General features: G+C 44.1%; 3 protein-coding genes across 10 annotated transcripts in view; 1 reads left to right on the forward strand and 2 right to left on the reverse strand.

The window, feature by feature from the left end:
* ccdc125 (coiled-coil domain containing 125) overlaps nucleotides 1–13667 on the reverse strand; it is a 57789-nt gene extending 44122 nt beyond the window's left edge. The window contains exons 1-3 of the mRNA XM_070885818.1: nucleotides 13613–13667; nucleotides 3306–3650; nucleotides 1638–1696 (exon numbers count right to left, since the gene is read on the reverse strand). Of these exons, the coding sequence (XP_070741919.1) occupies nucleotides 1638–1696; nucleotides 3306–3615 (369 nt within the window). The 5' untranslated portion in view covers nucleotides 3616–3650; nucleotides 13613–13667. The remainder of the gene's footprint in view (nucleotides 1–1637; nucleotides 1697–3305; nucleotides 3651–13612) is intronic.
* A 13638-nt stretch (nucleotides 13668–27305) lies between these two features.
* ak6 (adenylate kinase 6) lies at nucleotides 27306–50368 on the reverse strand. 5 transcript variants are annotated; one of them, XM_070885855.1, is made up of 6 exons: nucleotides 50274–50368; nucleotides 49576–49702; nucleotides 37789–37881; nucleotides 36867–36925; nucleotides 32794–32939; nucleotides 27306–27908 (listed from the first exon to the last, which is right to left on the reverse strand). In XM_070885855.1, the coding sequence occupies exons 2-6, from the start codon at nucleotides 49610–49612 to the stop codon at nucleotides 27719–27721; spliced, it is 525 nt and encodes a 174-aa protein (XP_070741956.1). In that variant the 5' UTR covers nucleotides 49613–49702; nucleotides 50274–50368; the 3' UTR covers nucleotides 27306–27718. The 5 variants fall into 5 exon arrangements, with proteins under 5 accessions (XP_070741956.1, XP_070741930.1, XP_070741946.1 ...); XM_070885829.1 differs by having other exon boundaries at nucleotides 49528–49702; XM_070885845.1 differs by having other exon boundaries at nucleotides 49528–49702; nucleotides 50289–50350.
* rad17 (RAD17 checkpoint clamp loader component) lies at nucleotides 49210–113711 on the forward strand. Of its 4 annotated transcripts, none has more exons than XM_070885795.1 (17): nucleotides 49210–49278; nucleotides 51925–52041; nucleotides 60738–61016; nucleotides 64499–64582; nucleotides 69950–70112; nucleotides 71632–71768; nucleotides 72189–72241; nucleotides 75154–75279; nucleotides 79266–79335; nucleotides 88829–88940; nucleotides 91737–91931; nucleotides 98710–98795; nucleotides 99105–99251; nucleotides 104763–104909; nucleotides 106501–106621; nucleotides 109112–109169; nucleotides 112680–113711. In XM_070885795.1, the coding sequence occupies exons 2-17, from the start codon at nucleotides 51997–51999 to the stop codon at nucleotides 112939–112941; spliced, it is 2085 nt and encodes a 694-aa protein (XP_070741896.1). In that variant the 5' UTR covers nucleotides 49210–49278; nucleotides 51925–51996; the 3' UTR covers nucleotides 112942–113711. The 4 variants fall into 4 exon arrangements, with proteins under 4 accessions (XP_070741896.1, XP_070741877.1, XP_070741905.1 ...); XM_070885776.1 differs by lacking the exon at nucleotides 49210–49278 and adding an exon at nucleotides 49510–49953; XM_070885804.1 differs by lacking the exon at nucleotides 49210–49278 and adding an exon at nucleotides 49979–50053.
* Nucleotides 113712–144179: the final 30468 nt, after the last annotated feature.

The raw sequence follows: 144179 nt of genomic DNA on the forward strand, positions 1-144179 counted from the left end.
AGAATGTTTTGAGGATGTAACTAGTAGAGTGGACAAGGGAAAACCAGTGGATGTGGTGTATTTGGACTTTCAAAAGGCTTTTGACAAGGTCCCACACAAGAGATTGGTGTGCAAAATTAAAGCACATGGTATTGGGAGTAATGTATTGAAGTGGATAGAGAACTGGCTGGCAGACAAGAAGCAATGAGTAGGAATAAACGGGTCCTTTTCAGAATGGGAGGCAGTGACTAGTGGGGTATATTGTAAATAGCTGGGACCCCAGCTATTTACAATATACATTAATGATTTAGACAAAGGAATTGAATGTAATATCTCCAAGTTTGCAGATGACACTAAGCTGGGTGGCAGTGTGAGCTATGAGGAGGATGCTAAGAGGCTGCAGGGTGACTTGGACAGGTTAGGTGAGTGGGCAAATGCATGGCAGATGCAGTATAATGTAGATAAATGTGAGGTTATTCACTTTGGTGGCAAAAACAGGAAGGCAGAATATTATCTGAATGGTGACAGATTAGGAAAAGGGGAGGTGCAACGAGACCTGGGTGTCATGGTACATCAGTCATTAAAAGTTGACATGTAGGTACAGCAGGTGGTGAAGGCAGCAAATGGCATGTTGGCCTTCATAGCGAGAGGATTTGAGTATAGGAGCAGGGAGGTCTTACTGCAATTGTACAAGGCATTGGTGAGGCCATACCTTGAATATTGCGTACAGTTTTGGTCTCCTAATCTGAGGAAGGACATTCTTGCTATTGAGGGAGTGCAGCGAAGGTTCACCAGACTGATTCCCGGGATGGCAGAACTGACATATGAAGACAGACTGGATCAACTAGGCTTATATTCATTGGAATTTAGAAGAATGAGGGGAGATCTCATTGAAACATAAAATTTTAACGGGATTGGACAGGTTAGACGCAGGAAGAATGTTCCCGATGTTGGGGAAGTCCAGAACCAAGAGGTCACATTCGAAGGATAAGGGGTAAGCAATTTAGGACCGAGATGAGGAGAAACTTCTTCACTCAGAGAATTGAGAACCTGTGGAATTCTCTACCACAGAAAGTTGTTCAGGCCAGTTAGTTAGATTTATTCAAAAGGGAGTTAGATGTGGTCCTTACAGCAAAAGGTATCAAGGGGTATGGAGAGAAAGCAGGAATGGGGTACTGAAGTTGCATGATCAGCCATGATCTTATTGAATGGTGGTGCAGGCTCGAAGGGCCGAATGGCCTACTCCTGCACCTATTTTCTATGTTTCTAAGAAATTCAATAGGGAATTCAGAAGAAACTTCTTTACCCAAAGAGGGATGAGAATGTGGAACTCACTACCACAGAGTGGTTGAAGCGAATACTATAGATTAATTTAAGGGGAGGAGCCTGGACAAGCATGAGGGAGAAGGGAATAGAGTGTTACGCTGATAGATTTAGACAAGGAAAGACAGATGGACGCTCGAGCAGAGCATAAATGCCAGCATGGACTGGTTGGGCCGAATGGACTGTTTCTGTGCCATGTAACCCATGTAATCTTCAGCGAATTTTGCAAGTTTGCCTTCGTGCTTATAGTTTACTCACCACATGATTCTTTGGGCCAAAGGAACAATCTATACAAATATTCAGAGAAAATCTACCATTCACAACTGAAAAATTACCTCCACAACTTCCTGAAGCCTCTGTTTGAGCTCTTCATTTGACATTTCAACTTGTGAATCTAGAGACAATATGTTTCAGAAACTTAATGCATCACATTTTCATTATTAAAAGCAAAGAAAAAATTGTTTTAGCACTCAACTTTAGCTAAATATGTAATATTGCCCATGCCAAAATGTATCCTTCAAACAACATCTAAAACTAGATAATTTGGTCATTTATTTAATTTCTGTTTGTGGGACCTTGCTGTGCACAAGTTGGCTGCCGCATTTCCTAAATTAAAACACTTACTACACTTCAAAAGTACTTAATTGGCAGTAAATCAATTTGGCACATCCTGAGGTTGTGAAAGGTGGTATCTAAATACATGTTTAATAAAAGGAAGTTAGTTTTACATATTTTGCTTGGTTTTTTTGCAGTCATACTATAAAGTGTAATTTCCATGAAATATGCTTGTACTGGAAGATAATTAATGGAACTTCAATCTTCAAAAAAGATCGAAAGCATGGTCCTATATAACCGTGCAAATTTAATTTGTATTTTTCCATTTGATTATTTTTGAGAAATCAAAGTTAGTAGATATTTCCCTTTATTTGACAATGTACTCAACGTCCTGTTAGTCCAAATTGTTTACTGGGAGCGCGTGCGGGGGGCGGGTTGTTAGGGAGTGCATCAGGAGAATTCTATAACTGTATTTAGTTTTCCTAACTGTATTTAGACTTGTGTAGCGTTCAAAAACTAGGGGACCCAAGGTAAAAATAAGTTACTATTAAGAAGGGATGTCAGAAAGAGCTTGTACCCAAAATGTAAGTGAATAGCATTAATGGGTGTGGGGTGGAGACAAATCATGTTGGGCTGGTTTAGGAATAGGGAAAAGTCATTCGGTCCAAGAGATCAGTCCTTTTATTTAAAAAAAACAGATCTACCCCATCTACTTGCCTTCTCACCATACTCCTCAATCATTCGCTCTCCAAAAACCATGCCCCAATTGGCTTTCAAACTCATTTAGAAACTTTCTCCTTCAGTAAAATTCCCTGATAACTTATTCCATGATTATTATTCTTTGGGTGAAAAAGTTCTGCTCAATTTCCATCTTACTTCTAGCCTCCTAATTTTGAAACTTGTGAATTTAAACCCAGTGTCACTGTGAACAACTTACTTCGAAGATCATTAATCTCTTTCATAATCTTGAAAACAACAGAACAATTTTTGATTTGTGTTCTGTCCACCTGCTAATGCAAATTGCATTTTTTAAACTGCAGAAAAGCATTGTGTTGTTTCATGGATTTATCCACCATAACTCCAAAATTTATTTCATAATCAGTACATATATGCTTTTCACCTCTTTGTACCTTACATTCCATCCCTTAATGACAGTAGATTTTACTCTAATCTTTTGAACAACTGAAATCACTCTATAAAAGGTTGGGGACGTAGAACTTAAGTTAAGGAGCACAAATAACTACCAAGGTTACTGCAGCGTTTTCAATCAATATAAAATCAGTCAGGTTCAAAAACACTATGATCAATATATCTAAGGTTTTATGCTTTCATTCAACAATGTAATATTTAAAACTTTGTTACAGACATTGAAGTTCCACAATTTATCAAATCTAATCTTCATTGCTTGTAACGTGCACAAGTATCATAATAATAATAATGAGATTTACCAGTACTGCTCGGCCACCTGTTGGCAATAGTCCCATCAGGAGTCGTTAATTTATGGAATGAATTGTAGAAGTGGTCATATTTGGTCCAATGGAAACACGTAATCCCATTCTTTTCATCCTCATTTACACTTCTGCTAGAAACAGAGTCATTGCCATCTGATCCTTTTCGTGATCTTGTGGTCTCAGCAATGGAACCTTTAATCAGTTCATAAATTCCACCAGGTTTCCTGCAAAGCCCATCACCCAAATCTCCACTTGACATATCGTCCTCCTGCACATTCTCCTTGTGTGTTCCATGTTTTTCAGACATTGGTAGGAGTTGCACAGGTCTAGCTGCCCAATTACCTATGCAAAAACAAAACTCTCACACTGAGAAAACAAACATTTTTAAAATAAAATAATTTGCAGAAATTAAGTATTTCCTTGCAGCTCTATAAATCAGTCAAGTTGGATAGGTTAAAATATTTTCTTCTGGCACAAAATACAAGAGATGGGGTTATTCTACTAACCTAGCTTGGAAGATTGATAGGGAGTGTCCAATTATTTTAAAGGCATTCTTACGCTATGATTTTACTTCACTAATTCACTTTACCTGACTAATGTTCTTCATCACAGCCAATATCTACTCAACACAACTGCAACACTGCAAAAAAATGAGCACTAAAAACACCAAATGTTAAAAGCAGAACCCAGGTGAGCTGATGAAATGGAGCAAAGTTTCTTTAATAGAAATATCACTGACAGAAAATTCAACCAATTATAATAAAATGACCGGACAATCCTTACTTGCTTAAACGCTACTAAATTCCTGCTCCTGTGGTGCTACAAATGCTAAAATATCAATGCTCTAACATTCATGATTCAGAAATATTGTCATGTTTAATATCATAGCCATATGCAAGTTGCAACCCTTTGAAAACACAATATTTTGCATCGATAGCCCAGCTCCCGGCATATTATCCTACTTTTGCATATGATGCAATGCACTGACAAAACCTGTTTGCATGTGATCTGCCATGAACAAAACAACTGGGTTTCTGTAAAGCTCAGTATTTAATGGACCTAGCAAAAACAAACAGATTGTCAGTCAGTCTTCTATCAGTAACTTTATAGCTGAGAGACAGAAAAATCAAGTGTTGAAAAATAACTCGCGAGGGTAAAGGTTATAAAACTACTTGTGGTATTACAAATGGGAACAAAAAAATAGCATGCCGATCAAAGGTACTAATACAAAAATAAGCTAGTTAAGTTTCAGGCAAAAAAGGCGACGGTAGAACTAATAAACAGGACTATTTACTTCAAATGAGTGAGTCGTAAAAAGATCCACTGAAGAGTGAAGTAACTTTACTGGTAAATTTTTTCCAGATAGAAATAAATTTAGAGGAAAATTAATCTTTACATAACCAGACAAGGAGTTAAAGGTTGAGTAAAAACAAATTGAAGAAACTTTCTGAAGAGTAGCACCTTAAATGTTAATCTTTCTCCTTCAGATATTGACTAACCTGCTTCTCATTATTTTTGCAATAAGTATCTACTCCATTAACTATAACAAAATTGAGTTATGTTTAAGTTAGATTTTGAACATTAAATTATTACTTGAATGAATAAGGATGAGCAAAACCCTTTGGCTGAGCAAGAGGCAGAGGAAGTTAATGTTAAACATTGAAATCACATTTGATTCTAAGAACCGAGTGGCACACCATGGAAAACTGAAAAGGCCAATTACTGTACAGGGCACCATCTTTTGACTTTAAAACTTCAGCCACTGGATTTTCTGATCAGTCAACATTTTTTTTATATTGGTTCCTGGGATGTGGGTGTCACTGGCAACGCCAGCATTTATTGCCCATCCCTAATTTCCCTTGAAAAGGTGGTGGTGAGCCAACTTCTTGAAACACTACAGTCCACATGGCAAAGGTACTCCCAGGGCCCAAATTTACCCAGGAGTTGCTCAGTTTTTTTTTTGGAGCAACTTGATTTTTCTGGAATATCTTTTTAGTTGCAATTCTGGCCATTTAATTTGTGCTAGTGTAAGTGAGTTAGTTAGGTTTTTTTTTTAAGTTTACATTTTTTCCCAAGAGGGGGCGTTACCAGCCGCTTACGCCTGCTTTGGCCATTTAAGTAAGTTTAGCCAGCTAAAAGTTACTCCAAACTAACTTAGGCCAGCATAAGTGGGCACTCTTGTACATTCAGAAAAACCTTGCGGTGACTTAAGAAATCAGCGCAGGCAACCAGAGATTGGGGGGTGGCGGGGAATCTTGCAAAGCATTAAATACCTTCACAACAACATTATAGAAGCATAAATACATTTAAAGCACCAAGCACTAAAAGCAGTACATTTGCGTCAAGCACAAAAAGTAATAAGCTATTAATTAATAAAAAAAATAGAAGGAACATAAGAACATAAGAATTAGGAACAGGAGTAGGCCATCTAGCCCCTCGAGCCTGCTCCGCCATTCAATAAGATCATGGCTGATCTGGTCGTGGACTCAGCTCCACTTACCCGCCCTCTCCTCGTAACCCTTAATTCTCTTATTGGTTAAAATAATCCTGCACCTAAAGCACCAAGACCAAAGTATTAAGCAATCAGTAAATAACAAATAAAAAATAGAAGTCCTACCTGAGGGAACGCAGTGGGCCGCCGATGAGGGAGCCCCTTTGGCCAGGGCTAGTGACGGCGTGCTTCGGGCCCCTCCCACACAGCCTGCAGCACGCACTCTCAGATTCGACCTGCCAGGAGTGACTGCACATGCGCGCAGACTAGCGCGAATGTGCAGAGGTCCCGTCAATGGTTTTAGTGCCGGGACCTGGCGCTGCCCCCAATCCACTGGGCCACACTACGCCACCACTGAAGAGAAGCTGGGGAGCTGCCAGAATCGAGAGGAAGATTTTCGGCGCGCTTGGAAGCGGACAAAAGCGGCACACCTCGGGTGAGGGTGCCAGAAAAAGGGGTTGGGGAAATTTGAGCCCCATGTGCTGTTAGGGAGGGAGTTCCAGGATTTTGACCCAGCAACGATGAAAGAATGGCAATATATTTCCAAGTCTCGATAGTGTGATTTTGGAGGAGAGCTTGCAGGTGAAGGTGTTGCCATGCACCTGCTGCCCTTGTCCTTCTAGGTGCTAGAGGTCGCAGTTTTGGGAGATGGTGTTGAAGAAGCCTTGGCGAGTTGCTGCAGTCCATCTTGTAGCTGATACACACTGCAGCCACAGTACGGCAACGGTGAAGAGAGTGAATGTTTAAGGTGGTGGATGGGGTGCCAATCAAGCAGCCGCTTTGTCCTGGATGGTGTTGAGCTTCTTGAGTGTTGTTGGAGCTGCACTCATCCAGGCAAGTGGAGAGTATTTAATCACACTCCTGACTGGTGTCTTGTAGATGGTGGAACGGATCTGGGGAGTCAGGAGGCGAGACACTCGCTGCAGAATACCCACCTCAGACCTGCTCTTGTACCGACAGTGTTTATGTGGTTGGGCCAGTTAAGTTTCTGGTCAATAGTGACCCCCGCCCAGGATGTTGATGGTGGGGGAATTCAGCGATGCTGCTAAATGTCATGGGGTGGTGGTTAGACTCTCTCTTGTTGGAGATGGTCATTCATGCCACTGAAGTGCCAGGCAATGTTACTTGCTACTTATCAGCCCAAGCTTGAATGTCATCCAGTTCTTGCTGCATACAGGTATGGACTGCTTCATTATCTGAGAAGTTGCGACTGTGCAATCATTAGCGAACATCCCCACTTCTGATCTTATGATGGAGAGAAGGTCATTGCTGAAACAGCTGAAAATGGTTGGGCCCAGGACACTGACCTGAGGAACTCCTGCAATAATGTCCTGGGGCTGAGATGATTGGCCTAATTTGCTGGTCTGGTCTGGAGCGTACAGGACTAAGGCTTCTAGGCTTTGCAAACAATCATGCATTCATATTCCAAAGCACAAGCAGAAAACCTTTTAGCACCTCTAACATAGTAAAACAACAAGAACTTGTATTTATGTAGTACGTTTAACGTAGTGAAACGTCCCAAAGCGCTTCACAGGAGTATTATGTAATAAAATTTGACACCTGTAAGAAATCGTGAATTGGAAGAAATAACTTGAGACCAAAAAGTCTCTTCAGACTGGTGTTAGAATTAAAGGATGCATTCCGTGGTATAATAGCTAAAGCTATTTGAACAGCGTCAACATGAATAATTGATAACAGGCAGCTACAAACATCTGACGGCCAAGAATAGCATGTCTGACTCCAACCTTGGAAGGCTGTGAAGAGGAGGGTTTCATCTAAGAGTTGAGACAAAGAACCCAACATATCATAGGATAAATGATTTTGCCAATATCCTACACCAGGCCCACCCCTAAAAAGAGAATAAAAGAAAAGACCTAGAAGGTGCTTCAGGGCAGATGGTGAAGATAAGAACATAAGAGATGGCAGAAATTCTAAACAAATATTTTGTGTCAGTCTTTACAATAGAGGACACTAAAAATATTTCAACAGTGGATAGTCAAGGGACTATGGGGCCGAGGGGGGACTTAACACAATCACTAAGGATGTGGTACTCAGTAAGATAATGGGACTAAAGGCAGATAAATCCACTGGACCTGATGGCTTGCATCCTAAGGTCTTGAGACGTAGCAACAGGGATAGTGGATGCATCGGTTGTAATTTACTAAAATTCCCTGGATTCTGGGGAGGTCCCAGCAGATTGAAAAACTGCAAATGTAATGCCCCTATTTAAAAAAGGAAGCAGACAAAAAGCAGGAAACTATAGACCAGTTAGCTGAACATCTGTGGTTGGGAAAATGTTGGAGTCCATTATTAAAGAAGCAGCAGCAGGACATAATTCAGTCAGGCAGAGTCAGCATGGATTTATGAAGGGAAATCATGTTTGACAAATTTGCTGGAATTCTTTGAGGATGGAACGAACAGGGTGGATAAAGGGGAACCAGTGGATCTGTGGAATCCTCTGCCCAAGGAAGCAGTTGAGGCTAGCTCATTGAATGTATTCAAATCACAGATAGATTTTTAACCAATAAGGGAATTAAGGGTTATGGGGAGCGGGCGGGTAAGTGCAGCTGAATCCATGGCCAGATCAGCCATGATCTTGTTGAATGGTGGAGCAGGCTCGAGGGGCTAGATGGCCTACTCCTGTTCCTAATCTTATGTGGTGTATTTGGACTTCCAGAAGGCATTTGACAAGGTGCCACATAAAAGGTTACTGCACAAGATAAAAGTTCACGGGGTTGGGGGTAATATATTAGCATGGAGAGAGGATTGGCTAACTAACAGAAAACAGAGAGTTGGGATAAATGGTTCATTCTTGGGTAACTAGTGGGGTGCCGCAGGATTCAGTGCTGGGACCCCAATTATTTACAATCCATATTAACGACTTGGATGAAGGAACAGAGTGTAATGTAGCCAAGTTTGCTGACGATACAAAAATGGGAGGACAAGCAATGTGAGAGGAGGACACAAAAAACCTGCAAAAGGACAGACAGGCTGTGAGTGGGCAACATTTTGGCAGATGGAGTATAATGTTGGAAAGCGTGAGGTTATGCACTTTGGCAGAATTAAAAAAAAATCAAAGAGCAAGTTATTATTTAAACAGAGAAAAATTACAAAGTGCTGCAGTGCAGTGGGACCTGGTGCATGAAACACAAAAGGTTAGTATGCAGGTACAGCAAGTGATCAAGAAGGCCAATGGAATCTTGGCCTTTATTGTAAAAGGGATGGAGTATAAAAGCAGGGAAGTCTTGCTACAGTTATACAGGGTATCAGTGAGGCCACACCTGGAATACTGCATACAGTTTCGGTTTCCATATTTACAAAAGGATGTACTTGCTTTGGAGGCAGTTCAGAGAAGGTTCACAAGGTTAATTCCGGAGATGAGGGGATTGACTTATGAGGAAAGATTGAGTAGGTTGGGCCTCTACTCATTGGAATTCAGAAGAATAAGAGGTGATCTTATTGAAACATAAAAGATAATGAGGGGGCTTGACAAGGTGGATGCAGAGAGGATGTTTCCACTCATAGGGGAGACGAGAACTAGGGGGTATGATCTTAGAATAAGGGGCCGCCCATTTAAAACAGAAATGAGGAGGAATTTCTTCTCTGAGAGGGTTGTAAATCTGTGAAACACTCTGCCTCAGAGGGCTGTGAAAGCTGGGACACTGAATAAATTTAAGACAGATAGACAGTTTCTTAACCGCTAAGAGAATAAAGAGGTTATGGGGAGCGGGCATGGAAGTGGACCAGAGTCCATGATCTGATCAGCCATGATCATATTAAATGGCGGAGCAGGCTTGAGGGGCCACATGGCTTGCTCCCATTTCTTATGTTCTTATTACACAGATACTAAAGGATCTTAGGAGTTATAAGGCATTTTATTAAGGGAGCGATATTTCAAATATAGTCAAATATACACACAATCAGGATAGACATACGATCGTGCCGAGTAGTTGTTATTAGTCCCAATCGGACAGACGGCTGGTGGTACGAACAGTGTGTGACCTGTGATCCAAAATCTTACACACCAAGCTGCAGAAGTAGAAATTAGCGCAGGTGACCAAAAGATTGGTCAAAGACTTAGGTTTTAAGGAGCGTCTTGAAGGAGGAAAGAGGGGTAGAGAGGTGGAGAGGTTTAGGCAGTGTGTTCCAGAGCTTGGAACCTGGGCAACAGAAGGCACGGCCACCAATGGTTGAGCGATTATAATCAGGGATGCTCAGGAGAGCAGAATTAGAGGAGCGTAGGCATCTCAGGGAATTGTGGGGCTGGAGGAGATTACAGAGATAGGGAGGGACGAGGCCATGGAGAGATTTGAAAAGGATGAGAATTTTGGAATCGAGGCGTTGCTTAACCGGAAGCCAATGTATCCCCAACGTGCTTCACAGGAGCATAATCAAAAATTGACACTGAGCCAAAGAAGGAGATCATAGACATTTACAGCATAGAAGGAGGCCATTTCGGCCCATTGTTTCCATGCCAGCCAACAAAGAGCTATCCAGCCGAATCCCACTTTCGTGCTCTTGGTCTGTAGCCATGTAGGTTACAGCACTTCAAGTGCCCTTTAAATGTGGCGAAGGTTTCTGCCTCTACCACCCTTTCAGGCAGCGAGTTCCAGATCCCCACTCTGGGTGAAGAAATTTCCCCTCAAAACCTCCTACCAATTACTTTAAATCTATGACCTCTGGTTCTTGACTCCTCTGCTAATGGAAATAGGTCCTTCCTATCCACTATCTAGCCCTCTCAATTTTATACACCTCAAGAAAGGACTCCCCTTAGCCTCCTCTGTTCCAATTAAAACAAACCCAGACTATCCAATCTTTCCTCATAGCTAAAATTCTCCAGTCCAGGCAACATCCTCGTAAATCTCCTCTGTACCCTCTCCAGTGCAATCACATCTTTTCTGCAATGTGGTGACCAGAACTGCATGCAGTACTCAAACTGTGGCCTAACTAGTGTTTTATACAGTTCAAGTATAACCTCCCTGCTCTTGTATTCTATACTTCGGCTAATAAAGGCAAGTATTCCGTATACCTTCTTAACCACCTTGTCTACCTGGCCTGCTACCTTCAGGGATCTGTGGACATGCACTCCAAGGTACTTTGTTCCTCTACACTTCTCAGTGTCCTGCCATTTAAGGTGTAATCCCTTCCCAAATGCATTACCTCACACTTCTCTGGATTGCCCACCTGACCAATTCATTGATATCTTCCTGCAGTCTGCAGCTTTCTTCTTCATTATCAACCATTTTAGTATCACCTGCAAACTTCTTAATCATACCCCACACATTCAAGTCTAAATCATTGATATATACCACAAAAAGCAAGGGATCTAGTACTGAGCCCTGCAGAACCCCACTGGATAAGCTTTCCAGTGACAAAAACACCCATCAACCATTACCCTTTGCTTCCTGCCTCTGAGCCAATTTTGGATCCAACTTGCCACTTTGCCCTGGATCCCATGGGCTATTACTTTCATGACCAGTCTGCCATATCAAAAGCTTTGCTAAAATCCATATACACTATATCAAACACACTACCCTCATTGAATTTTTTGATGAGGTAACAAGGAGGGTCAATCAAGTTAGACAGACACGACCTTCCCTTAACAAATCCAAGCTGACTGTCCTTGATTAATCTATAAGTATTTGGACAGGTAACCAAAAGTTGGTCAGCAGTAGGTTTTAAGGAGTCGTGGAGGCAGAGAGGTTTAGGATGGGAATTCTAGAGCTTAGGACCTAGGCATCGCTGACAATAGTGGGGCAAAGGAAGTCAGGGATGCACAAGTTGGATTGTTGGAGGAATATAAAGTTCGAGAGTGTTTTAGGGCTGGAGGCAGTTACAGAGATAGGAAGGCCATAATGGAATTTGGACACAAGGATGAGAATTTTAAATTGGAGGCATGCAGAATCAGGAGCCAATCAATCCCGAGTAGATCAATGGATCAGATAGATTGATAGATATGTTGATTGTATTTTTACGGAAAAGTGACCAATTAGCTGTCTTTTCATTGGAGACTGTGTGTGTCTTTTACCTTTGTGTACAAGTGATGAGACAAGTAGCATTTGTAATAACTTCTTGAAATTTCATAGTGCTTTTAAATGTAGAAAAACATGCCAAGGCACTTCACAGAAGTGCAACTGAAAACATAGATGTTTGGCCAAGAAGGATATAATAGGAAAGAAAAATACTGCAGATGCTGGGATCTGGAATAAAAACAGAAAATGCTGGAAATCTCAGCAGGTCAGGCAGCATCTGTACAGAGGAAGCACAGTTAACGTATGGGGTCAATGGCCCTTCGTCATAGAATACAATAGGGGCGGCAGAGTTCTGAATGAGCTGAACCTTCGAGGGTGGACGATGGTTAGGAGAGAATTCGAATAATCAAGTCTGGAGGTGACAATGCATGAGGGTTAGCCAACAGGTGAGAGGTGTAGTCGGTCTTGAGAGTACATGAGGTCGGAAGCTCAGCTCCAGGTCAAACAGGTTTAATGCTTATTTCTTCTCAAAAAGCCTCACACTGCTGGGGAAGGGTGAAAGAGGAAGATGGTGGCAGAAAGCAATCCAAACATGATTTCTTGCTCCACTTGAAGTACTTCCCTACAATCATGTTCTGCTTTCAACCTTCTAAAATCCTTTGAATTTACCTCTTTTCTATTCTGATTCTCTTGTTTATTGCAATATTCAGATGTCTCTTCCATTAGTCAATAAGCACAAATTACATTCCTGTGGTCTCAGCTCTGCAGAGGTTCATCAGGTTCTCTATTTGTGCACGGTGAACCTTGTTCTCAAAACAGATGCAATGCAGGTAATTTGGAGCTTCTTTTCGGGGGGTAAACTTTCCAAGCTTGATGGTTAATATTTATCTATCTATAGAGAACTTGAAAGACAGGATAGTTAACATCCTTCCAAGACAGCTCTTTACCCCTGACAGGCCAAAATACAAAACAACAAAACTGGGCGTTATTCAGTCTGCTTCTTTATATATTTGAGAACAGAAATAATCCATTAGATACCCTATGTGAGGGCACGAAGTTTGACGAGGTCACTGTAGAAAAACAGCCCTTATATTTAAAAGGCTGTGCAATTTACATCCCGCATGACAATTGCAAATCTCACTCCTAACAATTTGCCTACCTTACATCACTGACCTGGTGTTTTTTCTGGTCAAACTCAGTGCCTTATGCAGAAACAACAGCTGACCGCTGTATAAGTCACGACAACTGGATTTTTTTCTGCAACAAAAGCAACCTTGTATTTTTAAAACAAACGGAGGGGAGAGCAGGGAGCATCATGGTGTTTGGCTGGTCACTACATTGAAACACCTGTAAACTTTTTGGCGTGGAAGCAAGTCATCCTCGACTCGAGGGACTGCCTATGATGATGATGATGATGATTCTCAGTGAGTAAATATCAGAACTGCACTGGAGTGGAACAGCGGGAGAGCACTGCAGATCCAACAGACACATTGTAACGAAGCCCAGTCAGCTGGCACTCGGTTTCCCCTGTGGAAGTTAAAGACAGTAAAGAGGACTGAAGCCCTGCCCTGCCCCGTCACACCAACAACACGCCAGGTGCGGGTGCGCAGCCGCTCAAAGTGGAACAGGAAACTTTCTCAAATCACTTGTGAACTTTGAGGAACAAAGACAATTAAAAGTTTCAGCAGTTAATGACAGACACTGGGTCAGAGCGAGAGCGAGAGCTCCAGCTCTCTCTCTCTCTCTCTCTCTCCCACCGGCCGCCCGTTCCCCTCCTCCTTCAATCACTGGAGACCGGCTCGCGTTCACCCCGCTCCCGATCCCGATCGCTCGCTCCTCACCTGTCGGATCCAGGAAATTTTCCTCCTCTTCCCCGGAAAATGGCGAAAATACCGAATGCCCGGTCACGTGACCGGCTCCCGGGGAGAGTGACGTCACGCCCCACCTCCAGGAGCCTTCCAACTTGCCAGGAGTGGGAAACCTCATCAGCTGGGGCAGCCCGTCCAATATCTTGCAATTTTCTCTTTAAGCTCCAGAATCTTTGCAAAGTTAGCAAATTTTAAGTGACTCATCACATTACTTTTTTTTAATCCTCTTCACCAATCGGGAGTTTGGAGTCAGGTTGTTTCTGCAACAAACTGGAATAAGCTAATTCCAAATACTGCCTAAATTCTGTCCTTAGGCAGACGGTTTAGTTCATATTGCACTTGCGTGTTATATCTGCAAAGACTTTGCAATTATGTTTTTTTTTCATCATAAATTCTCCAGCAGACACTGATGGATGCTGGAGTTTAGTTATACCAGGACTTTCAACTATGATTTTTAGATGTGAGCCTCTTATCCCTCACCTGAAATTCCAATTACACTTTGAGGCAGGGCCAGTGCTCTCTACGCGTGAATCCTCCCCTTATTTATTGGGGACTTGGCCTGGAGGGTGGTGCACGGAGCAGTCCCGTGCAATAATTTTTTAAGTCGGTTCAGGGGCTCCCAGGCCGTCTGCAATTTCTGTGGTCTGAAGGAGTCCTTGTTCCATGTTTTTATGGAATGTGCGAGGTTGCAGCCCCTGTTCCACTATTTAAAGGGGCTGTTCCTCAAATTCTGGTTGCACATCAGTCCCACACTCCTGATCTTTGGGCATCCTGTGCGGAGGGAGCAGGTAGGTCCAAGAGCCTACTCATAGGACTGCTCCTGGGCACGGCTAAGGGGGCCATCAGCTGGTCCAGGCAGCGAGCGGTCGAGGGGGTTGTTCAGCCCAACTGCCTGCCTCTCTTCCACGCATACATCCGAGCCAGGGTGTCCCTGGAGATGGAGCACGCGGTGTCCACCAGTACGCTCGCAGCCTTCCACGAGAGGTGGGCGCCAGAGGGACTGGAGTGCATCATCACCCCCGGCAACCAAATTTTAATTTGATTTTATATGTTTTAAAGTTTAATTTGTTTTATTGTGCCGGATTTTAGTGTCCCCTCCCTGTTAGCCAGGGAGCACTTGGATGATTTGTGGTTTTAGTGCCCATAAAAAAAACGCAAAACCCCTCCCCCCACCCAAAAAAATAAAAAAAAAACAAAAAAGGGCACTTGAAAACTGTTTGGAGTGTCACCCCTCCTTTTAATCAGGGGGCACTTGATTTAATTGATTTTGTTTTTTGCAACAAAAGAGTTATAGCCAGGGCCAGTGCACTCTACACGTGAGTCCTCCCCTTATTTATTGGGGACTTGGCCTGGAAGGTGGTGCGCAGAGCAGTCCCGTGCAATAAATTTTTAAGTCGGTTCACGGGCTCCCAGGCTGCCTACAATTTCTGCAGTCTGGAGGAGTCCTTGTTCCATGTTTTTATGGAATGTGTGAGGTTGCAGCCCCTGTTCCACTATTTAAAGGGGCTGCTCCTCAAATTCTGGTTGCACTTCAGTCCCACACTCCTGATCTTTGGGCACTCTGTGCAGAGGGGAGTGAGTAGGTCCAAGGGCCTCCTCATAGGACTGCTCCTGGGCACGGCCAAGGGGGCCATCAGCCGGTCCAGACAGCGGGCAGTCGAGGGGATCATTCAGCCCGACTGCCTGCCTCTCTACCGCAGTTACATCCGAGCCAGGGTGTCCCTGGAGATGGAGCACGCGGTGTCCACCGGAACGCTCACGGCCTTTCAAGAGAGGTGGGCGCTGGAGGGACTGGAGTGCATCATCACCCCCGGCAACCAAATTTTAATTTGATTTGAATGTCTAAAGTTTAATTTGTTTATTGTGCCGGTTTTAGTTTCCCCCACCCCACTTTTAGACAGGGGGCACTTGTATAATTTGTGTTTTTACTGCCCTAAAAAAAAAGGGGCACTTGAAAAGTTTTTTGAGTGTACCCGCTTTAATCAGGGGGCACTTGATTATTAGTTTAAAACTAAAATAGTTGTAGCCAGGGCCAGTGCTCCCTATGTGGGAGTCCCCCCTTTATTTACTGGGGACTTGGCCTGGAGGGTGTTGCACGAGGCAGTCCCGTGCAATCGGTTTTTAAGTCGGTTTACGGACTCCCAGGCCGCCTGCAATTTCTGCGGTCTGGAAGAGTCTGTGTTTCATGTATATGTTGAATGTGTGAAGTTGCAGCCCCTCTTCCAAAATTTGAAGAGGCTGCTCCTCAAATTCTGGCTGCATTTCAGTCCCACGCTCCTGATCTTTGGGCATCCTGTGCACAGGGGAGCATCATCACCCCAGCAACCAAATTTTAATTTCATCCATTTAATTTGTCGGTTTTAATGCCCCCTTTAATAAGGGACACTTGATTTATAGGTTCTGTTGTGTATCTGTAAAGCATGCACTCCCATGGTCAGTCACCAAGGAGCGCATCCCCTGAAGTCCCAAGGGATCCCAGCATCCCTTGGGAGCACTGTATATAAGCTGGCCCCTAAGGCCTGTTCCTCACTCTGGAGTGTCTTAATAAAGACTGAGGTCACTGTTACTTTAACCTCCCTGTGTGCAGTCTCATCTGTGTTAGGAACACAATAACTGGCGACAAGTATATGAATCCAACGCAAAGATGCAGCAAACTGTGGGCATCCTGAAGATGTTCTTGGAGGGTGAGGACTGGGAAGCCTATGTCGAACGGCTAGACCAGTACTTTGCAGCCAACGAGCTGGATGGAGAAGGAAGCACTGCAAAAAGGAGAGCGGTCCTCCTCACGTTCTGCGGGGCACCGACCTACAGCCTCATGAAGAATCTTCTGGCCCCAGTGAAACCCACAGATAAGTCATATGAGGAGCTGTGTACACTGGTTCGGGAGCATCTTAACCCGAGGGAGAGCGTGCTGATGGCGAGGTATCGGTTCTACACGTGCCAGCGATCTGAAGGTCAGGAAGTAGCGAGTTACATCGCCGAGCTAAGGCGACTTGCAGGACAATGTGAGTTTGATGGCTACCTGGAGCAGATGCTCTGAGACTTTTTTGTACTGGGCATTGGCCACGAGACCATCCTACGAACACTTTTGACTGTAGAAACACCGACCCTCAGTAAAGCCATTGCGATAGCACAGGCGTTTATGTCCACCAGTGATAACACCAAACAAATCTCTCAGCACACAAGTGCTAGCAATGTTCATAAATTAACTGGAACTGTGTATGCGAGCAGAAATGTACAGGGCAGAAACCACGAGTCTGCAACTGCCAGCAGACCTCAGGTGACCCAGATGACTCAGAGTCCGCAACAAAAGATGAATGCAAGGCAATTCACACCTTGTTGGCGTTGTGGAGGCTTCCATTCAGCCTATTCATGCCGCTTCAAAGGGTATGTTTGCAAGAGCTGTGGAACAATGAGGCACCTCCAACGAGCTTGCAGACGAGCTGCAAGCTCTGCAAAACCTGCTAACTACCACGTGGCAGAAGAAGATCGGTCGGTCCATGGTGGACCAAAGCAATTTCGAGCCTCAGAGAGAGGAGGCAGATGCTGAAGTACACAGGGTGCACACATTTTCGACGAAATGTCCACCTATAATGCTAAATGTAAAATTGAATGGCTTACCCGTAGCCATGGAACTGGACACTGGCGCTAGCCAATCCACCATGAGTAAAAAGATGTTTGACAGACTGGAGCAACAAGGCACTCAGACCAGCGCTGAGCCCTATCCACACGAAACTGAGAACGTACATCAAAGAGCTCATCACTGTCCTGGGCAGCGCCATGGTCAAGGTCACCTACGAGGGCATGGTGCACGAACTGCCACTCTGGATTGTCCTGGGCGATGGCCCCACACTGCTTGGAAGGAGCTGGTTGGACAAAATCCGCTGGAACTGGGATGACATCATAGAAACATAGAAAATAGGTGCAGGAGTAGGCCATTCGGCCCTTGAAGCCTGCACCGCCATTCAATGAGTTCATGGCTGAACATGCAACTTCAGTACTCCATTCCTGCTTTCTCGCCATACCCCTTAATCCCCCTAGTCGTAAGGACTACATCTAACTCCTTTTTGAATATATTTAGTGAATTGGCCTCAACAACTTTCTGTGGTAGAGAATTCCACAGGTTCACCACTCTCTGGGTGAAGAAGTTTCTCCTCATCTCGGTCCTAAATGGCTTACCCCTTATCCTTAAACTGTGACCCCTGGTTCTGGACTTCCCCAACATTGGGAACATTCTTCCTGCATCTAACCTGTCTAAACCCGTCAGAATTTTAAATGTTTCTATGAGATCCCCTCTCATTCTTCTGAACTCCAGTGAATACAAGCCCAGTTGATCCAGTCTTTCTTGATATGTCAGTCCCGCCATCCCGGGAATCAATCTGGTGAACCTTCCCTGCACTCCCTCAATAGCAAGAATGTCCTTTCTCAAGTTAGGAGACCAAAACTGTACACAATACTCCAGGTGTGGCCTCACCAAATAACAATAAACTAACAATCTGACGGTCTGCTTGTGTTAAGAGTCTTACCTTGAATTGGTGTCTTCGACACTGTTCATTTACAACAGATGTCCGTTTAGAATTCGGTCAGCTGCAGCGATCTTCCAGAGAAACATGGAGAGCCTACTCAAGTCGGTACCACGCACGGTGGTTTTTCAGGATGACATATTGGTCACGGGTCAGGACACCGTCGAGCACCTACAAAACCTGGAGGAGGTCCTCCAGTGACTGGATCGTGTAGGGCTGCGGCTGAAGAGGTCGAAATGCGTCTTCATGGCAACAGAAGTGGAGTTTTTGAGGAGAAAGATCGCGGCGGATGACATTCGGCCCACAGACGCCAAGACAGAGGCTATCAGGAACGTGCCCAGGCCACAGAACGTCATGGAGCTGCGGTCGTTCCTGAGACTCCTCAACTATTTTGGTAACTTCCTACCAGGGGTAAGCACCCTCTTAGAGTCCCTACATGTGTTATTGCATAAAGGTGAGAACTGGGTATGGGGAAAAAAACAAGTAATTGCTTTTGAGAAAGCCAGAAACATTTTATGCTCCACCAAGCTGCTTGTATTGTATAACCCGTGTAAAAGACTTATGCTAGCATGTGATGCGTCGTCGTATGGAGTCGGGTGTGTATTACAACAAGCCAACGTTGCGGGGAAGTTGCAACCTGTCGCCTCTGCCTCCAAGAGCTTGTCTAAGGCCGAGAGGGCCTACAGCATGATTGAGAAAGAGGCATTAGCGTGTGTGTTCGGGGTAAAGAAAATGCATCAGTACCTGTTTGGCCTCAAATTTGAGCTGGAAACCGATCACAAGCCCCTCATATCCCTGTTCGCTGAAAACAAGGGGATAAATACTAATGCCTCAGCCTGCATACAAAGGTAGGCACTCGCGCTATCAGCGTATAACTATACCATCCGCCAGAGGCCAGGCACCAAGAACTGTGCGGATGCTCTCAGTCGGCTACCATTGCCCACTACAGGGGTGGAAATGGCGCAGCCTGCAAACTTGTTGATGGTGGCGCAGCCCGCAGACTTGTTGATGGTCGTGGAAGCATTTGAAAATGATAAATCACCTGTCACGGCCCACCAGATTAGGACTTGGACCAGCCAAGATCCTCTGCTGTCCCTGGTAAAGAACTGTATACTGCATGGGAGCTGGCCTAGCACTCCTGTTGAAATGCAAGAGCGAATCAAGCCGTTGCAGCGGCGAAAGGACGAGCTGTCCATTCAGGCAGACTGCCTGTTGTGGGGTAACCGCGTAGTGCTACCCAAAAAGGGCAGGGAGATGTTCATCTTGGATCTCCACAGCACACACCCGGATATAGTAATGATGAAAGCGATAGCCAGATCCCACGTATGGTGGCCCAGTATCGACTCTGACTTAAAGTCCTGTGTACGGCAATGCCACGTATGTGCTCAGTTGAGCAACGCACCCAGAGAGGCACCACTAAGTTTGTGGTCCTGGCCCCCCAGACCATGGTTGAGGATCCATGTCGACTATGCGGGCCCGTTTCTCGGTAAATTGTTCCTGTGGTGGTGGATGCTTTTTCAAAATGGATTGAATGTGAAATAATGTGGGGAAGCACCGCCAACGCCACCATTGCCACCCACGGCCTGTCTGACATAATGGTCAGTTGACAACGGGCCATGTTTCACCAGTGCCGAATTTAAAGAATTCATGACCCGCAATGGGATCAAACATGTCACCTCGGTCCCGTTTAAGCCAGCCACCAATGGGCAGGCAGAGCGGGCAGTACAAACAATCAAACAGAGGCTTAAACGAGTCACAGAAGGCTCACTCTAAACCCGCCAGTCCCGAGTACTGCTCAGCTACCGCACGAGACCCCACTTGCTCACAGGGGTGCCCCCGGCTGAGCTACTCATGAAAAGGACACTTAAAACCAGACTCTCGCTGGTTCACCCCAGCCTGCATGATCAGGTAGAGAGCAGGCAGCAGCAACAAAAGGTAAACGATGGTCGCGCCACTGTGTCACGGGAAATTGATCTGAATGACCCTGTGTATGTGCTAAACTATGGACATGGTCCCAAGTGGATCATGGGCACGGTGATAGCTAAAGAAGGGAGTAGGGTGTTTGTAGTCAAACTAGACAATGGACAAATTTGCAGAAAGCACCTGGACCAAACGAGGCTGCGGTTCAGACTGCCCTGAACAACCCACAGCAGACACCACCTTTTTCGAGCCCACAACACACACCCAAAGGATCAACGACACCACCCCGGACCAGGAAATTGAACCGATCACGCCCAACAGCCCAGCAAGGCCAGGCTCACCCAGCAGCCCTGCAGGGCCAACAACATGCCAGCCCAGCGAGGGCATAGCCAACACACCAGAACAGACATTTGTACCGAGGCAGTCCATCAGGGAAAGAAAGGCTCCCGACCGCCTCACCTTGTAAATAGTTTTCACTTTGACTTTGCGGGGGGGGGGGGGGGGCGGAGTGATGTTGTGTATCTGTAAAGCATGCACTCTCATGTTTCGCCACCAGGGAGGGCATCCCCTAAAGTCCCAAGGGATTCCAGCATCCCTTGGGAGCACTGTATATAAGCCGGCCCCTAAGGCCTGTTCCTCACTCTGGAGTGTCTTAATAAAGACTGAGGTCACTGTTACTTTAACCTCTCTGTGTGCAGTCTCATCTGTGTTAGGAACACAATAGGTTCAATTAAAATGGTTGTAGACCTGTTGATTGTGCCCTTAAAAAAGGGGCACTTGATTTAAAATTTTTACAAAAAATAGTTGTAGCCAGGGCCAGTGCTCTCTATGCGGGAGTCCTCCCTTTATTTATTGGGGACTTGGCCTGGAGGGCGTTGCACGGGACAGTCCTGTGCAAGAGGTTTTTAATTAGGTTCATGGACTCCGAAGCCGCCTGTAATTTCCACGGTCTGGAGGAGTCCGTGTTGCATGCGTACACTGAATGTGTCAGGCTGCAGCCCCTCTTCAATTATTTAAAGGGGCCGCTCCTTAAATTTTAGCTGCACGTCAGTCCCACACTCCTGATCTTTGGGCACGCTGTGCAGAAGCGAGCAGGCAGGTCGGAAGGCTTCCTCATAGGGTTGCTCCTAGGCCTGGCCAAGGTGGCCATTAACCAGTCCAGGCAGCAGGCGGTTGAGGGGGTCGTTCAGCCTGTCTCCCTTTCGCGGTTACGTGCGAGCCAGGCTGTTCCTGGAGATGGAACACGCAATGTCCACATGTACGCTTGCGGCCTTCCACGTGAGGTGGGCACCAGAGGGACTGGAATGCATCATTTCAACCCGGAACAACATTTTAATTTGATTTGATTTGACAAAGGTTCTCTTTTATGTTTAATTGTTAATTTGTGGTTTTTGGTGCCCTCAAAAAAAAAGGGGGGCACTTGAATTGAAAGTTTCTACCAAAATAGTTGTAGCCATGGTCACCAACTAATGTTCCGAGGTAGTTTCTCGCCCCTCAGTCCTGGAGCAGGAATTGTGGCCCAACCCCTCGCTCGAGGAACAGAGTACAAGCACCCTCACACCACCCCTGCTGAGATCAGATAACATGCATCAAATATTGAACCTGCGATCTGCAGCAACATGGACCGTGTATTTATTCCAATTTCGATTCACACCAGGCAGCACATTTACCCAGAGGCATCAGGGAGTTTGCAATGCAGCTTTTACTTAAAAGTTTGAAATGTGCCAGTAATCTTATATAAATCATATTTTCATTTTTAAGCAAAGTAATGTTTTCTAACATGCTTTACCAGATGATTGTTTTTTTAATAATGCACCAACTATAAGAAAAATTAAACATTGCAAAAAGAAACATAGAAACATAAAAAACAGGTGCTGGAGTAGTCTATTTGGCCCTTTGAGGCGAAACCACCATTCAATAAGATCATGGCTGATCATTCACCTCAGTACCCTTTTCCTGCTTTCTCTCCATGCCCCTTGATCCCTTTAACCGTAAGGGCCTTATCTAACTCCCTCTGAATATATCCAATGAACTGGCATCAACAACTCTCTGCGGCAGGGAATTCCACAGGTTAACAACTCTCTGAGGGAAGAAGTTTCTCCTCATCTCAGTCCTAAATGACCTACCCCTTATCTTAAGACTGTGTCCCCTGGTTCTGGACTTCCCCAACATCGGGAACAATCTTCCCGCATCTAACCTGTCCCGTCCCGTCAGAATCTTATACGTTTCTATGAGATCCCCTCTCATCCTTCTAAACTCCAGTGTATAAAGGCCCAGTTGATCCAGTCTCTCCTCATATGTCAGTCCAGCCATCCTGGGAATCAGTCTGGTGAACCTTCGCTGCACTCCCTCAATAGCAAGAACGTCCTTCCTCAGATTAGGAGAGCAAAACTGAACACAATATTCCAGGTGAGGCCTCACCAAGGCCCTGTACAACTGCAGTAAGACCTCCCTGCTCCTAAACTCAAATCCCCTAGCTATGAAGGCCAACATACCATTTGCCGCCTTCACCGCCTGCTGTACCTGCATGCCAACTTTCAATGACTGATGTACCATGACACCCAGGTCTCGTTGCACCTCCCCTTTTCCTAATCTGCCGCCATTCAGATAATATTCTGCCTTCGTGTTTTTGCCACCAAAGTGGATAACCTCACATTTATCCACATTATACTGCATCTGCCATTCATTTGCCCACTCACCTAACCTGTCCAAATCACCCTGCAGCCTCTTCGCAACCCCCTCACAGCTCACCGCCACCCAGTTTAGTGTCATCTGCAAACTTGGAGATAACACACTCAATTCCTTTATCCAAATCATTAATGTATATTGTAAAGAGCTGGAGTCCCAGCACTGAGCCCTGCGGCACTCCACTAGTCACTGCCTCACATTCCGAAAAGGACCCGTTTATCCCGACTCTCTGCTTCCTGTCTGCCAACCAGTTCTCTATCCACACCAGTACATTACCTCCAATACCATGTGCTTTGATTTTGCACATCAATCTCTTATGTGGGACCTTGTCAAAAGCCTTTTGAAAGTCGAAATACACCACATCCACTGGTTCTTTGTCCTCTCTGCTAGTTACATCCTCAAAAAATTCCAGAAGATTCGTCAAGCATGATTTCCCTTTCATAAATCCATGCTGACTTGGACCGATCCTGTCACTGCTTTCCAAATGCGCTGCTATTTCATCCTTAATGATTGATTCCAACATTTTCCCCACTACTGATGTCAGGCTAACTGGTCTATAATTACCCGTTTTCTCTCTCCCTCCTTTTTAAAAAAATGGTGTTACATTAGCTACCCTCCAGTCCATAGGAACTGATCCAGAGTCGACAGACTGTTGAAAAATGATCACCAATGCATCTACTATTTCTAGGGCCACTTCCTTAAGTACTCTGGGATACAGACAATCAGGCCCCGGGGTTTATCGGCCTTCAATCCCATCAATTTCCCCAACACAATTTCCCCCCAATGATATCCTTCAGTTCCTCCTTCTCACTAGACCCTCGGTCCCCTAATACATCCGGAAGATTATTTGTGTCTTCCTTCGTGAAGACAGAACCAAAGTATTTGTTCAATTGGTCTGCCATTTCTTTGTTCCCCATTATAAATTCACCTGAGTCCAACTGCAAGGGACCTACGTTTGTCTTCACTAATCTTTTTCTCTTCACATATCTATATAAGCTTTTGCAGTCAGTTTTTATGTTCCCGGCAAGCTTCCTTTCGTACTCTATTTCCCCCCTACTAATTAAACCCTTTGTCCTCCTCTGCTGAATTCTAAATTTCTCCCAGTCCTCAGGTTTGCTGTTTTTTCTGGCCATATTTATATGCCTCTTCCTTGGATCTAATACTATCCTTAATTTCCCTTGCTAGCCACGGTTGAGCCACCTTCCCTGTTTTATTTTTACTCCAGACAGGGATGTACAATTGTTGAAGTTCATCCATGTGATCTATAAATGTTTGCCATTGCCTATCCACCGTCAACCCTTTAAGTATAATTCGCCAATCTATCCTAGCCAATTCACGCCTCATGCCGTCGAAGTTAGCTTTCCTTAAGTTCAGGACCCTAGTTTCTGAATTAACTGTGTCATTATCCATCTTAATAAAGAATTCTACCATATTATGGTCACTCTTCCCCAAGGGGCCTCGCACAAAAAGATTGCGAATTAGTTCCTTCTCATTACACATCACCCAGTCTCGGATGGTCAGCTCTCTAGTTTGTTCCTCGACATATTGGTCAAGAAAACCATCCCTAATACAGTCTAGGAAATCCTCCTCCACCGCATTGTTACCAGTTTGGTTAGCCCAATCTATATGTAAATTAAAGTCGCCCATGATAACTGTACCTTTATTACACATATCACTTATTTCTTGTTTGATGCTGTCCCCAACCTCATTACTACTGTTTGGTGTTCTGTACACAACTCCCACCAGCATTTTCTGCCCTTTGATATTCCATAGCTCCACCCATATCGATTCCACATCATCCAAGCCAATGTCCTTCCTTGCTATTGCATTAATTTCCTCTTTAACCAGCAACGCCACCCTGCCTCCTTTTCCTTTCTGTATGTTGAATACCCCTGGATGTTGAGTTCCCAGCCTTGGTCACCCTGGAGCCATGTCTCTGTGATGCCAATTACATCATATCCATTAACTGCTATCTGCACAGTTAATTCGTCCACCTTATTCCGAATACTCCTCGCATTGAGGCACAGAGCCTTCAGGCTTGTCTTTTTAACACACTTTGTCCCTTTAAAATTTTGCTGTAATGTGGCCCTTTTTGTTTTTTGCCTTGGGTTTCTCTGCCCTCCACTTTTACTATTCTCCTTTCTATCTTTTGCCTGTCTCCCTTTTATTTCCCTCTGCCTCCCTGCATAGGTTCCCATCCCCCTGCCATATTAGTTTAACTCCTCCCCAACAGCACTAGCAAACACTCCCCACTAGGACATTGGTTCCGCCCAGGTGCAGACCATCCGGTTTGTACTGGCCCCACCGAAAAAGAAAATGCAAACTCATTTCTTACACCTGCAATATTTTAACTAGAAAGGGTTTTTGACAAAAAAAAATCTATAATCTTGTCTGAGCTACTACTTAAAGTAACATGAAGATGGCTGCACTATCATACATTCTGCCAACATTAACAGCCAAGCCTGTCCTGTCACATTTCCATGAAGACATATGCAGCAGAGGCATAATTGCAAGGATTAAGTAATGTTTTTGAATATCAGAAAATGAAGATCCGATCCACAACACGTTTTTTAAATGTATTCATTCACAGGATGAGGACTTGCCAGCATTTATTGTCCATCCTAGTTGCTCTGAGAGTGTGCTAGCCTTCTTGAGCAGTTTGATACCAGAGTGACTGGCTAAGTCAATTCAGAGGGCAGTTAAGAATAAACCACTTTTGTTTTGGACTGGAAGTTTTCTTCCCTAAAAGAAATTAGTGAACCAGTTGGATTTTTAATGACAATGTGACAGCTGATTGATTGATATCAGCCTTTTTATTTCCAGGTTTTTAAAAAAAACTGATTTTACATTCTGCCATGGTGGGATTTGAATTTATTATTCTCTGGATCATTAGTCTGGCCCTTTGGATTATCATGTCCAGTAACATAATCATATTACTGTATCCAAGGTGGTACAGAGTGGTAACAAATGGGTTCATGCATGCAATCCTTTGATGTGCCAATCACAGAATGATGCGAGGAAAGTACTGAGTGGATATAAATTCTTCCCTATAGGAAAAAGTTAGAGCAAAAGTTACCATAAACTGGTCTCTTGCATTTTCTTCCAGCTCATTTGAGAATAGTACCAAAGGTGGAGTAAAGCAGCTCGCCAGCCTATCCAGTCTTAGCTGAAGATTATGCCCAATACAGCGGGACAAGAGTGGCGTGGGGATTTTTTAAAAACATTATAATAGTTGTAGTTTTTGCATTGAATCTTCACGTTGTAGGGAAAAAGATAGACTCAACAGTTTGATACGACTATTCCAAAATTTTGATTCAAAAACTTCACTTTACTGCTTAATAGAAAGTGATTTTTAAAAATCTTGTATGGAAAGGTATAAGCTCGATAAATAGAACATCAAGCTGAAGCATAATTACACTAATTCATCAGAACATTACCTCCAGTTGATGTAAAATGTGTTAGTGAAGGGGAAACCCAACAAAGCAGTACTATGTGCTTTATTTATCAAGAAGTCATGAGCAATGCTTTTTATTGGAAGGGTTACATTAGAGAATATAAAATGAATACTATATGTTATGCATATTATTTTAATTTTAACTTTTCTTACCCAGGACAGTAAGATAGGAGAGTTATGCCTTAAATAAGTGCTAAATTAAAACGTATTACATTTGACTGAATGGTCACATCACGTTTGGGTATACGCCGAGTTATATTTTCACACTGGTGCAGCAATTGTACCCAAGCTTTTCTATTCTAATGTCATACCTCAATTGTGTTAACTTAATGTTGCCTTTTTCCATCCAAATGATTTACTATCACATAGCTAGACGGGAGAGTGGGATAGTATGTATAAAAATGCCTCTAACTTGAATCAATGCCACTTCACGTTTGTTCAGAAAGAGGAACAATTTAAATGTTGGATGGATAAACAGCATTAAAATAAGTCAATTTCTCCCCTCACTCCTTTCTAAAACATGTAATTCAGTGCTATAGTCAAACTCATGTTATTGGTCAAGAACCAATTAAAAATAAAAAAAGGCTTACATTTAAATAGCACCCATCATGAGCTCAGGACATCCCAAAGCACTTCACAGCCAATGAAGTACTTTGAGAGGGTAGTCACTGTCGTAATGTAAGGAAACATGGCAGCCAGTTTGTGGTCCCAAAAACAGCAATGTGATAATGACCATATAATCTGTTTTGGTGATGTTGATTGAGGGCTAACTGTTGGCCAGGATACCGGAGAGAACCCCCCTGCTCTTCTTCAAACTAGTGGCATGGGATCTTTTATGTCCACTTAAGAGCAGATTCCATTACAGCCTCGCTCCTTCCACCTCAGTTCAACGTCTCATCCAAAAGACGGCATCTCTGACAGTGCAGCACTCCCTCAGCACTGCCCTGGAATGTCAGCCTACATTTTGTGCTCAAGTCTCTGGAGTGGGACTTCAACCTACAGCCTTCTGATTCAAAAGTGAGAATGCTACCCACTGAACCACAGTTGACACCTTTAAGTTCAATCAGCCAATGCAAGCAAGTTCCAAGTCACAAGTTAGGACTCAGTTGCCCATATTTATTCATTAAAAAAAATAGTAACATTTACTCAAACTATTTAGTTCCTTTAGAATAGACATTATAATTCAATTTATAAATGAAAACTTGTGATCTTTCTCACATCCTTTACCATCTTCAGGCATGTTCACATATACATCTTAGTTTAATGGCAAAATATTTTCAATGATCACCATTGAATTTTGTTCCTAAATATTTCAGAATTAATTAAACCTTTGTATAGCCTAAAGTTCTTTGTGTCCTTCACTGCTTAAAATACCAGTGATTTTTCACAAATATTAAGATAACTGAATGAAAACCAGCTATCTCGTCAGATTAGAGTTGCCAGTTATGCGTGAGTTTTTCTTCTAAGCACAAGGCCATCTATAATTGCCAGCATTTAATTGTTGTCTTTCATCCACTGTTCAACCCACTGTACAATCTGTTCCAAGTTCTTATCCAGGTCCTCGGGTGTGTTGCTGGGTAATTGATGCACAATCTCCTCTCGATATGACTCCATAGCCTCTTCATATATAGTCTGGAAAATCTCACACTGTATGTTGTCCTGAAGCTTCTTTCCACTGTAACCCCTGAATAAAGAAAAAACAAAAATAAAGTGGCAATTGTCATTTAATTAAACAGTTTTTTCTGACCGCTGAAAGCTGGTTATGTTAACATGTTATAGGCAATGAGAAAAATTTAAAAAAAACAACACCTTTGAATAAACTTGTAGAATCGTGCGCATATTTTGATTCATTACAATCACTAAAGAGGTGGTACTCAGTAAGATAATGAGACTAAAGGCAGATAAATCCCCTGGACCTGATGGCTTGCATCCTAGGGTCTTAGGAGAAGTAGCGGCCGGGGTAGTGGATGCATTGGTTGTAATTTACCAACATTCCCTGGATTCTGGAGAGGTCCCAGCAGACTGGAAAACTGCAAATGTAACGCCCCTATTTAAAAAAGGAGGCAGACAAAAAGCAGGAATCTATAGACCAGTTAGCCTAACATCTATGGTTGGGAAGATGTTAAGAATCCATTATTAAAGAAGCAGTAGCAGGACATTTGGAAAAGCAAAATTAGGTCAGGCAGAGTCAGCATGGATTTATGAAGGGGAAGTGATGTTTGACAAATTTGCTAGAATTCTTTGAGGATGTAACGAACAGGGTGGACAAAGGGGAACCAGTGGATGTGGTGTATTTGGACTTCCAGAAAGCATTTGACAAGGTGCCACATAAAAAGTTACTGCACAAGATAAAAGTTTACAGGGTTGGGAGTAATATATTCGCATGGATAGAGGATTGGCTAACGAACAGAAAACAGAGAGTCGGGATAAATGGTTCATTCTCGGGTTGGCAATCAGTAACCAGTGGAGTGCCGCAGGGATCAGTGCTGGGACCCCAACTATTTACAATCTATATTGACGACTTGGAGGAAGGGACTGAGTGTAATGTAGCCAAGTTTGCCGACGATACAAGGATGGGAGGAAGGGCAATGTGAGGAGGACACACAAAATCTGCAAAAGGACATAGACAGGCTAAGTGAGTGGGCAAAAATTTTGCAGATGGAGTATAATGTTGGAAAGTGTGAGGTCATGCACTTTGGCAGAAAGAAAATCAAAGAGCAAGTTATTATTTAAATGGAGAAAGATTGCAAAGTGCTGCAGTACAGCAGGACCTGGGGGGGGGGGGGTTACTTGTGCATGAAAAAGGTTAGTATGCAAAAGTTTATTCTTGCTATTGAGGGAATGCAGCGAAGGTTCACCAGACTGATTCCCGGGATGGTGGGACTGACCTATCAAGAAAGACTGGATCAACTGGGCTTGTATTCACTGGAGTTCAGAAGAATGAGAGGGGACCTCATAGAAACGTTTAAAATTCTGACGGGTTTAGACAGGTTGGATGCAGGAAGAATGTTCCCAATGTTGGGGAAGTCCAGAACCAGGGGTCACAGTCTAAGGATAAGGGGTAAGCCATTTAGGACCGAGATGAGGAGAAACTTCTTCACCCAGAGAGTGGTGAACCTGTGGAATTCTCTACCACAGAAAGTAGTTGAGGCCAATTCACTAAATATATTCAAAAGGGAGTTAGATGAAGTCCATACTACTAGGGGGATCAAGGGGTATGGCGAGAAAGCAGGAATGGGGTACTGAAGTTGCATGTTCAGCCATGAACTCATTGAATGGCGGTGCAGGCTAGAAGGGCCGAATGGCCGACTCCTGCACCTATTTTCTATGTTTCTATGTTTCTAGGTACAGCAAGTGATCAGGAAGGCCAATGGAATCTTGGCCTTTATTGCAAAGGGGATTGAGTATAAAAGCAGAGAAGTCTTGCTACAGTTATACAGAGTATTGGTGAGGCCACACCTGGAATTCTGCGTGCAATTTTGGTTTCCATATTTACGAAAAGATATACTTGCATTGGAGGCAGTTCAGAGTAGGTTCACAGGTTGATTCCAGAGATGAGGGGGTTAACTGATGAGGAAAGGTTGAGTAGTTGGGCCTCTACTCATTGGAATTCAGAAGAATGAGAGGTGATCTTATCGAAACGTATAAGATTATGAGGGGGCTTGACAAGGCGGATGGAGAGAGGATGTTTCCACTGATGGGGGAGACTGGAACTAGAGGGCATAATCTTAGAATAAGGGGCCGCCCATTTAAAACTGAGATGAGGAGAAATTTCTTCTCTCAGACGGTTGTGGATCTGTGGAATTCGCTGCCTCAGAGAGCTGTGGAAGCTGGGACATCGAATAAATTTAAGACAGAAAAAGACAGTATCTTAAATGATAAGGGAATAAGGGGTTATGGAGAGCGTGCAGGGAAGTGGTCCTGAGTCCATGATCGGATCAGCCATGATCGTATTAAATGATGGAGCAGGCTCGAGAGGCCGTATGGCCTACTCCTGCTCCTATTTCTTATGTTGTTATATCATGGAAAGTAAAGAGAGACCGTAGGACAGTTTCATAACAAAATCTGTAATGGTTATGTATTGTGTCAGAAATGCTTAGTCCTTTGTTCAAAAGTAAAACACAACAGTAAAGTTTAAAAAAGGTGAGCACAATCTAGCTCTAGATTGTGTACAACAACTTGTATTTATATAGCGCTTTTAACATGGTAAAATGTCCCAACGCACTTTACAGGAATGTTATCAAACAAAATTTGACACTGAGCCATGAGATATTAGGATAGATGACCAAAAGCATGGTCAAAGAGGTAGGTTTTAAGCAGCATTTTAAAAGAGAGGTAGAGAGGCGGAGAGATATAGGGAAGGAATTGCAGAGAAAAGGGCCTTTGCAGCTGAAGGCACGGCCACCAATGGTGGATTAAAATAGGGGATGCTCAAAAGTCCAGAATTAGAAGAGAGCAGATATCTAGGAGGGTTGTAGGGGTGGAGAAGATTAGAGAGATCAGGAGGGGCGAGGCTGTGGAGGGATTTGAAAACAGGGACGAGAATTTTAAAATCGAAGCATTGCTTAACTGGAAGCCAATGAAGATTAGCGAGCACAGGGGTGATGGATCAATGGGACTTGATGGGAGTTAGGACATGGTTTTGGATGACCTCAAGTTTATGGAGGGTAGAATTTGTGAGACCGGCCAGGAGTGTGTTGGAATAATCAAGACTAGAGGTAACAAAGGCATGGATGATAGTTTCAGCAGCAGATGAACTGAGGCAGGGGTGGAGTCAGGCAATGATATGGAGGTGGAAATAGGCAGTCTTAGTGATGGCACAAATGTGGTCGGCAGCTCATCTCGAGGTCATATACGACACCAAGGATGCGAACAGTCTGGTTTAGCCGCAAAGAAATTGCCTGGGAGAGGGCTGGAGTCAGTGGCTAGGGAATGGAGTTTGTGGCGGGGACCGAAGACAGTGGCTTCGGTCTTCCCAATATTTAGTTAGAAGATATTTCTGCTCATCCAGTTCTGAATGTCAGACAAGCAGTCTGACAATTTACAGACAGTGGAAGGGTCGAGAGGTGGTGATGAGGTAGAGCTGGAAATCAACGTACATGTGGAAACTGACGCTCTGTTTTCAGATGTCGCTGCCGAGGGGCAGCTTGTAGATGAGAAATAGGAGGGGGCCAAGGATAGATTCTTCAGGGACAGAGGTAACAATGCAGGAGCAGGAAGAGAAGCCATTGCAGGTGATTCTGTCTACGAGTGGATTGATAAGAATGGAACCAGGCGAGCGCAGGTCACTATGTCCATTAAGCTGTGTGGCTGCATGATGGCCCCGCGCAGGCCATCCACCAGCTTTTACTTGAGAAACACTATCATGTGCAAACGTTTGAATGGGTCGCACAGCCCAGTAAAGGCCCCGTGCACCGGGAAAAAAAGAGGGTACAGTCCCACCCAGCTGGACGACGGTGGAGAGGCGTTGGAGGAGGACGGTGTGGTCAACCGCGTCAAAGACTGCTGACAGGTCGAGAAAGATGAGGAGGTACAGTTTAACTTTGTCACAGTCACATAGGACGTCATTTGTGACTTTGATAAGAGCCGTTTCAATCCTGTGGCAGAGGCAGAAATCTGATTGGAGGGATTCACAGGAAAGATGAGCAAGGATTTGGGAGGCAACAGCATGTCCAGCGTACTGTTTCAGTTTAACATGGATTTGATCTTGTAAGGATGATGATGAGACCAAAAGTTTTGGAGCAAGTATTTGAATTTTGTCTGTGGACTGGGAAAAGGAAGAGCAAATAGGTGAGTTGAATCTTCAACTGCATAATAATTTAAGTCTGGCACCTTTGTATGCAATCTTCATTTGTTTTTGACTGGGTCAGAGCAAGAGGAAAATCAGTTGAAATATTTATCTACCGTATTAAATGAATTCTGTTGGCCAAGGTGGAGTGGCATGGGTAATGATTGTGAAGATATCTAAGCTTGGACCATCCTGCCTTCCATGCTGAATAAGTATAATGGTTTTCCCCAGTAATTCGCAAGTAAAGCCACTGTCTCCAAATCGTTCAGATTATGATGGTCCCAGATTTGGTCTCTGGTCTGAGCTGAATTAACTAATCTTAGATTATGCAGTAAAAGTGCTGTAATTAGCATCAGTGCTCCCGGGATAGAAAAGGGAAAAATGAAGTGGGGTCCATTCCTCTGAGTGGTATCCAGCAACATCTTCCGCAAACGTGCTTGTGTGGACAATGGGTTAAAAACAAGATCGGGCTCAACTGAGCTTTCTATTGCATTTAAAAGCCTACTGACACTCAATGAAGGCTCACAAGTGAATAATGGGCATTTAAGCAAGGTACGGGAAGGGGACCAGTGTCTATGAAACAATACGACTTGCCATTACCTCGATTAACATTTCCCCGTCTCCTCCCCAAAGGTGTTGACTCAATTGTTGAAGGAACAGGCTGATTTTTGGGAGGGAGGGGGGGTGGACTTATTGAAAATAATAATAATGTGCACCAAGAATATTTTGGGTACACTGAATTTTAGATGAACAAAAACTTCAAGATAAACATCTTTAGTACCTGTTTTCCAATCGGTTATATAAAATTGAATTATCCGTACGAAGGACAAACACAATATGGAACCAGCGCTCTGGGAAGAAGTCACAACCATGGTAATCCACAATTATCCCACCTTCACTCATCTTATCCTCAAGTTCATCAACCACCTGCAAAACAAATTGTTCCATTCGGAGAAAAAATGTCAACATATAATATAATATATACACATACACAGATATACATACATATATATGATCTTCTCTCAAAACAGAAGCTCATTGCTATGTGCTATCAGCAAACACTGTTTTATTCTACTGAATCTCAGTTTGTAACATTGTTCATTAAAAAAAAATCCTTCAGTGGACTAATCGATAAATACTCAAGAGTCTGAGCCACGCAGACTCAATCAACGGCCTGTGCGGAGTTCAGCGCAGTGATGTGGTGTTACAATTGGTCTCAATACCTTTACGTTTGGTGAGGGAGTGGGGGGGGGCTGCAACCAGCCAAATTTCTGCTCATGCTCACTATCCAGTGACTCGTGCTGTAAAGTATGCAAGTTTGGATATTGAGTGACGACACTAATGAACTTTGCTCCGAAGCCCCCATACTGGATTCTGTATGTACAGATCACAAGTTCCGAGTTTTAGCACATGCCTAAACCCGAATCTTGCGCGACCCCTACGGGTGTGCAGATCTCATTCGCGCCCGTGAATTACGGCCTTATGTTAATCGATTATTCAAGAATATTCTACAAGCAATTAATGACTGTCCCTCCTAGAATATTATCCATAAAATCTTGGCCAGCATAGGGTCACCATACACTGCAAGACAAGAACAAAATAGAGATATCCTTATTCTTGTGAAAGATTCAAATATTAAAAGCTGAATCGCACCAGAAATAAATAATGGAGGAGGGCAAGAAAGAAAATTAGTGATAGAAAAGAAATCTAAACTCAAAATTGAATTTTACTTGAGCCCTATACTCTAACATATAGGGCCCAAGTTTCCACATGATTTGCGCCTGATTTTTAGGAGCAACTGGTGGAGAACGGACTATCTTAGAAATCGCAATTCTCCACATTTTTTTTTCTGCAGTTCTAGTCAGGTAGAACAGTTCTACTTTGGATCAGAATTTTTTCTTCAAAAGGGGGCGTGTCCGGCCACTGACGCCTGATTTGAAAGTTTCCACAGTGAAAACGTACTCCAAACTAAAGTAGAATGGAGCAAGTGAAGATTTTTGTAGAACTGAAAAAACCTGTTCTACACATTAAAAAATCAGGCGCAGGTTACAAATTAGGCGTCCAGAACGAGGTGGGGGGGGGGGGGGAAAGGAAGTCATTAAATTCTATAATAAATCCTTATTTATACTTATACAAATATTATACAAATCAATCCAACCTGAATAAACATTTATAAGCAAAGAAAAGATTAAATAAACCATCTTCCTACCTGTGTGAAAGTGCTTCAGGCAGGCCTTTCGGGACCGAAGGCTGCCGGCCCGTCCCCAGCACCAGATTTACAGGTAGGTGGCGTTGGGTTGGGTCGGGTCGGGTCGGGTCGGGGGGGGGGGGGAGAGAGAGGGGGGGAGAGAGAGGGGGGGAGGGAGGGAGAGAGAGGAAGAGGGGGGAGAGGGAGAGGGGGGGGAAGAGATGGAGAGGGGGGTGGAGATCAGGTTGGATCCAGTCCGGGAACGGGAGTCGAGTCGGGTCCAGTGGCGGGGGGGGGGGGGGGGGGGTCGGGTCGGGGGGCGGGTCGGGTTGGGTCTAGTCGGGGGGGCGGGGAGCGGGAACAGGAGCGCGGGTCGGGTCGAGGAGCGGGAACAGGAGCGCGGGTCGGGTCGGGTCGGGTCCAGTCGGCAGAGGGGGGGGAGGGGGGGGGCGTACGGGTGTCGGGTCTGGTCCGGAGGCGGGGGGGGCGCGAGTGTCGGGTCTGGTCCGGTCCGGAGGCAGGGAGGGGGCGGGGAGCGGGTGTCGGGTTTGGTCTGGTCCAGAGGCAGGGGGGGGAGCGGGTGTCGGGTCTGGTCCGGAGGCAGGGGGGGGGGCGGGGAGCGGGTGTGGTCCGGAGGCGGGGGGGGGGGGGCGCGCGGGTGTCGGGTCTGGTCCGGAGGCAGGGGGGGGGCGGGGAGCGGGTGTCGGGTCTGGTCCGGAGGCAGGGCGGGGGCGGGAGCAGGAGCTGGCCGTGGGAGGAGCCTTATTCACGCAGGCCCAGTGAGGCCATTCAGCCAGGGCTAGGGGCTGCGTGCTTCGGGCCCCTCCCACACAGTTCGGCGCCTGGAGCTACTGCACTTGCGTGCCCACTGTAGCGCGCATGTGCAGAGGTCCCGGCACTGTTTTCAGCGCAGGGACCTGGCTCCGCCCCCCCCCCACAGCTCGTGCTGGCTGCGCCGAGGGCCAGAGAACCTGCAAGTAGGTGGAGAATACGAGGATTTTTTTTAGGCACACTTTGTGGCGCGAAAAACGGGCGTCCAGGTCGGGACTGCGCCGTTCTAGGCGCGTGTGGAAACTTGGGTCCATAAAAGTTACACACCAAGGCAGTCATTAAATATGAAAGATATGAATCTGACGGAACAGCTGAAAAGTGTCTGTTTTGGGATCGTCAAATTTATTTCTCCCCTCTCCCCCAGTTCAAGTATGTACAAATACGGTAAAGATGATTAGAAGTTTGTCCAACTGTCTTAGCCCCTTGATTAAATTAATCAATCATAGAATCATAGAAATTTATGGCCCATCGTGTCTGTGCTGGCCGATAAAGAGCTTTCCAGCCTAACCCACTTTCCAGCTCTTGGTCCATAGCCTTCTTTGTAGGTTACCGCACTTCATCCCTGTACTTTTTAAATGTGATGAGGGTTTCTGCCTCTACCACCCTTTCAGGCAATGAGTTCCAGACCCCACCACCTCCGGGTGAAAATATTTCTTCTCGACTTCCCTCTAATTCTTCTACCAATTACTTTAAATCTATGCCCCCTGGTTATTGACTTCTGCACTAAGGGAAATAGGTCCTTCCTATCCACATTATCAAGGCCCCTCATCATTTTATACGCTTCAATTATACACTCAGCCTCCTCTGCTCCAATTTTGGATCCAAATTGCCACTTTCCCTTGGATCCCATGCGCTTTTACGATTCTGACCAGTCTGTCATGTGGGTCCTTGTCAAAGGCCTTGCTAAAATCCATGCAGACTACATTAAACATGCTACCGTCATCAACCCTCCTTGTTATCTCCTCAAAAACTTCAAACAAGCTGCTCAGGCACGACCGTCCCTTAACAAATCCATGCTCATTGTCCTTGATTAATCCCTGCTTTTCTAAATGACGATTAATGCTGTCCCTCAAAATTCCTTCCAATAATTTGCTCACCACCAAGGTTAGGCTGACTGGCCTGTAATTACTCGGTCTATCCCTTTTTAAACAATGATACAAAGTTAGAAGTCTCTAGCCCTCTGGCACCATGTGTGAGCCGTGGCTCAGTTGGTAGCACTCTCACCTCTGAGTCAGAAGGTTGTGGGTTCAACTCCAGAGACTTGAGCACAATAATCTAGGCTGACATTCCAGTGCAATACTGAAGGAGTGCTACACTGTCAGAGGTGCTGCCTTTCAGATGACATGTTAAACCAAAGCCCTGTCTGCTCTCTCAGGTGGACACAAAAGATCTTATGGCACTATTTCGAAGACGAGCAGGGGAGCTATCCCCAGTGTCCTGGCCAATATTTATCCCTCAATCAACATCTAAAAAAATGTTTTTATCTGGTAAATATCACATTGCTGCTGCATGTGGGAGCTTGCTATGTGCAAATTGGCTGCTGCGTTTCTTACATTACATCAGTGACTACACTTCAAAAAGTACTTAATTGACTGTAAAACGCTTTGGGACGTCCGGTGGTCGTGAAAGGCGCTATATAAAAGCAAGTCTTTCTTTAAATGCAAGTCTTTATGCCTATAACCAGAGAGAATTGTAAAATGAGATTCCAAAACTTGAAGGGAAAACTAAAAAGTTAGCATTATGGATTAGACAAATTAATTTTTAAAACAAAAACCAGACATGAAAAAATTCCAATTCATTATTCTTTCAGTATGGTTTTGTATAACAAAACTCACCCTGTCTTCATCCAGAATGGGACAGGAGTATTCTTCATCATAGCCTTCATACAGATTACCTTTACAAGAATATTAGAAAAACATTAGTTTACATCTCCCTTTTGGCCAGCACCACCAATTCTGAGAGAACACTATGGATAAATTAATTATCAAAGCACACTCTTGTAAATATAGTGCAAACAAAACATATAACTGCACCAGTATATAAAATATAAAATCATAGAAAAATACAACACAATAGCATTGAGCAGTGGTTATTAATTTCCATTGTTTTGCTATCTAAATGTAAAATGTCTATCCATTTACTTGAACACAATGTACTTGATTAAGTCTTAATTAAGGAAATCTATCAGGTAAACTGAGAAGTGTGAGAACCACTGCCAAAATGGGAACAGCAGAAGCATTATTCATCACCTTATGCTTTTACTAACATTCAGCATTCTGGAATTGCAGATTTAGCAAATCTCACTGATGGTAAAATACTTTGTCCTCAAGTGTTTTGAAAATATATAATTGAATTCCTTTTAGTAATACAAACACGAAGAGCAATTCGCCTCAGTGCTGAAAATTCAGTACTAGGTTAAAACATCTTTGAATTAAAGGAGCTAAATCAACTTATGATAAAGAATATTCTGTAATACCAGCTTCAGTTGTGGAAAATTAGTGAAGAAGACATTAAAAGGTAATGATTGTGTTTACCAAGACTGACAGTGTATATTGTAGAATAGTAATATTAATCCTTCTTAATTCTAGGCTCTCAAGTATTACCCTTTTATGTAGATTTTTATAAATTCTGAAAGCAAACAATTCTAATAGCTGAAAATGTTAATTTGAGGTAAACTGGTTTAATTAAATTATAACTATTCTGATGCAGCAACTGCCAGATTAACATTTTCAGATATTCTTTTCAATTTATGTTCACCTTCTTTGGCCAGTTCTCCTACATTGATGTACGTCAGTCCAGTTCTTCCAGCTAACTCTTTACCAAGGGTGGTCTTCCCAACACCTGGAGTACCTGCCAAAATAGTAAATGTAAACAATATTGTGACTTATCGTTAGAACAGCAGTTCATCATAAGCAAGCATGTGCTAGGTTAACCCTTAAGAAACACAACTCACTATATTTATGTAACTAACTGTAAGGTGTTGGCTTAAACCGCTGGGCTAAAAATTAATCTAGAAAAACAAAACTATTGAAGACTATTTTCAGATATTTACACATTTTTGTTTACACTCCATAACCTCCACCTTTGATGCTCGCCCCAGTAAAACCCTTACTCTCTCCCATGCCAGTTGTTCCCCCGAATAGGGCCCCCATCTTTGCTAAACAACTCCTTAAAGCCCTTTCCGCTCCAACTTCACAAACAAGTGCGAGCAGCTCATGAACTGCTGTCATTAAGATTGAGACCATTTGTTTAGCTGCCTCTGCTGCTTCCCCTCCATTCCCTTGCCCAAGTCAAACCTCCCCCCCCCCCCCGGCAGTCTCCTCTCTACCGTAGCCCAGAGCCTAGCCTTTCATGCCCACTACGCCCTCAGCTTGTCCAGGAGATCCACCACCTGCTCCCTTGACCCCATTACCACTAAACTGCTGACCACCCAACTTCCCTGATTCATCCCCATACTAGTTGATATTGTAATTATGGTTCCCTTTTCTCAAGTACTGTCCCCTACTTTCAAAACTGCCACCTTCACACTCCTCCTCAAAAGACCCAACCTCAACCCGTCTGCCCTTGCAAACTCTGCCCCATTTCCAAGAAAGGAGGGAGAGAATTAAGGCTAGTTAGCCTGACATCGGTAGTAGGGAAAATGCTCAAATCTATTATTAAGGACGTGGTAACAGGGCATTTAGAAAATCACAATATAATTAGGCAGTCAACACGGTTTTATGAAAGGGAAATTGTGTTTGACAAGTCTAATGGAGTTATTTTGAGGGTGTAACTATCAGGGTAGATAAAAGGGAACCAATTGATGCAGTATATTTGCATTTTCAAAAGGCATTCAATAAGGTGCCACACAAGAGGTTCTTACACAAGATTAGGGCTCAAGGGACTGGAGGTAATATATTAGCATGATTTGTGGATCAGTTAACCGACAGAAAACAGAGTAGAAATAAACGGGTCATTTTCGGTATGGTGGGATCTAACTAGTGGGATCTAACAGATAGATAGATTTTTAACCAATAAGAGAATTAAGGGTTACGGGGAGCAGGCAGGTAAGTGGAGCTGAGTCCACGGCCAGATCAGCCATGATCTTATTGAATGGCGGAGCAGGCTCGAGGGGCTAGATGGCCTACTCCTGTTCCTAATTCTTATGTTCTTATGTGTAGTGGAGCGCTGCAAGTGCTTGGGCATCAGCTATTTGCAAACTATTTCAATGACATAGATGAGGGGACCGAGTGTAATATATCCAAGTTTGCTGACGATGCAAAGCTAGGTAGGAAAGTAAGCTGTGAGGAAACCGCAAAGAAGCTGCAAAGGGTTAAGTGATTGGGCAAGAAGGTGGCAGATGGATTCATAGAAAATTTACGACAAAGAAGGAGGGCATTCGGCCCATAGTATCCGTGTCAGTCCAAGAAGAGCTACCCAGCCTAATTCCATCTTCCAGCATTAGGTCCGTAGCCTTGTAGGTCATGGGTCTTTAAGTGCATATCCAAATACTTTTTAAATGTGATGAGGGTTTCTGCCTCTACCACCTTTCAGGCAGTGAGTTCCAGACCACCACCACCCTCTGGGTGAAATCTTTTTTTCCTCATCTCCTCTCTAATCTACCAACTACTTTAAATCTATGCCCCCTGTTATTGACCCCTCTGCTAAGGGAAACAGGTCCTTGCTATGCACTCTACCTAGGCCCCTCATAATTTTGTACACCTCAATTAAATCTCCCCTCAGCCTCCTCTGTTCTAAAGAAAACCCCAGCCTATCCAATCTTACCTTATAGCTAAAATTTTGCAGTCCCGACAACATCCTCGCAAGTCTTTTCTTGAACCTCTCTAGTGCAATCACATCTTTCCTGTAATGTAGTACTCCAGCTGTGGCCTAACCAGTGTTGTATACAGTTCTAGTCTGCACATGTTCTCTTCCAGCAGGGAGTGATTAGGGGCATAAATCTGGGCAACAGCAGTGAAGAGTGACATCATCAAGGTCCAGATCGGTGATTGGAGCATGGGCAGATACAGCAGGAGCGGCAAGAGACTGTGGAGGAATGTGATCGGGGCCCAGGAGAGGCGTGAGTTCGGGGCCAGGGGCAGCACGGGCCAGCCCACGCTGTGATATGTCAGAGGGTCTAGTAAGGAGGAGGAACTGAGGGAAATCTTTATTAGTCGGGAAATTGTGTTGGGGAAATTGATGGGATTGAAGGCCGATAAATCCCCAGGGCCTGATGGACTGCATCCCAGAGTACTTAAGGAGGTGGCCTTGGAAATAGCGGATGCATTGAGTCATTTTCCAACATTCCATTGACTCTGGATCAGTTCCTATCGAGTGGAGGGTAGCCAATGTAACCCCACTTTTTAAAAAAGGAGGGAGAGAGAAAGCCGGGAATTATAAACCGGTCAGCCTGACCTCAGTAGTGGGTAAAATGATGGAATCAATTATTAAGGATGTCATAGTAGCGCATTTGGAAAATGGTGACATGATAGGTCCAAGTCAGCATGGATTTGTGAAAGGGAGATCATGCTTGACAAATCTTCTGGAATTTTTTGAGGATGTTTCCAGTAAAGTGGACAAGGGAGAACCAGTTGATGTGGTATATTTGGACTTTCAGAAGGCTTTCGACAAGGTCCCACACAAGAGATTAATGTGCAAAGTTAAAGCACATGGGATTGGGGGTAGTGTGCTGACGTGGATTGAGAACTGGTTGTCAGACAGGAAGCAAAGAGTAGGAGTAAATGGGGACTTTTCAGAATGGCAGGCAGTGACTAGTGGGGTACCGCAAGGTTCTGTGCTGGGGCCCCAGCTGTTTACATTATACATTAATGATTTAGACGAGGGGATTAAATGTAGTATCTCCAAATTTGCGGATAACACTAAGTTGGGTGGCAGTGTGAGCTGCGAGGAGGATGCTATGAGGCTGCAGAGTGACTTGGATAGGTTAGGTGAGTGGGCAAATGCGTGGCAGATGAAGTATAATGTGGATAAATGTGAGGTTATCCACTTTGGTGGTAAAAACAGAGAGACAGACTATTATCTGAATGGTGACAGATTAGAAAAAGGGAAGGTGCAACGAGACCTGGGTGTCATGGTACATCAGTCATTGAAGGTTGGCATGCAGGTACAGCAGGCGGTTAAGAAAGCAAATGGCATGTTGGCCTTCATAGCGAGGGGATTTGAGTACAGGGGCAGGGAGGTGTTGCTACAGTTGTACAGAGCCTTGGTGAGGCCACACCTGGAGTATTGTGTACAGTTTTGGTCTCCTAACTTGAGGAAGGACATTCTTGCTATTGAGGGAGTGCAGCGAAGATTCACCAGACTGATTCCCGGGATGATGGGACTGACCTATCGAGAAAGACTGGATCAACTGGGCTTGTATTCACTGGAGTTCAGAAGAGTGAGAGGGGACCTCATAGAAACGTTTAAAATTCTGACGGGTTTGGACAGGTTGGATGCAGGAAGAATGTTCCCAATGTTGGGGAAGTCCAGAACCAGGGGTCACAGTCTAAGGATAAGGGGTAAGCCATTTAGGACCGAGATGAGGAGAAACTTCTTCACCCAGAGAGTGGTGAACCTGTGGAATTTTCTACCACAGAAAGTAGTTGAGGCCAATTCACTAAATATATTCAAAAGGGAGTTAGATGAAGTCCTTACTACTCGGGGATCAAGGGGTATGGCGTGAAAGCAGGAAGGGGGTACTGAAGTTTCATGTTCAGCCATGAACTCATTGAATGGCGGTGCAGGCTAGAAGGGCTGAATGGCCTGCTCCTGCACCTATTTTCTATGTTTCTATGTGTGCGCACTAGGTCCGTGCAGCAGAGCAGGTCTCCAGTCGTCTTGGTTAATCCTTGCCACTGGACCAAGACCTAGCTCTGTCAAGCCAGTGTGGTGGCTGGTGTGCAACGGCCACCACACATTAAAAAAATCCACACACAGGCATCTTCCACCCCTCAGGATGTAGTTCAGGACCTGGAATATTACGTCCTTCATTGAAACACCTGTGAACTCATCCTTTTTTGGCGTGGAAGCAAGTCATCCTCATTTCGAGGGACTGCCTATGATGATGATGACAGTTCTAGCATAACTTCCCTGCTTTTATATTCTATGCCTCGGCTAATAAAGGAGAGCATTGCAGATGTCTTTTTAACTACCTTATCGACCTCTCCTGCTACCTTTAAGGATCTGTGGACATTCACTCCTAGGTTCTTCTGGTCCTCCACACCTCTCAGTATCCTCCCATTTATTGTGTATTCCCATGCCTTGTTGCCCCTCTCCAAATGCATCACCTCACACTTTTCCAGATTGAATTCCATTTTCCATTTTTCTGCCCAACAGACCAGTTCATCGATATCTCCTGCAGTCTAAAGCTTTCTTCCTCACTGTCAATTTTTGTATAATGTGGGAAAATGTGAAATTATCCACTTTGGTGGGAAGAATGGAAAAACAGAATAATTTTTAGAAGGCGAGAGACTAGTAAATGTTGGTATTCAAAGGGTCACAGAATGTTAACAAGCAGGTACAACAAGCAATTAGGAAGGCAAACGGTATGTTAGCCTTTATTGCAAGTACAAGAGTAAGGTAGTCTTGCTACAATTGTACAGGGCTTTGGTGAGACCACACCTGGGGTATTGTGTACAGTTTTGGTCTCCTTACCCAAGAACAATATACTTGCCTTAGACGGTGTGCAACAAAGGTTCACTTGATTTCTGGGATGAGAGAGTTGTCCTATGAAGAGAGATGAGTAGAATGGGGCTATATTCCCTGGATTTTAGGAGACTGAAAGATGATCTCATTGAAAAGTATAACATTCTTACAGGGTAGATGCTGAGAGGCTGTTTCCCCTGGCTGGAGGGTCATAGTCTCAGGATAAGGACTGAGATGATATTAAATGGCAGAGCAGGCTCAGGGGATCGTATGGCCTACATAAGAACTAGGGAGCAGGAGTAGGCCATTAAGCCCCTTGAGTCTGCTCTGTTATTCAAGAGGCCATGGCTGATGATCTACCTCAACTCCATTTGGCCTGCACTATTCCCATATCCCTTGATTTCCTTAATATCCATCTTGAATTTGCTCAACGACTGAGATTCCAAAGCCCTCTGGGGTAGAGAATTACAAAGATTCACCACCCTCGGACTGAAGAAATTTCTCCTCATCTCAGTCCTAAATGGCCGACTCCTTATTCTGAGACTGTGACCCCCTCAGCCAGGGGAAACATCCTCGCTGCATCTACCGTCAAGCCCTGTAAGAATGTTGTATGTTTCAATGAGATCACCTTTCATTCTTCTAACCACTCGAGAATATAGGCCTCATCTACTCAATCTCTCAGCAGGACAATTCCCCATCCCAGCAATCAGTCTGGTGAACCTTCATTGCACTCACTCTATGGCAAGTATATCCTTTCTTAGGTAAGGAGACCAAAACTGTACACAATACTCCAGGTGTGGTCTCACCAGAGCCCTATATAATTGCAGTAAGAAGTCTTTACTCATACACAAATCCTCTTGTAATAAGGGCCAAAATACCACTTGCTTTCTTAATTGCTTGCTGTGTCAGCATGTTAACTTTCAGTGATTCGTGTACAAGGACACCCAGGTCCCTCTGAACACCAACATTTCCCAATCACTTACCATTTAAAAAATACTCTGCTTTTCTATTTTTCATACCAAAGTTGATAACTCCACATTATATTCCATTTCCCATGTTCTTGCCCACTCAATTAGCCTGTCTATATCCCCTTGAAGCCTCTTTGTATTCTTTTCACAACTTATATTCCTACCTAGCTTTGTATCATCAGCAAACTTGGGTCACTGGAGGGAGCAGCGTGCGGCAGCCCGGCCCGGAAATCGAAGTGGTCCCGGGACCATCAGCAGGCCGGGGCCATTGGAGGGAACAGCGTGCAGTGGCATACCACTGCAGGAAGCAGCGCGTGCTGCTGCAGGAGGGCGACAGCTGCGAAGCCAGGTCGCTGATTGCAGTGCGGGCAGGCACAGCAGGAGGGACGAAAGAGCGGCAAGAATTTGTAGAGGGAAGTGACCGGGGCCCAGGAGAGGCATGAGTTTGGGGCTCAGAAGAGGCGAGGGCCCTGGGGCAGCCCACACTGCGATATGTGTGTGCATTAGGTCCGTGCAGCAGAGCTGGAGTCCAATCGTTTTTGGTATTCCTTGACACTGGACCAAGACCTTGCTCTGTCAAGCCCGTGTGATGGCTGGTGTGCAATGGCCACCACATGTTAAAAAAATCCACGCACAGGCACCTTCCACCCTTCGACATGTAGTTCGGGACCTGGAATTGAAACACCTGTGAACGCATCCCTTTTTGGTGTGGAAGCAAGTCATCCTCGATACGAAGGACGGCCCAACAAGAATTTTGTTTAATAGCCTCTTGTGTGACACCTCATCGAATGCCTTCTGAAAATCCAATTACACCACATCCATTGGTTCCCGCTGATCTATTCTGCTAGTTACAACTCCTGCTCCTACTTCTTATGTTCTTATTTTCCTGTCCAAAGTCCTTTAAAGGTGTTGTCCCCTCCTAAATCCGTGCGCATCTTTCCCACAACTCCATGTTTGAATCTCTCCAATCACATTTCTGGCCCGCCACATCACTAAAACAGTTTTAATCAAAGTCATAAATGACATCCTCTGTGACTATGGTACACGATTGCTCCTCATTCTTCTCGACCTATCTGTAGCCATTGATACAGTCGACCAAACCATGCTTCTTCTCTGTAGTGGGACTGCCCTCACTTGGTTTCCATTCTTAACTATCCGATTGTAGCCACAGCATTGCCAGCAATGGGTTCACTTCTCACCCCATTACCACTGGAGTTCCCGCAATGATTTATCCTAAGGTCCCTTCACTTCCTCAGCTACATGCTGTTCTTTAATGACAACGGGACAGAGAGGCTGTCAACACCCAGCTCTACCTCACCAGCTTTCACACGTATGCTGACAACACCCAGCTCTAACTCTCCGTCTGCTCTCTCGCACCTTCCATTGCCTGTGTTGTAAGACTGCTCATCCAACAATCCCTTCCAGTTAACACCAAAGCCATTATCTTCCACTCCCACCACAAACTCCATGCCTTTGTTACTGTTTCCATCCCTCTCCCCGGCTATGTCTCAGGTGGAACCAGCCTTTTGCAATTCAGGGTCCTCCTCGACTACGAGTTGATCTTCCACCCCAAAGCTTTTCGATCACCTCTAGCATTGCCTACCTCCATCTCAGCCCGTCTGCCAGTAAATCCTCACCCATGTCTTTTTGTCACCTCCAGACTTGATTATTCAAATAGTCTGCCAGCCGGTCTCCCATCCTCTACCTTCGATAAAATTCAACTCATCCAAAACTCTGCCCACCCCTATCCTATCCTTTTTGGCAAAGTATCCATTTTTAAAAAAATTACACATCTGTCACTCATTAGGAATGACTGACATTTGTTTTCAAAATATGACTCCAAAAACCTCGTCCCATTCACATGCATTGTGGAATCTCACCTAACCACGACTGCAAATTACAAAATTGCCAAAGAAAAACTGGCCAATGTATGAATGGGATCAACCATACAGTACTCCCCCGCTTCTCCCACCCCCCGCCACCCCAGGGCTCCTACCGGTCAGAAGCAGGCTTTTCCTCCGTCCTCCTCTCACCAGCAGCAGGTTCGGGCTCTATATCTCAACCCCCAAACCTCCTCTCTCTCTTCCCCCTCCCCCAGTCTACCTCTGCCCCAGCCCTCCTCCCTCTCGCCCCAGTCTTACTCTCCCTCCCCCCTCCCGTTCCTCGCCCCCTCTCTTCCAGTCTCCCTCTCTCCTCCCCCCAATCCCCTCTCTCCTTCCCCCCAATCCGCCTCCATCTCCCCAACCCAACCCTCCCCAACCTTTCCCAACCCTCCTCCCTTTCTCTCCCCCCTTCCCAACCCTCCTCCCTCTCTCCCCCTTCCCCAACCCTCCTCCCTCTCTCCCCCTTCCCCAACCCTCCTCCCTCTCTCCCCCTTCCCCAACCCTCCTCCCTCTCTCTCCCCCTTCCCCAACCCTCCTCCCTCTCTCTCCCCCTTCCCCAACCCTCCTCCCTCTCTCTCCCCCTTCCCCAACCCTCCTCCCTCTCTCTCCCCCTTCCCCAACCCTCCTCCCTCTCCCCAGTCTCCCTCTCTCCCAACCCCCATCTCTCTCTCCCCAGTCTCCCTCTCCCCCAACCTCCATCTCTCGCTCCCGTCTCCCTCCCTCCCAACCCTCCTCCCTCTCCCCCACCCCACCCCTCCCAACCCTCCTCCCCACCCCACCCAACTCCTCTCTCCCCCTACCCCTCTCTCCATCCTCCCCTTATCTCTCTCTCTCTCCACCTTACGCTTCTCTCCCTCCCTCCCTCTCACTGAACAGCAGCAGGTTGGGTTGGGGCTGGGTCTCAATTGTCTTTCCACTATCCCTCTCTCTCTCTCTCTCCTTCCCCCACCCCCACTCTGCGGGATAAACGAATACCTCGTGACTCTTCGGCTCACCCTAGCCTAGAACCAATGTGCTACGATCTTCAGCGCATACGCCTCAACACTGGAAGCTACAGACGACACCAAAGAGGAATTCTACTCCAGCCTCGAACAATCCCTGTCCCGAGACTCAACGAGTGACAAGCTGATCCTCCTTGGCGACGTCAACGCCAGAGTCGGAAACGACACTGAACTTTGGGGAGGCGTGATTGGCAGAGGGGGTAGGGAAAGCCAACTCCAATGGCACCCTCCTCCTGACGAAATGCTTAGAACACGGTCTCATCATAACCAATATCCTGTTCTATCAGAAGGACAAATATAAAGCATCATGGCAATACCCTTGCTTCAAACACTGGTATCTGCTCAACTACGTCATCGTCCGAGCAAGGGAACGCAAAGACGTGCGCATCACCTGCGCTATGACAGGAGCTAACAACTGCTGGACGGACCACTGCCTAATTTGCTCTGTCATCGCCATCAACATTGCCCCAAAACAACGACGGCAGCAGAAACAATGCCGCAGGAAAATCAACACCGGTGCACTCAAAGATCCTGTTAAGAAAGTCCTATTCAGCCAGCGCCTCGCTACTAACCTGACGACTCCCAGTGACCCAGTGACGCAGAGTGTCCACAGAGCCTGGTCAACCCTCAAGGCCTCCATAATCAGCACCTGCAAAGAGTCGCTGGAACACTCGGCCAGGAAACACCAAGATTGGTTCGAGGAGAGTGACCAGGAGATCCAGGAGCTAATATGCTGCAAGCAGAAGGCATTCTTGGACTGGAAGCAGCAACACAACTTGAGGGCAAGAAAGCAACTCTACAGACATTTGAAGGCCGGGGTCCAACAGAAAACCCGCGACCTAAAGAACAGATGGTGGGTGGAGAAAGCTCAAGAAATTCAGCAGCTAGCCGACAACCACAACGTGCGATGATTCTTCAGCGCAATCAAGACGACCTACGGACCAAGCACCCAAGGTCCTATCCCACGACTGGCCAAGAATGGAGAGGTGCTCATCAAGGACAGAGAGACAGTCAGTGCCCACTGAAAGGAGCACTTAGAGGATCTCCTCAACCAAGACTCTGTCTTCGACACGAGTGTCCTCGACTCCATCCCACAACATGCCACCCGCATCTCAACACAACCCCAGCCCGGCAAAAGCACTAAAATATGGCAGAGCACTACTACCATGGATCCATAATCTCATCTCTCTTATCTGGAAGGAGGAGATCATGCCAGGAGATGTCAGAGACTCTGTAATCGTGACCACATTCAAGAAGGGTGACAAGTCCGACTACGGTAATTACAGAGGAATCTCCCTGCTGTCGACCACCGGGAAAGTCATTGCAAGAATCCTCCTGAATCGCCTTCTTCCTGTGGCTGAAGAACTCCCTCCAAGAGTTGCAATGCGGATTCCGCCCACTAAGGGGAACAATGGACATGATCTTCACCGCATGGCAGATACAAGAGAAATGCAGGGAACAGCACCAACCCCTGTACACGACCTCACAAAAGCCTTCGACATTGTCAACCGTGAGGGATTATGGAGCGTCCTCCTCAGATTCGGCTGCCCTCAAAGGTTTGTCATCATTCTCCGCCTGCTCCACGATGACATGCAAGCCGTGATCCTGACCAACGGATCCACTACAGACCCATTCCACATTTGCAACGGAGTCAAGCAAGACTGTCTCATCGCACCAACGCTCTTCTCGATCTTCCTTGCTGCAATGCTCCATCTCACCCTCGACATGCTCCCCACTGGAGTGGAGCTAAATTACAGAACAAATGGTAATCTGTTCAACCTCTGCCGCCTCCAGTCCAGATCCAAGGTTGTTCCAACCTTTGTCATTGAACTACAATATGCAGACGACACTTGAGTTTGCGCACGTTCAGAAGCTGAATTCCAAGCCATTGTCAACACCTTCACCGAGGCATACGAGAGCATGGGCCTTACACTAAACATCCATAAGACAAAGGTCCTCTACCAACTTGCCCCCGCCACACAGCACTGCTCCCCGGTTATCAAAATCCAAAATGTGGACCATTTTCCATACCTCGTGGGCCTGTCAACAGGGCAGACATCGATGACGAGGTCCAACACCGCCTTCAGTGTGTCTGTGCAGCCTTCGGTTGCTTGAGGAAGAGAGTGTTTGAAGACCAGGACCTCAAACCCGGCACCAAGCTCATGGTCTACAGAGCAGTAGTGATACCCGCCCTCCTATATGGCTCAGAGACTTGGACTATGTACAGCAGGCACCTCAAAGCACTGGAGAAGTATCACCAATGCTGCCTCTGCTAGATCCTGCAAATCCATTGGCAGGATAGGCGCACCAACTTCAGTGTCCTCACTCAGACCAATATCCCCAGCAACGAAGCATTGACCACGCTCAATCAGCTCTACTGGACAGGCCACATCACCCACATGCCAGACACGAGATCCCCAAAACAAGCGCTCTACTCGGAGCTCCGACACGGCAAGCGAGCCCCAGGTGGGAAGAGGAAACGTTTCAAGGACACCCTCAAAGCCTCCTTGAAAAAATGTATCACCACTGACACCTGGGAATCCCTGGCCCAAGACCGTCCAAAGTGGAGGAAAAGCATCTGGGAAGGCGCTGAACACCTCGCGTCTCTTCGACGGGAGAAAGCTGAAGCCAAGCGTCGACAGCGGAAGGAGCGCCTGGCAACACCTCACCCACCCGTTCCTTCAACCACTGTTTGCCCCACCTGTGACGGAGACTATAGGTCCTGTATTGGACTCTTCAGTCACCTGAGAGCTCATTTCTAGTGTAGAAGTAAGTCATCCTCGACTCTGTGGGACTGCCTATGATGACCCCTCTCTTCCACCCACCCCCCCCCCGCTACCTCTCTCTCCTCACCGATCAGTAGCAGGTTGGGTTGGGCCGGGTCTCCCCTCCCTCTCTCCCTCCCTCACCGATCAGCAGCAGGTTGGGCCGGGGCCGGGTCTCCCATCCCTCTCCCCCCTCCCTCACCGATCTGCAGCAGGTGGGGCTGGGTCTCTCCCCCCTCTCTCTCTCCCTCACCGATCAGTAGCAGGTTGGGTTGGGCCGGGTCTCCCCTCCCTCTCTCACCGATCAGCAGCAGGTTGGGCCGGGCCCGGGTCTCCATTCTCTCTCCCCGCGTGCAGCCAGTCTCTCAGGGTCCTTCGCTCGGCCGCGGCCCTCTGCATTCGCGTCACGGCTCGTCTTTCCGCACCACCTAAAAGCCATCAAAAAAACATTTTAAATTTCAACGAGTTTAACCCAGTCTGATTTAAATTTGATCCGAATGAGGAGACAACGACTCGATTAGAGCCGCCGGTCATCCGGAGAACAATCGCGGGCAATAGTGAGGACAACTGGAAGGCAGCGTGAGTCGGTGCCGAGACGGGGAGGTCCCTGTCGGTGTTGGTAAACCCGGGGGAGAGAGAGAGAGAGAGAGAGGGGGAGTGGGAGCCCACCGAGTGGCAGGTGTGTATGGGCCTGTGCTGTATTCGGTTATCCCCAGTGAGCCCCGAGCACCTGCTGAGAACATCCCCGACCCGCTGTCCATGCGGAATCGGATACCCGAGTGAGCAGACATTCCCTTCCGTTTAATGCAGGTTTAACAATGTCGGTTGACACCAGCCTCCAGCTCCCTCAACCTCCCCCAACTGTCTTCGCAGGTTATAGTATAGGCGCTGGACAATTTCAATGTTGTTTGTTTGCCCTACTTTTCTAAGTCTGCATTTTTATTTAATCTTTGAAACATTCCCCACTGTGCCCCCTTTCCTTGAGCTTGGAATCTTAACCCGTGTCACCACCACCTCAAGAATTGATTGCACGAAAGCTCTTTCTGTTAACTTGTTCTTCTCCACTTTTCTCGAATTCTGCGGCGGAGTCTCTTTCATCTCATTCCTGAGCTTGCTAAACTCCGCCCCCTCCCGCAGCAATTTAAAGCCTGTGTCATTTTCAAAACTCTCCAGTCTCAGCCTGTTCTTCAGCTGTATGCCCACAGAATCTGCTCTTCTGGCTCTGGTTTACTGCTTGTGCTCGGCTGTCTCCAGTCAACAATCAAAGTCTTTTTCAATCCATATGTGCCTGCTCTTTTGGAGTTCTTCTCAAAACCATTTTGCCCTGTTGTTTCTCCCTTCACAAGTTTTGTTTAAAAACGTGCTTCTTTGAGTATTCAGCTCCCCTCTAAATTTGAGTTCCTGCTTGGTGGCTTCACCCCCTCCATCCCGCAGTAAAGTGCTGCCATATAAATGTATGTGTTTATATATACTATACATGTAAAAATTATGAGTAAAATCGGTTTGTGTTTTGGGATTCAGCAGTTTAATTATATGGATGTGTGGCATAGCTGTCAAGAGATCAGGGACTTTCTGGGAGTGAGATTTATATGATCGAGTGGTATCACAAACCCATTTGAACACCAGGAACTGTTAGTTACTTCCTTAAGTGTGAGATGCATCAAAATAGATTACATTTCTGAACCTGAGCAAGACACACTGCAAATCAATGAGAATTTGGCAGGCACTGGGTGTAGTGGGGGGTATATATAAATCTTTCTAAAATGCAAACCATTTGTAAATCAAAGGGTTTTATTGCCACTTCCTATATGGAATCATGATGCTGGCTTGCCATTAAATTGTTATCTTGGAGATAATGATGCCCCTAGGATCTCCAAATGTCCTATGATCATATGCTGCAGATTTGAAATTGAACTTAAGTATCACATTTTATGTTGTTTCTTGCATTCTCTCTGGCATGTGTTTTTGAAGGTTGCTGCTGGATTTCAGTCAAATCCCAGCTTTCAACTTGGTAAAAGGTGGCCACCTCAAGGTGCTTCACCTGATATCAGATGTGGCGCTCTCAATGACTCTGGAGTTTGTGGGTTTGAGCTGCATGAAACTTATTTGAAACCTGCACCTTGCAATACTCAAAATTATAAGGAGACCGTGGTCTTTGGAGGAAAAACTGGATTTCCTAAACAATTTGTCTTTTATATTTTTTGATTTCTGAAATGAAATATTTGCAGTATTTAAAGCACTCAAAAAAATGGTAATTTTCAAAATGTAATAGTTTTAGCTCATTTTAGTATTTTTATACAAATAACTTCAAGGGCGATGTTTCAACAAGTGCAAAATATCATGGAAACTCGAGTTGCGCTGAACGCAATTTGCGTTTAAAAGTCTGCAATCTTTTGTGCAGGTTATACTGATATGGGGGGGTTGGGGGTGGGAAGAATTGGGCCGAAATAATGCGGCGCAGTTGAGCGAAAACGCCAAGTCAATGTGTTTACCCACTAAGCTAGCTGTTTTACCAATGTCTGCGCAAAACTAAAAACTCTCCCCAAGGTGCTAATTTGTGTTTTAAATAATTACAAAAATGTACTTAGTAATGACCAATTGAGGTAAATGATTTGTAAAAAAAAAGTGCCATTTTCTTTCCTTCCTGAAGCTGAACTTGTGAGAGTGACTTTATTGTTGAAGGTGAAAGAACGTAGCCTGCTTATGACTATCGGCAGAGTTGATGATGTCAAAATCTTCTCTCAGCAGAAAGGTTGTTTCTACTAAGGTAAATGTATTTTACAATCAGCATTTTGGGATTATCGTTTGTGCATCATGTCATCGTCATCGTCATCGTTATAGTACCTGGGTTGAGAACACCGGCTGTTCTCTTGTTTCGAATTCCTGTGATCATGCAACTTGAATTTTTTAAATCGAGAAGTTCAAGTTTCAGTTATAATAAATTATTTCACTTTCACATGAACTACTTTTACTTTTGATGCTAGGAACATTAGATTTTTGACTGCTACTCAAGAGCTTCCTGTTACAAATCATTTCTCTAACTTGCCACCATATGAAGCAGTTGAGGCAATAGTATAGATGCATTTAAGGGGAAGCTAGTTAAACACAATGAGGGAGAAAGGAATAGAAGGATATGTGAAGAGGGTTAGATGAAGTAGGGTAGCTTGTGTGGTGCATAAACATCGGCACATTTGGGCCGAATAGCATGTTTCAGTGCTGTAAAATCTATGTAACTTTGAAGCGCCTTGGGATGTTTCACTACGTTAAAGGTGCTATATAAATGCAAGGTGTTAATTCTAGATTTGACTATTCCAACGCACTCCTGGCTAGCTGCCCACATTTTACCCTACGTAAGCTAGAGATGATTCAAAACTCGACTGCCCGTGTCCTAACTCGCACCAAGTTCTGCTCACCCATCACCCCTATCCTCGCTGATCGACATTGGCTCCTAGTTAAGCAATGCCTTGACTTCAAAATTCTCATCCTTGTTTTCAAATCTCTTCAGGGCCTCTCCCCTCCCTATCTCTGTAAGCTCCTCCAGCTGCACAACCCCCCTGTGATGTCTGTGCTCCTCTAATTCTGCCCTTTTGAGAATCCCTGATTATGATTGCTCAACCATTGATGGCTATGTCTTCAGTTGTCTAGGCCCTAAGCACTGGAATTTCCTGTCTAAATCTCTCCACCTCTCTAATCTCTTTCCTCTTTCCTCTTTAACTAAGTTTTTGGTCACCTGTCCTAATTTCTCCTTATGTGGCTCGGTGTCAAAATGTTTATTTCATAATACTCGTGTGAAGCGCCTTGGGACGTTTCACTACATTAAAGGCGCTATATAAATACAAGTTGTTGTTGCTGTCCGTGACCTCTGCTGGAAAATGGTCTTGTGTTGACACTGGATGAGACTGCATTGGACTCTGCTGTGCTGCCCCTTAGTTAGCACTCCATGTCTACTCTTCTGATTGGGGCAACCCAGTGTCATCCCGATTAGCCAATCATCAATCAAGTCAAAAATTAATCTAACAAGTGCTCCCATTTTAAAGGGGCACAAACAATAAATCATAAATAAAACAAAGAAAACTTATCAAATTAAATCATCATGGTGTGCATAATATGGAGATTATGCACTCCAGCTCCTCTGGTGCCCACTGGTCGTGAAAGGCCTCCCAATCGGCTGCATCTATCCTGGACCAGTTGATGGCCACCTTGGTCAGGCCCAGGAGCACACCCACTAGGTGGTCCTCCACCTTGCTTGGCCCCCTCCGCACCCAGTGGCCAAAGATCAGGAGCGTGGAACTGAAGTGCAGCCAAAAATTGAGGAGCAGCCCTCTCAAATAATGGAATATACTCTGTGTCTAGACTTACAAATTAGGAATTTCCATATGGGAAAGGTACCAGAGAGCTGTTGAGCTATATCCCAGCACGTGTAAAGATTTTTGGGAGCAGAGGGTAAATTAGAGAGAAACGAGAAAAAGTTAACTCTGTGCTTTGCATTCTGAATTTTGTTTTTTAATCCCAATCTTAAACGAGAATATTAGACTGTATTTTGAAATTGATGATTTTGGGATGCAGTTTCTATTTTCTAACTAAAAAAAACTGACACACAATTTAATATTCTTCATGTTGTTGTTATTTGTCTTTTTAGCCCAGGGAAAGAAATGTAATGAAAATAAACCTCTATCATAGTGATGAGGCTGTATTTAGTAAACAGTGTTATTGCAGATTGAGCCATCCACATAAGGATGTGCTATTTAACACCATTATCATCCATTAATGAGTTAAATTTCTCTGATTAAATTCCTCATCAGGCCTATCTAGAATAAATTTGGCATTTCTGTGACACAAACTTAAAAGATGTTTTCAATGAATAAGACGTAAAACTGATTAAACACCCATGTTGAGACTTGCCTTTTTCTCCTGTAAAATTTAATTGAATTATCAGAAGTCAAGTAAAAAATAAACCTTCCAGCTTATAAGTATCCTCCAATTTAAAGGTTTAAGACTACTGTAGGAACATAGGAACAGGAATAGACTATTTATCCCCTCGTGCCTACTCTGCCATTCACTGAGATCATGGCTGATCTGTGACCTAACTCCATATACCTGCCTTTCTTCCCCTCCCCCTTTCAGCGCTTCTTAACAATGTGTTCTTTTCGAACATTCGCCAGTTCTGACGAAGGGTCACCGACCTGAAACGTCAACTGTTTTTTTTCTCTTCACAGATGCTGCCTAACCCACTGAGATTTCCAGCATTTTCTGTTTTTATTCCATACACCTGCCGTTGCTCCATATCCCTCAATACCTTTGGTTAACAAAAATCTATCAATCTCAGATTTACATAGAACATAAGAATTAGGAACAGGAGTAGGCCATCTAGCCCCTCGAGCCTGCTCCGCCATTCAACAAGATCATGGCTGATCTGGTCGTGGACTCCGCTCCACTTACCTGCCCACTCCCCATAACCCTTAATTCCCTTATTGGTTAAAAATCTATCTTTCTGTGATTTGAATACATTCAATGAGCTAGCCTCAACTGCTTCCTTGGGCAGAGAATTCCACAGATTTACAATCCTCTGGGAGAAGAAATTCCTTCTCAACTCGGTTTTAAATTGGCTCCCCCGTATTTTGAGGCTGTGCCCCCTAGTTCTAGTCTCCCCCGACCAGTGGAAAAAAACCTCTCTGCCCCTATCTTGTCTATCCCTTTCATTATTTTAAATGTTTCTATAAGATCACCTCTCATCCTTCTGAACTCCAACGAGTAAAGGCCCCGTCTACTCAATCTATCATCATAAGGTAACCCCCTCATCTCCGGAATCAGCCTAGTGAATTGTCTCTGTACCCCCTCCAATGCTAGTACATCCTTCCTTAAGTAAGGTGACCAAAACTGCACGCAGTACTCCAGGTGCGGCCTCACCAATACCCTGTACAGTTGCAGCAGGACCTCCCTGCTTTTGTACTCCATCCCTCGCAATGAAGGCCAACATTCCATTCGCCTTCCTGATTATCTGCTGCACCTGCAAACTAACTTTTTGGGATTAGTGTCCCCCTCTCCTTTTATAGGGGGCACTGGAAAAAGGAAAAATTTGATTTTAGTGCCCAAAAAAAAACCCACAAAAAAAAACAAAAAAAAAACAAAAAAGGGCCTTGTAAATGTCTTGTGTGTGTCATCCAGGTCGGGTGGCACGGATACATGTTTTATGTTTTGCAGGTAGACTCTAAAAGAGTTTCATGCACAAGGACCCCCAGGTCCCTCTGCACCGCAGCATGTTGTAATTTCTCCCCATTCAAATAATATTCCCTTTTACTGTTTTTTTTCCCAAGGTGGATCACCTCGCATTTTCCGACATTGTATTCCATCTGCCAAATCTTCGCCCATTCGCTTAACCTATCTAAATCTCTTTGCAGCCTTTCTGTGTCCTCTACACAACCCGCTTTCCCACTAATCTTTGTGCCATCTGCAAATGTTGTTACACTACACTCTGTCCCCTCTTCCAGGTCATCTATGTATATTGTAAACAGTTGTGGTCCCAGCACCAATCCCTGTGGCACACCACTAACCACCGATTTCCAACCCGAAAAGGACCCATTTATCCCGACTCTCTGCTTTCTGTTAGCCAGCCAATTCTCGATCCATGCTAATACATTTCCTCCGACTCCGCGTACCTTTATCTTCTGCAGTAACCTTTTGTGTGGCACCTTATCGAATGCCTTTTGGAAATCTAAATACACCACATCCATCGGTACACCTCTATCCACCATGCTCGTTATATCCTCAAAGAATTCCAGTAAGTTAGTTAAACATGATTTCCCCTTCATGAATCCATGTTGCGTCTGCTTGATTGCACTATTCCTATCTAGATGTCCCGCTATTTCTTCCTTTTAATGATAGCTTCAAGCATTTTCCCCACTACAGATGTTAAACTAACCGGCCTATAGTTACCTGCCTTTTGTCTGCCCCCTTTTTTAAACAGAGGCGTTACATTAGCTGATTTCCAATCTGCTGGTACCTCCCCAGAGTCCAGAGAATTTTTGTAGATTATAACGAATGCATCTGCTATAACTTCCGCCATCTCTTTTAATACCCTGGGATGCATTTCATCAGGACCAGGGGACTTTTCTACCTTGAGTCCCATTAGCCCGTCCAGCACTACCCCCCTAGTGATAGTGATTATCTCAAGGTCCTCCCTTCCCACATTCCCGTGACCAGCAATTTTTGGCATGGTTTTTGTGTCTTCCACTGTGAAGACCGAAGCAAAATAATTGTTTACGGTCTCAGCCATTTCCACATTTCCCATTATTAAATCCCCCTTCTTATCTTCTAAGGGACCAACATTTACTTTAGTCACTCTTTTCAGTTTTATATATCGCTAAAAGCTTTTACTATCTGTTATGTTTTGCGTAAGTTTACTTTCATAATCTGTCTTTCCTTTCTTTATTGCTTTCTTAGTCATTCTTTGCTGTCATTTAAAATTTTCCCAATCTTCTAGTTTCCACTAACCTTGGCCACCTTATATGCATTGGTTTTTAATTTGATACTGTCCTTTATTTCCTTGGTTATCCACGGCTGGTTATCCCTTCTCTTACCGTCCTTTTTCACTGGAATATATTTTTGTTGAGCACTATGAAAGAGCTCCTTAAAAGTCCTCCACTGTTCCTCAATTGTGCCACCGTTTAGTCTGTGTTTCCAGTCTACTTTAGCCAACTCTGCCCTCATTCCACTGTAGTCCCCTTTGTTTAAGCATAGTACACTCGTTTGAGACACTATTTCCTCACCCTCAATCTGTATTACAAATTCAACCATACTGTGATCACTCATTCCGAGAGGATCTTTTTACTAGGAGATCGTTTATTATTCCTATCTCATTACACAGTACCAGATCTAAGATAGCATGCTCCCTTGTAGGTTCTGTAACATACTGTTCTAAGAAACAATCCCGTATGCATTCTATGAATTCCTCCTCAAGGCTACCCCGTGTGATTTGATTTGACCAATCGATATGTAGGTTAAAATCCCCCATGATTACTGCCGTTCCTTTTTCACATGCCTCCATTATTCCCTTGATTATTGTCTGCCCCACCGTGAAGTTATTATTCGCAGGCCTATTAACTACGCCCACCAGTGACTTTTTCCCCTTACTATCTCTAATCTCCACCCACAATGATTCAACATTTTGTTCATTAGAGCCAATATCGTCTCTCTCAACTGCCCTGATATCATCCTTTATTAACAGAGCTACCCCACCTCCTTTCCCTTCTTGTCTATCTTTCCGAATTGTCAGATACTCCTGTATGTTTAATTCCCAGTCTTGGCCACCCTGCAACCACGTTTCTGTAATGGCCACCAAATCATACCCATTTGTAATGATTTGTGCCTTCAACTCATTTACTTTATTTCGAATGCTGCGTGCGTTTAGGTAGAGTGTTTTAATACTAGTTTTTAAACCATGATTTTTAGTTTTGACTCCTCCTGCAGCCCCTTTTATATTCATACAAATTGTCCCTTCCTATCACCTTGTGGTTTACACTTACCCCAGTGCTACTCTGCTCTGTTGCCTCCTGCCTTTTGCATTCTTTCTTGGGATCCTGTTCATCTGAGCTCTCACCCACTCTAACGATCTCAGAGCCCTCTCCTGGGTTCCGGATACTCCTCACATTGAGGCACCGAGCTTTCATGCTTGCCTTTTTATTAGACTTTGACCCTTTAGAATTTTGCTGTATAGTGGCCCTTTTTGTTTTTTGCCCTGGGTTTCTCTGCCCTCCACTTTTACTCCTCTCCTTTCTGTCTTTTGCTTCTGTCTCCATTTTGTTTCCCTCTATCTCCCTGCATTGGTTCCCATCCCCCTGCCATATTAGTTTAACTCCTCCCCAACAGCACTAGCAAACACTCCCCCTTGGACATTGGTTCCGGTCCTGCCCAGGTGCAGACCGTCCAGTTTGTACTGGTTCCACCTCCCCCAGAACCGGTTCCAATGCCCCAGGAATTTGAATCCCTCCCTGCTGCACCATTCCTCAAGCCACGTATTCATCTTGGCTATCCTGCGATTCCTACTCTGGCTAGCACGTGGCACTGGTAGCAATCCTGAGATTACTACTTTTGAGGTCCTACGTTTTAATTTAAATTAACAATTGACCTAGCATCAATTGCCGTTTGCAGAAGAGAATTCCAAACTCCTACCACCTTTTGCGTGTAATTATGTTTCCAAACTTCACTCCTGTAAGGTCTGGCTCTAATTTTTAGACTATGCCCCCTCATCCTCGACTTGCTGACCAGCAGAAATAGGGTAGATAGAGAGAAACTATCAGTTCCCCTCAATATCTTGAAAGCTTTGATCAACTCATCCTTTAACCTTCTAAATTCTAGGGAGTACAAGCCTAGTTTGTGTAATCTCTCCTTGTAATTTAACTCTTGGAGTCCAGGTATCATTCTGGTAAATCAACACTACACTCCCTCCAAGGCCAATCTATCCTTCTGAAGGTGTGGTTCCCAGAACTGCTCTCAGTATTCCAGGTGTGGTCTAACCAGGACTTTGTATAGCTGCAGCATAAATTCTGTCCCCTTCTAGTCTAGTCCTCTAGATATCAAGGCCAGCATTCCATTAGTCTTTTTATTATTATTCTTTGTACCTCTCCATGACATTTTAATGATCTATGTACATGGACCCCCAAGTCTCTTTGGACATCCACTACTTCTAACTTTTCAGTATTTAAAAGGTACTCTGTTCTATCCATTTTAGGTCCAAAGTGGATGACCTCACATTTGCCTACACTGAAATCCATTTTCCACAGTTTTGTCCATTCACTTAATCTATTAATATTTCTTTTGTAATTTTATGCTTTCATCTGCAGTGCTTTTCAGCAGAGCAGGTCTCCAGTCGTCCTGGTTAATCCTTGCCACTGGATAAAGCCCGAGCTCTGTCAAGCCCATGTGGTGGCTGGTGTGCTACGGTCACCACACGTTAAAAAAAATTCACGCACAGGCATCTTCCACACCCTCAATTGGAGTTCAGGACTGGAACATCGGGTCCTTCATTGAAACACTTGTGAACTCATGGAAGCAAGTCATCTCGTTCGAGTGACCGCCTATGATGATGATGATGATTATAGTGCCACCTATCTTTGTGTTACTGGCAAACTTGGATATGTGGCTTTCGATCCCATCATCTATGTCGTTAATAAATACGGTGAATAGTTGAGGCCCCAACACAGATCCTTGCGGCACACCACTAGTCACATCGTGCCCATTAGAGTACTTGTCCATTACCCCTACTCTCTGGGGCCGAAATTGCCCCCTGACTAAAAGTAGGCACACCTCTTTTTGAAGATTTTTCTCCACCCCAATCTATGGGATGGAGAATCGAGCAACATTCTGGACTTCATTTTTTTTTCTCCTTCCGGGCGGTGTTTTATGGTGGAAGTGGTCTTGCAGTGGGACAGACGTCGGTCGGAATCATCAGCGACACGTTGATGAAATCAGTGTGATGCGGATGTGCTGCATTGCGCTGATGTGTCGCAATGTCCCTCCCCTTCAGTTAAAGGGGAGGGCCGCTGCAAACTCTGCAGCCGCTTCAATGGCACTATTGGGCCACCAAGGGGGGTTTCAGCTGGGCCAGCGGCCCGGTACACAAGAGGGGATACCAGGCTGCTTGTTTGCAGCTTGGCGGAACCCATGGCCACCATTGTCGGGTCGACCTCGCAGTCGGCCGACAATTAAAATAAAATGGTGGCCGCAGAAGTGTGCCCTCCCCTTTAAGGTCGGACGTGCTGCCCAGCCACAAAGAGCTTCCCGCTGGGGAAAGCTGATAGGGGCACCGAGCGGTGGTGGTTATGCTCCCGTTGGGCAATTTCCCACGTGGGGCGGAAAAGTGGGGGCCGCTGATCAGTCAGGGGGTTGTCAATTCCATGACCTTCAACTTTAGCTAATAGTCTCTTAAAAGGGACTTTATCAAGTGCCTTCTGGAAGTCCAATTAAATAACATACATAGACATTCCCTTCTCCACTACTTCAGTCACCTCTTCAAAAAAATCACACCAGGTTCGTCAAGTCCATGCTGGCACTCTGATCAGCTGAAAATGTCAAGGTGTATAGACCCTAGTAATTTCCCAACAATAGATGTTGGGCTAACCAGTCTATAATTCTCTGGTTTTCCTCTCTCACCTTTCTTAATTAGTGGAGTGACATGTGCAATGTTCCAATCTAAAGGAACAGTTCCCGAATCTAGAGAACTTTGGAAGATTATACTGTACTCTATTTCATAAGTAGGAAGCTTTACTTTTGAAACCATGATATATGTATAGTTCAAATAAAAAATAAACGAATTACGTCATGCAATGAAAGTTGTGTAAACCCAACACAATTCCAGCTGGTAGTAACAATCTTGCTCTCAAAGATACAGATAATTCCTCGAGGTCTGTGTGTGATAAATGCATAGTAAGTGACATTGTTTTCTTACTTCTAAAATTGTTATTTTAGGTGACAAACTGGGTGAATCCATCTTTTGATGGTATCAGCAACTCTACCTTACCAGTGACTTCAGACAGAAAACCATCTGGCCATTCGGGGTCAAGTGGTGGAGTTCAGAAGATTCTTTGGACAGAAAGAGGCACAACATTGCAGTCCTCCACCTTAAACAGTAAAACGAGCCGAAAAAGAACAAAAGTATCTGATGTGGAACAGATTTTAGATCGCTGTAGACAATCAGCTTCAAATCCCAATGAACCCTGGGTGGATGAATATAGACCTCGGACACAGGTACGAGTGTAATATATAATAAACTCTTTGCTCTGTTCCTTTTGAAGTGCAGGTGTATATATCTTGAAAACAGATTGCTATGCTTTTTTCTATGGTTGCCTCTTCTGGTACAATGTAATAATAAGTGCTTAATTCTGCAGCCTGTGCACATAGGTTTAAGATGCTGTTAAAACTTTTGGTTCTGCTTCAGATATTCTCTTGGGCTAATGGTACCAGTCTCTCCTTTTAAGCGAAGATACGTCCAGTACAATCAGGAGTTTACTTTCGCTACCCAATATCTAGACGTATAGCAACATAACCCAAAGAGGAGCGGTGTAGTAACAATGATACTCCCTTGTTATATGAATTGGATATTGTGATCCTCGCACATGCCCTCACTTGCGCTTGTCAAATTTTGTTAATGTTCCTGTGAAGCCACTTAGGATGTTTTACTACAATAAAGGCGCTATATAAATGCAAGTTGTTGTCCATGTTCTGAAAGATGACGAACACTTTAATGGAACAAGGCCAGATATGAATCATTAAATTGATTTATTTTACAGTCAGTAAGTAAATGTACAGGATAACAGTTTTAGCAAATCTCATCTTAATATTACATAACTTTAGTCCCTTCTCGTAAATAGGAAAAGCACAACTCGTTCGTCTTTTTAGCAGGCTGATAAACATCCCCTTTTTTTGGTCAGTCTTTTTCTCTCTCTTGGCCTAGACTGACTTTCTTCTTTAAAGAGATTTGTCCCTTTTCTGTGTTACTTGGTAGCTTTTGTGGGAGCTGATCTTGGTCAGTAGAGCTACCAATTAAACTGGCTGACCCTTCCCTCCAGACCACCTCATGTTGTAAGTGCCTCTTGGAAATGTCTTAAATGAGATAATAAATCCCCTATTGTCCAAGTTTGTTGTGGGTAACCGTTTTAGTGGCTGTATGTTACCTCTCGAGTGAGCTGATTAATGTTTGTGAACACACTTTAATTTAAAACAACACTTCAGTGTAAATCATATCCAAATCCTTTCTGGAAAAATGGTTAAAAATTCCAAAACACGACAGATGTAAATATAATGTGTGGTTTTTTTTAAACTAGGGTATGAATTATTATTTTTTTCCACATTAACCCTCCGGCTGGCAAATGATTTGTTTTTAGACCTTTAAGGTCTTTTCACTAATCTATGACCAGGAAGCATGTGATGAGCCTGGCAACAACTCTCCCTCCATGTTTCAGCAACTCTTTTAAGAAACAGGTTAATAATTTTCTCTCATCTTTGCTGATGCTGAGTTGTAAATCGATCAGTTTTAATGCCTCTTTATTTGCAAACTATTTGGATCAAGCCACTATTAATGTTGTAGTTTTTGAACTGTGTTAATTTTAAATACAGGAAGTGCTTCTAAATTCTGGGAGCTTACACCTACAGGTCAGGAATATAAGATTAGCAAGCAATTAGAAGGAATTTGTTTTCCCTGCAGAGTGAAAGCTCTGCAGAATAGACTCCCAATTCAAACGCTATTAACAACAGTTTTTTTTAAAGTCAAATGAGTACCTGAATTGGAACAGGACTGAAGGTTATAAAGATAATTACAGATAGAAATATGGATCTTGATGCTTCCAGAGCTGCTGGGGCATAGAAATGTCATGATAACTGGTCGGGATGAATCATGTAGAATGCAGAATTAGATAGGAAAGGTATTCTAGAGCTTTGATTAATTTGCCTTTTGGGGAAGGATGAAAGGAAAAAAATGTGACCATTTCTCAGAAGCTTGAGAGGATTTGGTGATGAAGCAGGTTGCGCATGGTTTGTTGGAGTAACTGGTTTGATTTGGCCAATGGGCCTTTTCTCACTCTATGTTCTTGTGTTAAATAAAGAAAGACTTGCATTTATATAGCATCTCATGACCTCAGGACATTCCAAAGTGCTTTACAGCCAAGTACTTTCGAAGTGTATTCACTGTTGTAATATAGGAAATGCGGCAGCCAATTTATGTACAGTAAGGTTCCATAAACAGCAATGTGATAATGACGAGATAACCTGTTTTTAGTGATGTTGGTTGATGGATAAATATTGGTCAGGACATTGGGGAGAAGTCCTTTGCTCTTCGAATAGTGCCGTCCACTTGAGAGGGCAGATGAGATCTTGATTTGTCTCATCCAAAAGACGGCACTCTGACATTGCAGCACTCCGAGTACTGCACTGAAGTGCCAGCCTAGATTTTGTGCTCAAGTCTCTGGTGTGGGACTTAAACCAACAACCTCTGACTCAGGTGAGAGTGTTATCCACTGAGCCACAACTGATACCTCAAATGTTTGTCCTGCTGTGTGTTTCTCGGGTTTATATCCCAGCTCTATGTATAAACAGAAAGTACAATTTCAAATGCTCAAAGCCGTGCATTGCACCAGAATGTTCAGGTTGTTCAAAATGATTTGTAAATTTGTACGTATTCTGTATTTGAGGTTCTTTATAAACGTCTACGAACTTCACAATCCAATCTCGTCAACATCTTGGCATTGCGTCAGTCAGAACCCTGTCATTGCTACACTAAATAAGTGTAAATAGGGAACTTATTCTGAGAATCTTGTTTGTATTTAATTTGATCATAGCAGAAACTTCCTGACCTGCAGAATAGACTCCCAATTTCTTTTCCAGGTTGCTACATTTTTTGTTAAATTATATTTTACACTGAGACTGATGTTTTGTAATATCTCTGAAAAATGAACACTGAAATGTTAAGTAAAGTGAACACTTGAAATAAATAAATGTTGCAACTCATTGGGGATGAAATTGCCCTGCGCCCTGATTGGGGGTGGTATCCTTCTGGGGCCGGGACTTTTAGCGCCGGTGCAGAAGTCCCGCCCCTGCTGTGGAATTGCCCTTACTGCCCCTCAAAGGAAGCGGAGTGCAATCTTGCAGGCTCCACTTCCTTTGGGGACGGTAACTGGGGTGCTGAACGAAGCGCTGTGTGGATACGTCGTGTAGCGCTAACACGCTTCAACGCCCCTCCCCTTCACTTAAAGGAGAGGGGCGCTGAGCACTCTGCAAGGTCTCTGATGGCTTCCACTAGGCCACCAGGGCAGCATGCGACCAGGGGCCAGCCTCGCAGGCCGTGGGGCAATTTCCCCCGTGGGGCAGTGAGGAGTCGTCGCGCATGCCGGTTGCGCAGCAGCCTGGGGCCCCGTGGCAGTGCCTCCGCACACTCCCGGGTAAATTCCCGCGAGGCGGTAGCGCCGGCCTACCCTGGGCAAAAATGTCTTGCGCTAATGGAGCTAGAAAAAGCGGCAATCAGGCTCCCATTATATTTAAAACAGATGTTATAATCCATTACACTTTACTGCTAAGGTATCTAATAGAACGTCACAAGGTAACTTGTTTCTTTGAGTGACCTAATGCATAATTTGATGTTTGTCATGTATATTACTAAAAAAGCTGCAGGTTCTTTTTAAATATATTATGATGGTGTTTCTCTTAATGTTGTCATTTTCTGTGCTCTCTTGTATCAGAGTGAACTTGCAGTTCACAAGAAGAAAATTGAAGAGGTTGATAATTGGCTAAAATGCCATACAATGGAGGGATACCACCACCAGGTGAGTCACTGCACTGATTTTTCTTTCATTTTCTTGTGATTTTCATTGAATTTTTAAACCTAATGCCAGAATATGGTTCAGAATGTGAATATAATTTCTCTCCTTCCCTGCTCTGGAGGAGATGACTGAGGCTAGTGACTTGTCCTGAGAAATGTGCTGACAATACAGGATATTTATGGGTAAAATTGCACTCCCAGAAAGCCAGATCCAAATATGATTGAATGACAGCCCACCCCTCATCTCTGGCTCCAAGTGTCAGCTTTGCTCAACGGTAGCACATTTGCCTCTGAGTTAGAAGGTCCTGGTGTCATTCCTCATTCAGAATTTGAGAACATAATCTTGGCTAAAACTTTAGTCCAGTGCCGAGGGAGTGCTTGTGCGACTATTTGAAGAAGAGCAGGGAGTTCTCCCAATGTATTGGCCAATATTTATCTTTCAATTAGGATGACCATTTATTTAATTGTTGCGTGTGGAACCTTGCTGTGCACAAATTGACTGCCATATTTGTCTACAAAATACTAATAACTATACTTCAAAAATAATTAATTGGCTGTGAAGCACTTTGGGATGTCCTGAAGCTACTATAGATATGCAAGTTTTTTTTTTTCTTTTCACTGTTACATTTTCAAATAGTTATCGATCCTACCTGACTTAAGTATTTTGTATTGCTGTTTCCTCCCACCTGAATTGCAACTTTAGTCCTGGTTTCCGCTGCTCTCTCCCTCCTGAATTTACTTCCAAATAGTGTGTTTTTAAACGTCATGCTACTTCTGGATAACATCACAGTGATTGCTATGGCATGTTATGCTGTGATAAACCTTAGCAATGACTCATTCTGGGGCATTGTTTTACAGGAGTTGCAACCCTACTGTTGCTCACTCAACTGGCCTTCCTTCATGTGTGAGCTTTAGCAGGAAGAGTTGACGTGCCGTTTCACCATTGGAAGTGGCACAGCTGAACTCTGTATCTACCCTAGCAAATCCCTTTATCATTTTAAACACCTCAATTAGATTACCCCTACAATTTTCTAAACTCAAATGAATATGAGCCAAAATTTACACAACCTGTACTTATAATTTAACCCTTTAACTCCTGATATAATTCTGGTGAAACAGCGCTGTACCCTTCCAAGGCCAATCTATCTTTTCTGAGATACTAAACGCAGTACTCCAGATGGAGTACTCCAAGGCTCTTCACTTCCTCACTTTTGAATTCCAACCCCACTGAGATAAAGACCAACATTCCATGAGCCTTTTTGATTATTTTTTTGTACCTGTGCGCTCACTTTTAGTGATTTGTGTACATGATTACCTCAATCCCTATGCTGTTCCACAGCTTCTGGTCTCACCATTAAGAACATTTCTGATTTATCTTTCTCCGATCCAAAATGGATGGCCTTGCACTTCCAGTAATGCCAAACCCACCATCTCGTAATCATGAAACAAACTCTTAAACATCATGAGATTTAGTAAGAAATCATGAGTTGCTGTTCTTTTTGAACATAAACCAATATAGATCAACAATTGGTTTATAAACCTCATTAGTGGCTTTATTTAATCTCTAATATATCACCGATCTTTACAAAATCTATATTATTGCATCTGAAAATGCTTTACAAAAAACTTTTTTTAAAAATCCTACGTTTTATCACCACATTGTTATGTTTGGGTACTCTTGCGTTTCGTGTGGATGATTTTTCAGTATCAGGTAAGTGCAAAATTATTGTATTCTAAACAAAATGAACACTTTGTAATACCTGTTTTTTGAAAGACTCAGCGAGGTGTGTGACAGTGCTGATGATATTGATGTGGGGTCTGGCGGTGGGTGATATTTAGGCTCAGGCCGCTGTGGGCTCGGTACACAGACCTGTCCCTGGAGAGACAGCCGCAGACCTGCTCCGCAGCTCACAGTCTGCCCATAGGCTGTTTATCATTTCCATCACAGCACCAACAGCTGCCTGTGCTGTCTTCAGTGAGCGAAGGAATACTACGCAAGGTGCTCACTGACCTGCTGCACATGCTCAGTATTCCCTGGGCGCTTCAGACCACGTGCTCTGAAGTTGCAGAATCAGTTCCAACGCCGCCAAGGAGTTCCTGAAACAGTCCAAAGTGGTGAGTTCCCAGTTATTATAGTTATATATTTCAACAATTTGAAATTCACATTCCTGATGTTCACTGTGTCTCCTTTCATGTCTGAATGAGTGGCAGTTCCAACTCATCATCTCACTCCTGATAATGCTTTCAACCCTTAAAGCACACTCCATGCTCTTTAATTTGCGTGATTTGAATTGAGATGCTCTGGGAAAGCAGCTCACCATTCTGAAGACAGCTGAATATGAATATTTTGATATCTATGCAACATACTTTATAATACTCGCCGTAACAGCTACATAATATGTGCCTTGATAAGTCACTGGCTTCCCTTGTGCTGTTAGATATAACAAAGCATTTTCCCTATTATGACTTTCACATTCCAGTGCAAATAAAGTTTTTTTTTTTTGCTGTCAGTTTTTCTATATTGAATTTTTGTTTATGAAACTAACTTGAAACTGCACAAGAAAGGTAATGCGAAGACTGGGGCAACTGTACCTCGAATCAGGTTAGATGGCGAAAGCACTACCAGGGCCAACTCAGCCCGTCCATCCTGGGCCCTCCAGAGACAGCTCGGGATTCTGTGGATGGGCCCCACGTTAATACTTGTGCATTATTTGAATTATCATATTCAGTAACTCTCCAAAGCTTAGAATCGGCTGAGACTCTCAGGACGTTGAGTGAGACAGACCGAACATGAATTAAACAGAAGGCCCCGGTAATTGGGTAACACAGCCGCCACCCTGCCTGATAGACCTTGGGATGGGCTCCTATCAGCCCCGACTATGCTGCTTTCCTCCAGCAGCAACTCCATACTCTGAGCGCCGCCATCTTGCCCGCTCCCGAGGACCCCAGGCCACCCACCGTGCATAAATTACCAAACATCTGATAGAGAGGAGCTGCTCCCTACAAATCCCTGAGGATAACAGCGAAGAGAGCTATTACCGAAGGTTCCAATTTCTGCATGTGCTTCCGGGGAGCGTTCCAGTCTCTGTGGCCAATGCTGAGCGGTGCACTGACCAATTGGAGTACTGCCGTGCTGTTGAACTCCTGGCCAGCATCATTCTGAGGGGGGAAAAAAATGCAAGATTTCGCTGTTAAATTGCGAGATTATGAGTTGTGTTAGAGTTTCATTAAAAATCGAGAGTTGGCATTACTGCACTTCCCACATTGATTTCCATCTGCCATAGTTTTAACTACTCATTTAATCTGTCTGTCACTTTGTAACTTCCTGCTCCCATCCACACAATTTACTTTGCCTCTGAACTTTGTGTCATCTGCAAACTTGGATATATAGCACTCTTTTTTATGCATCGTCCAAGTCATTAATATATAGTGAAAAGCTAAGGCCCCTGTGCAGACCCTGGTGAACCGCATTTGTCACATCCTGTCAATTAGAGAACAAGCCCTTTATCCCTACTCTATGTCCTAACTTACAACCAATTATCGACCCATGTCACATCCAATTCCATACACTCTCATTTTTACTAATAATCTCTTGAGCGGATCCTTATCAAGTGCTTTCTGGAAGTCCTTATAGACAACATCCATACAAACTTCTCTGCCACCATTCTTGTGCCCTTCTCAATGTGAACTTTCTTTAAATTTGTATTCTAGCATAAAGACGCCACTGTTAATTGTATGCATAAGCATTGATGACTGCAAGTCATATAGATGTTATAAGCCGATGTGTAGTGAGTGCATTTGAAAAGGACATTTTGCCTTCAATGGTTGTGCTTAATAGGCTCAATTTTCCCCAAAGCGTTTTTTTTTTGGCATACTTGAAGAGTTACGCCCGTTTGTTTGGGGCCCAAGTACACCAAAAAAATGTTTCTAAGTTTCCACGTTTGATTTCTTAATGTTGGCACAGCCTAACCTATCCTTTAGTTTTGCGGGTGGAGCCTTGATCTGCGCCAAAAAGATCGGGTTGCCACGATATCCAGGGACACAATGCAGGCTGAGACTGCAAAGTGAAACATACAGCCAGCTCACAACACGTTAAAATACATTGCAGCAACTTACCTCCAATTATTAAAGTCCCCACCCCTCCCGATGTGCCACCCTTTCCCCCCCCCACCCCCCAACCAAGTGACCTGCCGGTCCACTCTTTCACTTTTCCCCCCCCCCCCACCCCAACCAAGTGGCCTGCTGGTCCGCTCCTAGCCCTGGCCTAGTGGCCTCCCAGTCCGCTCCCCTGCTCCTAACCCTGGCCAAAGGGCTTGCCGGTCCGCTCCCCCGCTTGCCCCTAGCCCCAGTGCCTTACCGGTCCCACTCCCCCGCCCCTAGCCCTGGCCGAGTGGCCTCTCGGTCTGCTCCCCCGCTCCTAGCCCTGGCCAAAGGGCTTGCCGGTCCCGCTCCCCCGCCCCTAGCCTGGGTCGAATGGCCTCCTCCCTCCCGGTCCCCGCACCTAACTACCCGAAAGGCTTCCCCCCCGCCCCCCCCCCACCTTTCCTGCTGCTGCTGTCCGGGCATCTGCTGCACTTACCTGTGCCGATTTCCTTACCTGTGCCGATTTTCTTAAATTGCCAGGAGGTTTTTCTGCAGAGGCCACAAACGCTGGCCTAAGAAGAACTGGAGTAACTCTCAGCTGGCCAAACTTCCATAAATGGCCAGAATTGGTGCGGGTAGCAGGTTACGCCCCCTTTGGCTGAAAAAAAACATACCTTAAAAAAAAATCGTAACTAACTGAGTTATGCTGGTGCAAATTGATCGGGGAAACTGTGGTTTTTTAACTTAGGCCAAAAAAAGCGGCCAGCGCCAAAGAAACGGCGCAAATCACTGGGGAAAATTGAGCCCACTATCTGTATCTGACTTTACTAACTTTACGTGCCCCATTTCCACCACAAACATGTTCCCACAATATTATCAACATTCACTCTTTTTAAAAAGAATTGTTTACAAAAAAGTAAGAATGGGAAGTATATTTCCCTGTTTTTTTTGTCAATCTTGATCTCTCCTTAATATCGGGACACTGAGGCCAGCTGTAGTGTCCTTACCACCATCCTGGCTGAGACCAGCCAGCTCTACACACAATCCTGAGCCTGGTCTTTGTGGCTTTGATACTCACTACTGAACTAGTTGAGCTATTGAGCTTGGGAAACAAATTAATCACAACTATTTTTAACTTTTAAAGGTATTTCAGGCAATCCTCCTTGTAATTTAGTGCATTGTTTGGTTGCTGTATTATTTGGATGTTGAAATGTAATAGCAATAGTGTTTTGTAAATTTTTGTGGTATATAAATCTCAATTGAATCTACATATATTTTTGTATCAAAGGATGGTTCCATCTTACTACTAACTGGTGCTGCAGGCACTGGCAAGACTGCTACGATACAGGTTCTTGTAAAGGAGCTGGGAATTCAGCTACTCGAATGGACAAACCCTTTATCACAGAATAAATTTAAAAACCATGATGAATTTCAAGACAGCTTTAATACTGGTAAGAACAGATTTTGGTAGAATGAAGAAATTTGAACAATGTTGTGTACCTCATTCATCCTATCCTGACTACACTTGTGTTGAATGCTATTGCTTTATCCTGATTTAGTTTTAGTGGCAGCGACAATGGATTCAAGCTGTAAATGGGATAGATGGAAGATTTTGTTTTACAATTTGAAAGCACTCGGTATATTCTGGAGTAAGGAAACAATGTATTTTTCCCCGTGTTATCATGTAGTTTTTAATTGTGCGTGTTTGTAGGGGCAGGGGCCTCACAGCTAGATCTAATACATTTATCATGCAATGTCCACATAAACACAATCTCTTGCAGAGATCCCTGGCTGGTTTTTCTTTTTCTTCATTTCTTTCATTAGTTCAGAGACACTGATCCAACTGTAGCACCACAACCACAGTGCAGGCTGTCAACTAACGTAGCTCAGACCAAGGATTGAGACTGGAACCTTTTTTGGTCTGTATAACTCAGTCATTCTACCAACTGAGTCATGTATTTGCAAGATTACATCACACCATAGGTTCTAGATTCATAGTTTTATGTACGAAATGGGAACGTGTAGTCTATTGCAACTGTTCATAGCCCATTTTAGATTCGCTCATTTGATCATGAATGTACTATTGGCCCAATATTGTTCATGGCACTTTATGACAATAAATGTGAACACAACCGAGGAAGTTGACAACTAAAAGTAGAGACAAGATGCCAAGGAACTGTCAACTGTTTCAACTTGCCAGTCAACTTTATTTTGAAAAGGCTATTTGTTTTCTTCGGCAAACCACAATTCTCAATAGGCAGTTGATATGATCATTTGACCTGAACAGAGATCACCAATGTTTGATGTGCTTGAGCAATGAGAGAGGTTACACAACCTTCCCTTATTCCCTTTTTTAAAGAAGGATTGTGTATGCTTGTGATGCTCACCAGCGAGGGGAAAACTGTGGATAAGTAATAATTATAATTGGGAACTAACTTTGGTCCTAATTTCAGTTCCAAATGGAACAATCAGGCAGAATTCCTAATAGGTTTGTTTCTGTCTTTAGTAGAGCAGATGTATTTGTTTTAGTTCCACATTTGCATAAGTAGTTTTTTATTGCCTAAAGTTAATTATTATAGTGATTGAGGGAGCGCGACTGTGCTGAGGACAGTACTTTGAATGTAGCTATTTTATGTAATTCGGACAAAAAATGTAATATTTCTCCTCCTTGTCAGGCAAAATCTGTTTTCTTCCCCTTTTTGGCTTCCTGAAGACTTGTCAGTTCAGGTCTTAAAGCTGGGAAAGAGCCCTTCAGTTGACATACTGTGAAGTCATTAGTAATTTAGAAATTCAATGCTACCATTAGTGTTTTGCTGCTCGATCACCCACCCAACATAAAGATTTCAGGTGCCACTCTCTGTAGAATGGCATACATCCTTTACTTTAACATATGTAAACTTTTCTTATGGGATCAAATGTGAACTTAAGATTTCTCCAATCTGTGTAAATATATCCTTTGATTTACTTCAGAGTCAAGTTTTCAGGTATATGCCAGCAAGTCACAGTCTGTTCTATTTCAAGAATTTTTATTACGAGCGAACAAATACAAAAAACTCCAGATGCTGGGAGATACTCTGGAGACTGACAAGAAGGCGATTCTTGTGGAAGTGAGTAGAATCTTTTTGAACTCCTTTACTTTTTCATTCGAGGAACGCTTGGAGCAATCTACCTATTTGATGAGGGGGCATTAATCCTTTGAGTAATACAGTAAAATATTTGAGACAAACCTCTTTAGAAATGTTCGGTAGTTCTACTCATTTCTGTTTTTCAAAAAAAAATGGCTTTTGAAGTAAACAATCATTTTTGTATTGGTTTTAAAAGTTAAAAAGCATATTCTGTACTCAGTTAAAATAATAATTGTATAGTAGGGACAAGCAACCATCATTCAGTATTCTGGAATACCCAAATATTGATCACTTAATACCATTACGAGTGTTTGAACTTTACAATGGATACCACAGCTTTCTGTTCATTTAGATAGAACTGTCTGTGCTGTTTTATTGATGACTCCCATTTTTGCTTTATAGGATATTCCTAATCAGTTTTACAGAGAACCTTCATGCATGCATGATATCTTACGGTAAGTTTTCAAAAGTAATTATTACTGAAAAGAAATACTATTTACTGAATAAACTGATCCATTTAGAGTTTTCTGACTATCTGTTTATAAAAGTACAAAGCAGTAGATATAGAATTACCATTCAGACAGCATTAATTTATAGAAATGAAAAACACGAAGGGTAATTTTCTTACTACGTGCTCCTGGCAGAAACTTCCTCTCGGCTGCCTACCAATACTGACTCTTTACCGTGTGATGATTTATTTTAAAAAAACATTAAAACTGAATAACTTCAAAGTAATTGTTCTTCGGTACTGGTTGTCCCAAATAACCAAAAGGTTGCATCAACATGAAAAATACTGCAGCTTACATAACATTAAACACAACAATTTTCACTGGCCTCTTTTCTATCTCCGACAGAACAGAACAGAGATCTGCAGCAACTTTGTTGTGGCTGTTTCCATAGTTCAGATCTTTCTCCTGCAGTTTGTCTCTAGGCATTTCCACAATCCACATCTCAGCAGAGTTTCCCTTCATCATCTCTCATGATCTAGATCTCTCTGGCTGTTTCCTTCCAGCTGCTCATGTGATTCAGGCCTAAAACACATCTGTATCCCTCTAACTCCTGCCAGGGTTCAAAACTCTGCCCTTTCTTCCAGATCTTGCTTGCTACTGTTAATCTTGCCTTCAGGTCTATTGCAGGTTCAAACTAATTTTCCAATGCAGGAAATAAACCGTGCCTTTTGATGGCATGAACTCAGGGACATGACAAACTGAACAAGAACAACATCTGGAATTGCTCCAACACAACCCCTTTCCCAGAAGACAACAGATCATAATTTACAGTATGAAAAATTTGTAAATGGAAAACACAGCAAACTAAATTTGAATTGGACCAAGTTAAGTGTTGGCTAGAATCCTTTCACTGCTAATGCAAAACTAGTCAATTACGCAGTGAGCGAGGTCAATTGATTTGCATAATCATTCATAATTGCTTGTGTGGCTTTACTTTGTGCAGGGAACTAGCCTAATTTGGGGGTGGGAGGGGCTGAAATGTCAAAATTGCATTTTAACTGAAATGTAAATAAATATAACCATTCAAAGGTAAATGGCCATAACGGGGGAGAAAAATTACTGCAGCTTTTAGAATGGCTGAAAATGTGCCTCAGCTTTTTGGAAGATTTTGTTAAGGCTGAAGGTGGAAAAGCGTGGGGGTGTTGGGTGGAAGAGGGTGAAGATAAGTGCCAAGCAAAAGTTAAATGGAAGAAAACCGGAGTAGTGCAGCATCTGAGCTCCTGTTCCATGATTGACTGAAGTGGAGATACCTGTACCACTTCATCAGGTAGCTGCAAGGAAGATTGCCCTTTCTGGCACTCTAGGGTATCTGTTCCAGAAGACGGCATTACACTATGTCTGGCAGGAACTTGTGGGCCGACTCTATGCTGTATATATTATCTGCAAGTTCTGTGAAAAGGTGCAGGAGACTGGTATATTTTAAGGAATCTGGCAAGCTAAGACAACCCAACAGAACAATGTATCAAGATGATAGCCCAAGTTGTTGCTAACAACTTGTTTCACATTTGCTACTCACCTATACTAAGTCCGAAAACAAACTTGCAGACTTTCATTTCATCTCATCATATATAGAAGGTCACACATTCAAGATGCAGTGTATAAGTGCCACACATTTTCCGAGGAGATCCCACCTCAAATCATTATAACGCAACCTAGCTGAACGATGCACAATCACTTAGTGCCCTGCAAGTTGTGTACATTGTGTGTGTTCGTTTTTAATTTGCAGCAATTTCAGCTTACTTTTCTACTGATACAATAAAATTACATGTAATTCAAGGGTGCAATCCTGACCAGGAGAAAAGCCTCCCTATTGAACTGTAATTGGTGAAAACAAGGCTGTAAAACTATACAAGTGAATCTATGTACATTTTACAGCCTTAAAGTAAAAGTCATGTTTATATTTTATTTCCATTTAATTTGATGACACTGGTTTTGAAGATTTGAGTTGTTCCTTGATGTCGTCGTCATCGTCATCATCATAGGCAGTCCCTCAGAATCGAGGAAGACTTGCTTCCACTCTTAAAATGAGTTCTTAGGTGGCTGAACAGTCCAATACGAGAGCCACAGACTTTGTTACAGGTGGGACAGATAGGGAAGGGGTGGGTGGGACAGGTTTGCCGCACGCTCTTTCCGCTGCCTGCGCTTGATTTCTGCATGCTCTCGGCAATGAGACTCGAGGTGCTCAGCGCCCTCATGGATGCACTTCCTCCACTTTGGGCGGTCTTTGGCCAGGGACTCCCAGGTGTCAGTGGGGATGTCGCACTTTATCAGGGAGGCTTTGAGGGTGTCCGCTGCCCACCTTTGGCTCGTTTGCTGTGAGAGAGTTCTGAGTAGAGCACTTTGGGAGTCTCGTGTCTGGCATGCGAACTATGTGGCCTGCCCAGCGGAGCTGAGAGAGTGTGGTCAGTGCTTCAATGCTGGGGATGTTGGCCTGATCAAGGACGCTAATGTTGGTGCGTCTGTCCTCCCAGGGGATTTGTAGGATCTTGCGGAGACATTGTTGGTGGTATTTCTCCAGCGACTTCAGGTGTCTACTGTACATGGTCCATGTCTCTGAGCCATACAGAAGGGTGGGTATTACTACAGTCCTGTAGACCATTAGCTTGGTGACAGTTTTGAGGGTTTTATTATATGTATTATATGACTGACTATAGAATCATATCATAGGACAGCCCAGGAGGAAGACATTCGGCCCATCGAGTCTGCGGCGCCATATTAGAAACAATGTTGTATTACAAGCATTTTGATGGTAAATGGGTACGGCTCATGTATTGGAAGAAGTGTATTAAAATGTGTGTGGTTTCTTTGAGTTTTATATATAGCACATAGAAAGTTAAGCACTTTATATGTGTTAATAGGAAGTTTGTGCAAACGGCAAGATGTCCACTGATGTTCATAATTTCTGACTGTGTTAGTGGAGACAGCAGTCACCGGTTACTCTTCCCTAAAGACATCCAGGAGGAATTGGGTATCTTTAATATCAGGCAAGTACTAATTCTTCAGTCAAATTCATGTTGGAGGATTTCTTTTGACTTTGGCTTTGGCTTATATAAATTTTCTTGATCTAAATGGTTTTAAAACAGTAAAAGTAATACTTTTCAGAATCTATTAAATAAGCATGTTGTAATCTGGAGTTAAATTAATTTCTGGATTATTTTAACTATTTAAAATCTCATTGTTCAAGGGAAATATTGGAAATTTTTTAAAAAGGTGATATTTCCATTATGCTCATAAGCAGTAGAAAATTAATGGTTATAAAGGGCTCAATTTTCCCGAAAGCATTTTTTTGGCGTACTTGAAGAGTTACGCCTGATTTTATTTTGGCGTGGCCTAACCTGAGGCGGGTGAAGCATTGAACTGCACCAAAAAGATTGGGCTGCCATGGTAACCAGGGACACAATGCGAGCTGAGGTTGCAAAGTAAAGCATACAGCCACCTCCCAGCACATTAACACATAGCACCACCTTACCTCCAACCCTGCCCGAAGGCTGTCCGGTCCATAGAAACATAGAAACATAGAAAATAGGTGCAGGAGTAGGCCATTCGGCCCTTCTAGCCTGCACCGCCATTCAATGAGTTCATGGCTGAACATTCAACTTCAGTACCCCATTCCTGCTTTCTCGCCATACCCCTTGATCCCCCTAGCAGTAAGGACCTCATCTAACTCCTTTTTGAATATATTTAGTGAATTGGCCTCAACAACTTTCTGTGGTAGAGAATTCCACAGGTTCACCACTCTCTGGGTGAAGAAGTTCCTCCGCATCTCGGTCCTAAATGGCTTACCCCTTATCCTTAGACTGTGACCCCTGGTTCTGGACTTCCCCAACATTGGGAACATTCTTCCTGCATCTAACCTGTCTAACCCCGTCAGAATTTTATATGTTTCTATGAGGTCCCCTCTCATTCTTCTGAACTCCAGTGAATACAAGCCCAGTTGATCCAGTCTTTCTTGATAGGTCAGTCCCGCCATCCCGGGAATCAGTCTGGTGAACCTTCGCTGCACTCCCTCAATAGCAAGAATGTCCTTCCTCAGGTTAGGAGACCAAAACTGTACACAATACTCCAGGTGTGGCCTCACCAATGCCCTGTACAACTGTAGCAACACCTCCCTGCCCCTGTACTCAAATCCCCTTGCTATGAAGGCCAACATGCCATTTGCTTTCTTAACCGCCTGCTGCACCTGCATGCCAACCTTCAATGACTGATGTACCATGACACCCAGGTCTCTTTGCACCTCCCCTTTTCCTAATCTGTCACCATTCAGATAATAGTCTGTCTCTCTGTTTTTACCACCAAAGTGGATAACCTCACATTTATCCACATTATACTTCATCTGCCATGCATTTGCCCACTCACCTAACCTATCCAAGTCGCTCTGCAGCCTCACAGCATCCTCCTCGCAGCTCACACTGCCACCCAACTTAGTGTCATCCGCAAATTTGGAGATACTACATTTAATCCCCTCATCTAAATCATTAATGTACAGTGTAAACAGCTGGGGCCCCAGCACAGAACCTTGCGGTACCCCACTAGTCACTGCCTGCCATTCTGAAAAGTACCCATTTACTCCTACTCTTTGCTTCCTGTCTGACAACCAGTTCTCAATCCATGTCAGTACACTACCCCCAATCCCATGTGCTCTAACTTTGCACATCAATCTCATGTGTGGGACCTTGTCGAACGCCTTCTGAAAGTCCAAATATACCACATCAACTGGTTCTCCCTTATCCACTCTACTGGAAACATCCTCAAAAAATTCCAGAAGATTTGTCAAGCATGATTTCCCTTTCACAAATCCATGCTGACTTGGACCTATCATGTCACCTCTTTCCAAATGCACTGCTATGACATCCTTAATAATTGATTCCATCATTTTACCCATGACCGATGTCAGGCTGACCGGTCTATAATTCCCTGTTTTCTCTCTCCCTCCTTTTTTAAAAAGTGGGGTTACATTGGCTACCCTCCACTCCATAGGAACTGATCCAGAGTCAATGGAATGTTGGAAAATGACTGTCAACGCATCCACTATTTCCAAGGCCACCTCCTTAAGTACTCTGGGATGCAGTCCATCAGGCCCTGGGGATTTATCGGCCTTCAATCCCATCAATTTCCCCAACACAATTTCCCGGCTAATAAGGATTTCCCTCAGTTCCTCCTCCTTACTCGACCCCCCGACCCCTTTTATAACCGGAAGGTTGTTCGTGTCCTCCTTCGTGAATACCGAACCCAAAGTACTTGTTCAATTGGTCCGCCATTTCTTTGTTCCCCGTTATGACTTCCCCTGATTCTGACTGCAGGGGACCTACATTTGTCTTTACTAACCTTTTTCTCTTTACATATCTATAGAAACTTTTGCAATCCGTCTTAATGTTCCCTGCAAGCTTCTTCTCATACTCCATTTTCCCTGCCCTAATCAAACCCTTTGTCCTCCTCTGCTGAGTTCTAAATTTCTCCCAGTCCCCAGGTTCGCTGCTATTTCTGGCCAATTTGTATGCCACTTCCTTGGCTTTAATACTATCCCTGATTTCCCTTGATAGCCACGGTTGAGCCACCTTCCCTTTTTTATTTCTATGCCAGACAGGAATGTACAATTGTTGTAGTTCATCCATGCGGTCTCTAAATGTCTGCCATTGCCCATCCACAGTCAACCCCTTAAGTATCATTCGCCAATCCATCTCAGCCAATTCACGCCTCATACCTTCAAAGTTAGCCTTCTTTAAGTTCTGGACCATGGTCTCTGAATTAACTGTTTCATTCTCCATCCTAATGCAGAATTCCACCATATTATGGTCACTCTTCCCCAAGGGGCCTCGCACAACGAGATTGCTAATTAATCCTTTCTCATTACATAACACCCAGTCTAAGATGGCCTCCCCCCTAGTTGGTTCCTCGACATATTGGTCTAAAAAACCATCCCTTATGCACTCCAGAAAATCCTCCTCCACCGTATTGCTTCCAGTTTGGTTAGCCCAATCTATGTGCATATTAAAGTCACCCATTATAACTGCTGCACCTTTATTGCACGCACCCCTAATTTCCTGTTTGATGCCCTCCCCAACATCACTACTACTGTTTGGAGGTCTGTACACAACTCCCACTAACGTTTTTTGCCCTTTGGTGTTCTGCAGCTCTACCCATATAGATTCCACATCATCCAAGCTAATGTCCTTCCTAACTATTGCCTTAATCTCCTCCTTAACCAGCAATGCAACCCCTCGAATTCTCAGTTGCCGGTTCATCTCTTTCTCTCTTTGCAATTTTTTTATCCTATCCTAAAGATGCTCACTCCTGTTTGGATAGTATTTCACTTTTGCCGGCACTCTTCCAAGAATCTTTTGCAAATGATGATTCTTCATGTGTGGCCTTGACAATGGGTGTTCGTGGGTTAATCAACTATGGAGGGCATCACAGCCAAGTGTGATCTGTCTTTATCCAATGTCAAAATATGTGCACATATATCACAAGCAGCATAAGAACATAAGAATTAGGAACAGGAGAAGGCCATCTAGCCCCTCGAGCCTGCTCCGCCATTCAACAATGGCTGATCTGGCCGTGGACTCCGCTCCACTTACCCGCCCGCTCCCCGTAACCCTTAATTCCCTTATTGGTTAAATCTATCTATCTATCTGTGACTTGATTAAATTGAGCAAATTCTTGATTTTTGTGTCATCCCTCTCCCTAACCTGAGTGGTGCTGAGGCCAATTATACCACCTCATCCGTTGTAAATGGCTGTGAGTTAACTTAGCCCTGACCAGAGATCGAACTCTGGAGCTTGCTGGTCTGCATGGCTCAGTAGCACCTAATAAGAAACCACTGGAAGAGCCCATCAAATTATTATTTATTGAAGTTTGATCTTTGTGCATTCTGAAAGCTGATTAAGTTGAATTGCAAATCATGATTTTCTCTCTAATTTCCATTTTGCTACAACCTATTGTATTAAACATATTCTCTTTTTTCATTTGGCAGTTTTAATCCTGTGGCACCCACAAGCATGTTGAAAGTTCTAAGTAGAATAGCTTCTCAAGAGGCCAGTAAAGTAAGTTTTATTTTAACACAAATAGAGCTATGTTTTTCAATGTTCTTCCTCTCTTCCCTGAAAGGACTTGTTTTGGAATATGTTTCTTTGAGTGTCAGCAGCCCTCTGCAAAAATGACCATTCTTCATATGAGGCAAGTGTTGGCAGACGACTGACTGTTGGCAGCATCACAGCTGAACCTAACTGTCCCTTTACAACTTAAGACATGTGCACTTTACAGCAGAGTATCACTGGACAGTCATCAGGAATAGCTAGATGGGCACTGAAAGCACAGGCTACTACTGCTGTGAGGAAGTGGTTCAGCAAAACAAATGTGGTTACAAAAGGACATTTGGAAACAGTAGTTTTTCTGTTTTATATTCCTCAACTTTTCCCTAGAATTCCCCTCTTTCATGTCAACTGATTCCTGAATGCATCTAAGCCTTTGCCCACCTAGAAGACCATTCCACTGTTGATCACTCTGCATGAAGATGTTTTTCCTGACAGCTGTCCTAAGCTTCCCTTTCATCAGTTTTAACCCATGTCCCTCATTTGGTTTGATCCTAGTATCCTGATATACCTAGCAATAATTCTCTGGATTAACCTAGTCTATGGGCTAGAACCTTCACTTTTTTTGCATGCTTAATCCCCACTTAACCGCTGAAATTACATACAATGCCCAGATATCACCCATTTAGCCACAAAATGGAAACTGACGCTCACTTTTAGGAAACTTATCGCCGAGCGTTACTTTCCCCATGTGCTTAACGGCGGGAAAAAATATTACCGTCCGCCCACTTTTTTTGGGCGAAATCAAAGACTATAATATCGGCCAGTGTTAATTTCTGCGCTGATTTAACGCCGAGATTCAATAATACCGCCCGTCCACTCTTTTTTGTCGTAAAGAGCATATTTACCTAAACTAGCGGCCATGAGATTGCTCAGCGTCAATTTCACCACCTCGCGCATACCGCCCACAATATCGCTCACCCAAAAAAACGGCCACAAAAAGTGGAACTGTTCTGAACGAACGCCAGCGGTGTGGCTGGCATTTAAAAAAATTCCACTCTTATGTGAGGAGCTGAGATCTGAACGATTTGCCTGAAAGAGCGTTGATGTGAGTGACAACGCTGACACACTGCTGCGTGTGTGCAGCTCAGACATCAATGGTGGCCATCACCTTGGTGCCAGTTAAAGTTTATGTTGGTAAGTTTTATTTAACCCTTTGTGTAAGATGCAGCTATCTGAGACAATGCGCAACAAGGTCATGTTCAAGAACAAACATTTTATACCAACATTGGTCTGAAATCGTAAGTATCACAGGCAATAACACCCATTTCCCCCCCCCCCTGCCCACACCCCACTTTTTCCACCATTGACATAAATCACATGTTCAACATGTCCAGCAACACAGAATACAAAGGCAAAGCAGGAGGTGGTCCCCAGCCCCCATACATTGCAACAAATTGCATCCACCCAGATGGAGATATAACATAGCCATCGCCTGCGCACATGCACCTCACTTTCCTTTCTCCCCCCCCCCCCCCCTTCTTCTCCTCACCTCTACCTCTTCCCCTCCTCGCTCCACAGCGCCTGGCTGAGGAGCTCCTCAGGTGGTGCCTCATTGGGGGGGGGATGAAGGCAGATGCGTTCACGGGCACGCGAGGGGCAACATTCTCTGATGCAGAAGCAGGATCTTGGTCCTTGCTCTCATCTGTCGTTCGCAGAGGTGGTGCGGAACCTAGGGGTGGAGTGCCGCGCTCGGGGACCACTGGGAGGTCTGTGGTGGCAGTGTTCCTGACTAACACATCCAGGGCCTCCGCCATTCGCGGAATGTACTTGGTCATGGTCGCCAGCTGTCGGGATATGCCGCCCAATGCTTCGATGAACTGGTCACCAATATCTACAGTCCTCCTGGACAACTGTACCATCTCTCCGCTGTTATGTGGCGCTCGTGGAACAGACCTGCCGCGTCCATGGGACCTGCGCAGGGTCGGCGCTGACCTGGGACGAATGGGGTGCCCTGTGACGAAGTGCTTGGGGCCGGTACCTCCAGAGTGGAGGCGGGAATGACCGGAGGATCACTAAATGGCCTTGGGGTGGAATGGCTTCTGGAGCATGGCGATGCAGGTTCCTCGAATTCTGTGCGCTCATCCATGGAGAACAGACCCAGCAGATTGACGGGCAAGAATCAAAGCTCCTCAGCACCAGATGGAGGATCGTCCGCCGACTCCTGCCCCGCGCCCCCACCTTCTGGCCTCTGTGGTCTAGCCTTGGGACGCGCTGCTGGCTGAGCTGAAAAACACACGAGGTTATTGGAGGAGAAGGGGGTGCTAGGGTCACAAAATGAGTCCAGCGCTACACACAGCACGACAAAAGCACCACTGCTCTCAAAATCATCACAGACATCACATTTCCTGACCATCAACACATTTGCATGCCAAAGATTTTCATTAGGCCATCATTATTTCTATGACAATTTTAGAGATCATCTATCATGTATGATTATTTGGATATGAGTGGGTGTGGCATCTATTGACTTTACATCACGCAATGGTGTAAGCTTTACTCACGTGGCATCACTTCAGGGTCTGCAGATGCTTCCGTGGCTGTCTGGGGGTACTTCCCCACGAGTGCGAGCACCTGCTCTTCCATCTCTGTGATGTCACCAGGGACTGGGTGGCCCCCCACCCATTCGCCTCTGCACGGACCTCATCGTTGATAGCTTCTTCTGTAAAAGGTGACAGGACGACATGGCATGAGATCATTGCGTGATATCATTGCTAGGTACTGTCACAGAGACTGATACAACACGTAACCGACAGATGTAATCATGATTATTACAATAATTGTCATTCTTTACCTAAAGACGTACACCTTGACCGCAGGCTTTGACTACAACATTCCCGGTAAAAGTGAAAGACCTCACATCTGATGATAGTCACTCATGACTGTTACAAATCAAATTATATAAATACATAAGTACATGTAAATCAATGTAATACTTTTGCGGATCCCACAAGGTCATCGTTTGCGGCATTGGTTGCCCTCATGCGCCTCGTGGTCGCTGCCGAGACCACCTCTGCTCTCTCGGTCCATATCCTCTGGTAGGCCTTTGGGGTGGACTTTCCACGGCCTCCCTGTGTCAAACCATCCCAGCGTGACTCAACCTCCTGTAGGAGGGAGATATTTGCCTCATCCAAGAACCTCCTGGCTCTTTTGCGTCCTCCAATGTGCTCCTCCCAGCTCACTGCTCTCTCCCGCGTCAGTTTCCAAAGCGTGCTGTGATGCCTCCACCTCCTCTCTCCATTATAGGCTAAATTTGGGCAAATATGTGGCTGGTAACAGCTAATTTTTGTTTCCTTACTTGTTGTGAAGCTCTAAAGTCTCCCTCCTTCCTCCCAAAGCAGCCACACCACACCCAGACACGCCTTCAATCCCTCTGAGCTCCCTCTCGCTCTGTCTCTTCTGCGCATGTCATGATGACCCTTGACCTCCTGAATTGCGGGAATCGAGCGTTGCCATACCATTGCTAAGGACGGCCACACTTTATGGCAGAAGGTCAAAAAAATTTAACGCTACCGCCCATTTTATATCGCTCGCGGTAACGCCCATTTTCAAAAATGGAAACTAGGTGCTTTGAGAATGGGCGAGAAGCCAGCGATCTGAAAACCCTTTTTTTTTACCACCCATGGCAGAAATATCGCCCATTTCCACAAAAGTGGTGGTTCTAGCCTTATGTCTTTTTAATATTTAGTATATTTCTATAAGATCACTGCTCAGTTGCCTCCCTTCACGGCTGAACAGCCACAGTTCATCCAGCATTTCCGAATAACTCAATCCTTTAACATTAAACATCAGCTCCATGCCTCTTCTCTCCACCACTTCTATGGCTTCAATGTTTCTGTTATGTTTTGATTACCAAGATTAAACACAGGTGTCCAAGGTGCAGTAATCTGTGCTGAGTTATAGTTCCATAGATTCTGGCACCTCTCTGGTACTTCATGTGAGTGAACATCCTTCTTATAACAGTCTTCATAATAAGAGTCAGCAAACTGTTCATCCATAAGGAGTAGTGCAGCCATGCTCGACCTTGTCTTCATCCACAAAAAATACTTTGCGGCCAGGGCACTGGATAGTGATCAAGTTTCCCTCACTAGCCTGGGTTGGTGAGGTCAGTTGTAGCCTGACCACTGAAATCACCTAACAGCACAAAATGGTGATTGAACTTGTAATCTTCCTGAATTATGTTACTTTGTACCACCACAGAGTGTGTATTTACCCATTGCACCATTGTCCGAGGAAGTGTTAGTGTGGAACTCTCTCCAGTCAGACACGCTTGGTTAGGTGCAGAATAAACATTCTATTATATGCTTTCCTCCGTGACTGGGTAGTTATATTTCCTGGAGTGATACTGAGCTGTACAAAGAAAGTGGGACTCTGGTTTGGTCCACAATGTGTGCTGAGTTGACCTAAATTTTGGGATAGCAGTAAAAATATTACAGTTTGAGTCAGTGCCACTAGATTAAAGGGGAGGGGGGAATTTAACCAGGGTTCCTGTTCTTGATTACTGTCCAGTGATTCTTGCTGGAAAGTGGCGATGAATAGCTTGCTAACATCCACTGTCTAGATTCTCAAATGAGGAATGGCCACTTGTGTAAGGTACCGGAGGATTGCCCGTGGAACCATACTCCAGGATGAGACCGTGTCTTTTGAAAGTTTAAAAAAAAGGCTATCCTTGTTCTCTCCCAGTAATCTGCTTTCACCCTAATCTCAGTGGAGCATCTGCTCCTGCATCAAGGTGGTATTTTTACATTGCTCAACAGTTCTCTATAAACCAGTTTGCAAATTGACTTTAAATTAGGGATGGTTTTGTGCTGTGGGTCCATGTCCACTAATAGGTGAGTTTCCCAACTCCTTTGACAAATGGCCCTTGTAGCCAGTCGACCGGTAAGTCAACTTAACTCTGTTGATGACACTCTCCCCTCGGGTCAAAACCCACAACTAGACCCGAATGCATAACCTAAGATGACATTACATGATAGTACTGAAGGAGAGATGTGGTGTTCTTTGAATCAGAGATTAATCATCTGGTGGTTCAGGTGGATACTATTCAAAGTAGAGCAGGGAATTCTCTGTGCCCTTAACTATTAACACCAAAAATGAGTAATTCATCTCATTGATCTTAGTGATTTTTCTGTACACAATGGCTGCTATATTTGCCTACATAACAATAGTCACTGCACTTTTATGTAGTAATTAATTGTATGTAAGGCACTTTGTGATGTTTCTTAGAGGTTTGATAAGGAGCTATATAAATGTGAGCATGTGTTTCTTTTCATCCCAGCAGTCTAGACTGGATTTGAACTCTGGTGTTAGAAGTTGTAAGCGGTTTTGATCCTAGCCTAATTGCTAGACGGACGGTTCGCATCGCCCCCGCCTTAGGAAAGTTCTAGACCCGAGGATTATTACTCAGAGTGTAAATGAAATGAGTCACGGACAGGAATGCTTCGGTGAAAAATCGTACTTGTATTTATTTGGTCTAACTGTCTAAAACATGCACTACTAAACAAAATCACTGTCTGGAGAATAAAATCCAAGTTACAAACAACATACATACAGTACAGAAATGAGACCTAGTAACATGCAGTAATTCCCTAGTGGATTCTAACTTCACCCCAACCAATGAATTACCCAGTCGAAGCTTCCTCCCCAGAATAGCCCTGAAAAGCTTCACTTCTGAGAAAACCCTGAGCCCCTAGTCTCACCTAGCTTGGGACACTCGTGATCATGCTCACCACTCCACACACACTTGGTTTCCTTGCTCAGCTCAGCTGTGGGAAGTCACTGCCTGGTTTTCAGTCTCGGTGGCTTCTTTTGTGGAACTGCGGCTTCTTCCTGGTACATCGATCTTGGTGGAGCGAGAGAAAGCTCTCTCTAGATGCAAGCTCCAAGGTTCACTCCAAGCTCCAAGCTGCAAGCTAAAAGTAAAGTGGAAAAGACCCTGTCTTTATGGGAGTCTTGCTACCCCTATCTTTCCCGCCAATCTTTAAATCCCTTTGTTTCTAAGCACAGTACTTAGTCAGTGATGAGCCATCCAACCCATATGGATTGGGCTGATCGCCCTTAATCTGGGCATCTCTCTGAGTCTTTGTGTTGGGAAACACCCAGCTCCTCCTTGGCTGGCCAGGCGAGTGGGTTTGTCGTTCTGTTTTTCCTTCTGAGATGGAGGTGAGAAGTGCTTTTGCATAATAGAGTGGCTTTGTCACTGGCACCTCCCCCCCCCCCCCCCTTCCTGGCCGACAGCTCTTTTATCAATATTCGTGGCCCCCTTCCTTTAGCTATGATTGGTGGGCAAACCCGTTCTGGATGACTGACAGTTCTTTTGTCACAGCTAACTGCCATGCGGTCTCTGGAGTTTTAACAAAACCAGCTTTTTCACATATCTGTGCAGGGTGACCCCATAAAATCTACAAAATATTCGACTGAGTCCATTCTTTACACAGAAACTTTGCAATCTCTTCAAAGTGAATGATCATTGTGCTAATTCACTGTGCCACTCAGTCATCCAAAAATATTCTAATGATCCAGTTCCATAATCTTAAAATGTTGTAAAGGCAGATATCTATTTTGTTGCTCATGTGTCTCAATTGTCCTTTGTTGCAGTTTATTATACATGGCAACTACTGGTTAAAAGGTACCTTGGTAGCAGATATTTTGTCTAGAACTCCTTGTGAAGGCATAAAGTTCAGTGACATCAGCCTCAAGATTCTGCTCAATTGCACTGTTTTTTTTTCTATGCAATTTGCCCAATATCAGCATACAGGCACAAAGATCGCAGAATTTTAAGTGCAAATTGTATTCACATCTCAATGTTTTGCGCTAGTTTTTAAAATATCGCGCTAGAAGCAGGCCCCAACCATAAAACTGCCCATTCTCCCAGGGTGAATTAATCACCATTGGAAGTTTCCGCTAATTGCACTTATTTGCAGGCCTTTGAGGAAGCTCCAAAAATTAAGCTGGAACCTTTGGACGCAAGGACAATAATGAGTACATTTGGAATAAAAACATTTTTGCTAAGGAACTGACTACTGTATCCCAATCTAACTAGAAAATAGTTTTATATATTTAAGTCATTTAAAATCGGGTTACTTACAGATGGTGGATTGACACTGTGATTTTAAAATGCTTATTTTTTGTGGTAAATCCATTTTCAGCTATATCAATCAAACTTCGCCAAGTTACCTCTCTAAAATATATCGAGGAATGTTTTTTAAAACTTTTTTTAAATGGTTACGTTCTAAAACGCTGCCCGATTGCGCTGGTTCATGCCAAATTTTGCATTTGGTGATATGCAAATGAGTGAATGGAAACTCTTGAGGTGGGGGGGACACTTTTCAAAACGTGCGCAATTTATACCAGAAACTCTACCCCATCATAGAAACGTAGCAAGTAGGTGCAGGAGTAGGCTATTTGGCCCTTCGAGCCTGCACCACCATTCAATATGATCGTGGCTGATCATTTTTGCAACTTTAGTACTCCATTCCTGCTTTCTCTCCATACCCCTTGATCCCTTTAGCCATAAGGGCCACATCTAACTCAATTTTGAATATATCTAATGAATTGGCCTCAACAACTTTCTGTGGTAGATAATTCCATAGTTTCACAATTCTCTGAGTGAAGAAGTTTCTCCTCATCTCGGTCCTAAATGGCTTACCCCTTATCCTTCGACTGTTCTGGACTTCCCCAACATCGGGAACATTCTTCCTGCATCTAACCTGTCCAATCCCTTCAGAATTTTACGTGTTTCTGAGATCCCCTCTCATTCTTCTAAATTCCAGTGAATATAAGCCTAGTCGATCCAATCTTTCTTCATATGTCAGTCCTGCCATCCCGGGAATCAGTCTGGTGAACCTTCGCTGCACTCCCTCAATAGCAAGAATGTTCTTCCTCAGATTAGGAGACCAAAACTGTACACACTATTCCAGGTGAGGCCTCACCAAGGCCCTGTACAACTGCAGTAAGACCTTCCTGCTCCTATACTCCAATCCACTCGTGATGAAGGCCAACATGCCATTTGCCGCCTTCACTGCCGGCTGTACCTGCATGCCAACTTTCAATGATTGATGTACCATGACAGCCAGGACTCGTTGCACCTCCCCTTTTCCTAATCTGTCACCATTCAGATAATATTCTGCCTTCCTGTTTTTGCCACCAAAGTGCATAACCTCACATTTATCTACATTATACTGCATCTGCCATGCATTTGCCCACTCACCTAACCTGTCCAAGTCACCCTGCAGCCTCTTAGCATCCTCCTCACAGCTCACACTGCCACCCAGTTTAGTGTCATCTGCAAACTTGGAGATATTACACCCAATTCCTTCATCTAAATCATTAACGTATATTGTAAATAGCTGGGGTCCCAGCACTGAGCCCTGCGGCATCCCACTAGTCACTGCCTGCCATTGTGAAAAGGACCCGTTTATCCCGACTCGCTGCTTCCTGTCTGCCAACCAGTTCTCTATCCACGTCAGCACATTACCCCCAATACCATGTGCTTTGATTTTGCACACCAATCTCTTGTGTGGGACCTTGTCAAAAGCCTTTTGAAAGTCCAAATACACCACATTCACTAGTTCTCCCTTGTCCACTCTACTAGTTGGACCACCATTCATGAATAGAAACAATAGACTGAGGGCAGGGCTGGAAAGAACTTCAGGATGTTACAAAAGGGGAGCACAAAATGTCTGCTCCAACTTGCCTCTTCTGTATTGTAACAATGAATGAGTCAGACTCATAAAAGCATATATTCTCGCTATGAGGCAACTTGATAGAATACACTTAAAAGGATTTATTGGGACAAGTACAGAGAAGAACAATGGACTTGATTCTAAATGCAAAGGAGATAAGCTATGAGGGAAAATTATAGAGGCTCAAATTCTACAGTCTCAAAAGGAAAGTAGGATCAGTTTGGTTGAAATATGTCTGCATCTCTAACCAGAACTGCTTTCGTGACTACTTGAATGTGCTTCAGAGACCTTTTGTAAATGCATGTTATTAGAATTACATTTTACATATCCTTTTCAACTCCGTCTTTATAATCGTGCTTTGAACATGTGCTTGCAAAGTAATTTGTTTTTCAAAATGAGTGTTTAAATTTAATGTTTATGTTTCAAAACGCTTACACTGGTAAAAGTAAGCTATGCGCCTGCTTTTACCAGGTGTAAAAGTTTGAAGGACATTCGCTGGGCAAGAGTTGGGCAAATAGCCCAATCTCTGGCCCGCAGATGTCCTTCCTGAGAGAATGCAGAGGGTCTATCGAGAGAAATCTTGACCGATGGGAAAAGCTGGTTTTCGGCACATGCGCATTGCGCCCCGAAAACTGACTTTTGCGAGGCCTCGCTGGATCTGTGTGCACTTCGTACGGACCTGGCGCGGCCGGAATAGTTGGCTCATTGTCTAATCTCCCCACCTCAAAAGTTAATTTTTTTTTTAATATCCTGTTGTGCAGAATGATAGGAAGACTGTTGTTCCTGACAAGACTGTACTGGAGTTGCTTTGCAAAGGCAGCGCAGGAGATATCAGAAGTGCAATAAACAGCCTCCAGTTTACTTCAGTGAAAGGTAATTATTTAACAGAGGCAAAATTAAAATGTTAACTTAACTTGGTAAATATTTCAGTAATGCAGAGGTAATTTTTTTAACAGTACAGAATTTATAACAAATTAATACTTTCATATTTGGTAACTAAGGATTTGGAACAGAGTTGTGTTTAGCATGGATTTTGGAACCCAGCATATTGTAAACAACAAAATGTATTATGAACCAAAAACTTTTAATGACTTGTGAGATGTAACAAAAATATTAAGTTGTCGATTTCCCATGGGAAGTTCAGGTAGAGTTAGAGAGCGAGGGATAATTGGACCAAAATTCACAGACTTAGTTAAGCCCTCATTTTAAAGTCATGCATTCTGTCCTTGTTTTTATTTAATACTTTGTTTTTTATTATTTATAGTTAAATGGTAAAATTTAAGTAGAATTGGTTGAAGCATAGGCGAAGTGCAGGATGGGAAACTAGAAAATGAGAAAAATGACCAGTCAATCTATTTTAGGTTGTAGTTTTGGGATGAAATTTAGCTAGGACCCTGGGAGAACTCGCTGCTCTTCTTTGAATAGTGCAACAGGCAGACGGAGCCTCGGTATAATGTCTAGTGCAAAAGACAGCACCTCTGACATTGCAGCACTCCTTCTGTACTGCAGCCTACATTATGTGCCAAAAACCAGAATGGAACTTAAACCCATGGCCTCTGAGTCATCGGTTAGAATGATACCAAGCCAATACTACAAGCCCAATGAGTGAATGTTGACTGGCTATTTGCCTGTGGAAGGCATCATTCGCTACCCACAACTGTTCTTCACAGCAGGTGTCCCTGAGTAGCAATCTGGCAGTGTGAGGTCATCCACCTTGGGGGGGAAAAAAAACAGTAAAAGGGAATATTATTTGAATGGGGAGAAATTACAACATGCTGCGGTGCAGAGGGACCTGGGGGTCCTTGTGCATGAATCCCAAAAAGTTAGTTTGCAGATGCAGCAGGTAATCAGGAAGGCGAATGGAATGTTGGCCTTCATTGCGAGAGGGATGGAGTACAAAAGCAGGGAGGTACTTCTGCAACTGTATAGGGTATTGGTGAGGCTGCACCTGGAGTACTGCGTGCAGTTTTGGTCACCTTACTTAAGGAAGGATATACTAGCTTTGGAGGGGGTACAGAGACGATTCACTAGGCTGATTCCGGAGATGAGGGGGTTACCTTATGATGATAGATTGAGTAGACTGGGTCTTTACTCGTTGGAGTTCAGAAGGATGAGTGGTGATCTTATAGAAACATTTAAAATAATAAAAGGGATAGACAAGATAGAGGCGGAGAGGTTATTTGCAATGGTCGGGGAGACTAGAACTAGGGGAACAGCCTCAAAATACGGGGGAGCCAATTTAAAACCGAGTTGAGAAGGAATTTCTTCTCCCAGAGGGTTGTGAATCTGTGGAATTCTCTGCCCAAGGAAGCAGTTGAGGCTAGCTCATTGAATGTATTCAAGTCACAGATAGATAGATTTTTAACCAATAAGGGAATTAAGGGTTACGGGGAGCGGGCGGGTAAATGGAGCTGAGTCCACGGCCAGATCAGCCATGATCTTGTTGAATGGCGGAGCAGGCTCGAGGGGCTAGATGGCCTACTCCTGTTCCTAATTCTTATGTTCTTATGTACCCTCAGAATAAGGAGTTGGCCTTTTAGGACCAAGATAAGGAGAAATTTCTTCACTCAGCTGTGAATCTTTGGAATTCTCAACCCCAGAGGGCTGTGGAGGCTCAGTTGTTGAATATATTCAAGACAGAGATCAATAGATTTTTGGATACTAACGGGATCGAAGGATATGGGGAGATGTGCAGGAAGGTGGAGTTGAGGTAGAAGATCAGTCATGATCTTATGGAATGGCGGTGCAGGCTCGAAGGGCTGAATGGCCAACTCCTGCTCCTTTTCTTATGTTCTTAAGATGCAAAAGTGAGGCACTTCAGTAGCACTATAGGCAGGGATTGTACTTGCGGTACGACAAGTTTAAATGGGCAGTTTCCATTTATAAATGTGGACATCGGAATTTATAAAGGAAAGAGTTCACCGTTCAGTGTGCACAGACTTAATGTATTATATAGATAGATTGGAAGTCTGCTTGCTTTGCTTTGTTGTTAAATGAACTGGCCAGTGTGGTACTGATCCGTACATATTAGGAAAGTCCCAGTTCAGTCTTAGAGTTAATGGATCTCTGCTGGGGCATTGATTGGGATGCTACAATCTGTTTCAGCTTACCTGAGCTAGGGAGCATAGGAAGTAGTCAGCTCTACTTCTGATCATTTCACAATGACACCTGCTGAAAACTTATCTGTATGAGAACAGGATCAGACTGAGCTGTGACTGTTTCTGCAGTCAAATAGCCTGCCAATACTAATTGTCTAGGTTCACATTTGGTGACTTCGTCAAGACACCAAATGGCTTCTGGGGCCTGTGGAACCATACCCCAGCATCAGTCACTGCCTTTAAGCGAGGAAAGCAGTAAAATTGAAATTTGTACACGATAGACCTTTACGAATATGATGTAATATCAGTTATATGACAGTAACGTGATGAACTCACTGTAACCTCTCCCACTTTAAATTGTTTTTATGTGTCTTAATCCCAAAATGTGGAACTTGTTGAAGGTACCTATGTAATTATAGATTTGAAAGTGTTAATGTCCTGTTTTAATTGATTGCCTTTTACATAATGGTTTCTTCTGATTTGTACTGCAGTACAATCTATAACTGCAGTACTTGTGTGCGTGTGTGTGTGTCTGTGTGCACATAAACATGTTCATCTTTTGACAACTCAGGATTCCCATTGGAACAAAATCAGTCACTGAGCAGTAAAGGAAAAAATTCAATCAAAGCAGGCACATCTTCAAGAGGAAAATATAAAGGAAAGTCTTCAAAGGCATATGAAAAGGGAGCTGACCTGCACGCCATTGGAAGCAAAGACCAATCTCTCTTCCTGTTTCGAGCTCTGGGGAAAATAATTTATTGTAAACGTAAGTTGGGAAAAGTTTGATGGCTTTCTTCCAGATCTGTTCGAATGAGTCAGTCTCCCGTAAATTCATTATCGAGTCGCAGAGTTTAGTCTCATCAACCAATTTTGGAATATACTCGTGGATTTCCTGTGGTGTTGCTACTGGTACAGGATTCACCTGTATTATAAGAGTAGTGCAGTTATACCATGGTGCACAATATATTCATTCCACTTGCAAAGTGGCTTCTTTTATGGCCACAAAGTATAATGGGTCCAAGTAAGTATATCCTGAGGTGAATTAGCAGCTAACTGGTTCCTTCCTGAGGAGTCCGTAAAAATTCAACTAAAGATTATTTTGCATCTGTAACATTATAACTCAACTTCTTCTCTACCTGATTTATAAAATAGTATGATTAGCCTGCATTTCCTGTCTGAACCTTCTATGTCACCATTCAAAGAATAGTATTAAAAAAACAAAAGAACGGTCCAGGAATTTAAAAAACACCTTCAACATTAAAAAAAACTTCCAAAGCGCTTCACAGACTTAAGAGAAAAAAATGAACCAAAGAAGAATATATTTGGAGAGTGTAACTATTTGTACTACTTTTTTTGACAGACGTGCGTCTGCCAAGCCCTGCCCCGTCAAGTTCCGCCCGTCCCCTGGTCTGGACCCCGAATCATTCCTTCCACATGGTACTGAGAAGCAGGACCTGAGGCCCGAGACTCCACTGAGGCCCCGAGGACTCTCTAGGCCCCAAGGCAGGGGGAGGGATGCACTTGCACTGGGATACAGGACTTCGGATGGGGGAGGGAGGGATGTACTTGCACTGGGGCACGGGACTTCAGAAGGGGGAGGGATGCACTTGCACTGGGATACGGGACTTCGGCTGGGGGAGGCATGCACTTGGACTGGGGTAAGCTATTTTGGCTGGCCCTTGCTGTCTTCTGGGAGCTCTGCCCTCTGTCGCTTCAGGAAGCCAAAGTGGATCGAGTTACAATTTGCTCAGTCAGTTTGCGGATCTAGTGACACATTCCTGTGAAACTTCAGAGGTGTGGCTTATTCTCCAAGCGGATCAATCATAGACAAAGGGTGGAGCATGGTGGCCATTGTTGCAGTACAAATAAGTGCATCCTAAACTTAACGTCAATTAGACTTGGTAGCCTTAAAGGTCACAGCTTCATCTTTGCAGCAGAAGAATGCACTGCATTACATGGTACAATGCTCCTCTTCTAATAACATATCATCTAACTAATTGGCAGCTGTGCCACAGATGATCCACTTATATTTAAGATGCATTTCCTGTTTATCACATTTTTCCAGCACATTGGAATTGTCACACTCAAATATCTGTGTCACATTTCAAAAATAAAAACACTGATTTAAGGCATAAGCCAGATTGTTCAGGAACATACCATTCACTTTTTTTTTTTAAAAAGCAAACAAAGTCAGGCTTCTGACGAAGTCTGAATAGCAATTAAATTCTAAATTAATGCATCCACTGTTTACTTAACAGCAATTAAGACTTAAACACCTTTGCAACAGAGTAATAGATTATGCATTATAGGTCATAATGCTTCTATTCATATAAAACTTTGTAATTCAATTTACCATGAGCAAATAAGTGTATTATCTGACCATGAGGCCATGCCAAAGGATATCCACTTGTAATACAAAAAATGTGGCCTCTCCTACCTATATTACTTCCTGTGTGAAATTTCTGTCACAGTTCTCTTGAACATTTAATTATAGTCAGCATGAATTTATGAAGGAGAAATCATGTTTGACAAATTTGCTGGAATTCTTTGAGGATGTAATGAACAGGGTGAATAAAGGGGAACCAGTGGATGTGGTGTATTTGGACTTCCAGAAGGCATTTGACAAGGTGCCACACAAAAGGTTATTGCACAAGATAAAAGTTCACGTGGTTGGGAGTAATATATTAGCATGGATAGAAGATTGGCTGACAAACAGAAAACAGAGAGTCGGGATAAATGGTTCATTCTCTGGTTGGCAATCAGCAACGAGTGGGGTGCCGCAAAGATCAGTGCTGGGCCCCAACTATTTACAATCTATATTAACGACTTGGAAGAGGGGACTGAGTGTAACGTAGCCAAGTTTGATGACAATACAAAGATGGGAGGAAGGGCAATGTGTGAGGAGGACATAGACAGGCTAAGTGAATAGGCAAGAATTTTGCAGATGGAGTATAAATCTTGGAAAGTGTGAGGTCATGCACTTTGGCAGAAAAAAAATCAAAGAGCAAGTTATTATTTAAATGGAGAAAGATTGCAAAGTGCTGCAGTACAGCGGGACCTGGGGGTACTTGTGCATGAAACACAGGAGGATGATCTGCAGGTACAGCAAGTGATCAGGAAGACCAATGGAATCTTGGCTTTTATTGCAAAGGGGATGGAGTATAAAAGCAGGGAAGTCTTGTTGCAGCTGTACAGGGTATTGGAGAGGCCGTGTAGTTTTGGTTTCCATATTTACAGAAGGATATACTTGCTGTGGATGCAATTCAGAGAAGGCTCACTAGGTTGATTCCGGGGATGAGGGGGTTGACTTATGAGGAAAGGTTGAGTAGGTTTGGCCTCTACTCATTGGAATTCAGAAGAATGAGAGGTGATCTTATAGAACCGTATAAGATTGAGGGGGTTTGACAAGGTGGATGCAGAGAGGATGTTTCCACTGATGGGGGAGACTAGAACTAGAGGGCATGATCTTAGAATAAGGGGCCGCCCATTTAGAACTAAAATGAGGAGAAATTTCTTCTGAGGGTTGTGAATCTGTGGAATTCGCTGCCTGTGGAAGCTGGGACATTGAATAAATTTAAGGCAGAAATAAACAGTTTCTTAAACGATAAGGGGTTATGGGGAGCGGGCAGGGAAGTGAAGCTGAGTCCATGATCAGATCAGCCATGATATTGAATGGCAGAGCAGGCTCGAGTTGCCTTATGGCCTACTCCTGCTCCTATTTCTTATGTTCTTATAAGCAATTTTATTCCAGAAAGACTTCTTGCAGCTGATTGGCCCATATGCATACTTGCCTCGCATGCAAATTTCTTTCAACAATTTTTTTTTAAAGAAGGCGGCAAGCCAGTCGTCAGCCAGAGAAGCACCCTCAGCAACAGAAACTTATTAACATGGGGCCAGAATATCTTCCTTTGTGCCAGGTACAACACCAGCCCCTAATCCCCACTGACTTCAGTTTTACTGAGGCTCCCTAGTGCCGTACTCAGTCAAATGCTGCCTTGACATCAAGGGCAATTACTCACGGCTCACCTCTAGAATTCAGGTCCAATAGAATCATAGAAATTTATGGCACAGAAGGAAGATATTCAGCCTATGGTGTGTGTGCATGTTTGGACCAAGGCTGTAATGAGGTCTGAACTGAGTGGTTTGAGCGGAAACCAAATTGAGCATCGTGAGTAGGTTATTGGTGAATAAATGCTACTTGATAGCACTGTTGATGACTGGGAGTAGACTGTTATAGCGATAGTTGGCCAGATTGGATTTGTCCTGCTTTTTGTAAAGTGCCAATTTTTCAGATTGTGCCAGTATTGTAGTTGTACTGGAACGGTTTATCTGGAGGTACAGCCAGTTCCGGAGCACATGTCATCAGCACTACTGCCAAGATGTTGTCGGGGCCCATAACTTTTGCTGTGTTCAATACTCTCGCTTCCTATTGTCAAGCATGTTTTCAGTTTCTCAGTGGCCCTGAAATTCCAGTCGGAGGCTTCTTTTGAACAAACGCCTCTGACCGGAGAATTTTTCCAAAAGTACCTGGTGGTCTCAGAGGAGCATGGAATTCCAGTGGCCAGGCCTTCTCTTCCCATGTGACTGCTCAATCAATCAGGTACAGTGTTCTCAATTAATAGCAATGAGAACTCCATATCTACGAGCTCTCATTGTTAATAATTGAGAAAAAAAACCACTAACATCAAATAAAAAAAACACACCTCAAATAATTAAAATTAATTGAAATTAAAGTTAATATCAGAATTTTTTTGCGAGTTTTAAAAGTTTTTAAAATTATGGTTTAAAATAAATTTAACGTAGTGGGCAGGGTTTTTAAAAATGTTTTTAATTTAATTTTTAATGTTTTAAATGTGGATTAAAACTCTTACGCCTGCAAAAGTAGGCTATGTGCCTGCTTTTATCAGGCGCAAGAGTTTTGAAGTCATTTGGTGAGCAAGATATGGGTAAATACCGCAATCTTGCCCTTGCAAATGTCCTCGCCCCCGAGATGCAGAGGATCTGTCAAGCTCCAGCTTGACAGATTGGAAAATCCGGTTTTCAGCGCATGCGCATGAGGTCCTTACTACTCGGGGGATCAACGGCTATGGCGAGAAAGCAGGAATGGGGTACTGAAGTTGAATGTTCAGCCATGAACTCATTGAATGGCGGTGAAGGCTAGAAGGGCCGAATGGCCTACTCCTGCACCTATTTTCTATGTTTCTATGTACGCTAAAAAACGGCGCTTACGATGCCTTCCCAGGTCCGTACACACTCCGTATGGCTCCATGGAGGCCGGAATTTCTGGGCCAATAATTTGCTTTCCATCAACCACACCTTTTCAAAAAGCCTCACATACAGAAGTTTGCCAAATGTCTTCTGAAATTTCAAGTGAAATATATTCACTGATTAATATTCATTAATTTATTTGCCTCTCTGATTCGTAAACATGACCTATTTCTTTTAATTCTATTCTGACTGAGTTTAAAGCCTCTTTTTTTTTTGGAGGAACATTTAATGACATCAGCTAAAATGTTCTTGAGCATTTTTCCCTAACGGCTCGATTTTCTTTTGATCTTGATTATTCTGCACTCCTCAGAGGGAGCTCCTTAAAATATTCACTGGATCCTCCACAATTTCTCCCTCGCATCGTTGAAAATTTGAGTACATCTCATCTGTCCCAAGAACTCCTTAACAAGCTTAATTTTCTTAATATAAATTGCTTTCATGACCTCAACCAATACCACCAAAAACAGATTTAAACTGATCATTCATCTTATTTAACCTTGCTTTGTGTAATTGGCTACAGTCTTTGCCTACACAACAGTGACTGCACTTTAACAATAATTAATTGGTTGTGAAATGCTTTGAGGCAACTGGAGGACATAATACGCACTATATAAAAGCAAGATCTACCTATATAATAGATTCCTGCCAAAATGATGGAACCTGGAATTCGACCATTTTTTTGGGTGAATACTGATGCAAAGAATTGATTTTTAGTACACCTACCATATATTCTGACCCTCTAATATCACCTCCAAACATAGGCCTTGAAAACATTCACAAAAGACTGTCCTCAACTCTATATATTCATTTTAATTACCTGTAGCTTTGATTTTGCTAGTTTGGATTAGAATCTAAGTTTAAACATTCAAACTGATGACTGAATTTTCATACACCAGCTGCTGAGCGGAGTTGCTAAACTTCGTCGATCAGAATAAGTTTGATTTTTTGATAGTTCTGACTGAGGCTCTACACTGGAAACCTTAGCCTATCTTTTCTCCGTATGCTAATAAATCTACTATATATTTTTAGCATTTTCTGTTTATTTCAGACTCCAATGTGTTTTTGATATGTTGGTATGAGACCTAATTGGACCTTTGTTTACACAACAGCATTTTTCCATGTTTTACCAGTAGGTGGTGGTGTTTGATTGAAAATATCCAAGATTATTTTCACCTAACTTTTTCCAATAACAACTTGCATTAATATAGCAGAAAAAGTCCCCTCATTGCATCACAGAGTCATAATAAAAAATGGATGCTGAGCCAAAGAAGGAAATATTAGGTGGGGTGCCAAATGCTTGGTCAAAGGATTGGATTTTAAGGAGGAGAGGGAGATGAGACCAAGGAGTTAAGGGATAGAAATCCAGAGTACAAGGCCCAGATAAATGAAGGCACAGGCACTAATGGTAGAGGGAGGTTGCACAAGAGGCCAGAGTTGGAAGAGCAGAGAGTTCTGGAAGAGCTGTAGACTGGTGGAGATTAGAGTTAGGGAGGGGCAAGGTCAGGAAGAGATTTAAACGCAGGATGATCATTTTAAATTGGAGGCATTGGGGACCGGGAGCCAATTATAGGTCAGCAAAGACAAGAGTGCTGGGGGTGAGTGGAACTTGGTGCAGAATAGAACTTATGCAGTCGTGTTTTGGATGAGCTGATGTTTACAAAGCATGGAAGATAGGAGGCTGGTTAGGAGAGCATTGGAATAGTTGAGTAAGGAATGGATGAGTTTCAGTAGTGGGTTGAGGCAGGGATAGAGATGGGTGATATTAGAGGTCAAAGTAGCCGGTCTTTATGGTGGAGACGAGACTGGGTTGGAGGCTCCGCCTGGGTAGAATAGGACAGTGAGGTTGTGAACAGTACGGTTCAGCCCGAGACGGTGATCAGGGAAGGGAAGCAAATCGGGGCAAAGGTATTGAGTTTGTGGGAGGGGTGATGCCATAGAGGGATTTGGAAACGAGGATGAGAATTTTAAAATTGAGGCATGCTAGACCAGGAGACAATGTAGGTCAGCGAGCACAGATGGTTGAACGGGATTTGGTGAGAGTTAGGATACAGATAAAGAAGGGACAAATGGTGAAAATCAGATTACTTTAAAATAAATTAGGATGATTATCTTGTTAAATGTGCAGATTCAGTTAAAGCTCTGTGCACACGTTAAGCTTCTGTATACTGTTGTAATTTATTCAAGTATTTTTGTTCATTACGGTGACTTGAAATTGGTATTTCAGTGCTGTGTATGAATAAAAAACAATTATAAATAATGGCAATTTTATTTTTAAGGAGAGCCACCTAATGACTTGGATTTGAATCCATTACCAATTCATTTATCTGAGCATGAGCGGGATCCACTTCTGGTCAATCCTGAGGTAAGATTAATCTTGGTCAGAAACACTGATCAAATAAGGGGTACCAAATATTCATGTACTCAGCATTATTTCTGTGTTTGTGAATTCAAATCTTCACCGTGGCCAGCACTCCTATATCAGTTTTGTGGTGGGTATTTAGTACAAAATACTATCTAAGGAGGCTTGTGTCTGTTGGCCAATTCACAGAACATATTGTTGGAAGGACATGGACTTGAACAAAAATAAATGGGTAAAATGAGCAAAATTTTCGAAAGGGTAACATCATCAGTGTTTTTATGTACTTATTTCTTTGTCTGATTTTCATTTCAGGAGGTGATTGAGAATTCACACATGTCTGAGGAGTTGTTCAATCTTTATCTTCACCAAAATTATCTTGATTTCTTCAGTGACATAGAGGATATTGTGCGCGCTAGTGACTATCTAAGTGATGCAGACTTCTTAACAGTAGATTGGAATGTAAGTAACAAACTGATACATGAGTAACATCATGGTAATTTGCTCGCTTAATGGATAATTGCTGTCTTTGAAATATAAGGGAGGGAGTTGGTCTACGTTTGCACATTCAGATCCAGTGAGCATTAGTCATTTGTTGCCCTTTAATAATGAGCGACACATGTTTCCAAATTGATACTTTTTGGATAAGGTTTGATATGACGACGACTTTAGTTATCTGTTTATCAATTACTGAGACAGGCTTAATTAATTGCTTGTTGTTTTCAATCTTTGGAGAAACAACTTAAATGCCTAGCATTGTAACCATATCGCCAGTGCTTTTTAAAAGAAAAATGCTTTTTCAAAAGCACTTTGCTTTAAAACCCAAATATTTAAATGTACTTTTCAAAAATTCTAAAACATGACTTGGGGCAACCTTTTTATTTCCATTTGTTTACAAGCATTAGTAGAATTGCACTAAATTGAGTCATATCATCATTTGCATGGTGCCATTGTGACATAGAAACTAGGTGTAGGAGCAGGCCATTCGGCCCTTTGAGCCTTCCCCCTCATTCAGTAAGATCATGGCTGATCATTCAACCTCAGCACCCCTTTCCTGCTTTCTCTCCATACCCCTTGATCCCTTTGGCTGTAAGGGCCATATCTAACTCCCTTTTGAATATATCTAACGAACTGGCATCAATAACTTTCTGCGGTAGAGAATTCCACAGGTTAACCACTCTCCGAGTAAAGAAGTTTCTCCTCATTTCGGTCCTAAATGGCTTACCCCTTATCCTTAGACTGTGACCCCTGGTTCTGGACTTCCCCAACATCGGGAACATTCTTCCTGCCTCTAACCTGTCCAATCCCGTCAGAATTTTCTAGGTTTCTATGAGATCCCTTCTCATTCTTCTAAACTCCAGTGGATACATAGAAACATAGAAACATAGAAAATAGGTGCAGGAGCAGGCCATTCAGCCCTTCTAGCCTGCACCGCCATTCAATGAGTTCATGGCTGAACATGAAACTTCAGTACCCCCTTCCTGCTTTCTCGCCATAACCCTTGATCCCCCGAGTAGTAAGGACTTCATCTAACTCCCTTTTGAATATATTTAGTGAATTGGCCTCAACTACTTTCTGTGGTCGAGAATTCCACAGGTTCACCACTCTCTGGGTGAAGAAGTTTCTCCTCATCTCGGTCCTAAATGGCTTACCCCTTATCCTCAGACTGTGACCCCTGGTTCTGGACTTCCCCAACATTGGGAACATTCTTTCTGCATCTAACCTGTCTAAACCCGTCAGAATTTTAAACGTTTCTATGAGGTCCCCTCTCATTCTTCTGAACTCCAGTGAATACAAGCCCAGTTGATCCAATCTTTCTTGATAGGTCAGTCCCGCCATCCCGGGAATCAGTCTGGTGAACCTTCGCTGCACTCCCTCAATAGCAAGAATGTCCTTCCTCAAGTTAGGAGACCAAAACTGTACACAATACTCCAGGTGTGGCCTCACCAAGGCCCTGTACAACTGTAGCAACACCTCCCTGCCCCTGTATTCAAATCCCCTCGCTATGAAGGCCAACATGCCATTTGCTTTCTTAACCGCCTGCTGTACCTGCATGCTAACCTTCAATGACTGATGTACCATGACACCCAGGTCTCGTTGCACCTTCCCTTTTCCTAATCTGTCACCATTCAGATAATAGTCTGTCTCTCTGTTTTTACCACCAAAGTGGATAACCTCACATTTATCCACATTATACTTCATCTGCCATGCATTTGCCCACTCACCTAACCTATCCAAGTCGCTCTGCAGCCTAATAGCATCCTCCTCGCAGCTCACACTGCCACCCAACTTAGTATCATCCGCAAATTTGGAGATACTGCATTTAATCCCCTCGTCTAAATCATTAATGTACAATGTAAACAGCTGGGGCCCCAGCACAGAACCTTGCGGCACTCCACTAGTCACTGCCTGCCATTCTGAAAAGTACCCGTTTACTCCTACTCTTTGCTTCCTGTCTGACAACCAGTTCTCAATCCATGTCAGCACACTACCCCCAATCCCATGTGCTTTAACTTTGCACATTAATCTCTTGTGTGGGACCTTGTCGAAAGCCTTCTGAAAGTCCAAATATACCACATCAACTGGTTCTCCTTTGTCCACTTTACTGGAAACATCCTCAAAAAATTCCAGAAGATTTGTCAAGCATGATTTCCCTTTCACAAATCCATGCTGACTTGGACCTATCATGTCACCATTTTCCAGATGCACTGCTATGACATCCTTAATAATTGATTCCATCATTTTACCCACTACTGAGGTCAGGCTGACCGGTCTATAATTCCCTGTTTTCTCTCTCCCTCCTTTTTTAAAAAGTGGGGTTACATTGGCTACCCTCCACTCCATAGGAACTGATCCAGAGTCAATGGAATGTTGGAAAATGACTGTCAATGCATCCGCTATTTCCAAGGCCACCTCCTTAAGTACTCTAGGATGCAGTCCATCAGGCCCTGGGGATTTATCGGCCTTCAATCCCATCAATTTCCCCAACACAATTTCCCGACTAATAAAGATTTCCCTCAGTTCCCCCTCCTTACTAGACCCTCTGACCCCTTTTATATCCGGAAGGTTGTTTGTATCCTCCTTAGTGAATACCGAACCAAAGTACTTGTTCAATTGGTCTGCCATTTCTTTGTTCCCCGTTATGACTTCCCCTGATTCTGACTGCAGGGGACCTACGTTTGTCTTCACCAACCTTTTTCTCTTTACATACCTATAGAAACTTTTGCAATCCGCCTTAATGTTCCCTGCAAGCTTCTTCTCGTACTCCATTTTCCCTGCCCTAATCAAACCCTTTGTCCTCCTCTGCTGAGTTCTAAATTTCTCCCAGTCCCCAGGTTCGCTGGCCCAGTTGATCCAGTCTCTCCTCGTATGTCAGTCCTGCCATCCCGGGAATCAATCTGGTGAACCTTCGCTGTACTCCCTCAATAGCAAGAACGTCCTTCCTCAGATTAGGAGACCAAAACTGAACACAATATTCCAGGTGTGGCCTCACCAAGGCTCTGTACAACTGCAGTAAGACCTCCCTGCTCCTATACTCAAATCCTCTAGCTATGAAGGCCAACATACCATTTGCCTTCTTCATTGCCTGCTGTACCTGCATGCCAAACTTCAATGACTGATGTACCATGACATCCAGGTCTCATTGCACCTCCCCTTTTCCTAATCTGTCACCATTCAGATAATATTCTGTCTTTCTGTTTTTGCCACCAAAGTGAATAACCTCACATTTATCCACATTATACTGCATCTGCCATGCATTTGCCCACTCACCTAACCTGTCCAAGTCACCCTACAGCCTCTTAGCATCCTCCTCACAGTTCACACCGCCACCCAGCTTAGTGTCATCTGAAAACTTGGAGATATTACATTCAATTCCTTCGTCTAAATCATTAATGTATATTGTAAATAGCTGGGGTCCTAGCACTGAACCCTGCGACACCCCACTGGTCACTGCCTGCCATTCTGAAAAGGACCCGTTTATCCTGACTCGCTGCTTCCTGTCTGCCAACCAGTTCTCTATCCACGTCAGTATATTAGCCCCAATACCATGTGCTTTAATTTTGCACACTAATCTCTTGTGTGGGACCTTGTTAAAAGCCTTTTGAAAGTCCAAAATCATCACATCCATTGGTTCTCCCTTGTCCACCCTACTAGTTACATCCTCAAAAAATTCCAGAAGATTTGTCAAGCATGATTTACCTTTCATAAATCCATGCTGACTAGGACCGATCCTGTCGCTGCTTTCCAAATGCGCTGCTATTTCATCTTTAATAATTGATTCCAACATTTTCCCCACCACCAATGTCAGGCTAACCAGTCTATAATTCCCTGTTTTCTCTCTCTCCTTTTTTTAAAAAGTGGTGTTACATTAGCTACCCTCCAGTCCATAGGAACTGATCCAGAGTCAATAGAATGTTGGAAAATGATCACCAATGCATCCACTATTTCTAGGGCCACTTCCTTAAGTACTTTGGGATGCAGACTATCAGGCCCTGTGGATTTGGCCTTCAATCCCATCAGTTTCCCTAACACAATTTCCTGACTAATCAGGATTTCCTTCAGTTCCTCCTTTTCGCTAGACCCTCGAACCCCTAGTATTTCCGGAAGGTTATTTGCGTCTTCCTTAATGAAGACAAAACCAAAGTATTTGTTCAATTGGTCTGCCATTTCTTTGTTCCCCATTATAAATTGGGAATTGATGCTTGGCTCTTCTCTTTCCCCAAACAAAAAAAATTGTTTACCAGATACTTTGCACAAAGAATGTGCCTGTGGAACCATACCCCAGCAAGGAGTTGACACTTTAAAGATAGGACGTGCAGAGAATATAAATTTAAAAATTCTTGTTAACAATTATTATCGGCATACAAAAATAATTATCTCGACTTTAAAACCGTTTTCTTTCCAGATGCCCTCAGAGGTACAGTTCAGACTTGGTTATTTATCCTTTTGGCATTTTAACTTATTGAAATTTTGTCTCATGTTTGTTAACATGGGTTGCAGTACAATTTGTAGTCTTAATTTATCTGCCAGAAATGTAAAGTGTTTGCCTCAGGGACATTGCTTTAGAGGGGGTATGTATGAATAGAAAAGCAGATGAAGGGAGACTTGTAGCTATGTTTTGTTAATATTTTTATTCTAATTATTTATAGATGGCAAGAGAACTTTAAAGGTGATGCAAGAACAGGGAGACCGGGGGTGTTTGTGCACAAATCTTTGAAAGTGGCAGAACAGGTTAGCAAAGCAGTTAAGGATCCTGGGCTTTATAAATAGAGGCATAGAGTACAAAAGCTTGGAAGTTATGCTAAATCTGGATAAAACTTTAGTTCGGCCTCAGCTGGAGTATTGTGTTCAATTCTTGGCACCACACTTTAGGAAGGATGTGAAGACAGGGCATGGAAGAGTTTTACTAGAATAGTTCCAGGGATGAGAGATTACAGTTACGTGGATAAACTGGAGAAGCTGGGATTGTTCTCCTTGGGGCAGAGATGGTGAAGAGGAGATTTGATAGAGATGTCTAAAATCATGAAGCATTTTGATAGAGGAATTAAAGATCAACTGTTTCCGGTGGCTGAAGGGTCGATAACCAGAGGACACAGATTTAAGGTGATTGGCAAAAGAATTAGAGGCAACATGAGGAAAAGCTGTTTTTTGCAGAGTGCTAAGGATTTGGAATGTACTGCCTGATAGAGTGGTGGATACATATTCAAGAGGAAATTGGATAACTAACTACTTGAAAGAGAAAAATTGCAGAGATATGGGGAATGAGTGTGAGAGTGTGGCTAACTGGATTGCTTTTCAAAAGAGCTGGTGCAGACTCAATGTCCCAAATCACCACCTCCCGTGCTGTACTATTCTATGATACTATGAAACCCTAATTTACACACACATTAAATTCAGTCAGGTTTAAGTCCCTATCTTACAGCAAGTTTTAGTAAACTTATTTTATCTATCTATTCTATATGACTTTCTTAGCATCGTTCGACTATGCGGAAGTATAGTACGTCTGTGGCTGCACGAGGATTGATTCATGCTAACAAAGCTCGAGCTCGGGCTAATTGCAAAGGAGGAGCTGGTTTCAAACCTTTACACAAACCACAGTGGCTGTCAATAAATAAAAAGGTATGGGTGGAATTTGTTTGGCTGACTAATTCAGCTAAAATTCTGGTAGTGGTTTGTCCAAATTCCGATCAGCTGGATTAATTTTTGGGGGAATGAGACAAGTACATTCTCAGTGGACTCGAAAGCATTACTGCTGCAATAGATCTTTGAGCCAGTTTCACCGCCGATATAGGCGTGATGTATTGTGCTCTCGCAAGCAAGAAGCATCTTTTGCCTACAGCAAACACATATATGCAAGTCACAATATCTGCATTATTATTTTCTGTTCTGGCAGAGTTGTAGTGTTTGTCTGGCCTTTGTATCTAGTGCCTTTTTGCAACCTCAGTTTAAACCTTATAATTTAAAATAGGACATTGTTGTGTGAGACTCAAATGGTACATATAATGTCCCTGTTACAACAACTCCCTTTTAATGAATTCCTTAGTTATGTTACTTCACATTGGCCCGGAATCTGCAATCAGCCGTAAAGAAATGGCACTTGCTGCTGACATCAAAGAAAGCTCCCCACAAAGATCTAGCGATCTCTGTTGTGTGAATTTCAGCTCTTCCAATCTTTGTTTGAACCTGGTGCCAAATGAAGCGAATCTCCAGCGTCCAGAAACAGTGATGTCATCAAGTTGGCTAAGCAGCCAATCACATTGAAGAATTCTCTCAGGAAGTAAAATGCACAGATTCTAATTTACTTTTTATAAAATTTACAGAGAGCGAAATAAAGATTGGGACATACACAAGATTAAAGTAGAAGCTGAGACATCATAAACCTTTTTTCAAATTTTTTAAAAACCATGTAATTCTTAATCCTATTGATGGAAAAATTTGACATTCCATAAATATAAAATTAGTTATTCAGGGCAGTCAATACGCCGTTAAAAACCCAGTTACATCTCTTTCAACAAAGCTTAACTTTTTCGCGATGTGGTGGTGGGGGCGATTTAACAGCGATGTTCCAACACAATAAGGTTTGCGTCCTTGTATGTGATTTCAATTGATTGCCGGCTCTCGGATGTTACACAGCGCAACCTATGACTGAGCAGTAAATGACTGACCGTAACGTCAGGATTTCCACATTTATCTGCACATGCGCTCAATCCTGAATTTGCAGTCAGTTTCAGAGGAGCAATGAAGTTTTTATTCCCCGGGATGTTGGCATCGCTGGCAAGGCCCTTGAAAAGGTGATGGTGATGACCCATGAAGGGCAGTTAAGAGTCAACCACATTACTGTGGGCCTGGAATCATATATAGGCCAGACAGGGTAAGAATGGCAGATTTCCTTCCCTAAAGGACAGTAGTGAACCAGATGGGTTTTTACAACAATCTGGCAGTTTCATGGTCACCATTATTGATGGTTTTTATTCCAGATTTATTTCATTAACTGAATTTAAATTCCTCAGCTTCCATGGTGGAATTTGAACTCATGTCTCCGGATTCTTAGTCTAGGCCTCTGGTTTACTAGTCTAGTAACATAACCACTATGCTACCGTACCCATTAAACACTGACATTTTCACCTTCATTGCACTGCAAAATCAGGGACAGATATATTGTTTAAAATGGTAATTGAAACTTAGTGTCTGTCTTTCTATTGTCTTACAGTATAAAGAAAACTGTCTTGCTGCCAAAGGGTTTTTTTCAAATTTCTGTTTAGCCCCATTCTGCCTTCAGACCCAGTTATTGCCATATCTTGCTCTGCTGACAAACCCCATGAGAAGCCAAGGTAAGATGCAGAATATTAATAAAATTATAGGGATGTTTGTTTTCAGTTTCACCATATAATTTGAAAGCAGAAGACCAGGACTGTCATATGCAGCAACAAGGCAGGTACGGCCTATTTGCCTATCAGTTGGTGTATATCTGTATTTAGGGAAAATCGTATACATTTTATTTTTAATCGCAACCAGTAACTTCTGAAGCAAAATCTTCAAATGAAGGAGGATACATTTTTTTTTGATTGTGTTGCCCATTGTTGGCTTGCATCCGGGAGGGCGCTGAGCACCTCAAGTCTCATCGCCGAGAACATGCAGAAATCAAGCGCAGGCAGTGGAAAGAGCATGCGGCAAATCTGCCCCACCCTCCCTTGACCTCAACGACTATCTGTCCCACCTATGACACGGACTGTGGCTTTCGTATTTGACTGTTCAGCCACCTAAGGACTCATTTTAAGAGTGGAAGCAAGTCTTCCTCGATTCTGAGGGACTGTCTATGATGATGATACATAGATTATATTTAAAGAAATGTTCATGTTGAAACTTGCATGCAGTTGAAAGCATTTGAAGTAGATTTAGACGGATAACATCATGGGCTCAATTTTCCCCAAAGCATTTTTTTGCCATACTTGAAGAGTTATGCCCGATTTTTATTTTGAAGTTGGGGGGGCACCCAAGTATGCCAAAAATAAAATGTTCTAAGTTTTCCCATTGGATTTCTTCATTTTGGCGTAGCCTAACCCGACCTTTAGTTTTGGGGGTGGCGAGTTGATGTGCAGCAAAAAGCTCGGGCTGCCATGGTAACCAGGGACACAATATGAGGCTGCAAAGTGAAGCATACAGGCAGCTCCCAACGCATTAAAAGAATTGAATCTATCTCGCTCTCGCGCTCTCTCTCTCATGTGTTTTTCAATTACCACTGTGTGTGCCGATTTCCTTAACTTTAGGGAAGATTTTTATGCAGAGGCCACATACGCTGATCTAATCAGAACTGGAGTAACTTTCAGCTGGCCAAACTTCCCTAAATGGCGTAGGTGGCTGGTTATGTCCCCTTTGGCTGAAACTAACTGAGTTACACTAGTGTAAATTGATTGGGGAAACTGGATTTTCAACTTGGGCCAAAATGAGCAGCCTGCTCCAAAAAACGGTGCAAATCACTGGGGAAAATTGAGCCCCATATCTGCAACTCATTAACTGGGCAGTACATTTCCCAATGTATTGGAATAAAGCTGCAGATTCAACTGTCTTCACCTCTGTTATCTCAATTTGGAATCAATAAGGTAACAAACAGTATGGTGAACATTCACCATATTGTATTGATTAAATGGAAAATAAATTGTGGGCAATGGTTTAAGTGTTAACTATTTGATAAATATTGAAAATACCCAGCACAGACTGTGTGCAATCATCTATCTGGGCAGGAAGGTTCACTTTCTAGCTTTCACAAACTTAGAAAAATAAACGGTTTACTGCTAACATGAATGTGTTTAACATCGTCGGCTGCCCCGACCTGTGTGAGAACACTACCGCAGGTCAGGGCTATAAATAGAGCTGGAGCGCAGGCCATGGAACATCGTGGGCTGCTCCGACCTCTGTGAGAACACCACTGCAGGTCGGGGCTATAAATCGAGCTGGAACATCGTAGCAGAGGTGCAGCGAATGAGGGTATGGGGCCCAGAAGAGCTGAGTCCACACTGCGATATGTGTGCGCACTAGGTCCGTGCAGCAGAGCAGGTCTCCAGTCGTCCTGGTTAATTCTTGCCACTGGATCAAGGCCGAGCTCTGTCAAGCCCATGCGGTGGCTGATGTGAAACGGTCACCACACGTTAAAAAAATTCACGCACAGGAATCTTCCACCCCCTCAACTGGAGTTCAAGACTGGAACATCGGGTCCTTCATTGAAACAACTGTGAACTCTCGTGGAAGCAAGTCCTCCTCGTTCGAAGGACAGCCTATGATGATGATATCCTTTCATTTTTCCCCTCTGTTGTGTCTGACCCACTAACATAAATGGTCTTTTATTGCGTTTCCCCTAATTAAACCACAAATGACTATTCTTGGTAAGTTTGGAACCTAAAACAGATTTATACCCATTCCATATGTTGTACTCCTAACTTCACAGCAGTCCCGAATACTGTTGCTGGCCCCTGCTCAGCCCCTCCCCATCCTGGTCAGGCTAGAATCACAGTGGCCCAAAATTGATGCCTGCTTAGTCAGCAAGCTGCTTGCGTGCAGCAGGCATTGCCAGCTCATTGTCTAATTTAAATGAGGACCATCCGTGAAACCAGTGTGTGCTGGCAGGGCAGCGCTATCCAGTTTCTACCCCAGTGCCTTCAAGGGAATACAGCAGAAAACTGCAAAATAAAAAGTTTTGTGGTGATAAATTGCAACAAGCAGGAGCAAAATCATTCCTTACATAATAAAATGGGTGACTGCAGTTTTATGAAGTTACATTTTCATCTGTGCTACATTTACAAAATTCTCTTCTGATTTATGCACAGCGCAAATAAATTTTATCCAAGATGTGGGAAGATTTCCTTTCAAGAGATATTCTACTAGGTATGTAAAAAAAAAAGTTTCCCCCCGAACATCACCATTCAGGGTTTTCCGAGTATATAAGTGCAAGTTGTTGTTGTTGTTGCCTATTATTCCCATATATTATTCTGCCTTCAAAAGACTTTAAATTGCACTTAATTAGCTTCAATTCTTTTATTTCCAAATAAGAGATTGGCAACGAATAAAACTGTAAATTTTGTTTAGTTGCTTGACCTGAATGGAAAAATATGTAGTTTAAAATTATTTAACTTTGTTTTAAATTCTAGGGGGTGGGAGTCTAATTCAGAATTCTGGAGATTTTCTTGGGCCAGTTTGAAATTCTGGTTTGTTTTTCTTTGCCATTTTTGGTTTAAAATATACTTTAGTTTATGTTATATTAGCAACATAAAAAGAGACTTTAAAAAGGGGAGTGTTTTTACTGCTCTTATCAATAGATGTTTACACGTTTTATTATTATATGTATACTTTGGCAACATTTAATATTTTCAGTTCCAAGAATATTGTGTTCAATGTTCTGTTGTGTAGAGTTATAGAATAATGATTCAAAACCAAGAATTGAAATCTACAGAAAACAATTTGAAAGCTGCAAATAACACTTACATTGGGTATATATTTTAAAATAATCCAAAAATTTGCCTATCTTGCGCCCAGTTTTTCAGCAATATATTTCGCCGTTGGTGAAAAACGGCGAACTGGGAAATTCAGAGAAATCTAGCACGGCGGTTTTTAAATACAAGACTCGAAATAGCGCTTTCGCCAAAAATTTGGCTCACAGCACACCCATAGTTAGGGGAAAAACCTGCGTTGCAGCCCTTGGAACAGCGGTAGGTATGAAGACCTGCAAAAAAGGTAAGTTAAAGTTTTTATTTTTTAATGCAGCGATTCGATAGTTAAGTGTCTTGTGAATGTTTTGTGATATTTTATTTTTTGTTTCCGGCAATTTTTTGGGGGTGTTCCGCCCTCCCAAGGCGCCTCGAGCAGTGGTATTGGCCTCGAATAAAAGTTGCAGAAAATTCACGGTTTACGCCACGAATCCTCAAGCAAAGCCGATTTTTACCGCTGGGCGAACTGAAGCCCGAATTTTAGGCCTCGTAGCAGTAGCGGAGTCATAGCGGTATTTTTTTGGTCAAAAATGGAATTTCTAGCCCCATGGACATTGTCCCAAAGTGAAAAACAATTTGCCCTGATTTCCCCCACAATTTTATCAGTGTTCAATAATGTGTGTAACAGGATGGTACCTGAAGAATGCAGCCTCCCTCCCCGCTGCCTTGGAAGGCTGCAGCTGGTACGGGAGGATGCCCCTTATACCAAAGACTCAACCCCACAGCAGCTGTTAAGTGGTCAATAACTGGAACCTCCAGCAGTGCTGGGAGGCCTGTATAATATGTGCTGGAGAGAGCAACAACAGTGGCTGCATAAGGAAGAAAGGAAAGACATTTCCCTTAAATATCCGTCTAGGAATAAGGAGACAGGGAACCATCAAGGAATACATATTTTAAGAAGAGTGTTGAGTGTGAAATCTATATCTATCCATGTATCATCTACATATCTTATTAAAAATGGTACGTCAACACTGCAGATAACAAACACTCTGGATTTTCGATGCTACACCTGAATCACACTTTTTATACAAGAGCTACAATGTCTCCAGCTGCCGAATGGAGCTTCCCACAAACAAAGCCAGGGTTCTGATCTGCACCCTTCGCTGTAACGGATCGAGCATTAATTTCAAGAATGCAGAGCAATTACAACTTGTAGCCTTAAAGGGACCCCCCACCTAATCTAAGTTGACACTTCAGTGAGGGAATGTTGCATTGTCCAAGGCACTGTCTTTCAGATAAGACATTCAAACAGGCTTTGTTCAGGTAGATGGAAAAGATCCCATGGCACTATTTGAAAAAGAGCAGATGAGCTCTTCTGATATCTTGGCCAACATTTATCACTCAACCAAAATGACCAAAAATAAGTTCAACTTCTCAACCTGAATGTGCACAAATTGGCTGTCACATGATAACAATGATGACGTTTCAAAATAATGAATTGGTTATGAAGCGCTTTTTGACCATGAGGCCATGAAAGCTACATTATTAATGCACGTTTGTTCATTTGTTATTTCTTTCTAATTTATTATTTGTCACACTTCAAGTGTTACAGTTGAATTTCTCTATCTCACTTTCTAAAGAAGTATAAAGAAACAAGGCTAGTTATTTGCAATGAATAGAGAAACTCCCTAGCAACAGAATGTACCAGACTCTGAATTGCTGCAGCCTCTTATTTGACTTTAGCAATCACAATTTTTTTAAAAAGACGATCAAACCAAGAGTTTACAGTAGTCTGAACAGCAATTAAAATCTGATTTCAATGTTTATTTAACCCAATTAGATATCGTGGACCTAAGGGTCACCACTTCACTTTACCTGTAGGATAATATATTTTATTATATGATATAATGCTCTTGTCCTTTATAAAACAATGTATCTTCTGACTTGTCATAAGCATCACACTCCAGATTCCATACCTTTTTACAGATGCAAAACAATTTTTTCACAAGAAAGAAAGCCAGTAATTTAATGCTGGATCTGTCTACACTGTATTCACAGTCCCTCATTAAGCAAAAATTAAACTCTGACCTAAAACTTTGGTACAGAATCCATAAAAGCTTTTATTTATATATTTAAAAAAGGAGGCAGCCAGTAATTCTGTGTGCTTCTGACCTAGAGTCTTCACCAAACTATTAAACTCTGACACAGCCAACAAAAATGAAACTCTCATTGACTGGAAGATTGTACAGATGGAATATTTTTTTTAAAAGACAGTCAATAAATGCTGCCTGCTTCTGACCTGAAGCCTCACCAAACAGCAACTGAACTCTGACTGACCTGAATCTCAGAATAATTAGATTTGGCCTTAAAAGTACACAATTTCACCTTAGATTCAGAATAATACATTGTGCATTGTGTGGTAAAGCACTCCTGTCCTTATAAACATTGTTGCAAGCAGCTTGCAGTGAAGAACACCACAGAAAATTTGCTAGCAAGTTTTTAAAAAGAGGATTGAAGTCCAAGGAAATTACCTTAAGAGGAGCCCTCTAATATCTGAATCGGAATGCGAGATTAAAGGATTTGCACTATGGAGCTTGACTGCTTCAGCCGAGAAGAATGGTTTCGAGTGTAAACATCTAAAACTGAAAGTGAGGCACAAGAAGAAAACTAGGACATTCAATTTCATTCTGATATTTGACAGGAAAGGGAGGATTGGTGCCAATACTGCAGTTGCATTTGTTCAAATCTTCCGGTTGAACTTTTATAAATTGTTTAGTCTGTGGTTTGGCTAGTAAATTTTACTTTAATTTGCAATTCAGACTTACCCCCTGTACTTCGTAATGGTAAGAGGCCAGTCAGTTGGAAGCCAGAATTTGGCTTTACTTTTGCATTAGCAGTGACTCATTGTATAAGACTTTACAATACTTACTTACAATGTGTGCACTATTTTCTGATTTTGAAAATTTTTCAGGCTAACCTTGGAAACTTTAACTGATAAGGATCCTGGTGTTTTGGAGCTAGATAATGAGGATGAAAACTGTTCCCAATCTCTGCTATTAACAACACCTGACCAGGCAGCAACAGAAACACCAGAGATCCAGACAGTGTGTTCAACCAGTGCTGCAATCCAGTCTGGTGGAGGAGACCTACCAAGTAGCCAACCACAACCCACCATAACACAATCCTTTCTAGAAGAAGAGGAATTAATAATAGAAGAATATGATAGCGACTAACGTGGAAATGCTATTCTGGTCTAACTTAAGAGTCTATGAATATTTATTTTTCTAGATTACTAGAAATTCTGTTAAGTAATGGATCTAAAGCAGTTTTCATTAATGAAAGCTTTGCTGGAACCACAGTAACTCGGAACAGTTTTTGAAATTCTGTAAGTGTGAAAATAATGTTTGCACAAGCACATCCAGAGCTGTGGAACCATCGGAAACTATTTCATATCTCCTTTGCTTAGTTCACTAAAATCTACTGAGACTTTGCAGTTCTCAGAAGATTTTTTAGAACCCTTTACTTCAGTTATTGTACCAAAGGAATCTATTTGTTATGACAAACTGTGTACAGAAATTGATTTTGACCGTATAATTTTGCTAAACGTTCATATGTATGCAAAATGTTTTCTCTTAATTTCATCTTCATTGATGATGTCATACAGATTTTTGGCCTTAATTTTACTGAGCCTGTTTACAAACTCTGATCTGTATAGGAAATTTATAGACCTGTTTTTTTTTCCAAAAACAGAGCCTAGAATTGAAGATGAAGTTATTGGAACAAAATATAAATAATATTTATATTTATACTTGACTGCTTTTTGGTAAACAAAATAAAAGGCCACAAAGTCCTTGTACAGCAATCTGAGCCTAATAACACTGAATTATTTATGCTGCAATATGATGTATACTTTGCCATTTTATTAGTTGGTTGTTGAATTTACAACATTAGTGGTTTGTGGTACATACGTTGCTCCATTTTATAATTACATTAAACCTTTTATTCAACAGCAACATTTGGTTAACTATTTTCAGTTTGTATTAAATTCTAATGGCCTCGCATATTGTCGAAGCAGATCACTTTTAATAACTAAATAGTCTCATCTTTAGTTATGTTTCATAGTGTAATTGTTGTCAATACTACTTTCCTCCGCCTTGTCAACACATTTTCATAGTCACAATGTTCAGTAATCCTTTTAGATCATATTATTGTAAACCCCCACAAGTACTGATCTTTCTATACAATATCTGGGTACTGTACCATGATAAACTAGAATTAAGTAGACTTGCATCGACCTAATGTACTGGAATGAACCTTTTCAATAATTATGGACATGATAGACAAAGTTGTCCCAGGCAATTTACATACTGTGATGAAGAGTGAAAATATCAAGGGACATAAGTTTAAAAATTCGGAGTGATTATTTGCCACAGTTTTTGTCTTTCTGCGCATGCACACCCGGGCCTCTGCCCCCGATGTGTTACACATGCGCACGACCGCACTGGACTCCCTCTGTCCTGCGCATGTGCAGAATCCTCGAACCAGAAGTGGGGCGTGTATCACGAGGAGCCCGGAGCTGCTGTGCTGCTGCTGACGACGTTATTTTGCTGATTTAGACTTTTGCCTAAAATATCGCTGTGATTACACTAACATCTTTGTGGCCTGTGGGAGAGAAAAAATCAGAGGTAGAGAGTGACTTGGGGGAAAGGAAAGCAGGAGAGAGGAAAGACAGACAGAGAGAGTAGGGAGGTAGTGAGAGACTGGGGGTGGGAGGAGAGAGCACAAGACTGGGGGGAGAGGGGGAACTCAGAAGACGGATCACATTCTTCCAACTCCAACCCACCCTCACCCCCTTTACACCCTCACCTGATTTCTTGGAAAGCTTGGTGCTTGTGTGACAAGTGACATCACTGGAGTGGATAAAAGCCAGATGTCACGACACTGTCACTATTCACTTTGTTGTGTCCTTACACTACTGTAAATCAACACGAGGCACATACTGGAGATAAGGTCACTCTATGACCTGTACCTTTATTCACAGGACCAAGAAGTGATGACCCTGCATGGGACCTCCCTTTATATACCTGGATAACCACGTGAGGAGTGTGTCTCTCAAGTTCACCCCTGTAGTCAAGGTGTGCATTTCTTAGGTGCATACAGTGTTACATGAAGGTTACATACATGACACACTTCATACTCTATAAACCTGTTAACAATTCGTGACCCACACACAATGCTCAATCTATGGGGCGGGTGGTGGGGTAAAGGTCGTGAACTTAGGCTGTAATGGGGCAGGAACTTGGGCTGGGGGATAGAGCAGGAACTTGGGAGGAAGGGGGAAGTCTTAACCTGTGGGGCAGGAACTTGGGTTGGGATGGGGCATAAACATGGGCTGGCGGGGGGTGGAATGAACATGGGCTGGGGAGTGTGAGGAACTGGGGATGTGGCAGGAACTGAGGATGGAGAAGGAACTTGGAGGGGGGGAGATCTTAACCTGTGATAGCACTCTCCCCTCTGGAGTCGTGGTCAGACTGGCTCAAATTACACTTTGGAAAGTCAGTGATTACAACGGACGGTTCTAATTTCAGAGAAACTGCTGGGTGTGTCTTATCCTCCAAGTGGCTAAATCAGCAATCAGGTCATGTGATCAAGGGGACCCAATCAGAACAATTTAATGTTGCAAATAAACGCATCCTTAAAAATTAGCCAGTTAGTGGTAAGAAGGCATGACGAAGAACTTGCACTCAAAGGATAATATTTATGGAATTCACTATCAGAAGGGGCCATTGAGGTAGACAGTGTAAATGCGTGCAAGAGGTAATTACAGAGAGCCATTGTATAAGGGATATGGTGAGAAAGTGGGTAGTTGAGGTTACTGTGCCCCCCACACACACCAAAAATATTTAAAATGCCATACTATCCAAATTTGGAATCTGTTCAAAAATAAATATCTTTTGTTTCAAATCTAATGGATAAAAGAATTTTAAGTTCATAGAATCTTGCAGCACAAAAAGAGGCCATTCAGCTCATCTTACCTCCTGCAGGCGCTTTAAAAGAGCTATCCGATTAGTCCCACTCCACTGCTCTTTCCTTTGCAATTTTCTTTGCTTCAAGTATTTATCCAATTCCCCATTAAAAGTTACTGTTGAATCTACTACCACTACCCTTTCCTGCAGTGCATTCCAGATCATCATAACTCGCTGTTTTAAAACATTTCTCATCTCATGCTTGGTTCTTCTGCCAATTACCTCTAATCTGTCTGCTCCAGTTACTTCTGCCACTGGAAACAGTTTCTCCTTATTTACTCATCAAAACCCTTCATGATTTTGAATACCTCTATTAAATCTCCACTTAAACTTCTCTGCTCTCAGGAGAATAATCTCAGTTTTTCCCATCTCTCCATGTAACTAAGTCGCTCATCCCGGGTACCATTCTTGTAAATCTCCTCTGCACACTTTCCAAGGCCTTAACATCCTTCCTGAATTGTGCCCAGGATTGGCCTTACCAGTGATTTATAAAGGTTTAGCATAACTTCCTTGCTTTTATTTAAACATCAGCATCTCCCTGACAACGGAGGCAGTGCGAGCCTGGAGCAGCTGGGGGGAGATTTAAACATCAGCGTCTCCCTGACAACGAAGGCAGCTCGAACCTGGAGCTATTACAGGTCCTATCAAGGGGACAACACGAGAAATAAAAAGTAATGATATTATGATATCACAAGAATGGAGGACGGTGTTTGGTTCTTCCATATTAATTGAATCACTAGACAGGGAATGAATCTTAAAGAAAGCTAATTGATTTAATTTGCTTCAATTGCGGATTTTCAAATTTTAACAATTTATAATTATGGTGTATCATTTTGTTTAATTATAATTCATCTTTATTATACTGATTTTACTATTGTATACTCCTTATTGTATTATTTACAATGTAATTTGAATTTCTTTCTAATTTTTTCGCTTGTATCTGCGTGCGCATTTTGGCTGTCGCTTCAGACCCGCGCCTTTAACTTCTTTTTACACTTCCTCTGTTGTCGGGGAGATGCTGATGTTTAAATCTCCCTCCAGCTGCGCCAGGCACACTTTTTCTCTTTCCCTCTGGTCAATATCTAATGTGTTGTAAAAATTTTGTGACGTGCCTTGGACGTTTTACTACATTAAAGGCGCTATATAAAGAAAAGTTATTATTTATATTCCATGCCTCTATTTATAAAGCCCAGAATGCTATATGCTTTTTTTAACAGCCTTATCAACTTGTCCTGCCACCTGCAAAGATTTCTGAATGCAAACTCCCAGGTCTCTGTATTCCTGCACCCACTTTAAAATTGTGCCTCTCCTCATTCTTCCTTCCAGAATGCATCACTTCACACTTCTCTGCATTAAATTTCATCTGCCATGTATCGGCCCATTTTACCAGTCTATATATGTCCCCCTGAAGTTTGTTACTATCCTCCTTACTGTTTACTATTTTTCTGAGTTTCGTGTCATCTGCAAAGTTATGCCTTGTATATCCAAGCCCAGGTCATTACAAGTTGTTCAGACATTTTGGTTATTTTGTGTGACCTTAACAACTGAAGTGCACACTTAAACATAGCTTTTTGTAAGCATCTTTAAAATAAATGTGTTTCAGAAATTGGACTGTTTAACATTATTTCAGGACTGCAGTGCCTTTTCTGGACTAATTGTTTTATTTTTAAATCATCAATAATTGTAATTAGTTGAGACTTTCTGTAGTTCTGAACATTTTTGTATGGATAAACTGTTTACAGATAATATTTTCCTATTATACGAAAACCTGTTCCACACAGTTGTGATGCCTTGTGAATCACAAGTAATGAACTTCACACCCTATCGGGAAGCTATGTAATGTCCTAAAACCAGACAAACACCCAAGCCAATTAGGAGGGGCAAAATCTGGAAAATTAATCTCCAATCCCTTTCAGTGATGTAACACTAGTCCAGCAGAGATCACACTGGCCCTGATTAATGTTACCAGGTACCTACCTCTGAACAAAAAGATCTCTACCCCAGCCAGACACAGGTCCAGTTTTCGCTTCAAGGATTTCAGCGTTCACTATGCAAGCCGGCAACCTGTTCCACAGGCCCACTTTTCTTTGGGAAAAGGAGAACCTGCTAACATTTAGCCTAGTTCTGCCCTTACATAACTTAAGAGTGTGACTTTGGTCTTTCCTAACTTATTTGGTTGATCTAAATTGTCTTTATAAACACAATCTAATCCCTTCATCATATAAACCCCAATCAAATCACCTCTAAGCCTATGCTTCTCTAAAGTATAGAGATCCAGCTCTTTGAGCCTATCTGGGTAACCAAGATGCTTTAGACTGGGAATTAATCATGGCCCTCCTCTAACCCTTTACCCAGCCTCTGACCTGCTCTTATAGCCAGAGCAGGTCAGAGGCTGGGTATTCTGCGGCGAGTATCTCACCTCCTGACTCCCCAAAGCCTTTCCACCATCTACAAGGCACAAGTCAGGAGTGTGATGGAATACTCTCCACTTGCCTGGATGAGCACATCTCTAACAGCACTCAAGAAGCTTGACACCATCCAGGACAAAACAGACCGCTTGATTGGCGCCCCATCCACCATCTTCAACATTCACTCCCTGCACCATTGGTGCACCGTGGCTGCAGTGTGCACCATCTACAAGATACACTGCAGCAACTCGCCAAGGCTTCTTCGACAGCATCTCTCAAACCCGTGACCTCTACCACCTAGAAGGACAAGGGCAGCAGGCACATGGGAACACCATCACCTGCAAGTTCCCCTCCAAGTTACACACCATCTTGACTTGGAAATATATTGCCACTGGGTCAAAATCTTGGAATCCCCTCCCTAAAGCACTGTGGGAGTACTTTCACCACAAGGACTACAGCATTTCAAGGTGGCGGCTCACCACCACCTTATCAAGGTCAATGAGAGATGGGTAATACATGCTGTACTTGCCAGCGACGGCCACATCCCAGGAACGAATTTTTAAAAAAACAAAGCCTCAATATCACTGACTATGTGAGGAGACTAAAACTGGATGCAGTTTTCTAACTGATGCCTAACCAAGATCTTGTACAAGGACCTAATAGTATGCTTTATTTTATAGTTATTAGTCCTGTAAATACAGACTAATGCCCTATTTTCTCTCGTTATAACTTCACGGCATTGGCCACGAAATTTTAGAGATCAATGCATTATAACGTCCAGATCTTTCTTTCACTATCGGCTTTAGTTCTTTTACCTGAATTGAGTATACGTGTTCAACATTTGACCTTCCCACATGCATAATCATAGAATTATAGAAGTTTACAGCACGGAAGGAGGCAATTTCGGCCCATTGTGTCCACGCCAGCTAACAAGAGGCTATCCAGCCTAATCTTACTTTCCAGCTCTAGGTCTGTATTCCTGCAGGTTATGGCAGTTCAGGTGCACGTCCAAGTACTTTTTAAATGTGGTGAGGATTTCTGTCTCTATCATCCTTTCAAGCAGTGAGTTCCAGACCCCCACAACCCTCTGCGTGAAGAAAGTTCCCCTCAAATCCCCTCTAAACCTTCTACCAATTACTTAAAATTTATGCCCCCTGGTTGTTGACCCCTCTGCTAAGGGAAATAGGCCCTTTCTATCCACTATATCTAGGTCCCTCATAATTTTATACAGCTCAATGAGGTCTCTCCTCAGCCTCCTCTGTTCTAATGAAAACAAATCCAGCATATCTAATCTGTCCTCATAGCTTAGATTCTCCACTCCCGGCAACATCCTTGTAAATCTCCTCTGTACCCTCTCCAGTGCATTCACGTCCTTCCTGTAATGTGGTGACTAGAACTGCACGCAGTACTCCAGCTGTGGCCTAACCCGTGTTTTATCCTGTTCAAGCATAACCGTCCTGCTCTTGTATTCTATGCCTCGGCTAATAAAGGCAAGTATTCCGTATGCCTTCTTAACCACCTAATCTACCTGGCCTGCTACCTTCAGGGATCTGTGGACATGCACTCCAAGGTTCCTTTGTTCCTCTACTCTTCTCAGTATCCTACCATTCAATGTGTATTTCCTTTCCTTGTTAGCCATCCCCAAATGCATTACCTCACACTTCTCTGGATTAAATTCCATTTGCCACTGTTCTGATCAGTTGATTGATATCTTCCTGCAGTCTGCAGCTTTCTTCTTCATTATCAACCACACAGCCGACTTTAGTATCGTCTGCAAACTTCTTAATCATACCCCCTATATTCAAGTTTCATCATAGGCAGTCCCTCGAAGTGAGAATGAATTACTTCCATGCCAAAATGGGATGCGTTCACAGGTGTTTCAATGAAGTACCTGATATTCCAGGTCCCAAACTACATCGTGAAGGGTGGAAGATGCTTGTGCGTTGATTTTTTTTAACGTGTGGTGCCGTTGCACACCAGCCACTACACGGGTTTGACAGAGCTAGGTCTTGGTCCAGTGGCAAGGATTACCCAAGACTAACTGGAGACCAACTCTGCTGCACAGACCTAGTGCGCGCACATATCGCAGTATGGGCTGGCCCGTGCCGCCCCTAAGCCCTCGCCTCTTCTGGGCCCCAGATTCACACCTCTTCTGGTACTGAGCCCTGCGTAACCCCACTGGCAACATCCTTCCAGTCGCAAAAACATCCATCAACAATTACCCTTTGCTTCCTGCCTCTGAGCCAATTTTGGATCCAATTTTGGATCTAACTTGCCACTGGATCCCATGGGCTTTTACTTTTGTGACCAGTCTGCCATGTGGGACCTTATCAAAAGCTTTGTTAAAATCCAAATACACTACATCATACGCTTTGCCCTCATCAACCCTCCTTGTTACCTCCTCGAAAAATTCAATCAAGTTAGTTAGACACGACCTTCTCTTAACAAATCCGTGCTGACTGTCCTTGATTAATCCGTGTCTTTCTAAGTGAAGATTTATCCTGTCCTTCTGGATTTTTCCAATAATTTGCCCACCACTGAGGTTAGGCTGACTGGCCTGTAATTACTCAATCTATCCCTTTCTCCCTTCTTAAACAAAAGTACCACATTAGCAGTCCTCCAGTCCTCTGGCACCCCACCTGAAGCCAGACAGGGCTGGAAAATGATGGTCAAAGCCTCCGCTATTTCCTCTTTTGCTTTGCTTAACAGCCTGGGATACATTTCATTCAGCTCTGGGGATTTATCCACTTTCAAAGCTGCTAAACCCCCTAATACCTCCTCTGTCAGTCTGTTTATTTCATCTAATATTTCACACTCCTCCTTCTCAATAATAGTGTCGCCTCTCTCGTTTGTGAAAACTGACACAAAGTATTCATTAAGAACCATACCCACATCTTCCACCTCCACACACAGATTACCCTCATAGTCCCTAATAGGCCCTACCCTTTCTTTAGTTATCCTCTTGCTCTTAATATATTTATAAAACATCTTTGGGTTTTCCTTGATTTTACTTGCCAAGAATTTTTCATGCTCTCTCTTTATTCCTAATATCCTTTTTAATTTCACCCTGGACTTTCTATACTTCTCCAGAGACTCTGCAGTATTTAGCCCTCCATATCTGTCATAAGCTTCCCTTTTTTTCTTTATCCTACCCTCTATGTCCCTCGACATCCAGGGGGCTCTAGGTTTGTTATTCCCACCCTTTTTCTTTATGGCACATATTGGCCTGAACCCTACGGATCTCCTCCTTGAATGCTTCCCACTGCTCTGACACGGATTTGCCTTCAAGTAGCTGTTTCCAGTCCACTGTGGCTAAACCACCTCTCAGCTTAGCAAAGTTGAATTTTCCCCAATTTAGAACTTTTATTCCTGGTCTATCTGTAGTGTCCTTACACCTTACTATAGAATCACATGAGGCATGTACTGCAGACAAGGTCACGACGTGACCTGAACCTTTATTCCCAGGACCAAGGAGTGCTGACCCTGCGTGGGACCTCCCTTTATATACCTGGATGACCAGGTGAGGAGTGTCTCCCACAAGTTCACCCCCTGTGGTCAAGGTGTGCATTACTCAGGTGTATACAGTGTACAGTGTTGTTACATAAGGGTTACAGTTATGTGAAGGTTACAAACATGACATCACCTCCCCCCAACGTCTTTGGGTCAAAGATTGAGTCTTTCAGGCGGCCGACGCTCTCTCGTGGAGCGCCACAGTTGGGGCTCTGGTGGTTGGGCCTTGGCATGCGTCTCTGTCGCCTGAGGTGATTCTGGCCTATCCGGGCTGGCTGCAGGGACTGTGCATGCTGGTGAATGTCCTTGTTGCTCGTTCACTGGCAGTGGTGTGGGTGATATCTCATGATCTTCCTCAGATTCCTCAGTGTTCATGCTGAACCTTTTCGTTACTTGGTCCAGATGTTTGCGGCATATCTGCCCATTGTTAAGTCTGACCACTATGACCCTATTCCCCTCTTTGCCAATTACAGTACCCTCAAGCCACTTGGGTCTCAAAGCAAGATTGAGAACGAATACAGGGTCATCAATTTCTATGCATCACCCCACTGCGTTGTGATCATGGCATGCAGTTTGGGACTGGCGCTTGCCCTCAACAATGTCTGACAGGGCTGGATGGATGAGGGACAGCCGCATTTTAAGTGTGCGTTTCATGAGTAGTTCTGCGTGCAGGACTCCCGTGAGTGAATGCGGGCGGGACCTATAGGCCAGCAGGAGGCGCGATAGGCGGTACTGAAGGGAGGGTCCTTGAATCCGGAGCATGCCCTGTTTTATGATTTGAACCACATGTTCCACCTGGCCATTGGAAGCTGGCTTAAACGGTGCTGTCCTGACGTGTTTGATACCATTACCTGACATAAACTTCTGGAATTCATAGGTAGTGAAACACGGGCCATTATCGCTAACCAGGATGTCCGGCAAGCCGTGGGTCGCAAAGACCGTATGCAGACTTTCCACGGTGGTGGATGTCATGCACAAATTCAATATGATGCACTCGATCCATTTCGAGTATGCATCGACAACAATCAGGAACATTTTTCCCATGAACGGGCCCGCGTAGTCTACGTGAATACGTGACCTTGGCCTGGTGGGCCAGGGTCACGGGCTGAGTGGGGCCTCCCTGGGGGCATTTCCCAGCTGGGCACACGTCGTGCACCTGCGAACCCAGTGCTCCAGGTTTGAGTCAATTCCCGACCACCATACATGTGACCGGGCAATGGCCTGGGTGCTCACTGTGGAGTTCCCTGATGAATGCTTCCCTTCCTTTCTGGGGCATGACTACCCGGCTGCCCCATAGCAGGCAGTCGGCTTGGATGGAGAGTTCGTCCATCCGTCTGTGAAACGGTCTGACCTCCTCGGGGCATGCTCCGTGTGCGGGCGCCCAATCCCCAGTCAGGACACATTTCTTTATCAGGGATAGGAGGGGATCTCTGTTGGTCCAGATTTTGATCTGGCGGGCTGTGATGGGGGAGCCTGTGGTGTTGAAAGCCTCAACAGCCATGACCATCTCCGCGCTTTGTTCCAACGCCCCCTCGGTGGTCGCCAGTGGGAGCCTGCTGAGCGCGTCAGCGCAATTTTCGGTGCCTGGCCAGTGCCGTATGGTGTAGTCATACGCAGCCAGCGTGAGGGCCCACCGCTGTATGCGAGCTGACGCATTGGCATTGACAGCCTTGCTGTCGGACAACAGGGATGTTAACGGTTTGTGGTCCGTTTCTAACTCGAACCTTCTGCCAAAAAGGTATTAGGGCATCTTTTTCACCCCGTAGACACATGCGAGTGCTTCCTTTTCAACCATCCCATATTCCCGTTCTGCCTGGGAGAGCGACCTGGAGGCATAAGCCACAGGTTGGAGTTGGCCCTCATCATTACTCTGCTGCAACATGCACCCAATCCCATAGGATGATGCATCACACATTAAAACCAGTTTCTTACAGGGGTTGTACAAGGTCAACAGCTTGTTAGAACAAAGCAGATTCCGCACCCGATTGAAAGCCCGTTCTTGACAGTCCCCCCAAAACCATTTACAACCCTTATGCAGGAGTACGTGCAGCGGCTCCAACAATGTGCTTAAGTTCGGCAGAAAGTTCCCGAAGTAGTTCAATAGTCCCAGAAATGACCACAACTCCGATGTGTTGCCGGGTCTGGGCGCATGACGGATCGCCTCCGTTTTGGATTCGGTAGGCCGGATCCTGTCTGCGGCAACCCTCCTGCCCAAAAACTCGACCTCTGGGGCCAAAAACACACACTTGGACTTCTTTAGTCGCAAGCCTACCCAGTCCAGTTGGCGTAGCACCTCCTCCAGGTTGTGGAGGTGTTCCTCAGTGTCTCGACCCGTGATAAGGATGTCATCTTGGAATACGATTGTTCCAGGGATGGATTTAAGCAAGCTTTCCATGTTCCTCTGGAAGATAGCGGCTGCTGAACAAATGCCAAATGGACACCTGTTGTAAACGAATAGCCCCTTGTGCGTAGTGATGATGGTCAGAAGCTTGGATTCTTCAGCCAGTTCCTGAGTCATGTCGGCTGAAGTGAGGTCCAACTTGGTGAACAGCTTGCCACCTGCCAGCGTGGCAAAAAGATCCTCCGCTCTCGGAAGCGGGTATTGGTCCTGTAGTAACACTCGGTTGATGGTGGCCTTGTAGTCGCCACAAATTCTGACCGAACCATCCACTTTAAGGACGGGAACGGTGGGGCTTGCCCAGTCACTGAATTCAACAGGCAAAATTATGCCCTCTCTTAGCAGCCTGTCCAACTCACTCTCAATTCTCTCACGCATCACATACGGCACGGCTCTGGCTTTGTGGTACACTGGTCTGGCATCTGGGGTGATGCGTATCACTACTTTGGTGCCCTTAAAGGCCCTGACACCTGGTTGAAAAAGTGGCTCAAATTTCTGTAGCACCTGTGAGCATGAACTTCGCTCCACAGATGAAATGGCATGCACATCCCCCCATTTCCAGTTCATCTCGACTAGCCAGCTCCTTCCCAAGAGTGCGGGACCATTCCCCGGGACAATCCAGAGTGGCAGCCGGTTCTCCGATCCATTGTGTGTGACCACCAAGTTTGCATTGCCTAGTACTGGGATGATCCCTCTGGTGTACGTCCGTAGCTGCGTGTCAATGCATTCCAGTTTGGGCCTGTTAGCTTTGAGTGGCCATAGTTTTTCAAATTGTTGGGCACTCATAAGTGACTAGCTGGCTCCTGTGTCCAGTTCCATGCGTACTGGGATGCCATTTAATAGAACTTTCATCATCATAGGTGGCGTTTTGGTATACGAGCTGTGGACATCTGCCACATGAACCCGCTGGACTTCAGCGTCCATAGCTTTGCCCCAAGCATCACCCTGCCTTGCAGACCCCTCGTCTGGTTCCTCTGCCTCGTAAACTAGCCTTGCTACGGGCTCTCTGGCCAGATGTCCACTGAAGTTACAGTTTCTACAGATAAATTGCTGAAACCTACAGGTTTTCGCAGTATGTCTGCCACCGCACCTCCAGCATGAGCTGAGATTGTTGTGAACAAAGGAACTGTTAGCAGGCATTCCTCTCTGATTGTCTCTTTGATTACTCCTGAGCACTCTGTTGCTGAGTGTCAATGGTCCCATCCTGGGACGCATTGTCCCTTGTGATGGCGTGAATTGCCGATCCCCCTGCCATTGTCTCTGTTGCTGGCCCACCCTAGAGCCTTATGCTGTCTGGGTGATGTCGAATTGCCCTTGTCTGCCTGCGGGGTTCTGAGTCTCGTTTACAATGTTAACTCCCTGGTCCATTGCCACGTTGAAACCAGGGCTGCGTGCATAAATTATCTTGGTCTCCTCTTCCCCTGCCATGAAGGTCTGAGCTATCAGCATTGCCCTTTCCAAAGTCAAGTTCTTGGTCTCAATAAGCTTCCTGAAAATCCCAGCATGACCAATGCCCTCAATGAAGAAATCCCTTAACATCTCCCCCCTGCAGGCGTCTGTGGACTTACAGAGGCTGGCCAAACACCGAAGGTCCGCAGCGAAGTCCGATATGCTTTGTCCTTCCCGAAGCCGGTGTGTATAGAACTGGTGCCGGGCCTTGTGTATACTGCTCGCCGGTTTGAGGTGCTCACCGATCAGAGTGCTGAGCTCTTCAAAGGACTTGTCCGCCGGCTTCTCGGGTGCGAGCAGGTCTTTCATCAGCACATAGGTCTTGGATCCACAGCTGGTCAGTAGATGCGCCCTCCGCTTGCCAGCCGCTTCCTCTCCCAGCCAGTCCTTCGTGACAAAGCTCTGCTGGAGCCGCTCAACGAAATCGTCCCAGTCCTCACCAACACAGTACCGTTCCTCTGTGCTACCGGTGGCCATCCTCGTGGATCGTTGATTCCCGTTTCTCATTGCCAAATGTAGTGTCCTTACACCTTACTATAGAATCACACGAGGCATGTACTGCAGACAAGGTCACTACATGACCTGAACCTTTATTCCCAGGACCAAGGAGTGCTGACCCTGCGTGGGACCTCCCTTTATATACCTGGATGACCAGGTGAGGAGTGTCTCCCACAAGTTCACCCCCTGTGGTCAAGGTGTACATTACTCAGGTGTATACAGTGTACAGTGTTGTTACATAAAGGTTACAGTTATGTAAAGGTTACAAACATGACACTATCCTTGTCCTTTTCCATAACTACCTTAAATCTAACTCAATTATGGTCACGAGCATACTAGTACCTAAATGCTCTACCACTGATACCCTTTCCACCTGCCCAGCTTCATTCCCAAAAACTAAATCCAGAACCGCCTCCTCCCATGTTGGGCTTGCTACTTGCTGGCTAAAAAAGTTGTCTTGAATGCATTTTAGGAATTCCGCACCCTCTATACCCTTGACACGAATTTTATCCCAGTTAATATTAGGATAGTTGAAATCCCCTACTATTACTACCCTATAGTTTTTGCACTTCTCAGCAATTTGCCTGCATATTTGCTCTTCTATCTCCCTCTCACTCTTTCGGGGTCTATAGTACACTCCCAGCAGTATGATCGCCTCTTTTTTGTTTTTCAGTTCGACCCTTATGGCCTCGTTTGATAATCCCTCTAACATATCATCCCTCCTCACAGCTGTAATAGTTTCTTTAATCAATACTGCGACCCCCTCTCTCTTTTTACCCCCCTCTCTATCCCGTCTGAAAATCCTGTAACCAGGAATGTTGAGCTGACATACCTGCCCCTCTTTTAGCTGCACTTTTCCAAGTTAAAGGTTATTGACCAGTTACTGGCCCAATCCCTCAATGCGTCTAAATCTGCTTGTTAAGAGTTGAGCATTCTCTACAGGCCTGACTCTCGCATATCTATTAGTATCATCTGCAAACTTGCACAAAATTCCCCCAAAACTTGCATCTAGATTATTAATGTAAATCGTAACAATATGTCCATAGCAACAAACTTTTACTGTGTTTCCACGTTTCTCCTTCTAATTCAGTCTCATATGATGCTGTCAAAAATTCGTGGAGTGAGAATTTTGACTTCATTTAGATTACAATGGACTGATTGGCTTCCTGTGCTGTAGCATTTTAAGAACATAAGAAATAGGACCAGGAGTAGGTCATATGGCCCCGTGAGACTGCTCCGCCATTCAAAAAGATCATGGCTCAACTCCACTACCTGCCTGCTCCCCATAACCCTTGACTCCCCTATAGTTCAAGAATCTGTCTATCTCAACCTTGAATATATTCAATGACTCAGCTTGTAAAGCTCTCTGGAGTAGAGACCCTCTGAGAGAAGAAATTCCTCCTCATCTCCATCTTAAATGGATGACTCTTTATTCTGAACTATGCCCCCTAGTTCTAGATTCCCTCACAAGGGGAAACATCCTCTCTGCATCTACCCTATCATGCACCCCAGAATCTTATATGATTAATAAGATCACCTCTCATTCTTCTAAACTCCAATGAATACAGGCCCAACCTGCTCAATCTTTCCTCAAAAGACAACCTTTTCATAAGAACATAAGAACATAAGAAATAGGAGCAGGAGTAGGGCATACGGCCCCTCGAGCCTGCTCCGCCATTTAATACGATCATGGCTGATCCGATCATAGACTCAGATCCACTTCCCCGCCCGCTCCCCATAACAGCTTATTCCCTTATCGGTTAAGAAACTGTCTATCTCTGTCTTAAATTTATTCAATGACCCAGCTTCCACAGCTCTCTGAGGCAGCGAATTCCACATATTTACAACCCTCTGAGAGAAGAAATTCCTCATCATCTCAGTTTTTAATGAGTGGCCCCTTATTCTAAGATTATGCTCCCTAATTCTAGTTTCCCCTAGCATTGGAAACATCCTCTCTGCATCCACCTTGTCAAGCCCCCTCATAATCTTGTCTGTTTCGGTAAGATCACCTCTCATTCTTCTGAATTCCAATGAGTAGAGGCCCAGCCTACTCAACCTTTCCTCATAAGTCAATCCCCTCATCTCCGGAATCAACCTAGTGAACTTTCTCTAAACAGCCTCCAAAGCAAGTATATCCTTTCTTAAATATGGAAACCAAAACTGCACGCAGTATTCCAGGTGTGGCCTCACTAATACCCTGGATAACTGTAGCAAGACTTCCCTGCATTTAGATTCCATCCCCTTTGCAATAAAGGCCAAGATTCCATTGGTCTTCCTGATCACTTGCTGTACCTGCATACTAACCTTTTGTATTTCATGCATCAGGACCCCAGGTCCCGCTGTACTGCAGCACTTTGCAATTTTTTTCCATTTAAATAATAACTTGCTCTTTGATTTTTTTTTGCCAAAGTGCATAACCTCACAGTTTCCAACATTATACTCCATCTGCCAAATTTTTACCCACTCACTTAGCCTGTCTATGTCCTTTTGCAGGTTTTTTGTGTCTTCCTCACACATTGCTTTTCCTTCTATCTTTGTATCGTCAGCAAACTTGGCTACATTACACTCGGTCCCTTCATCCAAGTCGTTAATATAGATTGTAAATAGTTGGGTCCCAGCATTGATCCCTGCGGAACCCCACTAGTTATCTTCCCTACAAATCAGAGGAAGACAAACAGGAAATTGAGATTATTTTGAACCTCTGGGAAGAGCACTGTAAAGATAACACCAACATCATCTATGAACGGTACCAGTTTAACAAGGGGACAAGCGTTTTAACAGATGTTTTGTAAAAGTGAGGGAGCTGGCATCGTCATGTGATTTCGGCACTTTGAGGGATGATTTCATCAGAGACCACATAGTCTACGGAATATCTGATAACACTCTGTGTAAGAGGCTGTTGCAAGAATCAAGCCTAACACTAGATAAATGTGTAATGCTCTGTAAAGCTACAGAGGCCACAGTTGCGCAAATGAAAGCCATAAAGCTCACTAAAACAGATTTAGACTCTGAAGATGTCAGAGTTGTCAGATAGAAACCCTGACCCACAAAGAAAGAATTCATAGACAAAGAGTTCACAAATAATTGTAGATATTGTGGCAAAAGACATTAGCTGTCAAAAACAAAATAACCAGCATATGGAAAGACCTATATAAGGTGCGGCAAACAAAATCACTTTTCTCAAAAGTGCAGGCAGAGTGGATCAAGGCAGAAGTCTACACATAAGCCTAAATATAAGGGCAAGTCAAAAGTTAATGCACAATATGAAGACAGTGATGATTCTGATTTTGAAGTCATGACTGTAGAGATGCTTGGTGAAGTTGATTACACAATTGTGGACAAAGCTGACAGAAAGTATCCTAACAAGGTCAAATGGTAAAAATGCAAATACATTGTGGGGCCACGTGCAATGTGCTACCTCGTAGATACTTACCTAAATGCTTAAAGGTAAATTAATCTAAGACCAACACTGTCACTATACGACAACCATGTAACCATTCCTGTGGTAGGAACTTGCAATGTGCCACTGAAGAATACAAAGAACAAGCAAAAGTATGTTGTGCACTTTGTGATCATTGAGGACCAAAGTGAACACTGATTGGCTCACGCCTGCTCAACAGCTATAACTGATACAAGTACAGCATCAGAATATTGTGGTGATAAATGAACCACACAAATAGCAAACTACGAACAATGAAAACATCTCGCTAGCGTCAAAAACTGATGTCAACAATGCAAATCCGGGTGTGTTTATGGGATTTGGAGACATGCTACAGACTATTCACCTTGAACTTAATGAATCAGCGACACCAGTTGTAATGCCACCCAGACAGATTCCAATAGTGATCAAGCAAATGCTGAAAGAGGAACTCGATCGTTTGGAAGAACGACAAATCAAGAACGAAACCAACAGACTGGGTATCCCGTCTAGTGACTGTACAAAAACCAAATGGAAAGATACAAATATGTATTGACATATCAACATCTGAACAATGCCCTGAAACGCGGACACTATCCACTTCTTGTGATCAATGACATCTTGCCATAGATGTTAAATGTAAAGTGTTGTGTATGGAGAAAGAGTCAGACTGAATACTGTTAGCTCAAAGTAACGTGTGACCTTAGTCTTTTATTGCAGGTCTCCAGAGTGCCTCTCCAACCTGTGAAGCCTCCTTAAATACCTGTGCTCCCAAGGGATTATGGGATCCCTTGGGACTCCGGGGAATGAGCCCTCTGGTGGCTTTACAGAGTAAATACAAGTCCACATATAAAACAACATTCCCCCCCAAAGTCAATCGTGTAACTATTAACAAGGTGAGTCGATCTGGGGCCCTTCTTGCCCTGGTTGATCGTCTCGTTGTGAAAGCTGGTGTTGTTGAATCATTTGTTGGCCCTCACTGGGCTGCTGTGCAGCTGGCCTTGCTGGGCTGTCTGGTGTGTTGGGCCCTGCAGGGCTGCTGTGGATGATGGGTTCTGCTTCGTGGTCAATCGTGGTGTCGGTTGCCACTGGTGTGTGTGTGTTGGGGGATCAAAAAAGGTAGGGTCCAAGGTGGGTTGCTCAGGATAGTCCGTGAATCTGAGTTTGATTTGGTCCAAGTGTTTCCGGTGAATGAGTCCATTTGAAAGTTTGACCTGAAACACCCTGCTCCCCTCTTTGACCATGACAGTGCCGTGAAGCCACTTGGGACCTTGTCCATAATTTAAAACAAATACAGGATCATTGATTTCAATCTCGCGTGACACATTTGCGCTATCATGGTATGCACTTTGTTGAAGCCGCCTGCTCTCTACCTGCTCATGTAGATCAGGGTGAACTAACGAGAGCCTTGTCTTGAGTGCTCTTTTCATGAGCAGTTCAGCAGGTGGGATCCCAGTGAGTGAGTGGGGTCTCGTGCAGCAGCTAAGCAGGACTCGGGATAAGCGAGTCTGCAGTGAGCCTTCAGTTACCCTCTTCAAGCCTTGCTTGATGGTTTGCACTTCTCTCTCTGCCTGACCATTGGACGCTGGTTTAAACGGGGCAGATGTGACATGTTTGATCCTGTTACGGGTCATGAATTCTTTGAACTCAGCACTGGTAAAACATGGCCCGTTGTCGCTCACCAGGACATCGGGTAAGCCGTGTGTGGCAAACATGGCCCGCAGGCTTTCAGTAGTGGCAGCGGATGTGCTAGCCGACATTATCTCACATTCAATCCACTTGGAGTACATGTCTACAACCACAAGGAACATTTTACCCAAGAACGGGCCTGCATAGTCGACGTGTACCCTAGACCACGGTTTGGAGGGCCAAGACCATAAACTTTGCGGCGCCTCCCTGGGTACATGGCTTAACTGCGAGCATGTACATCTGTGAACGCAGGAGTCTAAGTCTGCATCGATACCGGGCCACCACACATGGGATCTGGCTATTGCTTTCATCATTACGATGCCTGGATAGGTACTGTGGAGGTCATTGATGAAGGTGTCTCTGCCCTTCTTGGGGACCACTACTCGATTGCCCCACAGAAGGCAGTCTGCCTGTATAAATATTTCATCTTTGCGCCGCTGGAACGGCTTTATCTCTTCCTGCATTTCCACTGGGACACTAGACCAGCTCCCGTGAAGCACAAAGCTTTTGACTAGAGATAATAAGGGGTCCTGGCTTGTCCAGGTTTTGATCTGCAGGGCAGTGACGGGTGATTGCTCACTCGCAAATGCTTCCATAACCATGGCTAGATCTGTGGGCTGCGCCATTTCCACCCCTGTGGTGGGCAATGTCAGCCTACTGAGAGCATCGGCACAGTTTTCTGTGGCTGGCCTGTGGCGGATGGCGTAGTTGTATGCCGACCAACGTGAGCGACCATCTCTGCATGCGGGCCGATGCGTTGGTATTTATCTCTTTACTCTCGGAAAACAGGGATATGAGTGCCTTATGGTCAGTTTTCAATTTGAATTTTAGCCCAAACAGATATTGATGCATTTTCTATATCCCATAGACACATGCTAACGCTTCTTTTTCAATCATGCTGTAGGCTCTCTCAGCCTTAGACAAACTCCTGGATGCATAAACAACCGGTTGCAGTTTCCTGAAATCATTAGCTTGTTGCAATACACACCCGACGCCATATGACGACGCATCACATGCTGGTACCAAACGCTTACATGGATCATACAACACAAGCAATTTGTTTGAGCATAACAATTTTCTCGCTTTTACAAAGGCATTTTCTTGGCTTTTGCCCCAAACCCATTCGCCCCCTTTGCGTAGTAAACATGTCGTGATTCTAGCAGTGTGCTGAGACCCGGTAAGAAGTTACCCAAGTAGTTCAAGATTCCCAGAAACGACCGCAGCTCCGTCACGTTCTGTGGCCTCGGTGCGTTCTCGATTGCCTCCGTCTTCACGTTGGTGGGCCTGATGCCGTCCGCCGCAATCTTCCTTCCCAGGAACTCCACTTCAGGTGCCTGGAAAACGCACTTCGAGCATTTTAACCTGAGCCCCACACGGTTGAGTCGACTAAGAACCGCTCGACTGTGTTCCGACCTGTGACCAAGATGTTGTCCTGGAAGATCACGGTGTGCGGGACCGACTTCAGTAAACTTTCCATGTTTCTCTGGAATATCGCCGCCGCTGATCGAATTCCAAATGGGCATCTGTTATAAACAGAAAGACCTTTGTGCGTGTTGATGCAGGTGAGGGCCTTCGATGATTCCTCCAGTTCCTGCGTCATGTAGGCTGAAGTCAAATCCAGCTTCGTGAACATCTTTCCTCCCGCCAGCGTTGCAAAGAGGTCGTTGGCTTTTGGTAGTGGGTATTGGTCCTGCAGGGAGAAACGATTGATAGTTACTTTGTAATCGCCACAGATTCTGACGGTGCCATCTCCCTTGAGGACTGGGACAATAGGACTGGCCCACTCGCTGAACTCGATTAGTGAAATGATGCCCTCTCGTTGCAGCCGGTCTAGCTCGATCTCTACCCTTTCTCTCATCATGTATGGTACTGCTCTCACCTTGTGATGGATGGATCGCGCCCCCGGAATTAGGTGGATCTGCACTTTTGCTCCTTGGAATTTCCCGATGCCTGGTTTGAACAGTGAAGGAAATTTGTTTAAGACTTGGGCACACGAAGTATCATCAGAGGGCGATAGCGCTCGGACGTCATCCCAGTTCCAGCGTATCTTTCCCAGCCAGCTCCTGCCGAGCAGCGTGGGACCATTGCCCGGTACCACCCAGAGTGGTAGCTTGTGCACTGCTCCATCGTAGAAGACCTTTACGGTCGCACTGCCGATTACAGGAATCAGTTCTTTTGTGTAAGTTCTTAGTTTCGTGTGAACTGGAGTTAAGACTGGCCTTGAGGCCTTGTTGCACCACAACCTTTCAAAAGTCTTTTTGCCCATGCTGGACTGGCTTGCGCCCGTGTCCAGCTCCATTGACACCAGGAGTCCATTTAGTTCAACATTCAGCATTATCGGGGGACAATTCGTGGTGAATGTGTGTACCCCATGTACCTCTGCCTCCTCTATCTGAGGCTCTGTTTTGTCATGATCCTCCTCTGCAACATGGTGATTTGCAGGTTTAACAGGTTTAGCAGCTCGCCTCTACACTCATTGGAGGTGTCCCATTGTTCCACAGCCCTTGCAAACATATCCTTTGAATCGGCATGAATGGAAACGATGATCACCCCTGCAGCGCCAACAAGGTGTTAATGGCCTTGCATTCATCACCCTTGATGGCGGACTCTGAGACATCTGTGGACGTGTAGCTGCAGGTATGTGTGATCTGCCCTGTACGTTACGATTCGAAAACAACATCACTTTGTTCACAGTTCTTGCAGCAGCACTTGTGTGCTGAGAGATTTGCTCAGTATTGTCACTGGTGGCAATGAACGCCTGGGCTATCGCTATGGCCTTATTCAAGATTGGGGTCTCTACAGTCAAAAGTTTGCGAAGTATGGTTTCTTGGGCAATGCCAAGTACGAAAAAGTCTCTGAGCATGTGCTCCAAATGTCCTTCAAATTTGCGATGTCCTGCAAGGCATCTCAGCTCAGCGACATAACTCGTCACTTCCTGGCCGTCAGACCTGTTGTAGGTGTAGAACTGGTACCTCGCCATTAGAACACTTTCCTTCGGGTTCAAATGCTCTCGGACCAGTGTGCACAAATCGTTGTACGATTTCTCCGTGGGTTTCGCTGGAGTGAGCAGATTCTTCAAGAGGCCAAACCTTGGTGCCCCACAGACGGTGAGGAGGATCGCCCTTCGTTTGGCAGCGCTCTCTTCCCCATCTAGCTCGTTGGCCACGAAGTATTGGTCGAGTCGCTCCACAAAAGTTTCCCAATCATCTCCCTCCGAAAATTTCTTCAGGATGCCCATTGTTCACTGCATCTTTGGGTTCGCTATCTGTATCTCATCGCCAGTTGTTGTGTATGGAGAAAGAGTCAGACTGAATACTGTGAGCTCAACGTAACGTGTGACCTTAGTCTTTTATTGCAGGTCTCCAGAGTGCCTCTCCAACCTGTGAAGCCTTCTTAAATACTTGTGCTCCCAAGGGATTATGGGATCCCTTGGGACTCCGGGGAATGAGCCCTCTGGTGGCTGTTCAGAATAAATACAAGTCCACATATAAACATAAAGGTCTTCACCAAAGCAGACTGCAGGAGGGTTTCTTGCAATGTGAACTAGACACAGAGTCCTCCGACCTCACAACCTTCCGGACTCCATGCGGACGATATCGATATAATAGAATGCCATTTTGTATCAGTCCTGCCCTGGAAATCTTCCAGCAGAAACTAGACCAGAATCTCGAGGGTCTAGATGGGGTCTACAAGAGTGCAGATGATATCGTGATCACTCGGCGTGGTGAGACACTTAAAAAGGCCAATCACGATGATGATGCAAACTTATGCAAATTCATGCAGAGATGCAGAGAGAAAAACATCAAACTAAACTTCGCTAAGTTTGAATACAAGAGCTCCCAAGTGAAATACATGGGACACATGCTGTCTGGTGTTGGACTCAAAGCCGACCCAAAACGATTTGTTGGCATGACAAAGTACCTCGCAAAATTCTTGCCAGAGCTTTCAGACCTCAGCGAGCCTCTGCGACAGCTTACGCATAAAGACACAGTCTGGAAATGGACCGAAGAAGAAGAAAAAGCGTTTGAAGCTATCAAACAACGCGTGACAGCTTCTCTGGTGCTCACGTAATTTGACCCCAAACTTGCAACTAAAGGTCAAGGAGATGCTTCAAACAAGGGCCTTGGGTTTGTCTTTCTGCAACAGGAACAACCAACTGTATTTGCGAGCCGAGCGCTCACTCCAGCAGAAACATGATACTCTCAAATCTAAAAGGAGCTGCTCGCTCAAGTCTTCGGAATGGAATAAAACTATCAATATGTATAAGGTCACAATGGACAGACCATAGCCTTTGGTTGCCATACGACGCAAGCCATTATATGCAGCACCCAAGCGGCTGCATCTTCTCATTTGGCTCAATCAATATGGCATTGAAATAAAGTATCAACCAGGAAAATAGATGTACCTAGCAGACACCCTCTTGCGCACACACTTCGAAAACGTGGAGAGATCACCGACAGAAATTGCAGTGGAATGCATCCAAATGGTGGACTTTCTCCCACTCTCCAAACAAGGACTGACTATCATACAACGCGCAACTGCAAGCAACTCCACACTACAACTGGTCATACAACAAAGCACAACGGGATGGCCAGAAATGACACATGAATGCCTGTCTGAAATGCATGCATATTTCAAAGTTTGTGACGAACTCACAACACAGGGTGGCATAATCTTCAAAGGCTATCGCTGTGGCATACCAAAAACCCTGAGATCCGACATTCATCAGCGACTTCATGCTGCTCACACTGGCATCGAGAGCACTCTTTGACATGCCAGAGAATCCGTTAGCTGGCCAGGACTGAACAGTGACATAAAAGACTATGTTTCAAAGTGTGAAACATATAACACCTATCAATCGAGCCAACCAAAAGAGCCATTGATAAGTCACGAACTCCCTCAGAGACCGTGGGAAAAGATTGGTTGTGATATATTCACACTCGATGGCCAAGACTACTTATGCACAGTGGACTACTACTCGGACTATTTCGAGATAGACAATCTGCATGGAAAGAAAGATGCCACTGTCATCATCAAACACCTAATGAAACACTTCTCTAACCACGGTATTCCAGACAAGGTTCAATCGACAATGGACCTCCCTTCAACTCACAACAGTTCACAAACTTTGCCACAAAATATGAATTCGATCACACAACAAGCTCATCAGAATATCCACAAAGCTACGGAAAGGTTGAGAACGCAGTTAAGCTTGCAAAGCGGTTAATCAAGAAGACAAAGAAAGATTGCGGTAACTTCTACATGAATCTTCTCATCTGGCGAAACACACCAACTGAAGGCCTTGATAGTTCGCCAGCAGAATGCTTACTTGGTCACCTCACAAAGACAAACATCCCAATCGCAAACGAACTACTCAAACCAAGAATCATACAGACGTCAACGTCAACAAAGAAAAGAACCATGCCAAACAAGCGCACCATTACAACAGAGGTGCTACAGCACTTCCTACACTGCAGGAAGGAGAAATGGTGAGACTCAAACAAATGCGAGATAGCAAAGAGTGGCAAAAAGCTCAGGTTCAGAAACAAGTTGGCATTCGGTCATATCAGGTCATTACAGAAGATAGCCGTGAGTATTACTGAAATAGGAAACATCTGAGAAAGAGCGCTGAGACATTCATCAAAATTCCAGAGATCTCAGTGACACCCACACACGATCCGCTGACTATACAGCCATTTAACACGCGAAACAGCACTTCAATGACAACACATGAAAACAGGGATATGTCGACTGATATTTCCCTCAGAGCACTGATAAAGGGACTAAAGCGATCAGTGCACAGAACACCACTGAAGCAACCAGTTTGAGGCAAAGCAATAGAATCTGCACAACTCCAAACTACCTGGAGCACTATATACAGAAATAAGAAATTAGATTGGCTAACTAACAGAAAACAGAGAGTTGGGATAAATGGGTCATTTTCAGGTTGGCAAACTGTAACGAGTGGGGTGCCACAGGAATCAGTGCTGGGGCCTCAACTCATAGAGTGTTTGCGGGTTTCTTGGAACAATACATTGTGAAACCAACCAGGGAGCAGATTCTTTTAGATCTGGTAATGTGTAACGAGTCTGGATTAATTAATGATCTTGTAGTGAAGAATCCTCTTGGGAAGAGTAATCATAGCATGGTAGAATTTCAAATTTCAAATTCAGGGTGATAAAACTAGTGTCCTGAATTTAAATAAAGGTAATTACAAAGGTATGAAGGCAGAGTTGGTTAAAGTGGACTGGGAAAATATATTAAAGGGTAAGACTGTAGAAAAGCAGTGGCAAACATTTAAAGAAGATATTTCATAACTGTCAGCAAAGATATATACTAGTGAGAAAGATAGACTCTAAGAGAAGGATGAACCATCCCTGGCTAACTAAGGAAGTAAAGCATGGTATCAAATTGAAAACACAGGCATACAATGTTGCAAAGGACAGTGGAAAGCCAGTGGATTGGGACATTTTTAGAAACCAGCAAAGGACGACTAAAAAAATGATAAAGACAGAGAAGATAGCATATGAGAGTAAAGTAGCAAGAAATATAAAAACAGACAGTAAGAGTAGTAACCTTTTGTGTGGCATCTTATTGAATGCATTCTGTAAATCCAAACACACTACATCTACTCGTTTCCCTTTATCCATCCTACTCGATACATCCTCAAAGAATTCTGATAAATTTATCAAACATGATTTCCCTTTCATAAAACCAAGTTGACTCTGCTTATGATTTTCTAAATGTCCTGCTACTACTTCCTTAATAATGGATTCCAGCATTTTTCCAATGACAGCTGTTAAGCTAATTAGCCAATAGCTTCCTGCTTTCTGTCTCCCCCTTTTCTTGAATAGGGGTGTTACATTTGCAATTTTCCAATCCACTATGACCTTTCTAGAAACTAGGGAATTTTGAAAGATTACCACCAATGCATCCACTATCTCTGCAGCCACTTCTTTTAAAACCCTAGGATGCACGCCATCAGGTCCAGGGGACTTGTCAGCCTTTAGTCCCATTAGCTTGCCTAGTACTTTTTCTCCAGTGATAGTGATTTTTAAAAATTTCCTCCCTCCCTTTTGCCCCCTGATTTTCTACTATTATTTGGATACTTTTACCATGAAGACAGATACAAAATATTTGTTCAACGTCTCTGCCACTTCCTTGTTTTCCATTGTTAATTCCCCAGTCTCATCCTCTAAGGGACCAACATTTACTTTAGCTACTCGCTTCCTTTTTATATACCTGTAGAAGCTCTTACTGTCTGTTTTTTTCTTGCTAGTTTACTCTCATAATCTATTTTCTCCCTCTATATTATTTTTTTGTGATCCTTTGTTGGTTTCTAAAATTTTTCCAATCTTCTAGCCTACTACTTCACAACATTGTATGCATTTTCTTTCAATTTGATACCATCATTAACTTTCTTAGTTAGCCAAGGGTGGTTCATCCTTCTCGTAGAGTTTTTCTCAATGGAATATATCTTTATTGAGAATTATTAAATATCTCCTTAAATGTCTGCTACTGCTTATCGATTGTCTGATCTTTTAATCTATTTTCCCACTCCACATCACTGCTTATCTATTGTCTGACCTTTTAATTTATTTTCCCAATCCACATTAGCCAACTCTGTCTTCATACCTTTGTAATTGCCTTTATTTAAGTTTAAGACACTAGTTTCTCACCCTCAAACTCAATGTGAAATTCTACCTTGTTATGATCACTCTTCCCTAGAGGATCCTTAACCATGAGATCATTAATTAATCCTGTCTCATTACACATTACCAGATCTAAAATAGTCTGTTCCATGGTTGGTTCCACAACGTATTGTTCTAAAAAAACTGTCCCAACTACACTCAATGAGCTCGTCTTCAAGGCTGCTGTAATGTATTTACTTCATGTGTTCTTTGCTTAAGAATTCATAGCAACACATTGCTATTAAGAACTAGTTGGTTTATTAGCAAAAGCTTAACAATCACACTACACATTACCAGTTCAACTATTTTAGTTGTGCACTTTAAACAAATTCCCCCTGCAAGGGAGGTTCAACTTCAAAATAAATATTTTCCAGTGCCCCTTTATTTATTTATTTATTTATTGGGGATTGGTTTTTTTAGGGCACGAAAGACAGAAATTATACAAGTGCCCCTGACCAAAAGGGCTGGGGGCGGGGCAATAAAACCGGCAAATTAAACAAATTAAACTTTAAGCTTAAATTATCAAATTAAAATTTGGTTGCCGGGGATGATGATGCACCCCAGTCCCTCCGGCGCCCACCTCTCGCGGAAGGCCGTGAGCGTACCGGTGAACACCGTGTGCTCCACCTTCAGGGACACCCTGGCTCGGATGTAACCGTGGAAGAGAGGCAGGCAGTCGGGTTGAACGGCCCCCTCGTCCCCCCGCCTCCTGGACCAGCTAATGGCCCCCTTGGCCGTGCCCAGGAGCAATCCTACGAGGAGGCCCTCCGACCTGCCCGCTCCTCTCCACACAGGATGCCCAAAGATCAGGAGTGTGGGACTGAAGTGCAACCAGAATTTGAGGAGCAGCCCCTTCAAATAATGGAACAGGGGCTGCAACCTAAAACACTCCATAAAAACATGGAACACGGACTCCTCCAGACCGCAGAAATTACAGGCGGCCTGCAAGCCCGTGAACCGACTTAAAAACTTATTGCACGGGACTGTTCCATGCCACATCCTCCAGGCCAAGTCCCCAATAGGTAGAGGGAGGACTCTTGCATAGAGAGCACTCCATTGGGAACCCCCGCCTCCTCCAGATGGCAAGATGGTGCGCCATGGCGTGTCCGGACGGCAGATGAGGATGGCAAGGTGGAGAGTGTGCAAGAGCAGCTCGTATAGGAAACCCCTCCACGCAGAACTGAAAGGCATTCTGTCCGGATGGGGTCAGTTCGGACGGGATCTCCCCACGTGCCTGAGCCTCCTCGACACACCTAATGGAGTCAGGGCCCAGTGCTGCCACCATCCAGCCCGCTCCTCCGCCCTCAAGCAAGTCCCTGACCCTGGTCATCTTGCCAGCCACAACCCTCTCGTCCGCCTGCCACCTAAAACTGCGGTCGTGGCGGTACGGATTCCTGAGCAGTGACTCCTGAAGGACAGCCGCCACTCCAGACGGGGGAGAGCTGCACTTGGTGGCCACTCTATTCCAGAACCTGATGAGTTCCTGGTAAAAGACAGGCAGCCCCTGCATGGTGGTCCTGATGCCCCCCAGGCTCACAAACAGGAGCTGCGTATCATAATTGAGACTGTACTGCTGGCGGAAGAAATACGTCACCAGCGCACACCACCTAGGAGGGGGCTTGATGTAGAGGTACCTCTGCAGGGTCTGAAGACGGAAAGTCGCATGTTGGGTGCCGACGCACACCAATGCCTGACTGCCCTCCCTAACCGCAGCAGAGACCCAGTGCTTCCTGTTGTTCCAGAAGAAGTCCACCAGCTTCTTCTGTATCTTGGCAACAAACGCAGGGGGAGGGGTCAAAGTGACGAGCCGCTACCACAGCATAGCAGCCACCAGCAGGTTTATAACTAGCACTTGACCCCTGTAGGACAGCACTCAGAGCAGTCCTGTCCAGCGCCCTAGGCGAGTGACGACTTTGGCCTCCAGCTCCTGCCAGTTCGGCGGCCAGGCTTCCTCGTCTGGGCTAAGGTAGACTCGCAAATAGAGGAGATGGGTCGTGCTCCAGGCAAAAGGCCTGAGCTCATCCGGCAGGGAGTCCACCCGCCACTGACCCACCAGGAGTCCGGAACATTTCTCCCAGTTGATCCTGGCGGAGGATGCGGCCGAGTAAATCTCCTGGCACTCACGCATTCTCCGCAGGTCAACGGGATCCTTGACCATGAGGAGCACGTCATCGGCATAAGCCGAGAGGACAATTTCCATGCCCGGCCCTTGCAGAGCCAGTCCCGTCAACCTCTTCTGCAAGAGGTATAAGAAAGGCTCCATGCATAAGGTATATAACTGGTCGAGCATGGGGCATCCCTGGTGCACCCCTCTCCCAAAGCAAAGGGGCGCTGTCAAAGACCCATTAACCTTAATTAGACACTCCGCAACGGCATACAAAAGCCGGATCTGGGTGAGAAAATGCATCCCGAACCCAAAAGCACGCAGAGTTCCAAACAGATACTCATGATCCACCCTGTCGAACACCTTCTCCTGGTCTAGGAAAAGGAAGGCGACCAACAGACCAGCCTCCTGGGAATGGTGGACCAGGTCCCGGACCAGATGGATGTTGTCGTGGATTGACCGGCCGGGAACCGTGTAGGACTGGCCGGGGTGGATTATGTGGTCCAGCACGGCGCCAAGGCAAGCAGACATCACTCTGGCAAAAATGTTGTAATCCGTGCTGAGGAGGGAGATAGGGCACTAGTTCTTAAGTAGGCGGAGATCGCCCTTCTTAGGCAGCACACATTACCAGTTCATCCACCAGACTCACAACTACCTGCCTCATTGTTGATCCCCTGAATCCAACTGGCTGGGATTTTACTGAGTCTTGTGAACATCACATGACTGGCGAAGCCACTCACAGCTCAACAGCTCTACAACTATATTTAAATTATCAGATAAAGGGGCACGAGAACCCACAAATTGTCAAATAAAACTTTAAAGGAACTGTCATGTATGCAAACTCTTTGTATTCACTATATAACTATGTACAATGTACCACCTGAGGGCTGCTGTTGGAGGCCCAGGGGTTTCCTGCCCTGGTGTGCAAGGGCATATAAAAGGCAGCCAGCCATGCTGCCCTTCACTTTGCAGTCATATTAAATGGACTGAAGTCACACAGCTCTTACTCACAGTACAAGGCCTCGTGGAGTTATTCGATGGCAATTGCAGACAAAATAACTGGCGACAAGAATACAGACTTTCATGCGATTGTGGCTACCTTTGGCACACTAAAAGACTTCGCAGAGGGTGATGCCTTCACGGAAAGGCTCGAGCAATATTTCATGGCAAACAACCTGGCAGGGGAGGCGGACACATTGGCGGAGAAGCGCAAGGCTCTACTGCTGGCTGTCTGTTATATGCCCCTGCACACCAGAGCAGGAAACCGCTGGGCCTCCAACAGCAGCGCCCTCAGGTGGTACATCGTACATAGTTACGTAGTGAATACAAAGAGTTTGCATACATGACAGTTCCTTTAAAGTTTTATTTGACAAGTTGTGGGCCCGAGGTCTACCGCCTCATCAGGAACTTGCTGGCGCCCACGAAGGCCAAGGAGAAGACATACGATGAGCTGACTGATACCATACAGATGACTTCCTACCAGAATCGGAGCTCACTGGCAAGTACTGTCCGTAAAATAATGCCGATTGCTGGCAGAACTGTTAAACTAATAAGAACTGTACAGAGCAGAGCCTACATGCCTGCTGCTGCTAGGCCGCCAAAGGGTGCAAATGCAAAATCATTAACACAATGCTGGTGTAGCGGGGGTAATCATGGGGCCCATCAATGTCGATTTAAAGACGATGCGTGCAAAAGCTGCAGAACGAGGGGCCACCTCCAGCGAATGTGCAAACGTACTGCGACTCACCACGTGGCAGTAGAGTCGGCAAAAGAGTCCCGATCCAGCCTGGATCACAAAGGGCAATCTAGAGAGGCAACTCAGCCCGAGGGAGCAGTGTGCGGGGTGCACACCCTCTCCACAAAAGACCTCCCACGATGATAAAAGTCAAACTAAATGCCGTTCCTGTATCCATGGAGTTGGACACGGGGGCGAGTCAGTCAATTATGAACCAGACGGCATTTGAAAGGTTGTGGGCAACAACAAAGCACAAAGCCCCGAGCTGAGCCCGATTCAGATAAAGCTGTGCACTTATACAAGGAACAGATACCAGTTATTGGCTGTGCGAACGTAAAAGTATCCTATGATGGAGAGGCACACGAGCTGCCACTGTGGGTTGTACCAGGCAATGGGCCAATGCTGCTTGGCAGAAGCTGGATGGGGAAGATTCGATGGAACTGGGAAGACGTCAAAGTATTATCTTCAGTGGACGATGCTTCCTGTGCTCAAGTGCTGAGCAAGTTCCCATCTTTATTTGAACCAGGCATCGGCAACATCACAGGCGCCAAAGTGCAGATCCATTTGGTCCCCGAGGCACGGCCCGTTCATCACAAGGCTCGAGCGGTCCCCTACATGATGAGGGAGAAAGTGGAGATCGAATTGGACAGACTTCAATGCGAGGGAATCATATCGCCAGTCGAGTTCAACGAGTGGGCCAACCCGATTATTCCGGTACTAAAGAGCGATGGCACGGTCAGAATCTGCGGCGACTACAAAGTAATGATCAACCGAGTCTCGTTACAGGACCAGTACCCACTACCCAAAGCCGATGACCTTTTTGCGACATTAGCAGGGGGAAAGGCGTTCACCAAGCTGGATTTAACCTCCGCTTACATGACCCACTAGCTGGTTGAGTCATCCAAAAAATTAACATGCATTAACACGCACAAAGGACTGTTCGTGTACCACAGGTGCCCGTTTGGGATTCGCTCGGCTGCAGCCATATTCCAAAGAAACATGGAGAGCCTGTTGAAATCGGTTCCACGCACCGTCGTATTTCAGGACGACATCCTCATCACTGGCCGTGACACCTCCGAACACCTGCACAACTTGGGAGAAGTTTTAAGTCGACTAAACAGAGTTGGACTGTGGTTGAAACGATCCAAATGTGTCTTCCTGACGCCAGAGGTAGAATTCCTGGGGAGGAAGATTGCGGCAGACAGCATCAGATTCATGGACTCGAAGACAGAGGCCATGAAGAATGCACCCACACCACGAAATGTGATGAAGCTGCACTAGTTTCTGGGACTCCTCAACTATTTCGATAACTTTCTTTCAGGGTTGAGCACCTTGCTGGAACCATTGCACAAACTGTTACACAAGGGAGATGACTGGGCTTGGGTTAAAAATCAAGAGGCTGCCTTTGAGAAGGCCAGAAACCTGCTGTGTTCGAATAAGTTACTGGTATTATGTGACCCATGTAAACGTCTAATTTTAGCATATGATGCGTTGTCGTACAGTGCCGGGTGTGTTTTGCAGCAAGCTAATGCAGTGGGCAAGCTC

Source organism: Pristiophorus japonicus, chromosome 1, assembly GCF_044704955.1.
Source record: "Pristiophorus japonicus isolate sPriJap1 chromosome 1, sPriJap1.hap1, whole genome shotgun sequence".
Classification (NCBI taxonomy): Eukaryota; Metazoa; Chordata; class Chondrichthyes; family Pristiophoridae; genus Pristiophorus; species Pristiophorus japonicus.

Excerpts from the sequence above, each read along its gene's own strand:
- ak6 (XM_070885829.1), bottom strand. The coding sequence starts at position 49,612 with ATGGAGACCCGGGCCCGGCCCAACCTGCTGCTGATCGGTGAGAGAGGG. Across the intron at positions 37,882-49,527 it reads ACCCAACCTGCTACTGATCG|GTACTCCAGGTGTTGGGAAG; the intron begins GTGAGGGAGAGA and ends CTATTTTGGCAG. Across the intron at positions 27,909-32,793 it reads TATAACCGATTGGAAAACAG|GGGTTACAGTGGAAAGAAGC; the intron begins GTACTAAAGATG and ends TTCTTTATTCAG.
- rad17 (XM_070885795.1), top strand. The coding sequence starts at position 51,997 with ATGATGTCAAAATCTTCTCTCAGCAGAAAGGTTGTTTCTACTAAG. Across the intron at positions 91,932-98,709 it reads GAAAATAATTTATTGTAAAC|GAGAGCCACCTAATGACTTG; the intron begins GTAAGTTGGGAA and ends TTTATTTTTAAG. Across the intron at positions 99,252-104,762 it reads TCTTAACAGTAGATTGGAAT|CATCGTTCGACTATGCGGAA; the intron begins GTAAGTAACAAA and ends TGACTTTCTTAG.